The sequence below is a fragment of the Sylvia atricapilla genome, chromosome 10 (assembly GCF_009819655.1).
Source record: "Sylvia atricapilla isolate bSylAtr1 chromosome 10, bSylAtr1.pri, whole genome shotgun sequence".
Taxonomy (NCBI): Eukaryota; Metazoa; Chordata; class Aves; order Passeriformes; family Sylviidae; genus Sylvia; species Sylvia atricapilla.
The window spans coordinates 14981304-15114188 of NC_089149.1; the positions used below are offsets into that span (position 1 = coordinate 14981304).

A 132885-nucleotide genomic window follows, 5' to 3' on the forward strand; every position below is an offset into this window, starting at 1 on the left:
AGTTACTAATAACCGCATACCTGGAAAAAGAAATATAATATATTATGCTTTTTCTCTTAGCAGCCAGTCCACTAGGAGTGCTTGATAGGCATGTGGTGCACCTATCAATACAACTAGCAGAGCCAGATAACAGCCAGGGACTGGCTTGAGGGTGGGAAGCAGGCTGTCCCTGTCACTTGTAATCTTCTCACATCCAGAGGCATCTTAAGGCCTTTCTAAACACATTGATACTGCCTGAAAATCACTGAAAAAAACCCACCCTTTGTTTGTGTTAACAGGATGAGAAAGTGCAAGGCTTCCTGTTATGTGTGTGTGACAGCTACAGATAAGCAGAGACCTCTGGACAGGAAATCCGCCCAACTTCTGCAGTGTGATTTGCCTGAAGCTGAGGAGCCCTTTTTAGATCGAAGCGCCAACAGAATGAGCCAAGGCTGCCCAGAACATGGGGGACACGCTGGAGAAGAGCTCTGAGGAGCCTGAGACCTCTCTGAACAATGAGTGTTCAACGAAAATGGGGGACCTGGTGGAAGTCTCCAGCGGTGAAAAGGTCAAGTTTGACGATACAGGTCTCTCTCTGCTGCTCCAGAATGGCCTTGAGAACCTTCGGCTGGAAAATTCCCTGACGGATGTCATCCTGTGCGTGGACAGCAGGGAATTCTCCTGTCACCGAGTGGTCCTTGCTGCAGCCAGCAATTATTTCAGGTAAGGTTTGGAACAAACAAAACCAATAAACTTATTTTGCTTCTTTGACTCGAACTGTAGGTCTCCAAAGAGTGCAAAATGGGCGCTAAAGATTTGCAGTGAGCCTCTAATTCCTTACATCTTTCAGCTTGTTTTTAAAAGTTGGAGACTTAAATAAGGCAGGTGCCAAGTTGTGGATTTGCTGGAGTTCCGATACCAGCACTCAGAAAGTCATCTGGAGGCATGCAAAGGAAGACAGAATATTGGCAGACAAGTGCATGAGAAAAGGGTGTTTTAACCAAGTATCTTTAGTTACTTGTCTTGTCCCTTTGGGACCTGGGCAAAGAGCAATACCCATTCAGATAGCAGGCTATTTTTATCAAAATAGGAGTGGGTTTCTGGAACTTGCTAATTTTTCCTATTACCATTCTGGGTAAAAATATATATTGCATGAAATCGTTGAGGAGGAAAAAGAAGAAATGTTCCATCTGGAAATCAGTTGCAATGGGGAATATCTCCTTGTAAGCAATTTTGCCACTTCACTGTCTCCCTCTGGTCTGCTTGAATTTTTCATTCTTTCAGTACAACAGATATTCTATCTGAGACCACTGGCCAACTAGAACAAATTTTAGACACACAGAGGAACTTGGTATCAGTTTTGGCACAGATTTTCCATTATCATTTAGACAGCATCATTTAGACCATCACATTTGCATGGCTGGGATTTTTTTCTTTCTTTCTTTTCTGCTAAAGTGGTCAGATGACTGAGCAGCTACAGAGGAAACACAAGAAAAAAGAACTGTGACCACTTGTGACATTAGCAGAAGGCTAATTTTAATGGAGTCTGGTAAGCTTTGCTGATAGTGCCTGGAAGAACAGTTCTGCTTTTCTAATCTAGAATAGACATTGTGTTTGTGAATATTTGGAAACAGAGAGATTTCTACAGAGATTATTCTACAGAGATTATTTCTACAGAGAGACTATATTTATTGCATATGAGAAAATACACAACAAAAAGCAGAGATGCTAGAATACTTCTTACTAGCATTGTGTGCATAATGGACAGCAGACGCACAAATGTAAATCAAAGTCATCATAGTGATACTTTGACAAAAACCCCCATTTCACTCTAAGTAAAGGTGCTGGAATCAGAAGGACTTCCCAGTCAAAACCAGGCAAGACAGTTTTATGACAACAGCTGTTGGCCAGCTTTCCACTGAGCTTTTCCTGAGCTACAGCTGGTCCCTTGGAAGGAGGGGGGTTACCTGGACAGAAGTGATCTCATCCTAAGGCATCTGCACATGTGTTTAGGATCTGCCCCTCTGGGCACTTCTGTTTGGCATGGCTTCCCACAGAAGCCAAGAGATTTGGCTTCCCACAGAGCTGAGATTTATTACCTGTCTGCCAGTGCCTCTTGTCACGACTCCTTGGGTTAGTTTCAGTCACATTTGGCACAGGATGGAAATGTCAAACCTGAAGTTCCTGTGAGTTTGATGGAAAAGTGCAGCTAGGAGAGGAGAGATGCTGGGCTGGCAGCCTTGGTGCTCTGCAGGGCAATGAGCAGGGTGTCCTGGCCAGCCAGCATACACAGTGCCCAGAACAACCACACTGCCCTGCCCTGCTGGGCACAGCCAGCACACAGCTGAGCTCCTGGGAGGGACCCCGAACTGCGTGAGAGGAATAACAAGGGAGAATGGAGGGCTCAGGAAGGGGAAGCTGAGGTTACTGTGAGGAGGGAAAGGAGGACACAAGGCTGCAGGGAACGGAGCTTCTTCACTGGTTCTGCTGCAATCAAGGAGGCTTCATTCAACTTGCCATAACTCTCTAGAAGCTGCATGGCCCCAGAGTAAGAAGGAATTCTTAAATCACGTTGTTCCTGTGAGCACTTTCCATGCTGTTACAGGACTTCTAGCAGCCATGCACGGGAGCAAAGCAAAGGGAGCCAGTGACTCATGGGCTTCATTCCCCTGCAAGTTACACAACCCCCTTCCTGAACGTTGTGTGCCACAGCGCAGACAATCCACAGCAGCTGACTGGAACACAGTTAAACAAAGCTAACCACTCCTAGTCCTCCCTTGCACTGCTGGAGAGTAGATAGACTAATTCTTGTGATGTCCTGCCCCTGTAGACATAAAAACATTAACCCTCCATTTCCCTCCAGGATGGTAACAAAGCAGAGAGGAGAAATACCAGATGACTAAGGTGGAACAGTAGTTCTTTAATCCTGCACTGCCCCAGAGTAGTGGGAGAATGGGGCTGGGAGAGGCTGAAGCTATTTTCCAGAGCTCCAGCCAGCATGGCTGTTTGAAGTCAGGTTCATAATTCCATGCATAAGGATTCCAGTGTGGGAGGATGCTTAAAAGTGCTTCACAAACTGCAACCCCTCATTTATTTTATTGAGATTTCTCTAATTTTTAATTAGAAAAGATCAAGAATTTTGTCTAAAATTACCCATTTTTGGGCATCTAAATTTGGAACTGGGCCCTCACTTCAAATGTGCATTTCTTAGAGTATATGTTGGTTCAAAGGTGCAGTTTAGAATTACATGGGGACAAGAACCAGAGAAACATACAATGGAATTCATCGCCACATCTGAAGGATTTAGAGCCTCCTGAGGATAAGTTCAGAAAGATTCAGAGGCAGCATTTTAATCCCTAGGAGAGAAGCTCATCCTGATCAGCCTGAGTGGTGTCAGGCATTCCCTCTGCCAGCACACAGGGTTGAATGAGAACCTCCCCATCTGAGCAGAAGGAAGGCCACAGGAGCCAGCTCTCCCATGCAGCACTGCCCAACTCATCCCTGCCAAGATCTAGAGCAGAGAACTGGTGGGAGAGCGCCGTGCTCTAGCTGTGTGGTTTCTGCAGCTCACAGCCACGTTACGTGAATCTACACCCCATGAAATTGGGAATGGACGGCAGCTCGAAAAAAATTACACAGATTAGGAGACAGATAGGCCAAAGCCCTCTGACCAGACCCCTGTGCAAAGCCACCAGCAGAATGCTGAGGCTGGTTTCTGAGCAGCCTTGCCCAAGTGTAACACTTGTGTCTCTGACTGACCCCATCAAACGCTCCGGTCCGTGGGACGGAAGTGAGACTCTCACCTCCCCGACAGGGATGGTTCAGCACAAGTCTGGAGTCACCAGTTTAAGAGATGAAAGGAAGAAGAGCAGACAACACCTGCAGCCTCCATGGGCCCGTTTGTCATTCAGATGAAGCATCCGGCACCCGTCAATCCCGCGCCACTGAAGCAGCTGTGCCAGCCTCCCTCTCCAGCTGAAACCCGTTCCCAGGGAGCAGAGGGAGCTGAGGGCTGCTCTTTTCAGATGGCCACACATCCCCTCTTACATCACTTGACAGGGCCAGAGGGAGAGAAGCTAAATGGATCCCAGTCCCGTGGTCACCAAAGTTAAGGAGCATTTGTCTAGATGCCTTTGAAATACTCTGATTTCAGCAGAAGCTGGACTATGAAGTAGAGCAGTGAAGCAATGCCTAATGAGCTGAGCTGAGTGAAAGCTAAAATGAGAATTTTGGCTGAACGACTTTTCTGACAAGTAACTTCTCTGCCCAGATTTCCTGCTCAAAAATTAGGCCTCTCTATCCAGAGGCAGTTTTGCACACTGAGGTAACTAAGGCCTTGCTATAAAATTTCTGCTGAGGTAAGGAACAGGTAGTTCTTAGAGCAAGTAGCAGCTGGTAGCTTCCATCCATTTGCCATTCATCGTGCCTAACTGCTTTGCAATAAAATCTGTTTACATCTTGGTTCCAGTAAGATGTGTCAATCTGACAGCTTAATTCAGGCACTTCTTTAACAAGAAAAGCATGGCCTAAGACTTGGGACCTCCAGCCATTTCCCAGGCTGAGGAAGGTTGCATTGTCCTGTCAACATAGTATATGACTAATAAAGAAGGGCTTGGAATGCAGGGTAAAGAGCGCTCCTAATTACACTTTAGATCTGCACATGTTTTTCACCAATGCAGTTACAAGTGGACTCATGTAATTCTGATCCGTTGAGACAGATTCCAAGTGATGTGACATCTCATTCTCTAAATGTAGTGAACAAGAAGGGGCTGATCAAAATCCTAAGTAAAAGCAAAAAGCTTTGGAAGAAATACTTAAATCTATGAACTGAAAATGCAGAGGAAGATGCGTGTGTTTGTCTTGCAGCTGTCACAATGCAAAATGGATTTAAATAGCCCTCAGAGAATTCCTGATTTATCCCCTACATGAAATACTTGCCTAGTGCCACAGGTGTGTCTGGTGGTCACCTTTCAAATGCAGTATGATCCACCAAAGAAGAGTTGCTATCTACATGTATGAAATCACTGCACTTTATACATAACAGTAGTTCCAATTCATGCAAATCCAATTGCTTCTCTAGCCAAGAGGTACCAACCCTACAATCCCAAAATTAAGCAGAAGAAACACTGGACTCTTAGTTAGAAGAAAATCCATAAGTCATTCATTCTCCCCTGGCCACCATGGGTATTAATGTGGTCAAAGATGTGTTGGGAGCTGAGAAGTGAGGCTGTCAGACAGGTGGACCTGCCTGGCCTCAGGGCTCAGTCCCAGCCATGGAACTTGGCAGCAGCTTGGAAGCAGAGGGGTATTGACCTGCCAAGGGCTATGAAGTGTGCTAACCAAGTCTGGAGAATGCCAGGCCTTAGCAAGCTGCACCTGGACTAGAAACAGACTGAGCAAGAGGCCAGCAGGTGAGACAGCAGCACTGCTCCACAGCACCAGCCCAGACACGGGCACCAGCCCCACTCAGGCAAGGTCCTGGGTGCCTTTTGCTGCCATGGAGCCCCAGGTCTGCTGCAGGCCATCCATCATGTGTGTGTGCCTTATCAAATCCGTGAGCACGGAGGTAGAAGAGCAACAAAGAGATTTTTTTTTCTTTATTTTCAGCAGGAGTAATTGCATAAAATATGAAGCAATCAGAGTATTCTGTGTTGAAATCTAAATAGCCCAGTGTTTTCAGAATGCCTCATCCTGGCTGGAATGCAGTAAAAGATAAATGTCTTTCTTTCCAGGGCTATGTTCTGCAATGATTTAAGAGAGAAATATGAGGAGAAGATCATACTAAAAGGAGTTGATGCAGAAACCATGAATATACTCTTGGACTACACCTACACCAGCAAGATGCTCATCACAAAGCAAAATGTGCAGAAAGTCTTGGAAGCTGCCAGCCTCTTTCAGGTACAGATAACTCAAATGCACTGACCCAATCTCACTGCCCTGGCAACACCATGTCTTACCCTGGTTATCACACTGCAAACTTCTCTGATTTCATGGCTTCTGGAATCCTTTGGCTTCATATTTACTTATGTTAAGGTGAAAATTTGCAGTGGCAGCAACATACTGGAATTTTGCTGTGCTGAGTGTCATGCAAACAGGAAAAGAGCTGCTGCCGCGTGCTGCCTGCCTGGCAGTGCTCCCCAAAATTCAGGTCAGCCTGTGAAGGCCAGAAGGGTTAGTGGGCAGCAGCTGGCATGGCTGGCCAGACCAGGAAGCTACTTTGCCTCTCCATCTCCCCTGCCTTGAGATGGAGGCTTTCCAGCCCAAGTTAGCATCCTCCTTTGTAGCACTTGTGATGAAAAGGGTGTTAGTCATGACCTGGCCCTTGTGGGAGGCCAGAGTTGGGCAGAGTTACTCAGCCTGTGGTCCAGGAGGTATTCACGTGTGCTGTAAACCACCTGTGAGGTCTCCCAAATTGCAGGGTCTGGTACCCTGCTGCAAATTGCTAACAAATTGTACCCCACACAGCCTGCCAAGTGCCAATGTGCCTGTGTGTCCAGTCTTCTCATTAAGGAAGGCAAGAAACACCAAACCCCTGATCATCCTGGTGCATGAGGGAATTCAGATCCCCGAATCTTACCTGGAAATTTGGCTCTGGGGCTCTGGAGCTCTGCTTTCTAGAACACAAGTCCTGTGAGGAGCAGCTGAGGGAGCTGGGGGTGCTCTGTCTGGAGAAAAGGAGGCTCGGGGGGACTTTGTTGATCTCTTCAATTCCCTGCCAGGAGGCTGTGGCCAGGTGGGGTCAGGCTCTTCTCCCAGCTAAAAAGTGACAGGACAAGAGGAAATGATCTCAACTTGTACCAAGGGAGGTTTAGGTTGGATATCACAGAGGTAACTTTAATGTCACCTGGGCCTGCAGTGCAGCTACTCACTGACATTTTCAACACACCAACACTGTCAACTGGCAGCATTCAGTGCCTACGTTTGATTCATTTTCAGGACACTTTTCTGTCTTTTTTTTTTGTTTGTTTTCTTTTGAACCATTTTTCCTTAGGATCAATCCTCACCTTTTTTTTTTTTTTTTTTTCAGGAACTATCAAAACTATAAACTTATGGTTTTTTCATGCATCTTCCCTATTTTCATTAAAATTAATGTTAACGTTGATTCCCAAGGCTGGTGCTTTAAGAAAACCATCAAACTGTTAGAATAATGATAAAATTGTGAGGGTACCATAAATAAGAATAGTAAACTGGAAAAAACTAGACAAACCTAGAACACCAGGAGTGTTTGGCTAAAAACAGAGGTTGTCTTGGATACTATCCAGTTTTATAAGTCCTTAAAGCCTCATTATAAATGTGAGAGTTTGGGCTGAAAATGTGTTTTGTGCAAAAAAAGATTTGGTAGCTGCTAAATCTTTAATAATCCACTATATCAGGCTGACAGAACTAGAGTTCTGCCAGCTTGTCTGTGTTATATATGCTGAAAAACAGAGTGGAAAGAGTAAAATGTTTCATTTGGATGTATCAACAGCTGAAAAGATTATTTCTGCAATTTATTGTAACATTTTTGTTTGATAAATTCTTTCGGATTAGTGACATGTGAGAAATCCAAATTCCAAATAGAATCTTTTTATCTGACTAGCAAGAACTTGTGGCAGTGCCTCTTTTTAACCTTGCAGACTTGGCAAAGAACCAAAGAACAAATACCTTGCACAGTTCTAGATATTGCAGTATAGGTACTCCAATGTCAATTATCTACTTTTCTCTAGAAACTGTTTTTGAAAATGTTTTATGTAATGAATGCCTTCTTTTACTCCCTTCTAGTAAGCTGTGACCAAATGCTATTAAAACTGGCAGCAGGAAGGGGTGGGGGGCTATTTGGAGAGAGCAGTCCCTGCACAGTGGGGAGGCAGGTGAAGGGTTTGGAACAGGGAGCTGCTGAACAGCTAAGCCTCACCCTCAAGTGACCCAGACAAATCTTTTCCACCTAAAGCACGGTTGCAACATGAGTTCAATAGTCACTGCCTCTGTCTGGGCCGGTGGCTGCCCAGCCACTGCCCTCACAAGGTTGGTGCCCACCCTGGATCCCGCCCAGCAGCCTCTGCCACCCACACTGCCCGCAGAGCTGCTCATCCTTCCCCCTCTGGGGAGGGCCAGGATCCAGCTGCTTCCCAGGGCCAAGGCAGGGAGTCCTGCTTCTCTCACCAGGACACAGCAACTACCTCCAGCCCCGTCTGACTGCTCCTTCTGCTCCAGGAACCTCTGTGTTACCCATTCCCTCGGCAGGGTTTGGCCCAGGGACCACATCAGCTGTGGTGGGGGAAGCAAAGAAATGGGGAGAGGGAAACAGGCTGCTGAGTGGATGGAAAAGAAACTGCACTGTCACCAAAGGTTGTGATTCCCACTGCCATAGGAAAGGCTGTGATGGCCACTGCCATGGAAATGGGAAAGGCTGTGATGGCCATTGCCATGGACATGCCAAAGGCTGTGATGGCCACTGCCATGGAAATGGGAAAAGCTGTGATGGCCACTGCCATGGACATGGGAAAAGCCAAAGGCTGTGATGGCCACTGCCATGGAAAAGCCAAAGGCTGTGATGGCCACTGCTGTGGAAATGGCAAAGGCTGTGATGGCCATTGCCATGGAAAAGCCAAAGGCTGTGATGGCCACTGCCATGGAAAAGCCAAAGGCTGTGATGGCCATTGCCATGGACATGCCAAAGGCTGTGATGGCCACTGCCATGGAAATGGGAAAGGCTGTGATGGCCACTGCCATGGACATGGGAAAAGCCAAAGGCTGTGATGGCCACTGCCATGGACATGCCAAAGGCTGTGATGGCCATTGCCATGGACATGCCAAAGGCTGTGATGGCCATTGCCATGGACATGCCAGGCGCAGTGGGAGCAGTGGAGGAGCCGCCCTCTCTCAGCAGCGTGGGGCTGCTCTGCCCTCAGGGCACGGCTGAAGCTCCAGCAGCCTGACTGACCCCCAAAGCACCCTCATCCCTGTGCTAATCCACTTTACAGGAACAGGGCACTCCAAGGGCAATGCAGTTCAATACCTGGCAGCCATCCTGAGGCCCCTGAGCAGGGCAGGGCCAGGCTGGCAGTGCAGGCCACACCTGACAAGAGGGCACCGGTTACTAGCAAAGGCCTTCGGGGCAGCTCCCAGTGGGAGAAGGGCTTGCAGGCTCCGACAGGCTCCACTGCAGCAGAGCAGCCCTGCAAGGGGGCTGTGCCCCTCAGCTGGCTCTGGCCCGGTCCCCCTCGGGCACAGGTGTCACTGCTGGGCCAGACCTGCTGTCCCTGCGGCCACAGCAGGGCCAGATGTGCTGTCCCTGCGGCCACAGAAGAGACAAATGTGCTGTCCCTGCGGCCACAGCAGAGACAAATGTGCTGTCCCTGAGGCCACAGCAGGGCCAGATGTGCTGTCCCTGCAGCCACAGCAGGGCCACCAGCTGCAGGGAGCAGGATTGGGCCCAAAGTGTGCTGCATACAGAGAGGGATATGAATGAGAGACCTTTCCCTCACCCTTCCCCTCTCTTTTGGGGGGCTCTGGCTGCAGACAGGGCTGCTGGCACTGCTTACGCTCGACCATTGAATCAAAGCTGCGACAAGCAAGGACTTACATGGGGAGAACAAATTTTACTGTTCAGAGTGAAGGCCAGCTGGAGTGAAGTAAGCGTATGGGATGTCTCTAGCAAGTGAGGACCTGGATTCAAATGAATGTAAGGAGAAGGACTAACTTATTGAAGAAACTGTTCTCAGGGAGCAGGGCTTTTAAAGTGCCTGCAGTGGCATTAGGAGGGGTGCTCACAGTGGACAATCAGAAAATTCAGAGCTCTGCCAGAATAATGAGAGCAGATGAGGTAGAGGCTCAGGGGTGTCTTCCTTCTGATGCTCTCTTGAGTCATCCACCTGCTCTCCTGGGACGGACTGATGCATACCCAGCAAGTTTTGGGGGAGTTTTGGGGGGAATTTAGTGACTTAACGAAGGCAGTGGCGGGGAGACAGCGCAGCACAGAGATGAGGAGCAGAACCAGGGGAAGTCCTGCCTTGATTTGCTCCCAAGCAGCGCAGGCTCTCTGGTGAAGCCCTCAGCAGGGCCTTTCTCACACCCACACCTCGCAGTTCTGCATTTGCCTGGCCACAAACAGGCACCCAGCGAGGGAGCGGGGCCAGCTGGCCGTGGGACCGGTGTGCACTGCCTGGGACAAAACCCCTGCCGTCACCTCGTTTGTACTGCTCTTAACAAACCATGTATAAATAATTAGAGAACTCTACAGAGGCTCACTGCAGCCTGGGGAGAGAGTTGTTGGGAGAATGTCCTTTTGGGGTCTGTTCTCAGACTCACAGATGACTTGATGAATGACCTTGGCAAACCCCAGGTTTGTTTTTTTTTGTGTGTGTGTGTCTCATTACTGACAACTTTGAATGCTTATGTTTAATAAGCTCAATAAAGCTGATGCTTTACCTGCCTCAGGTCTGAAGCCTACCTGGTGGCAAAGGCCTCTCAGATCCTCAAGGAAATGCCCATGTGAGTTCAAAGTGCTTTGCCCTGTGCTAGCCCTGAGAGCAGGCAAGGTGAATGTGGCAGGTGCCGACGTGTCACCACAGGCCACTGACATATTTTTATCGCAATGGCAGCAGCACATTCTGAGACCTCACATAGCCTCGTTCATCAGCCAGTTGCATTTCTCTAAACTTTTGACCACAGCTAAATGTAAAACAGGAACCAGTCTGTACACAGCGTCTGCGATCATTCGGCTCTGATAAACAGTCTAAATATGTCAACATGACACCCATGGGTCTGGAAGATTCTACCCTAATTACTGAAACAAATCTACATACTACAGTCTTTAAAAAAAATGTTTCGCTTCCTCTTTGCCCCTCAATTAATGTTGTGCAACTTTCCCCGGTGAGAAGACATGAGTTAAAATGGTTTGCTCGCTGACACTCAGTGAAAAAACAACCCAAAAAGCACAATGGAAATGCACAAGATTAGCTCTGACCCATCTTTATTGCACTGTTCAGTGGCAATATTTGTTCCTGAAATACAGAGGTGACAGGAGTGACATCCATTAGGATGAAGCACTGTAACTGATCAGTTCTACCCAAAACTGGTCCTCAATTCCTAAATGATCATCAGCAATCCAGCTCAGACCATAGTTTTTAGAAATACCCCGCAGACACCTGTGGCCCAGAATATGTGCATTTGGGACCCTCAGCTGGGGTTATTTTGCTGAGGAAATTTAGGAGAGTGATTGTGATGCCTTATTGAATGCAAACACAGCCAGTTCTCTGATTAAGGAGACTCTATACGTAAAATGCATATCAATATTTTTTTTCAGCCAATGGTGATGACAAAGGTCACTAGACCCTCTGAAGGCTTTCCCCACAGCAGACTCTTGCCAGAACACCCAGTCAGTCAGGAAGCTTGAAAGAATTGCTGATGGCCAATCTCTTCCTGCCACTCACCCCAGTCCTAGGACTACTGCTGCCCGTTCCTTCTGGGGCAGCACACTGCTCCAAACCTCCCAGAGCTCAGCACTCATTTCCCACCACTCTCACCTGGCCTCAGATACCCCAAATCAGATACATTTGGGGTTTGGATGGTGGGAGCATAAAAGCAGACAGTGAAGCCACCTTCACTCTAAAACCAGACTGTTCTAGCTGGTCTGAGCTGACATGCAAGATGAAGCAGGGGAAGCAAATCGGAGGCCTGGGGTCTTTATCTGTGCTTTGTAACTCCATGACTGCCAGTGCTTTGAGATATCATGGAGGAAAAGGGAAAAGTAGGAAATCCTTTTGTGAAACAAATAAAAACCAAGTCACAGGTCTTTTGCATGCTGCAAGAGGGGAAAGGAACAATTGGATGCAAAGGGAGTAAAAACAGTGGGAGGCAGAAACTCTCATTTCAGCCTGCAGCTCTTAGATGATACCTGTGCTCAGATGATCTAATTCTAGTCTCCCCCAGCTCTTTGCTGTATTGGGCATGGCTGGCTGCTCCATAGCCCTCCTGTGGTAGGTGCACAGTAACCCCTCTGTGCTCACACAGGCTTTTTCTGCCCACAGTTCCTGCGCATGGTGGATGCCTGTGCCAGTTTCCTCACCGAAGCGCTCCAGCCGGAGAACTGCGTTGGCATCCTGAGGCTGGCTGACGCCCACTCCCTGCACAGCCTCAAACAGCAGGTGCAGAACTACATTATCCACAACTTCACGCAGGTGCTGAACTATGAGGAGTTCCTGGAGCTGCCGGCAGACATCCTGTGCAGCACGCTCAGGAGTGATGAGCTCTATGTCACGGAGGAGGCCCAGGTGTTCGAGACCGTGATGAACTGGGTCCGGTACAAGGAGTCAGAGAGGTTTTCTCTGCTGCCCTACGTGCTGGAGAACGTCCGGCTGCCCCTCTTGGACCCTTGGTATTTTGTAGAGACTGTTGAAGCTGATCAACTCATTAGACAGTGTCCAGATGTCTTTCCTTTGCTCCAAGAAGCAAGAATGTACCATCTGTCAGGCAATGAGGTGAGTAAAACAGGAAGGTATTAGGCACTCTTTGTAAAAATGTCTCATGCTTCAGCTCAAAAATCGACTTGAAATGAGCAGTGCCATGGGGCAGAAGAAGGTAATCACACTGAATTTTCACTAACTGCTGCCACTGAAGAGGCAAAATTTATGAATCCATCCTGCTGTCTTACAGAGTTCAGAAGTTTTTGGTGGGTTGTTTTAAAACAGAGTGCATTGCTTCGTGTTTAAGAACATCTGAGTTTGGCCCTTCATACACACCCTTGCTAGATGAAGACCTCGGGTAGCTTCCATAGTAAAAAGGCAAATGGTGTTAACCCTGACACCTCACCCGCTCAGCTATTACTTCAGGCCTAAGAAAAGAGGAATAATTTCCCACCAAACTGTGCAACAATCTGTAATGACTCTCTCAAATGTTACTTATGGGGGGAAATGTTTCCTAAAGGAAATATTCTTCCTCCTGTGAAGAAGACCGTCTCTCTCCAGAGGGGAGGACTGCTCATCTGCCATTTGCAGAGGTCCCTGTGCCCAAAGAGACAGATTAATCCTGACATCCAGTCGAGCCCTGTCCTGCCTGCTCAGTGCGGGCTGTGGTGGGTCTCTGGTTCTTCCACTGCCCTTTGGAAAGTTGGGCATCAGTCAAAACTTGGGGGAGAGCGAGCAAGAGCTCGCATTTCACAACAGGAGCAAAGGACGTGAGGAGACGTGTCCCTCCTCAGTCAGGGTCAGCGGAGGGCAGGAGGGTGCTGTGGGCCCATCACTCACATGTGTCACCTCTGTCACCAAGGGGGCACTGGTGGCTGTCCCAAAGGCTCTGTGCCCCAAGGCAGCGCAGTGGGAGCTCCAGGGGTCCCTCTGAGCAGCGCTGTCAGGGACATTCAGACAGAGAACGGAGCTCTGAACACACTGAACACATAGCACATCACCTCCAAAGGGCCAGCAGCAGCAGGAGGCAGCGCTGCCAGCTCTCCTGCCCGGGGCCAGCCCCGCACACAGGTTACACACAGCCCTGCAGGCTGCCGAGTTCCCGCACTCAGGTCTGTAATAATGTGCCCAATGGTTTTCTGCACAGAGTCAAAACGCACGGGTCATGTCTGTGTAGATAATGTTGTTTTTTTTTAGTACAGATAAATTATAGTGATTTATGGGAACGTGTTAAAAGCAGAAGAGAAGTAAAAGTTTAAGCAAGTGGCCTCCTGACACAGCACTTAACCTGTGGGTCTTGTTTGCAAGCGTTTCCTCCGCACAGAACACGGGTTTCCAGGCAGCCCTTGCATTCTTTGCTCCTGGTGAACATCTACCTGGCAAGAGACCTTTCCCAGGTCCCTGAAACAAAGGCCTGGTCCATAAACTGAGCCAACATGCAGTAAATTAGAGCTAAGCACATTTCAGAGCCTGGTGCTGACTTTAAGTAAATCTTCTAATTTTGGCTTGACATACGAGCTTATACACAAAGAAACAAATAAAAACCACCCCCCCACAGCTGAGAGCTGTTATTGTTCTGACACTAACATATCTTTTCAGGACAAATAATGAGAGCACTTATTTTCATCCAGCACTAACTGCAGTCTTGCTTTCTCCAAGCTCCCCAAGGCATATACAAACCTTGGGGTCCCCCTACCTTGCCCTCACTTTGTCAGCCCAAATAAAACCTGTCCTTTTCAGCTGCCTGACATGCACCCAGCCTTGTCACTCCTGCTCATCTGCATGGCTCTTGGTGCCATCCTGGTAATTCCTAAAAGGATCTGAAAGGATCCCAGTCGGTAGGCAAAAGCAACTAAGTCCGGAGTTGGAAAAATCCTGCTGAAAGGGACACAGCAACTTCTACTGAATACTTCAAGGATGCTTTTCAGGCTTTCAGCTTAGAAAGCTTTGGCTAATTGGTTCAGTTGCTGTAAGCCTGCTGTGATTTGAAAAGCAGGTAATCAAAAAGAAGGTCCCCTGGCCTTTCTGTAATTGCAGGTGTAAGTGCCCTGTGTACTCACTCTGTCTCACTTGCATTTAGATTATTACAGAAAGAACCAAGCCCAGGATGCACGAGTTCCAGTCTGAGGTGTTTATGATCATAGGGGGCTGTACAAAAGATGAGAAGTTTGTGTCAGAAGTGACTTGCCTGGATCCTTTGAGGCGAAGCCGTCTGGAAGTAGCAAAGTTACCAATCACAGAGCAGGAGCCGGAGAATGAGAATAAAAAATGGGTGGAATTTGCATGCATTACTCTAAAAAATGAAGTCTACATATCGGGTAAGGAAAAGACATCGATGGGGAATGCAAGAGGGGAGCAAAGGGTTCTCACAGTTATTTCCAGCTTTTATCAAGACCATGCTTGAGGCAGCTTTAGAAAAATCAAGCAGTACAGGATTTTAATGCTTTGGCTTTGGACACGCTCCAGAGAGCAGTGGATGTGTAAGGACACTGCCTAGCTCTGATTTGAGCACAGGATTCCTTTTCAAACAGTACTTGTAATGGGTACTTGTGTGCAGCACCCTAAACAGTGACCAAGGTCACAGAAGGGTTCTTGGGAACATTTTACCAAACATAAAATGACAATTTGCTTCAGCATCTTCTCATGGCAAGTCCATTGGAAGCTCCACATGCATAAGCAAAATGCTGCCAGAATCTGAGTAATTCTGCAAAAGTCAGTCAAGAACCTGCAGGGAACTGTCACTGATGTTTGGCTGCCCCCTGAAAGCTGCCATCACAGAGGGCTCTAGAAGTGCCCACCCCCCATTATTAACATGGCAGTATAAACTGCCAAAGCCAGATGAAATCCCATGGTCCAGACACCCAGTGTGGGCCTGAACAGCTTCAGGAGGTGTATTCACCTTCCCACACAAATACAGTTGAGCTCCACACAGGGATTTGATCTCAGAGCTACAGATATTTTACTCTGACAATCAAAATGTTAAAATCAAGCTTGTTAGCCAGTTTGACAGCTGCTTTTGATGACCTGTCAAAAACCAAGTTTGATGATCTTGTTTTGCTTCCAGAGGAAAAATGACAGCAAATTTTCATCACTGTGGCATTACAAACCATGATACAGAGCAGGGCCATCATAGGTAGAATACTTCCTTTCTGCAAAACTAGTCACCAAATTCTATACCCCATTAAAAGAGAAGAGTAGAAAGGAGGAGAGTAGGCCAAATTATGAATGCTTGGCTAAGTGTGAGTAGTGGTCCACTGCCTTTATTCAAGTATCTTCCCTTGCATTCTTTCTTTTGGGAATCCACATATTTTTGAGACTTCATTCCAATTTAACACCTATTAAAGCTTTATCCTGGGATAAGAATTAGATTACTCTTCCCATAACTACAAAAAAAGAAAGTTTTTCCTTTCATTCCACCATAGAGAGTTTCTGGCATTAGTCCCTCTAAGGCAGCTGTAGAGAGGAACCTAAGTCAAACATTCCAACTAGAGAATATTCCCCTCACCTTCACAGCCTGGATTTGAGAGGTCTTTTTTCCATTTGCTATCAATTTGTTACCCTTCCCTCTTTTTCAAGGCTTTTTTGCATTCTTGTATTCCTGACATCTTTTCCAATATCTCTTCTCCACTTTTATTTGTTGTTCTGTCCAGGCTACCTCCAGGCCAGGCTAACACATTCCCTGCTGTGGTGAGTCTAAGCTGCCTTTCCCTTGACTTCTGTTCTCACAGCTTCTCTTTCTTCCTTCTCTGCTTACTCTCACACCTCTGAGTCCCTCTCTCCATTCTCTCTTTGCCTTTCACCTTTTTACCTACCCTTTGCATACAAATAAAAGGCTGAGCAGACCAAAGCCATTACCGTGTTTTTCTCAGCTAAACCAATTATTCGTGTCTCAATCCTGATTGAACACCTGCTTCCTGCTGCATGTGCTTCTACTTTTGTTTTCTTTCTTTAGCTCTTGCAATTTGCTTCTTCTCTAATCTTTTTATTTTTTCCTAACTTGATCTCCCCTTCCATGTGCTCATTTCCCTCTGTGTCTTGGTACAGTCTGGAGTTTTCCCTGCTCCTTTAGCATCTGAAAAATAAGAAAGTCCTTTGCACAAGATTATGACTACTGCTAGATCATGATTTCCCCAAAACATTTTAAATGCCTTGACTGGATGGCCTGAAACACTACATCTGTAGCATAACTAAAAATAACATGAAGTATCATTCACCATTCTTTTGTTGTTTTTACTAATTTAGTACAATTTATCTTCAAATTAGAAAGAATTGTTGTCCAGAGGAAAAACAGAAACTAAATAAACCTCCAATCCTCTCAAAAATCTCTCCCTGATGTGCAGCAAATTCACCCACTGGCCCGGCTCAAGCTGCTACATGAGTTTCAGCCTGTGGAGGAAAGCACAAGTCCATGTCAAAGGGAAATTTCAAGGGAGAGTAAGGGGAACACCTGCAGCCTCTCAGCACCATTGTAGCCATGAATGCTGCATTCAGGCCCTTTGGCCGCTTCAGCTATTTGAGTGCAAATAAAATTCAACACATACATGTGAAAAATACTGGGACAAAAGCATTACAAACGACTCTTTCTAGCATGCTAATTATCTCCCATTCAATCTGCTATTTGGCCCAGAGATAGGCTCCATCAGTTTGCAGTGATCCGTCTGCAGTCCAGAATACCAATGAAGGCAGACACTTTCTCAATGGAATATGAATTCTCTTTTCAGTGTATTCACCAGTGAAGCAAATGTTTAATCGGGTTGCAGATGACGGAATAAGCTACTCAGTCTATAAATGTGGTTTCAGGCTTAACTAGATCCCTTTGTATTACAGTTACACCAGAAACTGTAGACAAACAACAGCTCTTGTTTAAAACACTGCTCTCTGCTTTAGCACAAGCAAAGATCCACTTGCAGCTCAGCTCTAGAATGAGTTTGCAGGGTTCAGTTTTGATCCTCAAGCTGTAAATATGAAGCATACCCTAATCTGTAGAGAAAGAGACCAGAAGGAGAGGCATGAAAAGGAGATCCCAGCCATCTGGTCCCAGGGTTAAATAGTGAAACTTCCAAGTCCTGCAGGACTATTGCTGGTAGGAGTTCAGTCAGGTCTTTTGCTTTATGACACAAAGCACAGGGCTGGCTGGAGCTGCCCTGCACAACCTGGCACTTCTCCAGTGCAGGCCTCTCTTCAAGGGGTTTGGCACCTGAGCTGCAGCATCCTCCACTATCTCAGTTAAATCATATTTGTTTATTTGTCCCTTTGCAGCAGTTCTGCAGAGCCCTGGTGTTGCACAAAGATCTCCTGCATGTCACCCTGCTGTGTGGCTGGTCATGCACTCAGCATTGAAATGAAAGTGGTTGTGGTCTGGTAAAGCTGGGAACAGTGATTTATCTTCACTGAATATTTGGCTGTAGAAATTGTTCACTTTCCTTCACTGTGAAGTAAACTAAATGCTGAAATTTTCTTCTGTTGTAACAGGACCACTTAACAATCAGTAATAATGATTTACTTTTCACTGTGTGAGAGAACACACTTAAATTTAAACATATTGGAGTTTTTAAGTAGATACAGGCTGTGCTATCATATTTACACATGTCATGTACACTACAGGTGGCAAAGAAACAAAGCATGACGTCTGGAAATACAACGCCTCCATCAACAAATGGATACAAATTGAGTATCTCAATATTGGGCGCTGGAGACATAAAATGGCAGTGCTGGGTGGCAAAGTCTATGTCATTGGGGGGTTTGATGGCATGCAGAGAATCAACAGCATGGAAGCCTATGATCCCTTTCATAACTGCTGGTCAGAGGTAAGAGGCTGCATCACGTAATGTTTTAATCATTTGGAACATTTTAATTAGAAAATCTTAGGGCTTGGGTTCATAAAAATGATCTTGTATAATTCTTTTAAGTATTTCTGGTCTTTAAAAACCCTAAATAATTTTTTTCTATAGAAATGCATATCCTTTAGAAGGTAAAAATACCTGGATTTCCAGCCAGTCAATTCCTGTAAGACATCTAATGCCTAACTTTCTTTTTCTTAGTTGGCTTTTAAAGCTGGTAGTCCATAAATCAAGGAGTAAGACCATAATATACATGAGCCAGATCACAGGCTGAAAACTACTGCTCTGACACATTTTATATGTATATAAAACGTACCTATCAAGCTGTGCATTGTATATGGTATAGGTTATGCACTTAAGTTGAAAGTACAGGTTTGAAGGTAAACAGAATACTCATTGTACTTGAAGCAATGAGAAGAGAGAATTAGGCAACCAATTAATCCATGGCAGTAATGAGATTAGGCATCGTAGCAGCAGATACAACTCATTGTCTCTGGATTATACAAAGCAATGTGGATGACTCTAACGATCAGCTGCAAGTAGAAAGATCAGTATGAACAAATTTCTTGCGGTTTTTTGTATGTAAGTATGTAAAGGAGATTTTTTGCCTTTCTGACATTTCCTAGCTTTTGAATTACTGATAAAGTAATTTTAATTTCAGCAGTTGAACAGAGCATGTTTTTATTAAGGGTTTGTGCAGTCTTAAGAAAAAGCTGAAGCATACTTCCCCTTTATCCTTAGAAACATCATCTTCTGAACCCTGCTTAAAAAGGAACACCTGATTCAGAACTAAAAATTCTGCAGGCTCCCTCCCCACAGGCATCAGTCTGACTGCTTCTCATGGTTACTAATGATTCCTCTTGGTCCCCAGGCTGCTCCCCTGATGGTCAACGTGAGCTCCTTTGCAGCAGCCAGCTACAAGAAGAGGCTGTATGTGATTGGGGGTGGCCCCAACGGGAAGCTGGCCACGGACAAGACGCAGTGCTACGACCCCGCCACCAACGCCTGGAGCCTCAGGGCTGCCATGCCCGTGGAGGCCAAGTGCATCAACGCTGCCAGCTTCAGGGACCACATCTATGTGGTGGGTGAGTGAAGCAGCAGTGGCTCTCCTTGGCTGCGCCCAGCAGGGCTGGTGCCCGTGCTTCTGTGTTAGCTTTACCCACACGCCCCATGGAGTGTCATCAGAGGGTCAGAGGGCTCTTCCCCTTGAGCTTAGCCAGGGCTGGGAATCCAGTGTGTTCACAAACATGGGAAGGGTCACCAAATCCCTGTCAGTGTGGTAGCTATCTTGGAAAGCTGGAGCTAGCCCAGAGACAGCTTAAAGCCATCCAAAGATGTGTTCATGGTGGCAGGGGCATGATCTCATGGCTACATCATGTCCCCACTCCTCTCCAGGGACATTACACAACAGGATTTTTGCAGGGATAAGAGTACTGGGAGCAGGTCAGAGGAGAAGAGCCACTGAGACACAAGGACCCAGAGCTCTTCACTAGATTGCACTTGAGGTTGATCCAGTCAGTTGCCAGAACTGGAAGAAAAAATGGAAGAACAAGATTTTGATGGTGGTCAGCTTAACTATGGGGGTAGGAGAGAGCCTGCACACATCTCCAGAAGGTACCAGGAAAACCAGAAGTAAAGAACATTTGTTTCCAAAACAGTAGCTCTGAAAACTCCCTCCCTCTCTCGGCCTTGGTGCAGGGAATTTCCCACTTGCAATGTAATCGATCTGGTGCTGAGAGCTGGCATAGAGCTGGAGCATTCACCAAATAATTAATGGTGCTCTGGAGGGAGATTTACAATCTGCATGTGCACACACACACACACACATACACACCCCTTTTGTGTACATAAATACCTCATACATGTCCTCAGCACTGGAGTTGACCTCACCCTGTTTGTACAGGATGACAGACAGAGAAGGCACATGACTTATGGGCTAGCTGATATAGCTCCTGATAGAGTGGACATGATACTCCAGTCACATTCATTCAGCATCTTTCAGTGAGCAACATCCACTAATAAATCTCTTGTTTATCTATCTGAGAAATATATCTTCTCCAGTTGGATAGAAATCAGCCCTATCTGTAGTTTGAAAGATAAAAGAGTATTTGGTCACTGCTACCAAAGCAATCAAAATACCCAGTCTGATGAATTGCCAACTGCCAGCTGAATCACTACAGCTAACAATGTCTGTTTTCAGTCTGTTCCAATTGAGTCACCTCTGAATGACTTGACCACCCCTCAGGTGCTGCACTAGTGTTGTCACACACTATTGTACAAACACTCAGCATCTATTATAAGTACCACAGATAAATGCTCCCTTTGCCAGCAGGACAACAAAAGAAGCTCCACTTCAGCTTCTTTATGTTGAGGGTGGCAGAGCACTGGAGCAGCTGCCCAGTGAGGCTGTGGAATCTCCCTCTCTGGAGACATTCCAAACCCACCTGGATGCATTCCAGTGTAACCTGTTCCAGGTGACCCTGCCTTGGCAGAGGGGTTGGACTGGACATTATCTCCAGAGGTCTCTTCCAACCCCAACAATTCTGTGATTCTGTACAGCTACTGCAGAAGACACATTCAGTGCCTGCAAATGTCACAATAAGAACCATTTAGCTCTTGGGGGTATATTTTCATAGCCTTTCTTGAGAATTGAGGTACTGACCATTTTTTCAAGTGAAAAGGACACTGCAAGATTGAAAAGGTGCACTAAAAGCTTCATTAATAACTTCGGTTTTAGGAAACAGAGAAACTGAAGGGCACTGTGTTTAACAAATCCATAGAAAGATCATTGATTCACTCTGACAAACTCTAAACGAGGAAGGGTTTTTGAAAGCAGTCTGCTCCAGGAAGAAGGAGGTTTGATGGACAAGGTTAGAGGAGTGAGTGGGAAAATCCTGTACCCATTTCTAACAGTGACGGTTTACCACAGCTGGTCCTTCACGATCTAAGCTCTTTTAAACAAAACAGTATTTTTTCTGAAGCTGTGTCCTTAGCTGGGGCAGCAGATACGAGAAAGATCTCTTGCTAGGTGCACTGTGGTCACACTGAAGGATCACAGCAGTTTGTTCTGGCCCTAAATTCCACAGCCTTATGAACAATAAGTGGCCTTCTGCAGATCAGGCTTTCAAAACAATCAAGTATCCTGTGACCTTGTTTTTTTCTTGGCTTTGGGGCAGGAACCTATTCTTATGAATGTCAGGAACAGAGTTTTGTCGAAGCGAATGGTTTAATTAAAATCCCTTGCAGGAATGGCCAGTGCAAACCAATATCCATTTCCTTCCCAGGTGGGGCAATGAAAGCTCTCTACTCCTACAGCCCCCAGGAGGACACTTGGTGCCTGGTGACCCAGTTCACCCACGAGCGAGCCAGCTGTGGCATTTCTCCTTGCAACAACAAGCTGTTTATCACCGGCGGCCGGGATGAGAAGAACGAAGTCATTGCAACAGTGCTCTGCTGGGACCCTGAAACCCAGAAGCTGACGGAGGAGTGTGTGCTGCCTCGGGGGGTGTCTCACCACGGCAGCGTTACCCTGCGCAAATCTTACACCCCCATCCGTAAGGTGGTGCCCGGGGCAGTTTCTGTGTGACCCAAAAGGAGCCTCGACACAGGCTGCAGAGGATGGCTTCTAGCATCAGGGAGCAGCGAAATACCCCCGCAGCTCCTCTGGAGGGTATCTGTATATATGTGCTCATCCTCGTGTTCCCTCTGTACATTATATCCTTAAATTATCTGAATCCTTCCCTCCACGCAAGAACAAAGGGATCAGCTGTAGTTTACTCCTGCCAACACAATACCTCGGAATCAGAGAAATCCTCTACAAAGAAATGTAGGTGGGAAATTTACTTCCCAGCTATACCTGCCCTGGAATGTGCTTGAACTGGCTCGGTCTGGTCCCAGAGTTTGGTCAACTATTTATTAAATTGGATTTGCAATACCTACTAGTGAAAAAAGAGAAGTTGCTTTTGGAATGAAATATTTTTAACTTTGGTGGAACATAATGTTGTGTCTTCCAAAGCTGTGCTTTTTCCTTCCCCCAGTGTTTGGCACATTAGATTAAGTTTGAACGTGTTTGTTTTGTTTGTTTGAAGATACTTTGTTGGTTTTTCAGTTCTGCGTGACCAAACCCAATCCATCTCAGTTTGCAAACCTCGCCGTCATTCCCAAGAAAGAGACTGCGCAGGCTGCAGATGTAAATGAACGCTAATTTGTTTCCACTGACCATTCACTGCGGCTGTTTTCTAAATAAACCAGAGCAAAAGGTGGTTTCCCTTCCCTTTGTTGTGCGGTTGCTGTGCCTGGAAGGGCTGCTGCTCTCCTCTGCGGCGGGCTCCATCCCCGCCTCCAGCCCCTGGGTGGCACTGCGCTCCCAGCCTTTCTCCATCGCCCTTCGCTTCTCGGAACGCCAGCGGACAAAACCCTCTGCGGGAGAGAAAACCACTTCCAGGGACTGTTCCCGGCCTGTTCCTGAGGCTGTCACATGCTGTACCACAAGGGGCAAATGGTCAGCAGGCCAGGAGAGCCCCGGTCTCAAGTCACAGCATCTGGGTCAGTTGTAGGGAAGGAAAAACAAACACTGAAGAGGTCACGCCCGGGACGCCTTGGGACACTCTTGGCCGAGGACTGGGAACATATTCCCGGCCCTCCTCCCCTGCCTAGTTGCTGGAAAGAGCCAACTCGCTGTTAAATCAAGACAGAAAATAAAGTGCAAAACAAATCTCTCCAAGCGGAGAGCAGCGACTCCTTCCAGCCTTCCCCCTCTCCGGAATGTCTCCTGTTGCCTTATACAGTATTAAAAATAATATTTCTGTCCTGTTAGGCTGAGGAAAAATATCCGGGTTCCTGAGTTTCAGCACACTAAGGCCAAGGAGCTCAGTGCTGGCAGGGGCTGCAGGCAGTGCTGGGGCAGGCTGGGCAGGGCAGACACAGCTGTGGGGTGAGAATGCCCTCCAACAGGTCCCCACTGCATCCTTCCCTCAGAAAGACTGCAAGAAGTCCTCTTCTGCAATTTGCCCCATGTCTTGAACTCATCTCTGTAATTTCAGCCAATCCCCACGTTTTCTCAGTCTAATTTTCCCACTGGCTTTCCATTTTCAACTATTTTTTAATTGCTCCTCTTCCCTCTTTACATTCCCGTCATTCTGCAGGGTCAGCACTTCTCACACTTCCATGCTGGCCCACGCTCTCCCATCCCACTCTGCTTTTCAGAGGCCACGAAGAAATACCCTCCAGACAGAGTATTTTATTTCAAAGGGTTGTTGTGAACGACAGTTACCACCTTTGGCTTGGTTGGTAGCACTGGCTGGTCTAGAGGGACAGAGAAGGTGCATGAATTTGGGGGGTCTGCCTTTCCTCTTGAGCTGCATTTCTCTATCCTTATCCGTTGGGAAAAACTAATTATAGCAGCTGCTGAAGCTGATTAGCTCTTTCTAGTGGGAATAATCTTAAAAACCAGCAGCCCTCAGGAAATGGTTGCTGATTTTCTCTCTGTAATGTCTGTAGCAAAGACTTGCGTTTCTTTTTCTTGAGAATGATAAGCCACTGAATTAGCAAAAAATTTGTTTAAATAAACTTCCTAATACAAATTCTTAACTCCCCATCTCAAAGGCAGAAAACAGCCTCTTGTCTGTGCTAAGGTGGTTTCCTAGTCACATGTGCACGCCTTGGGCAATCATAAGCCAAAACAGACCTCCCTGACAAACAGGAGACAGCACAACCACAGCCTCAGCTTGGCTCCTTTCCCTCTCCTAACTCATGGATCTCTCACAAATTCTGACATTTTAATAGCAGTGCGTGAAGAGCTGTGGCCATTTGCCTCTCTGCTCTTTGTTCCTTCTGGCTTCATGTTGCAATCTGAAGAACTTGAAGTATATTGAAAAACAAAAACATTCAAATCAGTAGTTTTACGCAGGCACCAAAAATCACAAGGCTTGTGGGAAAAAAAAAAAAAAAAAAAAAAAAAAGAGAGCAAGAACCAGCCGTGCTGGGCACTCATTTGTCAGCAGTGAGTTGGGGGTGGAGACAGCAGACAACAGAAATCAAGTTTCAAAACCTTGCAATTAATTTCCTTTTGCTATCACAGGCTCTTTCTCTTGGGCCGTGTGTATCCCCCTCTGGCAGGGAATGACCACAACCACAGTTTCTGCCCGAGGAACACAGAGTGTCTGGGTGTACAAAACAGTGACCAGCCAAGCACAGAGCTCACTGTCCCTGCAGGAGCTGTCTGGGGGCAGCTGGTGCTGCTCCCCAGCACTGACACAGCCCCAGAGCGACCAGGTAAGTGCCACTTTCCTTCTGCTCTGCTCCTGTGTTACACTTCCAGGAGAAAATGACACAGCCAACTGATGGAGCAGAGATAGACACTCCAATAGTAATTACTAAAACGGCAGGAGGTTAATTAGTTTTACTGAATAATTACTCAAATGCTTGCAATGAACTGTGCCTCAAATCCGAAGCTGTGTGCTTGTTTACCTGCATGGAGCTCCTCTGTATCTCCTGATAGTGGAACTGATCTCCAGACCCATCTCTGATGTCATTATGTCTGCAGTGATGTATGGCACTGCCCCAGCCCCTGGAATGCAGCTCTGACTCCCTTCAGTCTGCAGGTTACAGACAACAAACTGCACTTGAACCCAGCTGGGAGAGGGAAGAGAGCAGAGGTAAACGTTGTGACAGTACTGGCACAAGAAAAGAGGGGAAAAACTGACCAGGAATATATTTAGGCTATAAATTAGAATACCTTTAGTGATTCATGCTATTGCGATTCATTAAAGGATTACTGCCCCCAGCTGCCAAATCACATGTTAAAGCCAACTGCTCTCCATTTCACTTCAAATTAAAATGCAGGACAGCCACAATGACGTCCAAGAAGTTCACTTATGTGACCTGGGAGGGGTCGATTACTGGGCTCTGGTAAACAGTCTCAGTCTGAATTTCCACAGCTTATGTGGAGACATCCTTACAAGGCTGGTGATCACTACACCCATGAGGTTCTGGAAAATGCAGAAGCCTAACATTCTTTGAGGCAAAACTCACGACATTTATGAAAAACACTATAGGAACCTAGTACTTGTGATGTTGCCCTGGTGAGCCCTTTGATCCTATTCAGATAGACTGGGGAAATCCCAAAGGCAAATGGTTCAGGCCCACGGTGTGTTTCTTGTGTGCAGGCTATAACCTGCTGCTTTTGTACCCAACAGCACAGGAATATTCCACGGGAAGATGTTTACAAGCAGTCACTTAAGAAAAATGTACCTATCTAATGGTAAACTTTAAAGAGAATTAATATCAGCTTGCAATGATCTTTCTTAGAAGAGCACCTCCACAGAGCAGTGTTTTGTTTGCCTGGGCTTTGTGATGTCACTGTGGACAGGCTTTATACGTGCATAAACTTGCCACAGTCACTGATTCGTGTGCTCTGTCTGTCAGCATCCCTCTTTATCTTACCAAACTTCTTGTTCCATCAAAATGCATCCAGGAGATGTTGTAGGTAAGAGAGAGCTACAGAACTGGCAACAGAATCCTGTCCAGATGATACCTTCATAATTGTCAGAGGTCAGCAGGAAGACCACGTGCTGTTAACCTGCTGTTACACAGTCACCTATGGCTCCATATAGAATTACACAGTTGTCTATTTACACAGTTATCTTTACTACTTGTCATGAAAATTTCCAATAGAGGCAAACATGAACGCACCTTGCATGGACAAAACAACCTGTAAGTCATCAGCATCTTTGTCATTGGGCACTGGCATAAAAATTTGGCCCAGGATATGAAAGCCTGGGGATTCACAAGTATCTCTTCCATTCTTGATCTTCCCACGTGCCAAAGGGGTTCAGCAGAAAGAACCTGATCCAGTACACAGACATTTCCCCATCCTTCCTATGTGTTATGGAAGAACCTCTGTTACAGGTGGAATATAAAGTACACAAACAAAGCTTCTGTGGCAGATGTCCCTGGTACATTCATCTTTGAGAAAAATAAAAGCAGCCAGTAAAAAGCAACTTCTAGATCCTTTTATTGAAGAGGATTGAGAAGCACAGAACCATGGTTAAAGCAGATATGTAATATAACAGTTCATTCACTTGCAACAATTTACCTTAGAAGTACTTCTCACACAAGGAATGTCCCTCAGCAGCAAAGCCTCTGAGATGTCCCTGCTCATTCCCCCCACCTCTGAGCTGGAATTTGTTACATCCTGAAATGCTGTGCTGATGCAGCTGTTTTCAGAACATCCTATAAAACAGATTGCTGGGATAATCTTGGTTAAAATGAAAACACCACTTCTCTTTGAAGAGGTATTTTTAACCTGCAGCCCCAGAAGCAGTTACATCAGCAAAGAGGAGAGAGAGCGGGCACTGCAATGTGAGAAGGGTAACAAGCAAGTTTGGGAATGAGGGGAGATCAGCAGGAACTGCTCAAACTCACTTTGCTGCCAAAAACATTTCAGGCAACCAGACACCGATCTCCTCCTGGCTCACACTTAGTGGAATTCTTCAGATGGGTGTCAAATAGCCAAAAGCCACTTTCAGCACTTTCTGTGCATTGCTTTAAGCAAACAGAAGGTGGAGAGAGTCTGCACAAGGAAAATGCTGCACAGAATAAAACCAAGGACCTTTTCTAAATGACCAATTTGTTTTTACATAAAACGGAGCAGATTAGAAATACAGAACTCTTTTCTCAAGTCCAAGGGACAGAACTGTAATTTAAATTTCCCACACTGGTGTTCATACCTAATGACATTTTGGTTTTCTTCAAAGGTCAGCTATTTGTTTCGCTTGTCTCCAATAGGTAGGTGGCTGATCTGGAGACCCTAAAAGGCTCTTACAGGATCTCATTTTGCTTGCCCTGATACAGCTCTGCAGCCTCTCCCCCTGACCTTCCCAAGGCTTTGGTGAGCAGCAGCTGTGACGTGGTGTAGCTGTAAACTGAGATCAAGCTGCTGGAGAAGAATTTTATGGGGCAGAACAGGGAGCTGCCTCAGCAGAGACTCAGAAGTGGTGTTCACACTTAACCCCTTTCCCCAGGCCCTGTCTGAGCCGTGGTGTGGGTACCCCTGTGCCCAGCCTGGCACCTCTCTGCTCCTGCCCTGCTGCCCCAGCTGCTGGGCTCAGCCCTGGCAGAGTTCCCTCAGCGTGGCCCCAGCAGGGCTCAGGGTCTGCCCCAGGCTCCTGCAGCACTTCTGTACCTGTCACAGAGGGAAGGCCACCCTGTCCTCCCTCACCCAGCAGCAGGTCCACCTCTGCAGTGCCTGGCACTGCCGTGGCCTGGACTGCCCAGCACACTCTGAGCTAAGGTGGCTCCCCAGCAGGCAGAGCTTTTATCAAACCAGCAGCCTTCTGCAGATTGTCAGATGGAATCCATAAGGCTGCAAATACACCAGCACACTGCACGGGCTGAGCAATGGTGTTTCACCGAGTGCAGCAGTTTCCTGAGGCACCTCTGGGTGCCTGTTTTCAAGAACAGGACTTTGGCTGCCAAGCTTGCAAGAATATACTGTGTGAAAGAAATGGGTGTTGTTTTCACAGCACGTTTGGTTAAGGATCCTCTGCTGTAGGTGATGCTGTCACAAGACCTGTGGTTACTCCTTTGCTTTGCATTATCTCTTTTTAATTCTCTTTTTTTCCAGAAAGGCATTTGCAACAGGTGGGTGAAAATGGCCTTGATTCAATATCTCCTCCAGAAGGTCCTGCCTTTCGTATCAGAACAAAGCTTGGAACTTCCTCCAGGGCAGCACTCACTGTATTCTCAGCTGTGTCGTGATGAAAGAGCTGTGGCCTTTTGGCATGAAGGAGGCAGTGATGAACCCATGGCTCCTCACGGTGGGTTGATCATTTCTCCACTCCAGAAGCTGGGTGAGTCCCATCAGTCTTGCACAACAACAAGGTGAGGACAGCTCCTGTGTTGTGCCTGCTCTGCGCTGCCTCAGGACGGTGGTGGAGCAGGTGACACCAGGCGAAGCTGCTTCCTCCTGACAATGGATTTGAGAGAGGCTGAGATCTCTCTGTATCGAAGCCCATACAGAAAAGGGAACAAAACTTTAGGAAGAATCATGAGGACGTTGCAGACTGTCAGGGAGACCAAGATTCCTGTCTGCAGCCTGATGACAACATTGGCGCACAAGAATGATTCTACAAAAAGGGCCAAGAGTGGAAAGAAGTAAAAAACCAACACGGTGTTGTGCATTAAGAATGTTACACTGGCTCTGGAGCAGATGCTCTCCCATATACCTGAGTGTTTGGTTTTAAAATACAGAATAGCGTAGCAACAAAATATTACAGATATGCAGAGAATGATAACTGTGGCAGAAAGCCAGAAACAGAGTTTCACAGGACCAGTCCCATTCAGAACGAATATCAGTATTACTGGAACTGAGCACGTTTCCAGGACACAGGGCACAAAGCTGTGGGTCCTCCATAGCACCAAGAAGAAAATCCCAGTTAAAGCTCCAGAACACATCCACAGCGATACAATGATTTTTCTAGTTCGTGAAGGAGGCAAAATAACAATGTAGTGCAAAGGAAACAAAACAGCGATGTAGGTGTCCAAGACCATTGCAACAGCTGTGAACAGCCCTCCACAGTAAGCCATTGCCAGCAAAAATAAGAGGAGGACACAAGCCTCCTTTGGGAGGTGCAGATGTGCTGCATTGAGAGCAGCTGACACGGTGTAGAACAGCAGGTAGACCAGATCGGAAAGCAGAGCATTTCCCAGCAGCATGTACCTTGTTTCCTGGCGGATTTTAAACCGAGAGAAGATCACAAATAAGATGGTTGGGATGATAAGGACACCTGCCACGAGGCAGACAACTGGAGAGATTAAAAACATCTTCATGTTTGTGCCTGATGGGGTGAGAGACCATTCCTCCAGGAAACGGATCAAAGTTCTGTAATCCAAATTTGAGGAACTGTTGAGCTCTATCTCCCTGAGGTGGATCACAGTTCCATTTGCTCTCCTTTCTGCAGCACAGCCAGGCAAGTCCATTTCTTTAGGATTTTGGGATGATTGTCTGAGTTGGAGAAAGCAAGATCTTCTATGCCGAGTCCTTAGACAAATGAAGCAGAGGATGCAAAAAGCCCATGGAAGCAAAGTGATTTCTGTAGCAAATTCTACCAGCTCTTCTCAAGGACAGCAGGTTCAAACTTGCAAGTGAATTCTGTGGTGCCAAAAGATGGTTTTGCCTAAAAAAGGAGATTTTATTTTCTTTCTGCAAAATGAAATGTTTAGAAAAGAGAATGAATCTGTGTGGCTTGAAAAAGACTAAATCCCTCTGCTAGCTCTTGGAACAGAAGTGAATGTGTTGATCAGTTTCAGTAATTCGAGTTTTTTCTCATCACATCATCACTCCAATGAAGCAGATGAAATATTAGCCTGATTAAACAAATACACGATGATACAGATCAACATGCCACGTGTCCTGATGCAGAAGAGTCATAAATGTGATTGGGTGGTTTTGTACCAATTTGTGTGCAGCAACACAATTTATTTGAAGTGATCAATAAAAAAGGCTCGCAATCCTGTTGTAAAATTGTAGCACAATCACTCTAGTGAATGAAATGATCTTATTTGCAGATGAAAACCATTTTTGGTTCAGTGAATCAATCCATGTTATACATGAATGATAAACCTTCCCCTGCCTTTTTTCATGCATGATACACAAATGCTGGATTCTCGTCTGTGGCAGCCTTCCAGTCAATGTGTGCATTGTCTGGGGTGAGTGACGTACACTGTCCCATACCAGCATACCCCAGGGCAGACTTGGCACTTCCAGTGCCCATTTGGAGACCAATTCCTGGTTTCCTGGCCCTCACACTGCTGCTGCACTGTGCTGCTTTTAGTGCCAGATCTCAGTATCAGAGCTGGGAGTGCAATGAGAGAATTGTGAAGGATCTGGACTGCAGAGAAAGAACATTTCAAGTTCTTCCAGGCATGGTGTGATCATAAAAAAAATGCTGATTTTTTTTTAATAGGCTCACTAAACCTGGCATTCTTGTATTCATTTTCATCCCAGTGCTACCAGCACACAGCAGTGCAGCTTCTCTCCATGAGAGGAGCTCACCACACAGAAAGTCAGAAATTCCTGCTGTGCCATGGACATGCTGCCTCAGGGCATGCCAGGCAATGGAGCAGACTGCTCATGAAACTCAGCATCAGTCATCCAATCTCGTGCACATTTCATTTCCTGTCACACTGATAGCTGGCACCCATGGAACTGGATGCTAAGCCAGTTGACAGGGTGTGCCATATGGAACAAAAAGATGGAAGGAAAAACCAATGGTAATTTTAAGCATTTCAGTTGCTATGGGGTCTGGGGTAGGCAAAACAAAAGGTGATTATTTTTGCTCACTCGATCCTGCATCCACTGAAAAGCGTGTGGGCAATGTTGATGCAATTGTACATTTGGTGTCAGGGTCATGCCCTGCACCTATAATTGAGTCACTACACAGTTAATACCTTCACTAGACAGTAGCACTCGAAACTGTTGAATTATACTTTTGTTGTAAAATGGAAGGGAGGGAATGAAAACTCAGGTGCATAAATCACCCCCAATTGTAATTTCAGGTCTGTTAATAGTGGAGGTGTTTGCTGCCTCCCAGCTCCTGGCACTCCAAGGATGTCTTATTAATGGCAAGACTCTCTAATTTCCATATAAAATCACAATTGTATTTTCCACCAACTGCTTAGGACTCAATGTGGAAAAACAACAGTTCCTTGTCACACCAGCTGCACACCTTTGGCTGATAGAGAAATAAACCACAGAATGGTTTGGGTAGGAAGGGAACTTCAAGGTCATCCAGTTCTAGATGAGTGACTGAAGGCTCGCTCAGTTGACATCCTCATGACAAGGGGAAGGCATCTCATGGCTCTCGTTGAGCCCACACACAACAGAGAGCCACAGAGCTCTCAAGGCAGCACAAGGGCACAGCCCTGCGTGTCCTGTGCTCAGCTACTCCTCTGCTGCAGCTGGCAGAGTCAGCCCCATGGCATCACCTTGTTCACTTTCACCTGTGCTCCTGTAAAAGCCTTAGGAATGCAGGAGGGCTTTAGTTTTACAGAAATGGACAACAGCAAATAACTGGCAGAGAGATTCAACCCCATGAGACCTGGGCAGGTCCAGCCAAAGCCACTCCCCTCAGATTTCCACAGGGGCTTTTAACTGCTCGGTAGAGTTGTGCTCGATTTAGAAATGTGAATGCTTGGTGTCTTGGCACACGGATATTACCCAGAACAGGTGGTTCTGAAGAATATCTCTTTGTTGTCTCCCTTAATTTTCTTGACCTTGGGAGGCATTTCCACGTCTGGGCATTTGCAAGGGGCTGGCAGCTCTGAGAAACACTCCTGAGGATTCTGAACTGAGCTCCTTCTGCCATTGCATCTCAGTGTTCAATAGTTTGTGGTGCCAACCTGAATGATCCTTTCGAAATTTCCTGTAAACCTGGCCTTAATGCTCTGGTTATTGATTTTCTAAATGCTCTCTAGTAAATTTATGTTAGGTGGACGCACTTTTTACGTATCTTGCTGATGCAGACACACAGTATTAGCAGCCTCTCTTCTGGCTCAGTGCAGTCTGTATTGATTTTCAGGCTGAACCACACACCGTTAATTACTTTACTCATTTCTGCTTCAACAAGCATCCTGCTGAAAGCTTGGTTAATTATCTGATGGGTTTGGGAGATCTCAGGTTCCATGCTGAGCGCTGTAACTCCTGCAAAGGCTGCACTACGTTGTGTTCTTCTGCTGACTATAAACAGGCATTGTCAAACTGAGCAGAAATGTGAGGAATGTTCCTGTCTTACAGCGTTTGGCTCACACTTAACTGCATACACACAGAGAAAAGCTTCCTACTGTTATAAATGCCTATTATAAAGTTGGCTTTTCGCAAGATGTGTGCTATATGATTAATAACTTTGTGGTAAGGGTAGAAGTTTTTATTTCTGCTGTTAGTAAAGAAAATGAGGCATAGAGGTAGTAGTGATATAGTAATTGCTTAAACTGTCTGTTTGGCTGGGATAACACCCAGTGAACATGTAAAGAAGACTCTGCTGTTGATACACCAGCTATCAGCATCTCCCATCTGAAGAAAGCACGGACCAAGGCCCAAGCTGGAGGTGATGATGAAGACACAGCCCAGAAACACGCAGCTCTAAAAAGGCAGACCCAAGGAGGGGCCATGCAAAACAGTCCCTGGAATATGGAAACTAGGTTATGGAAAAATATGAATATTCAACAGACTGATACAATAAAGGGTATGTAAAGAAAGTCTCTGAAATAGCAGTTTGTGGACTTGGCTAAATGCCAAGTCACCCGGCCGGCCGTACTTTGCTTTTTTTTCCTTATCTCCTAATTGTCTTATCTTTTTATTAAAACCTATTTCCTAAAATCTACTAAAAAGGTGAATCTCGTTTTTCACACTACTTCACCGAGTTTACCTGACTGATTCAACAAGTCAGCAGCTCCACTGCTGCTGTGGCAGGGAGCACCAGACAAGAAAGGGAAGCAAAGAGAATAATGCTAGGGTTTCCCCAGCCCTTCATCCCAAGGGATGTGTTAGAAGGGGATACCAGAGGAATGCTCACATTCACCTCTGAGGCTCCCTGGGCTCCATCATGTCTCAGTGTGATCACAGAGTCTTTGATGGGGCTGCCTATTCCAGCAACTCACACATGTGCCAGCCTAAAAGATGTCTACTGTGCTGTGGGTCTGCCCCAGAGGCTGCTGCTGCTGGCCAGGAGCCCAGGGAGAGCAGGGCACATGGGCTGCCCCACATCTGCTCAAACACAAGTGTTTTGGGTGAGACAGTTGGGTCCAGCACATCCGTATTTTTCCTGGAATGTTGTTTCATGGGTCTATTTCCAGCCGTGTTTAGTAACAGAGCCTTGGCCTCAGGAGCCTTCCTGTGCTGTCAGAGTTTCTCCAGCTTCCTCCCACGAATGTCCCCTGTCCCTCCTGGGCTTATGCAGGGCCAGAAGGCACTTCCCTCTCCAGTGAAGCCTTCCCAGCCAGGAACAGCCAAGTGCCCATGAGCAGACCAGCTCCTCCCAGAAGGGAAGCAAGAACCAAGTTTCTTGCCTCTATCCATATTCTCCCTCTGGGCAAATGAGCTGCTGCTGTCAGTGAAGAGAGTAATCAGAGCAGTTTAACTGTGCTGTTTTTCTGGTTGAGTCTTCCCTTCTTCCCCTTTAAACAGAAAGTCAATTAGAGGACAACTTTTTACTAAACCTTTAAGATTCCCTCTAAACTTTTCTGCAAGCTGCAGGGAGAGGTAGGACTGGTCCCTGCCTCAGCCATCTGTGAAAAAGGAGATTCACTTCTTGGTAGATTTTAAGAAATAGGTTTTAATAAAAAGATAAGACAATTAGGAGATAAGGAAAAAAAAGCAAAGTACGGCCGGCCGGGTGACTTGGCATTTAGCCAAGTCCACAAACTGCTATTTCACAGACTTTCTTTAAATACCCTTTCTATTGTATCAAACAGTTGAATATTCATATTTTTCCATAACCTAGTTTCCATATTCCAGGGACTGTTTTGCAGGGCCCCTCCTTGGGTCTGCCTTTTTAGAGCTGCGTGTTTCTGGGCTGTGTCTTCATCATCACCTCCAGCTTGGGCCTTGGTCCGTGCTTTCTTCAGATAGGAGATGCTGATAGCTGGTGTATCAATAGCAGAGTCTTCTTTACATGTTCACTGGATGTTATCCCAGCCAAACAGACAGTTTAAACAATTACTATATCACTACTACCACTGTGCCTAATTTTCTTTACTAACAGCAGAAATAAAAACTTACATCCTTACCACAAAGTTATTAATCATATAGCACACATCTTGCGAAAACCCAACTTTATAATAGGCATTTATAACACATCTGTGCCCACGTGGCTCCAGAGGGATTGTTCAGTGCCTTCCTTGTTATTTGCTGTAGATAAGACACACACACTGCTCTTGTAACTGTACAAAGTTCACAAATCGGGCAGAGCAATGACTAAAGTTAAGGAAGTAAAGAAATGGGTGTGAAAACTCAGCTCAGATTACAAGGCTTTGAAAGGTCAAAGGAAACCTGGAACAAAAGAAAACAGGGATTACAAAGTGCTGGTTTGAAGACATTTTAATGAGGCTCCCAAACAAAAGACGACATGGAGAGAGACTGGGAGGACTCAGCATTAAATCCCTACATCACTTTTCCTAATCCCAAATACCACCAAGCCATGGTGACCACAAAGCCAAAATAAATTTTGTACCAAGTTGGCTTTGCAGATGCAATATTGAGAAATAAGCTGGATGTCAGAACAGAATTCCTAAATATTTGACAAATATTTCAACAAAAGTTTAGAGAAGTGACAGTGTGAGTCCCAGACACCTTCTGCATGGCCCTGAATGCTGCAGCCAGCAGAACTCACCCGTTTTCATTCCCTGAGCCTGGCAAGGCAAAGAAAGACAGGTTTTCCTCTTTTGTGCTGAAAAAAGGACACACGAACATGTTTTCCTGTGACAAGCTGCAGATGTGACCAGAGATTTATAGCAAACAACTGCTACTTTTCACGGTCATTTATGGACAGACTCACAGGACTCCAAGAGAAGCCATCCCAGACTGTTCCTTTGATTTAAAGGTCTCTCCTGCATGCCTATTTTCATAACAGTGTATCTGTGAAACAGGACAAATATCCTCATAAATAAGGCCTATTTGTAAAATATTAACTTCTTTCCTAAAGCAGTTTAATTTATAAGCGGAAATCTTGCCTAAATTTTGAACACTATACAACTGCATTAGTGCTAACAGGACATACCTGCTAAAATCTAAGTCCTTTAGATAAAGAACAATAACATCATTCTTATCTGAGTTTTTAACAGCTATCAGAAGAGATTAAACCAATATTCAACACCACAAGGAGTGATGAGCAGAACTAGAAATACACATGTGAATCTGTGACTCCTCCTTTAACACAGGAGAAAGCTCCTTCTCCTGAGGAAAATCTTCTCAAATGGGGGAGGTCCATCCACCAAACTCCTTGCAGTGTCCATCCATCTCGGGCTGTCTGTCCTTCTGCTGGTGGCAGAAGTTTTATGTTCCTGTCCTGTCTCACCTGCAATGATCTCCAGCATGACCTAGGAAGGGCTGCTGCAGGCAGGCAAAAGCAGAAGTTATCTGGCTCTGTCCCTCTGTTACTGTCCTTTGTCTCTTGTAAAAAGCCAGGCAGCACAGGAGAGGTGTGGCACAACAGCTCCTTGAAGGATGGATTGCTGAGAAGGGATACAGATGGCGGCAGAGTGTTAGGTGTGAGTCAGAATGGAACACCAAAGCAGAGCTGGAATTAGAAAGGGTGGAAGGGACAGGTTGGAGTGTCCAGGCTGACAGGGAGGACCCCAGCCACAGCTCCTCCTGCCAGCCGGGAAGGGCTCACCTGACCCTACAGCCTGGGGGCAAGGGCAATGGGGGAATCAAGGTGGAAGGAAACACTCTAGAAGTGGAGTTGAAACAGAAGAGGGAGGAAAAACGCCATGTCAAAGAAAATAACATGTTATGTCTTGCTATTGAAGGCTTTTGATGGCAGGCTGTGCACGAATGTCCATGGCACAGAGCAGCACAAGGCACAGCACCATCCTGGGGAGGAAGGAGCCTCGCTGCCAAAGCCAAGCTACTCCTTCCCAGTTCCCAGCACCGTACCTGGGAATGGCAGTGGTTCCCTGGTGGCACAGACATGGAAGCAGCATCGATTCTGTGCGATAACTGTGCCCACAGGGAGATGCTGACCTTATCTCCCACTGATGGAAGCAGGTGCCAGGCACAGCCGCCATATGGCAGAGGGATTAAGTGCCAGCATGTGCTGAATACTCACAGTCCCTTATTAGCCAAGCAGGGAGCACGCCGTGGGCTGCACACACACTGCCTTCACAAGCTCTTGTCCCTGCCCAGCAGCTCCTTTGTTGCTTATCCAGCACAGGTGCTTAAAAATTAGATTTTCCCCACATGAGGCCTAACTCTGCCTTGTTCTCCCGGCAATGGCTTTGTGCTGCTCCCAGTCATTTCCATAGCAATAGCCTGTCCTCTCACAGGTTCAGACTTCATGACAGGAAAACGCTGTTAGGGTGGGAATATGAACACAAGTGTTCCAAACTTATAAAACACAGAGAATTAAAAAAAAAAAATTTTGGAGGGTGGAGGTGGAGCTGGAGGGGAGAGCAAGATATGGCTTTAGCACTGTTATATAAACCCACATCAGTCTTACTCTCCTGGTGACCTCCTCAGGCACAAAGAGGAGGGCACATCACCCCCTGGTATGTCCAGAGCTTCTCACCAAACTGGCAGAGTTACAGCTCACAACAGGGAGAGTTTGAGCCATGGACAGAACAGCAAGACGAGACTTTCATTAAAGAACACAGTTAATTTCATTTCTAGTTTCATTATTTTTTTCTTTTTTCTCCAATCCAAATTCCTGCTCATTAAAAGACGTTAATGAGAAGCATCAGAGAAGAGATCCTCTCTTTTCCTTTGCTATTATCCTAAGCAGCACCTAGAGCCAAAAGCTACTCCAAACTTCCTCCAGGTATCTCAGAGATAGCTCAGCTGTTCACAGGCTTGTCTTGTGGCAGTTCACTAAATTTACACCTACTGGGGTGAAACCAGACGACTTTTCTAATGCATTTCAGCATTTTCTCAGGAATTTTTAGGTCCTTTTAATTGAGCTGTTTTTTTCCTCCCATAAAGCAGCAGCTTCTTGCTCCAAAGAAAATATTTCAATGCCAGCCCAGCTCAATGGATAGCAACTAAGGGAATTATAAAACTGCTATAGACCACAAAATCTTCAAGGCAACATATACAGGAAGAAAAATGAATTAGCAACCATTTTTTAAATAGGCCATTTTAACAAGCTAGTTGAACGAGATGAGAACTGCCCCAGTCTCTCACTGAAGTCCTGCAGTGGTGCTCTGGGTGCTGTTCCCATTCCTGGAAGCACTGCCACCATCAGATGTTCTGGTGGTCACCCCAAAACCAGCTGCCCCAGGACTCCTCCTCCTTTCCAACAGCTCGTTTCTCTGGGAGGCCCACAATATTCTCGTGATTTTGGATCTTGCCTGAGCTGTGTTCAGACCAGCACAGCAGCTATGGAATCACGTGTGCCATCCCCCAGGACACCACCTCAACCCCTGCCACTTGTGTCTCTTCATTTCCTGCCATTTCTCTACTCATTGCTCTCTCCTGCCTGCTCCTGGATGTTGGAATGACGGTGAAAATGAGACACACAGTGCCACTTTTCATCCTCAGCTCTGTCCTGATGGCCTCCTGCAAGGGCTCTGTGAACCTGTCAGCTGCTGCCAAGACCCTCTGTGAGGCAGTTTCTGATGTACAGCACCGAGCCCCACTTTCTGTTGAAGGCATCCCATGTGTGAGGCTGTTTCTGCTCTTGGCAGCCTGGGAAGCTGAGGGGTCAGGGTAAGGGAGAGCCCCTGCTCCCACAGCCTCAAAGCTACTCCACCAGACTCAGGGAACCAAAGAATGGGTTGGAAGGAACCTTAAAGACCATCTAACCCCCGTGCCATGGGCAGGGACACCTTCCACTAGACCAGGATGTTCAGGGCCCTGTCCAGCACATCATTGTCCAAAGTCCCTCTCTGAGCTCCTTGGATGCTGGAAGGTTTTATAGGGTCTTCTCAGAGCCTTCTCTTCTCCAGGCTGAACAAGCCCAGTTCTTTCAGCTCCTCCTCACCAGAAAGGAGCACACGAGTCAGGAGTTCTCCAGCCCCTGCTGTGTGCTGGAGCTGCCTGCTGCAGGCTGTACACTCCTTTCACAGCCACTGTCTCACCTTGACACTGCTAAAACATCCCAGGAGCAGTGACCTCAGCCCTGAAGGGAGAGAAAGGCATGGAAGGACAGAGCAGAGGAAGGCAGGAGCCCTTGAGGGCACACCCCGGGCTGTTTCCTGGCAAGATTCCAGCCCCATTCTTTCTGTTCCCAAAGCAGGGAGAAGTCTGTCCCATTATTAACCATCAATGAACACCAGCCTGGGGACTTTCCCCCCCGGCAGGCAAAGCCTTTCAGCCTGTTGGGGAACAGCTTGCAGTGGGTTAACTCCCTCATTGTCAGACTCGGGATGGGGTCCTTGGAGCCTCACAGGGTGTCTGCAGGGATGCAGAATTATAAAAAGGTATTTGTTTTTGTCAATGAACTGGAAGAGAGTCAGCTCCTCCTACCGACCCTTCAGGCTGTCCTCTCTGGTTTTAGCATGCTGTAAATGACCAGCTTCTCTGATAATTTTGCATAATTGGGACTGATTTCAGCAACCGGCCCAACAAAAGCTGGTCTGAACTGAGTAATTTACTGATTTTGTTTTCAGTTAATATAGTAGCCTTAGGAACAAGCAGCCTGTGTTCCTTTTTTAGGCCTGATGGAGAGACGTCCAGAGCTTAAGCAGCATCTAATCAGCTGAACACTGGGAAAAAAACATGTTCCTACACTCATGTGCCTTATTTACTTTTCAGAAGACCCCTCCTAATCTGGAAATTTTTATCTGTTTTCATCTGCTCTGGAATTTCCCTTTTTCTGCCTCCAGACTATCCCTTTTCTCTTCTCATGGAAACATTATTCCTGCTCTGATCTTTCCCTTGTTTGGGTGTTGGGGTTTCTTTGGGTGGAGGAGGTGGTGGAGGGAAGGTTTTCTGTGCAAACCTGTCCCAGGAGCTGATGAGCCCAGGCCTTCTGTGTAGTCCATTAAAGACAGCAACAACCCCAAAACCCCAATTCCCTGGAATCTGTGCAGGAATCAGGCCAACCATGAGAGGATGCACAGAGGAGGAGAGAGAGGAATTATGGCTGTTTAATTCAGTGTGCGCTGAGCAGGCAGAGCGTGGAAGGCTCCTCCAGCTGATCCAGGTCCATCTCTGCACTCTGATCCCTCGTGGGCACTGGACACCAGTGGACCAGGGCTGCTGTGAGTGGCACAAAAGCCACTGTCACCTGTCCCCTGCATTCTCCCTGCAGGCCAGAGCACAAAGCCTCTGCTGCCCCTCAGCAGAGCTGGGACTGCACCTCCAAGGCTGACTTGGGGTGCTGAGGTGCTCTTGGAGCATCTGCCTTGAGGCACTGAAAAGGATGGGCCAGCCTGGGCACAGTTTGTCTTTTGTTTGACAGACTGGCCGGGGTTTGGCACTGCTACAGCGTGAGTGTGATGACATTTGTTATGACAAGCCAAGACTGTGTACAAGTACCCTTCTTCACAGACCCAACTCCCAGGATTACAAATGCTGGCTTAACCCTAAAGCTTGCTTTTCCCTTCACAAATTCACACCAGTGGTGGTGCTTAAAATTATTCTATCTGCAATTCATATGCCCGTGTCTATTCTCAGCTTCTGTTTCCAGCCTTGAGGTTGTCCAGATTGTCCCTTTGTCCTTTTAAGACCTCTGCACTAACTACACTAATCCTCAGTAAGCAATCAAATCTCCCCATCTGTGCTCTTACTATTTCCCTTGGCACCATGCTATGACTCCTCTATTTTAATTAACCCAAGACGGATGCCTTGTCAAGACTTAGCTGCTCTGATTTCTCATTATGTGATCATAATACCATTTAGCAACACCACCCTTCTCAGCAAGGAGAGCTGATTCCAGCCCCTTGAAGGCAAAGCAGTGAAACACCAGGGCCCAAAGCAATATTTGGTCTCGTTCTTGGTAACCTGCTGCATTTCCTTCCCAGAAAATGCACCAGTTCTGCCTACTCACAAAAGCTCACTTTAGGGTATGTATCTTCTTTTGTTTTTGATAGTCATGATCACTTAATTTCAACTTTTAACCCCTCTGAGCACTGCTTGAATGCCAACCACGTGTACCTTATTGAAAGCAGTTTTAATTTACTCATTGCCAGCTGCAGTTGGTGGTACCCCACACTGCTGTCTGCCCTTTTCCTGCCAAGCAGCTCATTACTTCAAATTCTCCTGAACCTAGTCCCTGTTTTGCGGCCATTTAAGACCTGAAGTCCATGGATTACCTCATAAATGAGGAGGAAGGCTCTTGCTTTCATGTCCTTCCAAACCTGCAACACCTCAGCCTCTGTCTCTTCCTCAGCCCCATTTTCATCCCCTAAATTGCTGTGATTGCTGCAGGAGCTGTGAGCTGCCATTTGTGCACAAAGCACCAAGTCAGCACCAGGGACGTGTTTCCCTTGAACTCCTGGTCAGCTCCTTAGTGAAACTCCCTCTGCAAGCACTTGCACAGCAGCAGAATGAGACATCCTGTGCTCCACATCTCCCTCAGGCGCAGGTACCCAGCTTTGTAGTGGGTGTGTGATGGGCTGTGAGCTGTCCTCTGGGACTGAGAGCACCTCAGAGGCTGCTCACAGCTCATGGCAGGAAGATGAGTGTCAAACATCCAACAGTTTAACACCAGGCACCATCAGCAAAATGCAAGGAAGGTGTAATCTGGACAAACAGCAAGGAAATGTTGGAGGAACAAACACAAGGAAATATTCCCTGGCACAGTCCAAGGAAGAAGCCTCCAAACCCAGCCTCCTGTGGGCCTGTCATAGACTCAACAACCAGAAGGGATCTCTCACCAAACCCCTTGACCAAAATCAACACTGAGGTTGTTTACTGCAGTTCTTTAAATGTTAATAATGCTACTTCACATCCTCTGAAAGTGTGGTTCTGTGTTCTTCCACCCTTAGGAAACCCTGCCCGATGTAAATATTTTAAGCAGACCAGGTGCAAGAAGCCAACTGGGCAGGATGTAATGTCACTGCTCTTTTGCTCATGGACACGCCTGAGAGTCTCCCTCTCAGGTCTCAGTTTGCTATATGTGGGTGAAAAGCACATTTAACAGCCGCTTTTTTATCTCTCACATAGAAGGAGGCAGGATTTTAAGCAGATATATTCAGGGTACAGGTTGACAGTGAAAAAATCCAGGTATTTTAATGTAGAAAGGCCGCCCAGTTTCAGCACTTTGGATGACCTGAGCTTGCCCTACACGGATTGTGGAAAAAAGGGTTTGTTGACAGCACTCAATGAAATTCAGAGCCAAGGAATGATTTCAGTGAGCTCATGGACACATTTCCAATGTTGGATGTGCAGGGCCATCTAGTGGGAAATCTCTGTGTGCAGCAAGAGCCCAAACACAGGCAGCATTTCTCAGCAGCCAGAACAAAGACAGCTTTGGCTCTCCGAAATGCATCTCCCTGGTTTTTCCTCTTCTCTCCAGGAAGATGGGATGCTTCCCTGCTGAGACTGTACAGGAGAGCCTGTGGAACAGGGAATTCAGCCTGCCTCGCTGCAGCATCCTGTGCTGCAGAAGTGTGCGTTTCCTAAAATTCATTTCTTGTGACTAATGGCTTCGAGAAGGTTTGCTCAAAGAAGGGAAACAATAACAACAAGAGACCCCCCTCCTCCCCAGCCCCTCAGTTTCAGTTTTTATTTTCGTTAATACAAGTGCAAAAGAGGCTCAGTGACAGTGTCAGGCAGCACAGTGTGATGGAGCAGAAAGCATTAGTTTCTGTAACACTCCATCTCTGGTGCTGGATTGAATTAATCAGATTGAGGTGCTGGCTGGCACTCAGTCATTTTTCACAGAAAAATCGAATGTTCTGAGTCAGATTCTCTGGTCAAATGACTGTGATAACCCAGAGAATACTGGTGTCCCTTCAGATTAATTCCCCCATCTGTGCAGTGAGGAGAACTGGGGCTCTGCAGCACTTGCAGGGTTACCCAAAAATTCCACTGTGATTCTGGAAAGCAACTAGGTTTTCCAAAAGCATGGGAAAATCGCTCATATTTAAGTTTTTACCATTTCTCATGTTTTATTTACTACTACATTAAAGCTCATAAAAGCATTGCCGCTTAACAAACAGGTTTCCCCCCCTCTGATTTACATATGAAGTAATAGTTCCAGCACTGTAACAAAGCCTTCTTTTCTGGGATCGTGTTAATCAACTGCTTTTGCTAAGATGTTTACCTGCTGGCAATGCAGCTTTTCTGATTTCCAATTAAATTGGAGTTTCTTTCCCAGCCTTTTTCCCACCATGAAGTCCATTACACAGCCTATCTCTACCTAGTTTGCTAGTTTCATTAAACCTTCATTTATAGTCGAATGAAAACTTCTGAGGCCTCTCTCATTATGTCAAGTTAGGCTAAACCTGCCTAAGAGGTGTAGAAGTTGTTCAAAGGGAGGGGCAGGTAGGCAGGTATAAAGAACAAGATTTCATAAATCTTTCTGATCTGGAAATTAAGCTGAAAAGAAGGTACAATATTAAGATAAATGTTCCTGTTAAAAACTCTTGAATGCTGCGCAACAAATTATTTCATTCCACGGAAGCTGACATTGACTATTTACTTCTTTTTTACTTCAGCTTGGACCCTGAAGGGATGTGACAGGCCAGCACCTCAATCATCAGAACTACATCAGATATTTCACCTGGAAACAGCAGCACACATCAGATAAATTAGGCAGAAGATTCACAACTTCAAACACCTGTTGTTGAAAAAAGACCTTTATGGGATGGGGAAAACAGTATTATTGTCAGACAATCTAGAAGTCCTGATCAGAATGTCCTGGCAGCACGGTGCCAGGCACACAGACTCACCTGGAGGGAAAGCAGGTGACCCCTGGCTGCCCACTCCTCCCCTCACTGCCACAGGCTGCTGCCCTCGTGGGAAGGTCACAGCAGTTCAGAGCTGCCCTCCTCCCTGACTCATGCTGTCTGCATATTACCTGGCTTCTTCCACTCCTCAGGAATTGCAGCACCTTGTTATTTTCGGTAATTTCTAATTACTGGGGCATTGCTTCCCAATCTGGAGCAGGCTAACCTGGGGTTGATCCATGTAGTATTAGGGAAGACATCTGTAATAGAGCCAAATGCAGGGAAAGCCTCCTCCAGCCCCATCTGGAGCTCCTCTGACTGATTTGCAGACCCCTCCCCATGGAGTAATGCAGCAACTTTTCTTGTACAGAGCTTCCCACCAAAGCAACAAAGGAGGAAATCAGGGTCTGTCATCCTCATGCCATGTCTGTGACAGCACACGTCCCTATGTGGGAACACAGACTTCATTCTTGACTGGGCAGCTCATTTCATGAGCTGAGGAAGAAGTTCACTCATTTTGTGGCTGGCTTCTGTCCACTTTGGGATACCACTCTGTCAGCTCTGAAAGAACCAGGCTCTTTGGGACGCTGCCAAGCTCCAGTGACTTCACAGCTATAACTGTGCAGCCATCAGCACTCCCCACTTCAGTCATACACCTCCCACTCAAACTCTGCAAACTCATCAGTCACCTGCTGCCTTTTTTTCCCCCCCAGCAAAATCCCAACATATCAAGGGTTTTGAGGCACCTTAAAGTGTGATTTTCAAGCAAAGTTAGACTCTCTATAAGGTGTTTCAAACCAGGTACACAGAAACAGAGGTATTAGGAATAAACTACTCTTTTTCAAAGGTGCAGGTTCTGGAAGTGCATTTTAGGGTAAGAAATGGTCCTCTCCAAGAGCAGGTTGGATGGGGCTTTGAGCAATCTGGTCTAGTGAAAGATATCCTGACCATGGCAGGGAGGTTGGAATCAGATGATCTTTATGGTGCTTTCCAACCCCAACCATTCTGTGCTTCTATGACATCTCTATTAAAGCTCAAGAATAATTTCTGAATCTCTTTCCCCAAATCCAAGTGTCCTGTTTCACAGGCTTACCCCCCCTCAACACACAGCAACGAAGACCAATCCATCCCACACTAACACAGCCCCAGGCTCAGCTCCTGGCCGTGTCCTCCCAACAACTGTTCCCAAAGCCCAGCCCTCTGCTGCCTCAGAAATGGCTTCTGCACACTTGTTAGAGAAACATCCAACAATTAATATGCTTGAGTCCTGCCTCAGCCTATCAGCTGGCTCAGAAACATTAATTAACCCTCAATGGAAAATCAAATTGTCGTGAGAGATTTTTTTGCTGCAGAGCGATGGCAGCAGCCAAACCCGTGAAGGGATAAACCCAAAGAGTAATACTCAGCAAATCATCCCTCTCTAAAGAGCCTGCCAGCTACAAGACACACAAAATATCATATTTTAAAACCTGTTGGTCATTAGTGTAACTGCAAACCAAATGATGACCTTGGCATTGTCAATACTCACGATCCATTAATGGAGCGTTTCATCAGATGCTGAGTCCTTTCAGTTTTACTGCTAGTGCAAAAATATATGAATGGCCATATTTCACTAGCATAAGAGCCTTGCTTGTTTTGCCATACTCTGCCATGAACAACATTTGATGATTTTGAGGAACACAGTCAGAGGTTTCACCTTCCAGCCGTGATGGCAGCTCAGGCAGCAGCAGGCAGGAAGCTTCTGGAGTTGGCCATCACCACCCAGGATGTGGAAGGCAGGAGAACAAGAGCAACCACCACTGCCAAAATTATCTATCTAGCAAACTGCATTTTAAAGCTGTGTGTTTTATTCTCTTCTAAGATTTACAGCTTGCCACTTCAAAATGAAATCTGGCTGTGACATTGCTGCTGACGACATAAATCAAACACACAGATTTATTTCAAAATGTATGTTCCGCTGAGTAAATCAAGCAGAAGCATTGCTAACCACATTGTTACCAACTGCACTGATGGCAATTTCAAAGGCTTCACCTCTCATCCATCTTCCAAATGTTCTTTTGTTTGCCTGTATTTAAATACTGCCTGGCAGAGCAGTGGGATTTTACACACAGCATAGGGCTGCTTCTCACAGTTCACCAACTGGCTGTAGTGATCCTTTCCCTCGAGGACCAACCAACTGCACTCAGCCACGATGGCTTCTTCCCTCAGAACAGGACTTGTGATTTGGTTCCTGGCCTCCACGGCAGCCATGAGGACTCCTTTGTCAGACCCTGTGACAGGTACATCCTCTGCAGTGTGACCAAGCCAGCTTCTGTGCAACACATGATTATTTATTTCACTGGGATGTGAAATAAAAGCAGTGAAAGGGGGCAGCAGGCTGTCCTGCTCACAGCTCCGAGTGTCCCTGCCTTTAGACCTGAGCCTGCTGTGTTACTGCATTCACCCTCACTAACTTTATCTGACTACTCCCTTCTCTTATTTAAGCTGATTTGCTTTTAGGCCTCCTTTGATCCCGACTTTACTGTTTGAAAGTCTGTCCAATGAGAGCCACTGGAAGATTTGCTGCCTCACTGATGGACTGTATTTATTATTTGAGGCTGTGTATCTGGCTACTTACACCTATATCTCTTTTTTCAGCTTCCTGACTGAGTCTTTAACAAAGCCTTAAGAGTATTTGATGTATTCAAGCAGGGAGCAATATAAAATTAAGTATGGAAACCAAGTCACACAAAACAGGAATAAAATGCTTTCTATAACTTTCCCTCAAGGCATCACGACACCATCTTCCTCAGCAGAGCTGAGAAAATTTTGCTTCTAAGTTGCCCTGGGATGGTTGTGGCACTGTACATTTTGCCATCCTCATGCTGAAGCTGAGTACCTATTTTGCCTTTCAGACAGCAGTGCCTGTTAATGCAGGTCAGTAAACTGGAGGTATTCTTGTCCCATCTGGACAGATGTCTATGACACACAGGCACATCTGGAAGGAAAAAGCTTCTGAAAACATGCATTACGTTTCAACATTTCTGAACTCAGGTCCATGAGGTTTCTTGTCCCTCCCAGGTGTTGCCTCTGGTCTCTAGAGCCTTGGAGTTTTTCATGATTTGGTGAAACAATTCTTTTGATGTAGTTCTTCGTAACATATAGAATGCAGATAATTCTTCCACATTGATTTTATAGACAAATACTTATTACTCAAGAGTTTTTTTTGTTTAAAGCAGAAAGTTTAAGGGCAGTCATGACTCCAACACAAGCAGCTGGAGAAATGTCATGGATTCTTTCTTTCTTTATTTCCTTAAAAGCCCTTTAAATTCTTTGGGGCAACAAGCAGTTTACAGTCAGTCCCCAGGACAGCAATAATGTGATCAGTCCCATTCTGGAGGCACTGGGGGCTCCTTCCTGCCCCTGATGGCATCATTACTGGTGCTGGGAGGCAGCACAGCCAAGCTTTCCAATGCCATAATTTGCTCTTGTGACCCTCCCTGCCGCCCCTCATCATCCCCTGGGCTGCAGAGGAGGCAATGTCAGTGTCTCCCAGGGAAGGCAAGCAGGAGATGCTGGGGCTGAGCACCCTTGCGGAAATCTGTGGACAAAAATCTTTGCATTTCCTTTGCTAAGTACTGGCGTTATTAACAGCAATTCATGATTCTAAAATTTGCAGCACACACTAGCTCACCAAGCCACTGAGAAGAGAGTGGCAATTAACTTAATGAAAGCCCCGGGAAACAGATAAGTAGCAAGGATTGCTCCCGTCAACCTAGGGCAGCCTCCTGCTAGCAATCTGGGACAGAAAAAGCTCCATATCCCATTACCAATTCTCTTCAACATGCAAACTCAAGAAATACTGATAAGAATCCATGAATAATTAAGTTTAACCTGATGTTAGCAGAAACTGGATTGGGGATGTTAGACTCTTCATTAGTTCACTGGCAGGAAATAGCCTGGATCAAATTCATTCTGTAAGCAATTCCTTGGAAACAAATAGAGATAGTTCAGCAAACACTTTAGTTTCAGGGTTAAAAAATCTGTTATGTTCTTCCACAGCAGAAAATATAAAAATGGTATAGATTGCTTTTTGTGAGTTGCTTATACTAATAGTTGTCTTTAATCACTGGATACAAATATTCCCTACCCACCATGAGGAGACTCAGGCTTCCATGTTCTGGGAGGCAGGCTGGGCTTGCCTCTTCTAAAACTCCCTCCCTGTGTTTCCATACTGCCCCTCGTGAGGATTCTCCTCCTCCTTTCCCCGAGGATCCCTGCCATCCTACTTTTCCCTCAGCAGGGGCTGTGCATTCCTTAGCCCTTCTTCCCTCAAGATCCCTCTTCCTACTCACCAGGCCAAGGGCTGTGTGCATCTGCTGAACAGCTGGGAGCTGTTCCACGTGCCCCTCATTTACAGGTTTTTGATTTCCCTTCCCTTTTCTGCCCACTGATGCCCTGAACAATTTGGGACAGATTGAATTAATCAGAATTAATCAGAGAGGATGATTAGGTTCTCCAATGGCCAACATTTTAAGCCAAGCTGATCAACAGCCGTGGTGAAATAGCCTGAAATGAAGTGATAGCAGAAAAGGATAATGGAGGGAACTGCAAGTTGAGGACTATTTATGAAGTATAAAAAAGCCCTACTGTAGCTACCATGGATCAGCTGCTATTCAACATTTACCAGTGTGTGCAGTGACACTGATTTAGGTCCATGCAGGTTGTGGCCAGGGACAGCTGTGGCCAGCTGTGCCCATGGATGGCTGATGGATTTCAGGTGCTTCCCATGAGGAAGGGAAATAAAAGGCTCTAAAGCTGGAAATTTCTGTCCAAAGTAAACAACCTAAAACCTGCAGCTCTCTCATCACAGAAGATGCTTTACACGAATCTCCAAGAACAATTTTGGGTATCTCATCCAAGTCTGGAATGATCCCCTCTAACTTCTCCAGCAAAGGGACAAAGCTGCCATTTGTTAGAAACAGGGACACTCCATGAGAGCTTCCCCAGTGCCTGAGGAGCAGCAACAGCCTCTTCTGGAGACTGCATGTATGGAAACTACCTGAAACAATGTTGGTCTAGATTATTTTCTCCTAATCTTTGTTTTATTGAGCTCAGTTTGAGTATGAAGTAGGCTTTAAATTCATTTTAAGTGCTCTCTGTTGCCTACCTCCTTCTTCCCATGGTATATTTGGGTGTATCTTTTCTGATGTCTTCACCTTTAATGCCCACACTTCAGAGTCCAGAAGCTCAGCTCAGAAGTTGTATGTATGAATAACATTCAAATGAAAAATCTTAGCTCCTAGTTTTGCTCAGACAATACCAACACCAGGCAGGAACCAGCACCAGAATCTCAGAATCATTAAGGCTGGAAGAGGCCTGTAACACCAAGAGATAACCCAGCACCACCACGATGCTCATGGGTAAACTGTATCCCCAAGTGCCACATCTGCATGCTTTGTGAACACTTCCAGGGATGGGGTCCCTACCACTGCCCTGGACAGCCTGCTCCAATGCTTGACAACCCTTTCGGTGAAGAAATTTTTCCTAATATCTAATCTGAACCCTTCCCTGCACAGTGCAAGGCCATTTCCTCCTGTCCTGTCCCATCCCTTTTCACCTGGGAGCAGGGCCCCCACCTGGCTGCAGCATCCTCTCAGGGAGTTGTAGAGAGTGAGAAGATCCCCCTGAACCCCCTTTTCTCCAGCTTAAACCCCCCCAGCTCCTTCAGCTGCTCCTCACAGGACTTGTGCTGCAGCCCCTTCCCCAGCTCCACTCCCCTCTCTGGACACACTCCAGCCTCTCACCATTTTCCTTGAAGTGAGGGGCCCAAACCAAGTGCCTGATGTGGCCTCAGCAGTGCCCAGCACAGGGGATGGTCACTGCCCTGGTCCTGCTGCCCATACTGCTGCTGAAAAAAGCCAGGATGCCTTTGGCCTTCTTGGCCACCTGGGCAGAGGTGACAGCTGTGACCTCTGATGGATCCTCGTGTCTGTCAGCATTTCTAACAGGCCTCGGTGTTATTTGGAGCAAAGGACTTCAACATTTTATGTGTCTCCTCTTTCCAAAACAAAGGGGAGGCTCTCAAAATTGACATCACTGCAGAGCAATGAGGCACTACCTGAAAATTTGGGGGCTTTGTATACCCCTCATAAAGAAAGGCTTCCTCCTATATTAAAATGAATATCTCATGCAGAATAAACCCCATCAAATCCATTTCTAATTAATATATTTCTTCTCATGAGTGTTCTTCATCTACTTGCCAGGACTACGAGGATTCATGCACAGCCTGTTCTTTCCTCCCACCAGTCTCTTGGTGAAGTCACACAAAGGCTTTCTACACATTGCAGTTGGATTTAACCCAGGCTTTTCCCCCAAGGTGTAATTTTCTAGTCTGCACCATCAGGGACACCTGAATGGCTTACTGCCTGACACTCAGAGCAGGAGCACTCTGTTCTGCAGGCTTTCAAGTTAACAGGCTGATTTTCCAGCTTTAGAAGCTTAGACAGCACGAAAGTTCAAGCTCCTTTCCTCCTGTCTCCAAGATTCAGCAAAAGCACACGATGAAAGGGAAGATGAGATCAGGTAGCAGGTTAAGGCTGTTGTTCCCTCTCTGCTGTGATTTGGGGACACAAGAGATTAGCTCTCTGACCGATGCACCTGCTCCAGTTGGGAGAGAATGCTCATTTTCAGTCCATGCAGGGCTGGAATTTTTCTAAACGCCTCCCTGGATTGGAGTTGTCTGTCTGAGCCATCTGGGAGCTGCCTGTTTGCTGCCTCAGACAGCTGAGAAGTGGCCTGCAGTGTTTCCCTGCAGATACACCAGTCTGTGACAATTGCTGCCCTGTCCTGAGTGCAGCTCCGAACTCTCAGGAGAGCTGCTGAAGTGGATTAAGCCACTGCTTCACTCTGACTTTTAAGAGGCTCCTTTCATGCCCCCAGCAGAGGTGTTTCCACAAGCAGGAGGCTTGAGAAGCTGATGTCAAGGGCTTAGGTAGGAATCAGTGGGACAATCAGATAGGGAGCCCTTCAGGGGGAGAGGGCTGGGGAAAGGATTTACTGGGCAGCTTTACACTCCGGTGAAATTAGAGCCCTGGTGTTTGTGATGGTAATAAACTCGTCCATATAACAAAGAATGATGTTGTAACGTCGGATGTTGCCTTTGCTGCACACTGAGGCAGAAGTTAGACTGAAAGGAGAATTTGGTAAATGATGTTTGATGAAGGCAGAATGAGGGTGACACCAGGCACTCCAGCCTTGGGCAGCTGAAATAATCCCTCTTCCCCCTCACGCCACTTTGCTTCCATGCAAAATCCCTTCTAACTTCGGCTTTTACTCAAGCTCAAAGGGTGGCACAGTCCAGTAGCCTGCATGCACTGCCAGTGAGGCTCCACACTAACCAAAACACATTCAGATCACTTTTCCTGAATCCTAGTCTGAAACAAAACAACACATTGAAATGAAATTAATTTGGATGCCTTCCTCCCTATTTAATAAGCAGTCATTTAGCGAGAGACCAAAATCCTGGCTCAGAAACTCCCGAGCTTACCTCCTCTCTTTTATTCCTAAAGCAGAGGAGGCATTTCCATGGCATCAAGCAGATGGCTGAAATAAGCATCTTTCCTATATCCAGCTCCATGTGGAAGCTTAGAATCTCTGTAAGGTACGAAAAAGCTACACGCCGGAGGAATGAGGGGGTGGGGATGGAGGAAGAAGGAGGAGGAAAAGACAGGGGGTGGAGAGTAACGCTGGAGAGCAGCAGTGGTCCAGCCCCTCAGAATCTGAAAAGCATCACAGGAGCCTCTGGATAAAGACCAGCTTCAGGAGCAAGGCTAGGAGACAGAGGATTTCTGCTCAGTGATAAAACATGGTGAGTAGGATTTTTGTGATCTGCCTCCTTTGCTCTGGTGCAATGGCTTTTCTTTTGCTCTGACACGGCAACTCTGAGTGAGTATTATTTTGGGATGACTGCTCGGTTTTGAAGCATTGCTTTTTACTTCTTTTTCCATACATCTGGCAAGTCTGTGCCTGTATTTATAAAAATGCACATCCTATCTCCTTTTAAAGCAATGAATTACTGAGGACAGCCAAAGCTGTCAGCGATAACACTTTGCTGGCTGGTACCAACAGGCTCCTGGTCAGGGCAAGGAAAATAAAAAGCCCTGTTTCCTTCTCAGGTATGCAGTGGAAATTTCTGCTCTGCTGCCTCCTCTTAGCAATACAGTGCTGGTTGGAGAGCTCCCTGCGCAGGAGTTACAGCTGCCCTTTCACATGATGTAATTGGAACATTTCAAGCCACTTACGCTGTCGTTCAGCCTCAGGTGTAGAAGAAAACTGAGTGAGGGGTGCTGAGGTTTTGTCAGAGAAGGAGCCTCCTTTTGTCATGGGCTCAGCCTCCTTCTGCCCTGCCACACACCTCACGCGTGGCTGGGGGATGCTGTGGGTGCCCCACATGGGGCTGGGGATGCTGTGGGTGCCCCACATGGGGCTGGGGGATGCTGTGGGTGTTCTATATGGGGCTGGGGGATGCTGTGGGTGCCCCACATGGGGCTGAGGATGCTGTGGGTGCCCCACATGGGGCTGGGGGATGCTGTGGGTGTTCCACATGGGGCTGGAGGATGCTGTGGGTGCCCCACATGGGGCTGGGGGATGCTGTAGATGTTCCACATGGGGCTGGGGGATGCTGTGGGTGTTCCACATGGGGCTGGGGGAAGCACTGGTTGCTGCTGTGCCCCCAGGGGTCCCTCCCATCAGCAAGCAGCAGAACAGTGTGCTGGGAGTAGAAATGTGGTTAATTTTACTACGAAAAATCCTGAGCGCCATAAGACAGTTGTCAGGGCTTAAAGGAAGGTTCAGACTTCCCTATAGCACATTGCTAATAAGATTAAGCATTTAACTACACATCTTTCTAGTATTCTGCTGGGGAGTGTAAGATTTTACTTGGTGTGCTCAGTGGAATGAGGGTTGAATTAAAAACACACCAAAATGTGCTTTTTGCTGGTTCTTCGTGAGAAAGCCATTGCCTGACCTAAATCTGTATACAAATAATTCAGCATCCTGGATTACCTGAGCCAGACAAATGATTAAGGGGAATGATAAGATACAGCCACTAAGGATGAGGAGAGGAGTACTCCTAAGGAGAGGCATGATCTCAATGCAGGTTTGTGTGTCACACAGGCGCCTGTAAAAATAAACATTCTGCTGTTTCCTGAATCACGCCTGTCCCTGATTAGATCCTCCATCCTTCCCACCCTGTTCTTTTCTGCTTTCTAATGGAGATGAGATAGTAGCTGGGTAATCAGTTTAAGGGAGAAGATGAGCCCTGCTTTAAAATCCTCTTTGGTCTTTACCAGAGGAACTGTTATGTTTATTTGCTTGCTACAAACAGTGTTACAATAACTGCGGTGAGAATATCACTACCCTCTGGGCAAGGAAGCAGTGTTCTGCTTTGCGATTAAAAATCAAATTAACAGAACGATGTTCATGATTATTAGTAAGCATTTCCAGTATTAACTTTCATCTTCTCAGATAGAGAGTTAATATTTTTGCCTGAAAATAAACAGTCTTATTCCAAAAATCTCCCCTTCGCCCCCACCCCCCTTTACTGGGAGCACCAGCTGTTCCTTATGCACTGCTCATTGATTAGATACCAAAGATTAAAAATTAGTGTTGTTCACCGACTTTAAAAGTAGCTGTGGCTTTCACCACCTCATTCTTTGCTTGTTTTTGCATTTTAGGACTTCCAAGTGGTGGCCAGTAAAAGTCCTCCCGAGGTTAGGAATCAGGACAGCCTCTCGGAGTGCTCTGCTCTTTCCCCCTTTCCCATCACACGATTTATCAAGAAATATTTTTTAAAACTTTTCATTTAAAAATGCATGGATTTGAAGCTTAATGCATGTCCATATACCCAAACCAGAGAGATGCTTTCAGAAAATTTAATTATGCTACAATTTCTGATGGAAAAGCAGGTTACATTTTCAAAGGTACCTCTGGTAACTCAGCATCTTAAGTCTGATTGATATGAAGCCACTTGTGGAAAAGGGATTTTGGACTCACTCCAAACTTGGATCTGAAAACATAAAAGCAGTACAAAGAGAGGTTTTTCCTTATTTTTTTTTAATTAAAAAGCCTAAAACACTATTCAGTGTTTATCAACTTTTTTATTTAATAATTAAAAAAAAATGCTTGTAGGCAGGTGAAATTCAGGTGCCAAGTGACCTGCAGAACTCTGCTTAGCAAGAGACATCCAGCCACCATCTCCACAACCTGCCAGTTGTAAGAGTGATATAAATGTAAAGAAAGAACACTCCAATCTCCCCTTTAAAACCAATATTCTGATTTTTACCTATTTCTATCTCCAAGAGAGATGATTATATATAAATTACACATCAAATTAGCAAGTAAGAGAGGTCCAAGCTGGGTAGCTGATAAGACTTTGAAATAAATGAACCTCAAGTTTGTTTTTTTTTTTTCCTACTTAAGCAAAATTATTTTTGAGCCAAACTTGCTGAAGCTGGAGACTTTATCTAAATTTCTTCCTTGTAATAATATCATTTCTATCCATGCAACCTCGCTGAAAGAGATACCTGCACTTTCCCAGGAGGATGGCTTTCCTGGAATTCCATGCAAGAGGACTGATGTTTGACTTTTTCTTTGAAGATAACCTGAACAAACCTTTCTGCTGTGTTCTGAGCAAGCAATGCACAACAACTTTGACCCAGCCAGAAACCCAAAGCAAGGCTCTCTCATATTCCATCTCAGGGGAAACTCACAGATGGCAGAAAATGCTGAGCCCATGGGCAGAGGCAAATGTCTTTGACAGAAGCAATATCTGGACAGTTTGAATCCTGTCTCCACCCGTTTTCCTAATGAATGCTGGGCTCCATTGCACCCTCTTTGGCCCTTGTCTGTTGGCCTGGGCTTGGGGAGGATTTAGGCCATCTGAATATGGCTCTTATTAACCAGAACAGTTACCTAACTCAGTCTTGCTCAGGTCCTCATAACCCAGATCCAGAAGCAATTGCTTTGATTGTCCTAAAATCAAGTCTCCTCAGCCCACGGGAATGTGTTCATCTTTCCATTCTAAAACTTTAATTTACTTTTAGATGAATCACAGACGCAGTAAAACCTCCTGGTTTTATGAAAAGGCTGTGACACGCCCTCCACAGATGGTGTATGTTTGAGCATGAACTATCTCTGCATTTTATGAGCAATATTATCCAAATTTAAGAGAAAACCTTGTTTCCATTACAGTATCAGCCTCAAATCCAGATCTGATTGCCTGCTTAGGCACCTGTGAATCCTAAAAGTGAGCACCTGGTGTGACCCAGCCAGATAAAAAGTACTGTTTACTGTGGATGGGAAGGCTCAACAAATCCTATTGTAAAAGACAATAAACTGCAGCCCAGTGTCAGATTGGAGGATGTCCTCTATTTAAACACATTCCATAAGCAATTTTGCAGATAGTAAAAAAACATTTTGTTGTTACTGAAGAAAATATTGAGACTCTCAGTACACTGACTACTAGTTTCCACAGGTTTCTGTTCCTTACAGTGAGTTTTAAGTCCAAATTGTATTTCCTTTGCAAAGATGGAAATCAGGCCCTCATAGATCTTCTATCACTGTGGAAGAAGTGATATCCTGCAAGTCCAAGAGAAGAATAATTGAAAAGGAACAAACAGGCATTAGTGTAGCTGGGTGCACGGGTCAAGAAATTCCAGAAAAAATGTTCTATGTTTTAAATGCTTGTAATAATTTTTCATAGAATTTTGATTTAGCTTTACATAACCACTGGAGGGTAACTTTCCCATACAGCACTTTAATCTGTTTCTAACTTCACTGGTACATCTTCTGGGGTCAGAGATAGGACTTGTGTCCCTGCAGAGAACAAAAAAAAAGTGTAATGGTATAATCCATTACAATGAAAAGGGCTAAAATATTAACAGATCTAGAAAGACAGAATCATCACATAAATATTTCTGGTCTGTTTTTGAAAAAAATGTTCATTGATAGTTTACATCACGTGAGTATGAAGAGGAACTCAGAGTATGGGAAGCAACAAACCAGCCACCTAGATGGGTTTTTAAAAAATCTGCAGACTGTGGTAGTGTGTCCTGAGGAGCCCTCAAAGTGTTGACTGAGGAGATCCTCCCTTTATTTTGCTCCTTTTAAATAACATTTCTGATGGGGAAGTTTTACAAAGATATGACAGTCTTAGAATAAGCAGGATGACACAATGAACTAGATAATAAGTCTGGCATGAATCCTGAGGGAGAATTAGAATTAGAATATATGGGAATAAATAGTAACATTAAATAATTAGAATGCAAAGTTGGTGATTATATATATATAGCAGATATGAAAAAAAACCCAACAAACCAAACCACAAAATCCCCACAAAACTGAAACAACATCTAACACTTTTTTGCTCATCAGAAGAAACTGAAAAGGCAGCATCAGCTACAATCAGTGTATGTTACATTATTATACTACAGATATTCTCAGTAAAAATGTTACTTGGACCGTTTTGGGCTTCAAGATAAAACTATTCATTTAATCAATTAAAAAATGATAGAAAAACAAGCCTTGAAGTTTCTTGACCCAGTTATCAAACTGGTCATCCATTGTGTTTCTTATCAATAAGACACAATTCAGATCAAATATTGCTTTATTCCAAAGATTATCTAATGTCATCCTGAATTCTTAGCTTTAATATATTTCATACTTGACGATAAAAAAAATCCATCCCTAAAAGCCTTTTTAATGCATCTGAAGGAAAGTTCCCAAGTATGCAACATCCTACAAAAGTGACCTTTACTTAATACTCAGAATGGGCAGAAAAACAGCTGCAGGACTTCAGAGAGTCCTGGAGAACATTGTTGTAATGTTCCTTTGACTTGCCAGTGTCACAGACCTCTGAGGAGCTCCTCGGCAGCAGCAGGGACACAGGGACACAGTACCTATTTCTGCACTAGCAAAAGGTGTCAAACACTTTATTTCTGGGATATTAATAACTGGTCTGGCATCAGCTGTTTGTGATTGTTTTCACAACCCTGCTGGAGTTGTGCAGGCTGAATTGCTTGTCGATCACAGGTTGCTTTTCAGAAGAGGAGTGTAATCGTGTCCCAGTGACCTATTTCTAAATATGCAAAACAAGTTTCCCACAGCATCAGCGCACTCCAGATACCTGACAGGGTAGTGAAATGTTTACTGCCTTTCATTAAGAAGGTTCTGTCACACTCACATGTAGTGCCAAGTGCAAGTGAACGTGCCAACATCTCAATCACACCGATAGACGCCCATCTATCGCCACCCACCATGTTCTCACCACATGTCAAATATTCCCACTTTGCCCTTGTGTTCTGTCCCTTTTGTCACTGACTTACATTAATTTGTAAATATTGCTCATCACCTGTGAGTTTGCAGCTTCTGTAAGGAAGGGGCCGTCACTGACCTGCCTGCTGGAGAAGTGCTCCCAAATACACAGTTCCAGGCTGTTCCAGCAAGGCCTGGCAACTGGAAAGCTTCTGGAGGCTACACACCACTGTTAGAGTTCAAAATAGATGGGAGACTGCTTTAAGTTCTATTGTAGGAGTACAAAGCCCAGGCTTGGTGCTGAATTTACAATCTCCTGTTGAGTGTCTCCGATTGTCTAACCAATTCAAAACAAGATAAATCATTAAATGAGGTTTCATTCAGGAGAGATCCAAACACGTTCTTTCAAGAAGTGGACTCAGAGTTAGTGTGTAGTTTCCCACCAGGGAAAAATCTGGTTGCTCCAACAGCTTTTAGGTAGTGCTTGCTTCATCCTTGACCTACCTTCCTGGAACTCCATTGACTTACTCAATATTCAAGCTGATGCATGATAGGAAAGGATCAGATCTTTCTACAAAAGAACTGCCAGAAATCTGGAAGTGACGTGGCTAAAATAATTAATGACTAATAAGATTGATGAAAACATAAAACAGGTTTAATAGTAAACTATATAGGCAGATTCTGAAACTGGCATTGATACAGGTACTGGAGTATTTTTAGAAATAGCTAATCGATGCAGAGTGCAAATTCAATGTGGCAATGCCTCTGTGTGCTACACTGGTCTTTGTAAATCAGAGATGGCACTTTTGTCATGACTAACAATGATTTTCAATGTTTGATTTTTGACAATAAAAGTAGCAGTGTAGAAAATGATACATTATGCTCAGGCAGAAGCAAAATCAGCAATTCGGTTTCTGCATGCTTCCAGGGTAGTACCAAGGTTTATGGATTTTCTACTCACAGATAAGGATTATTTTAATATAAAATGAGTGTCATGTATCAAAAGTTTGATTCATTTTCTCAGGACATTTCCCAGCTTGAGATTTTTGTCTTCTTGTGGGTACAGGTCTATGAACTGCTGCCTCTCTGCTGCACACATCTGCATGCTGAAGCTTCTCAGGCATTGCTTTTCATTAATGCCTCTTCTACCTTCCGAACAGGACCTTTACTTTGTTAAAAGCCATCCTGAAGTCACAATCCTCAACGCAAATCTGTTTATTTCTAACAGACAGAATGTTCTCTGAGCCTCAACTCCCAACCCATTTGTGCACTATTTTCTCCTTGTTTAATCTTCCGGCCAACACACCTTCAGTTTCCCTCAGTCTGTTTGTCATGTGGTACCATGGCTCAAGGATGGAAATGTCTGATGGCAGGGAAGCTCTGTTTTATAATGCTTATTGTCCCTTCCTTTGTTCTCCAGTTGCTTTCAAAATTTACAAGTGCTACCCACCAACCTCACAATAGTTGTGTTCTGCTGGTTTTTTTTTACAGAAACAGCTGTGAGGAAGCAGTATGGAGCTCAAGAGAGGAAAGACCTTCATAAAATCCAGTGTGCAACATGAGAAAGTGCCACCAGTGCATCCAGCTACTACCAACAAAGATGAGCTGGGCAAAGACAAAAAGACAGCTCTGGAGGGAAACCAAAGCGTGGCCCAAGTCCAGCTGGCGTGTTTGGCCACACACAAGAACTACAGATTTTCTACCAGAGCAGCAAGGAATGCACCTGGTGGTCCCAACCTGGAGAAATCATCTGGCTCCACCTATAAGCTTGTAAGGAAGAGTAAAACGCATGAATGTGTTGCTGAGGCTGACAAAACAGAGTCCTGCAGCTCCAGCAGCAGGGCTTGCGAGGAGGGGTTTTTTGGAAAGGGCAAGGGCCGGCTTGTCAACAGCATCAGCTTTTCAGGGATGTCCAGCTCCAGCAGTAAGAAGGAGTGTGTGGTCAGCCCCAGCCCATCTGCATGCAGCAGCCAGATGATTGATTACAGGAACTTTGTGCCGCAGATGCCTTTCGTACCAGCTGTCGCAAAAACCATTCCCAGGAAGAGGATTTCCCTCAAGAGATCTAAGAAAGGGCTCAGAGATATATTTCATATAAGAAAAAATAAACCAGAGAGCCTCTCCTTTCTGGTGGAGAAGGACAAGAATCTGGCCTCTCCAGGCTGCAAGAGTGAGTTGTCTGGACGTCTTGCAAAGTATCTCTTCAAAACTGGAGAAACTTGTGCGGCCGATTGCTTGTCGCAGGACTGCTCGGACAATGAACTGCAGTCTGACTCCTCCTACGACTACTGCAACGCCCTGTGTGAGGATGTCGCCTCCCTGAAGAGCTTTGACTCCCTCACTGGCTGTGGGGAAATCTTTGCTGATGAGAGCTCTGCTCACCTGGAGCTGGAGAACAGCAAAGAGCTTCTGCAGAGGCGAGGCAAGCACAAAGAGAGCCCTGCCATGGGCTCCTTCCAGGGCGGGGTGGAGCAGCTGGCCTCTCCCGGCCAGAATGAGACTGTGGAGTTTGCCAAGTTTTGGGACAACATCAACAAGTCGGTGAGGCTGCATCAGAGTGCTCTGTTTGAAAAGAAGTTACTGAAGATACCTGGTTCTGACACAGAAAGGGACAGAAGTCAGGCTGCTGTACCAGTCACAGACACCCGAGTGTCACCTGATAAAGAAGGTGACAATTCCAAAGACAGCTCCACAGAAACAGAAACGCCGAAAAGCGAAAACCAGGAATCCACCTCCACAAGTGATGAAGGTTACTATGATTCCTTCTCTCCTGGACAAGATGATGAGCTGAAGGAAGCTCAGACCCCTGGTGTCCCAGGTAGATTTCCAAGAGACAGCTACAGTGGAGATGCCCTTTATGAGCTCTTCTATGACCCAAATGAAGTCAAAGTAAGCCCTATCCTTGACGATGACTTGTGTGCCTCTGAAAGTGTTTCAGAGCAAGCCATTGAAATCCCCTTGTCCATTTACAGCTTTCACGTTGGAGCTGAGGAGAACATGGCTGCCCAGCCAACTCTAGACATCATTAGCCAGGGTTTCTTCCACAGCACATGGAAAGGCAAAGAATGTTTGCTAAAGCTCTGTGATACTGAGCTTTCACTGACCATGGGGATAATAAACTGGCTACGGAAACACTCGGGACTCATCTCCTCCCCTGACTCTCTTCAGAGTCCTCAATCACAGCCAGAAAAGTCCAGTGATTCATTGATCCTGCCCAGCCACAGCCCAGAGCAGAAAGGGAGCACAGAAGCTCAGCAGGAGACAGCAGGCAAGGGTGAATCTAACACATTTAATGTAAGTGTGCCTTTGGAGGAGAGCAAACAGGCCCCTTTGGTGAACATTGCTGGAAGGGACCACAGCCTGGCCTCCTGCCTGGGCACATCCCATCTGGATTTCCAAGGAAGAGAGGGGAATCACCACAGGGACTTATCTACAGTGCCTGGGGCTATGGAGACCACCAGATTATCAAGTTATGCACCACAACCACAGACAAACAGGGACAGTCTGCAGACATCTTCACCTGAGAATGAGAAGGTGGCAATTTCTCTGGGATGCGAGACATCCAGAGATAAAAACCCCCTGCCGGAAAAGCTGAACAGAGAGAGTGGCTCCCAGAGCTCTGAAAATCCTTTGTTAGATGATAATCACGAAGTAGAATCGTGTTACTCCTACAAGACTGCTGTGACCTCACTCCGAGATCCCCTTGAGAGAGAAGACAGGAATAAACCAATGTATCACTCTCTCTCTATTTCCTGTGACAAAGCACCACAGCCTCTAACCCTCAATCACTTCCAGAGCTACCTGAGCCCCACACCAACAGAGAGCAGCACTAACATAGTGCAGCTCCTAGAGCACTGTGTAACACAGGTGGCATCATTAAAGATCAGCTATGAAAACAAGCCCCTGGAAGACAAATACTTTGGGAATGAAATGAGCACTATCATTCATAAGATGTCTCAGTACAAAAATAAGTTGTTGTTGCAAAATGAATGCAGCAGCATTGCTCAAATTCCAGAATATCCCAGTATTCCTAGCACAAACCAATGCAACTATGAGACAAGTTTCCAATCCAGCAGTCTGTATCATTTGAAGCAAAACGGGGAGCGAATTTCCTCTGAAGATCAGAAAAGTACAGCAAAAATCCTAGATGAGGTTACTCAAAGCAAGATAAATTTTGAATACGCCCAGCTGAATAACCAAGCACTCTCCTATTTAAAGGACTTTGGTCTCAGTCCGAGTGACTCTGGCCCTGAGACATCTCTTAGCAGACCCACATTTTTACCTCTCTTTAGCTCTGTGTGCCCAGAGGTGGCTGGTACCTTCCCCCAGGGCTCACAGGGCACTGCTGTCTGTCTGTCTGACCCTCTGCAGCCCGAGGAGGACAGGCAGTGCAGCCCAGGGCCCTGGAGCTGTGCAGAGAGCCCCTGCCATGGCCTGGCTGCAGGGACTGTTCTGTCCCCTCTCCTGGAGGCACGGGATACAGCAGTGACAGCCAGGAGCCACCAGTGACACACCTGCCGGAGAAGGTGAGTGCTTAGGGGGAGGGTGAAATGAAACGTGGAACAATTCCATCTGTTCCCTTTTCCCAGAGGGACACTTTCCAGCAGTGGGGGCTGAGGGGTGCAGGGTGTGTCATATATGCAGGGGGCTGCAGTGTGGGATCACAGTGTCCTGCAGGTGCACACATTCACTGTGCTCTCAAGGAAAAGGCCACTTAGGAGCTGCTGCTCCTAAATGCACCAAAAGGATGGTGCTCCTTCCTAAGAAATGAAATGTTCCTTCTGAAGGTGCAGCTGGTCTCTGGCCAAACTGTGCTGGGGCAGAGCAAGAACTGAAGCTGAGCCATTCTCCACATGCAAGGGGCAAGCCAGGCTTCTCAAGAGAGGGATTGCAGGTCTGTGCTGCACCTCAAGTGTTTGAAAATCCTTCAGCCACACTCACATAGGAGAGCCAGAATCTGCCCCATGACACAGGGCACCTTTGCTGCAAACCAGAAACTGATGGAGCACACGGTGCTGATGCTGGTGTCGGGCTGTCACACGAGGCTTTAGGCCAGAGTGGGCACTATCTGTACAGAGTTCTAACTCTGTGCCAGCTGAGAAATCCTCTGGCCTCCAGCTGCTGAGAGGAATTTGTTGTAGAAGTCACTTGGTAAATTCTCTGTCATGTTCCCTGCCAAATCTGACAGATTGGCTGGACTCTGCCCAGCCTTGGCCTCTGAGAAGGCCCCTTGGAGGTGGTGGAAGACAAAGAGGAGGCTGCAGCAAGGGCCAGGACAGAGAATTAAGGAGCTCACTATTGAACAGAAGGATACAGGGAACACGACATTTCTGTGGCTCTTGCTGCTCACAGCAGTGTGACTGCTTTCTGGTCATCTCCAAAGGCTTCCCAAGCAGCACAAACAAAAAAGGACAGTGTTCCTCTCTGCATGAGGCAAGAACACCCTTACGTTTTCAAATCTGGGCAGATTCAGCCACCTGCTTTTCTATTTACGTCATTGTGAAAATGACCTTGCCCTCTAACAAGTCTCCCATTTCAGAGGGGGATATTTTTCAGGGTCTGCATGAAGTTAAGGGCCAGAGGCTGTCAGTCTTCCACACCCTTAACAAACACATTGTTTAGTTATAATCTGTCCATCAGTAAATGAGGTCTTTCTCAACTGAAAGAAGTCATCTTGGGTTTTTTTCCCATTTTTGTTGTAAACAGTTTTGCATTTGTGGTGGTTCTGCAGCTCACCTTCTCGTGTCACCGGAATTTTGAGCAGAACTTGCCATCCAAGGACACACCAGAGTCCTTAGAACTACTCTTTTAGCTATTTCTGGAATGATAAACTGAGTAGAGATGAGGCAAGGTTTGTGCTTACAGCTAGTTTATGTATGGAACCAGGACTAGGCACAGCTTCTTGGGTGAGAAGAACAGATCAATGCATGCGTTGGCCTGATATTTTTATTTTGCTCTGAATATTAATCCACAGGGTACTGCTAGGAATATCTCTGCCTTTGGAGGCTAGGAATGCAAGGGGATTCTGATTTTGAGGAGTGGAATGCTAGAAAGGGAGAAGGGAGCTGTGTGACTGTCAGGAGTGGTAACAGGCTGTATTTTACACTGAACAAGACATGACACAAGTAGACATTACTGGACTTGGGGCACATTCTTTGCATTGTGTCAAGTGACAGCTGCTGCGTGCCACCACGTGCCAGCACTGATAATACCTGCCACGGCAGGAATGGGACCAGGTCATACTTTCACCTGAGTCCCAGAGAAAAGACAATTCAAGCTTTTTCCCAAGAGAGGACTGCTGATTTTTGATAAAGGTTTCTTGAACTGTAAAATGAATGAAATTTTTGAATATAGATGGGATTGACATATTCATAAAGTGACTTTGAGGATTGGGCTCATTTTAAAGAATCATTTAACAGCAAGGTTGTTGTTTGTTACATTTTTTTACAGAAAAAGAATTTAGACAATAGTTAAAATGTCATTTAAAAGAACTGGCTGTGGGGGCAGGTACAAACACTGGAGTGTGACTGAGTTTCCCTGCCCACATAAACAGATGGGCTCCAGGTTTGCCGGAAATTTCACATCTTTGTGAAGGTGACTCAGGAGCTTTGCTCAGTCATGGGGGTGGTAGTGCCAGAGAGGCAGTGTACAAACACGGTGTCACCTCCGAATCCATGGAGACAGACAGCACTGAGAAACACTCCCACGCTGGACATGACTGTGCAAACTGCCTGAGCTCAGGCACAAAGAACGCTCTAAAATGCCACCCCTGGGAGCTGTGAGACAAGCCACACATCCAGAGGTGGCTCCTGCTTTGTCCCTCAGAACAAATTCAGCCCCTGATCCTGCCATGGACTGCCAGGTCTGACCTGAAGGAGGTGGGAAGAAGGTCACCTTTCTTGCCACTTGTTGCAGGGCGGAGGAAAAGCCCTTATCAAAAGCCATTAAAATCTCCAGGTTTTGTCAGCCCATCTCAACACATCCCAGGAGCCACAGTGACAAAGGAGCCCATCCTCTCTGCTCCAAAAGGTGTGCAGGCTTTGCTACCCTGAGCACAAGAAATGCCAGTCACAGCTCCTCTTCCATTTCTCCCTTCCCTGGCCTTTTAGAGAGAAATCTGCAAATGCCTTTTATCTGAAGCCCTCAGGAACCCCAGGCACCCTCACATGGGGATATGGAAGGCTTATGTAAAAAGTGGGAATTACAGATAAAAAAAATGCAATGAGCAGTACAATTTTCATTCTTCAGTATCTAAAGGTTAGGACTTAGGCAGTGAACACAGCCCAGCCCCTGAATACTGAGAGGATTCCTAGAGCTGTACGTTCATGCACCACAGAAAACAAGCTGCAGAAGTTTGTGATTTTCAACCATACGTTTTTCATCAGGAAACACCATCTTCAGAAAGGAAGCACAGTCCTCAAGCAGTGCATTTGGACATCTTTTCCTGACTCTTAAAACCTCTGGAAGTGCCCAAACAGACAGCACTGGATGTCATAGCAATTAGACACATGTAGAACAAAACACTCTCTGCAAACGGCAGCATTTCAGACCACTGAGCCATTTCTACCACTTAATGGGGTTTGAACTGCATCTTCCATTAACTGGTAGATGTGGTAGAGCAACAAAACCTCTTGTGCCCCCAACAATATGTGCTCATTCCATTCAAATGCTGAACTGCCACATTATGCACCAGTTGAAGATTTTGGATGTGTTTCAGTGATAGCTCTGAAAGGAGTGCACTGCAATAAGCCTGCCCTCAGGTCAGGAAAAAATACATAACTGTCAATCAAACAGGGATTGCTATAATAGATGGGGCAGCTGGAGATAGAAGAAGACAGCATTGCATATGTGATTGCTGTTATCAAGGAATTGAGATTCAGAAGCAGATAAAATACAGCCCAGGCACTGCAAAGTGACAGAGGAACGTGTATCTGATCCTCATCAACTGAAGGGCTACTCATGGTCTGGGCAATTCCTCTAGTGCTTTTTATTCCCTGCTGCTTCAACTTCACTCCCCCTCTCTTAAACAAGGTTGTATTTCTCCCAGACAGACAATTTCTCTATCTGATAGACATAGAGAAAGCAGACTGTAATATCTGTATTTGATAAAAAAGAAAAGCAGAATGAAGTCTCTGCATATAGGCAGTTCTCTGCTCAAGTGAATTATTATTTCTTAATGTGGTCAGAGAGATACCTTAACAGGTGAAAAAATAAAGGCAGAACCTCTGTGCACACAGCAGGGAAAAACATCTGGTAGCTTTTGAAGTCTGGTGTGAGAAATCCTCCTCTTTCCATGCTGCCTCCATGGCATAGTGAAGGGATGGTCTCTCAAGCTGCACATGATGAGATGTAACAAGAATACAGCACAGAGACAGCCAGCACATTTTCTGCACTGGAAATGCCTCTGGCTCTGAAATACACACCTGGGTAAAGTCAGTTACCCAGACCACGCTGCAGTGGGTACTGAAATCTCATCTGACAGCCCACCAGCCACACACACACACACACACACACACACACACTCCTGTTCAGAGAAATGCATCACAAGGTACCAACGTTCTGTTTGTCACACGTGGTACCACGGAAGCAAAGAGCAGGGACACAGAGGTGACAGGTCACTGCCTCTGCTAATCCTAACAGAATGTTAGTCACCATGTGCCCACATACTTGGGCTAAATGCTAAATTAAACGATTTTCTCCCTCATTAAATGTTGTTGCTTCTGGACTTGGCTCTGTCTCACTGCACTGTCTTCATGGTACTTTGTCATCAATGCTCATCCTACCCAAAATCAGAATTCTATCAGGAGGAAGAAATGTTCTTGCCAGTGTACTTGCTAGAGGAGGGTTTTTCCACACAGTTATCAGCACGTATAATCTTTTAAATGCCAGATGCACTATAATGTGTTTCATTTTAAAACTGAAGGAATTGATTTGCTGCTTTACCCGCTACTGCAGCAGGATGGTTTCCATGGATACAGCCTTATAGGGACTCTATTTTCCCCCTGTTGACAACAGTACAGAAAGCTAAATTCTCATCTTCACTGCACCAGCATAAATTTGAAGCTAGGGCAATGATTCCCAGATTTAACCCTGAGAGCAGAAGTTGACTCCCAGTCTCCTTCAGCCTTGAATTCAAGATTTCCAAGGGGTTAGCAATGTAGGGAAAATGAGGGACAGGACATATGAAACACCCAGTGCCTCTGTATGTGAAATGGGGAGAAGGCAAGGCAGAATGCAAACACACTGACTGCTCATTCGGAGGCTTGGTGTCTTGCCTGACACTGCAGCGCAAAAATACAAGTCAGATTTGGACCATAGAAGTTTGACTATAGAATTATGGAATTGGGCCCTTTTTGTTTAAATGAATAAGTTGTTACCATTCTGAGGAAAACCTGCTTCACTTCAGGTCAGGAAGGTATAAGAGTGGGAAGAAAGGGAAAGTGAGAGCCTTGTATCCAGAGCAGGCTGCTTCTTTCACACAGGAGAGAATCTGGCCCCCTCTGGAATACAGTCATGGAGAAACTGAATGCAAAGGAGATCCTCACCTTGAGAACGGGCTGTAAGAGTCTGATGGCATTTATACTCACAAGCCAGCAGGTAAAAATGAAGAGCCTGGTAACCTCAGATTTTTGGATCTCAAGTGTAAAATATTTCATTCTATTTTCCCCATCAGAAAATGCAGAGGGGCAGAAACAGAGGCCTCCAGAAAACTCTGCATTCTACCTCTGCCAATGGCTGCAGGAGGTGTTTGGAAAAGGAGTGTCAGAAACAGGACAAATTAAGAGTTTAGAAACCTGAAATGATCAGTCTCCTATCTTCTGGAAACCAGCACTCTTCTGAGCTAGACCTTGGCTCCTCCTGGGTGTCTGGGTTTAATGCTCCCTTTTCCAAACACCCTTAACCATAGGAACTTCAAAGCCTTTTAATTTCTGTTATGAACCTTTCATAATTTAATGTTTTTAAGGCACCCCTGAAAATCTTGTGTATTTGTGCTATACTTATCGAATTTTGTCCTTTTCTGACATCTATTTGTTCCTAAAAAAAAAAAAGGCATTGTCGCTTTTGTGGTCTAGCAACACTGGGGAGATCGCAGACTTTTGTGATTCAGGGCAGAGATCATGACTCAGTATGTAAGTCTGGGGTCTCTGTAAATGAAGACAGAATTCAGAGAGATGGAAAGCACAGAATTCCCCAGCATCAATAGATTTTCTGCATTTCTCTAAAAAAAACCTCCCACCAAACAAACAAAAAACCAAACCTAACCCAAAAACAACAACAAGAAAACCCAAACCCCCAAACCTAAACAAATAATTTTAGATCTGTCTAGATTAAGAGCAAAAAACTTGATCATCCAGTGAAAGGTATAAAAGACCATTGTCAGGAGCAGCAGAGCACTGGAGCCTGCACTGTCTTACTGAAATGCCCAAAATGAACACAGATCCCCATTAGGTCGTATGGAAGGAACACTGTCCTGTTTTAAGCAAACTCTCCTACTGGTCAGTTCTTCCAGAAAGATTGGACTGTGTACAACTGGTGTGGCAAGTTTTGTCTGTCACTCAAATCATGGGGACTGCATCTCTTTTATGTCTGAATTTGAGAAAGATATTCACAGTTCTTGGACACCAGTAGAGCTCAGGAGAGGAAAAGACACACAAAGAAGTGCTGTGTGTTGGGGGTTTCCAGTGGAGTGAGGCAGCTTTCTGAGCTTCTCTCAACATGCATGAGGCAGGCTTGCTCAGGGAAAGCTTAGAAGATCTTGTGGCACTTGATAATAGTGTCAGCCGGGGATGATAACTGCACAAATGATGCCAAGAGACTACAGCCAGTGATTTCTCTCTTCCCACAATCAGCTATCCTCCACTTTGGGGTGATTATATTATCCAAGGGGAAAGTGCCAGTCTGCAGGTCAAGATGCAGGAAAGATTATTGGAACATCCTCTTTGTCTTATAGAGAGCAAAGAAGGGTTTTTTCTCCATCTTCCCTTCACTGATCTTCTCCAACTGCAATATTTTCCAAATTGATTTTTTCCTTTCATGACAACTTTCCATTTAACTTGCTCCAGACAGGCTCAACTCTTCCCTATCACATGCTTTTTATTCCTTCTGCTTCCTTGGGGAGACTGAACCTCCTTCAAAACCCTTTTCCCTTTCCCATATGCCTGTGAAGCTGACACTTCCAGGCAGCTCATTACCCCAACCAGACAATCCTCCTCACCCTCAAGAGCCTGGAAACAAACCCCTCTTCAGGCAAATGCCAGCCAAGAAACTGAACTCCCCAGACCTTGGGTTCTGGGCTTTGCTCACACTGCACAGACAGTCACTGAAGGATGTGGGAGGATCACAACTATGGCCAAGCAGGATTAAGGAATTTTGACACTCCCCAACCCCTTTGTTATGTTTCTGCACCTCACAGCCAACAGAGAGGAAAAAGGTCAAGTCAAGGTGGCTTTGGGTCTGTGATACACAAGCAGAGAAATCAATGGCAAGAGAAATTCTATCTGACTTCAGTAGGATGGAGAGGGACCCTGATTTACAGCAGGAGACGTGAGGCAAAAGACTACATCAGAAATTTTCACAGCTCCAGCTTTTCAAAGAGATTGTGCGTTCTGTTTTCTGTACTTTTAGGGAAAATCTGATTGGGTGTTGGCCTTCATTAACCCTAGTGCAGCTGCATTTCTGAAATAAGGTTGTATTTTACACAAACATCAAATGAGGCTCCTCAACAGCAGAAAAAACCACTGAGGAAAAGGAGCAGCTCTTCCATGTTTGTATTTAAACCGGGGATGCTGCAATTTATGGCTCTTGGAGAAAGAAAAGCTCCATTTCCCTCCTTAGCCATTCTGTCTTCCCTTGAACATACAGACAAGTAGGGTTTCACTGTGAAAAAGGCACTAAGTAGACTGTTGCTATAGCAACCAACTCCCTGAAACCCATTTATAATTAAGATGGTGGTCTAACCACCCAAAAAATACATCCTGCAAAAGCCCCAGGTTTGCTGCTTCCCAAATAACAACCGTGTGTTTTTACAGTGAGTCCATCTGATCAGGGTAAGGTTGGTTAGGTGGGACTGTAACAGTGATGATGCCTTTGGAAGTAGTTTGCTCCTGAGATAGCAGAAGGATGCCAGGAAGCAGCAGGGTCGCAATGCAAGGCGGTTTTTTTTTGGCTAGATTTCTAAAAGCTTCAATCAATAACAAGATAGCACTTGAATCATCTCAGCTCTCAAAAGTGCTCTTCAAGTATAATCTGTAAAATTTTGAGTAATACTTACAAATTTAAAAATGCCCTCAGCTTTTTTTTTCTCCACAATTCAAAAGCTGTTTTACATTAAAATTGCACACCAAAACTAATTAATAATTTTTCTGTTAGGAAAAAAAAGGTGTGTTAGTTTTCCCATTGGTGTTTATTAAAGGTGATGAGAGCTAAAATGTATGATTAAATGAAATCCTTGAAACATAAATTAAGAATGGATGAGGCTATTTTAAAAATGCCATGTGTTGTTGAGGGTCATATAATGTGAATGATAGAAATGTGAAGGTTTAATGAGATTTTATAGATATAAATATATGAAGAGACACTTAAAAGGAAGATTTCTCTCTATTGCTCCCTTGACCTCTGAACTTCACATTTCATATTATTAAAGAGAAATGTTTTGTACCCACCAGTCTCTTTAGAAACTGTAATGCCCTCAACCCACGTGGTTCAATAAAATAGCCTTTTACCCACCAAACATAAAATGCTAGGGCAGCTTACTGTTTCTAAAGTAACACCAGTGTCTCTTGCAGCATAGTGCAGGCTTACTCAATTAAAGGGCCATTAAAGTATTAAATATGAAAAATAATCCAAATACAAAGCAGGCTTTGAGAAGAAGTCCAGAGCCCAGGCAACTTTAATTTAACTGAAATTAAATAAAATCAAGTCTAAATATTGATTGTTTAGACTTTATGCCCATTTTCCTACTTTTTGTTTGTTTTCTAGAGAATTTTTTTTCTCTCTGTTTCCTCAATTATTTAATCAGCCATGGTTTAACATTTTATAGACCAGTATCAACCTCAGAACCACGAACTGCAAACTGCTGCTCTGTAGTGTACCTCCAAAAATTCTGGATTTCCTGGTCAGAAAAGAAAGATTAACCCCTTTCTAATCCCCTTCCAATGAAAGATTCTTCTTTCTAGCTTGGTTCTACCCCAAATCAATCACCACTGTCTGCCACAGCACCACTCCCATCCTGCTGCTCCTCTCTGTGCCTTAACTGTGCTACAGGGAAGCTGTGTTTTTGTAAGGCCAAATCCTGTACCTCATTTTTAGCCTAACAACCAGTAAACACAATTAGCAATTCTTATTGATTGAAAGTGATAGGATACTGCTCTCAATACCTGTGGGGTTTTGCCAGAAATCAATTTTGCTTATTGCCATCATGTACACGCTCATGTGAGCTGCACTGTGTCCTGTTTGCCAGTCAGCAGGGTGGCGTTGTCCCCTGCACAGAAATGTGACCTGTGTCACGAGGTGTGCTGTCTCCCTTGATTTGATAAAGAGAAAATGAAAAAATCTCTAACTGCATTAACTGTTATTGGATACTATTATTGCCTTAAACCTGAGCAGCAAAGTGACCTCAGATGTGTTTTGGATTCTCTGCAGACCCACAATTGAACTTCCGAGCTGCCCACACAGGCCAAACACCAAACAGCTCCCCAAAAAACCAAACTAACCCCACAACCCTAAAAACAACCCACACCCCAGTTTCCCCATGCCTTTATCTAATGTTCTACCTTACAGTCTATCAAAAGGAATGGAAAGTGAGGCAGCTCAAACGAATGTACATAAATCACCTGGCTGCACATAGACCATAATTACAACTTTTCATCTAGGAAACACAAAACCTTTATGCTGAATGTCAACAGTGGCTAATAAATCATTACATTTACCCATTTTATTCCCTTCAAGCTTTGGAGATAAATTCTTGCAAGGTACAACCAGTCTCCTGTAGAATTGCAGGGTTAAAGTAGCTACTTTTAAAAAGCAGTATAACTTTTCTAAAAGAATCTGATGCCCCCCAGAACAGGCTGGGGAATTTAGGGCAGGAGAGAACCAGAACAGCACAGCTGGGTTTCTCTTCACCTGCGCTGAGCACCAGGCAAGCCAGCAGTGGGCAGTCAGCAGAGGGAGGACACAGTCCCTGCAAGCCAGCCCCCCTGGGCTTGGGCAGGATGCCTGCTGTACACCAGCTGGCCCTTTTGGCAAACCAGGAGGCCACAGACTGGTTTGAAATGGAAATTCCACAGAATTTGGAAATGGAGCTGGTGGCCAGACCTGTGCTGAGCTGCAGTTACTGTAGCTGGGCTGACTAAGGCAGGAAGTTAAAGGAAGGTTGCAACCTGTGTAGTCTTTAAAAAGGCAATGAAGATTTTTTATGAAGCACCAGCAGCTGGGAGAAGTACCAGTGAAACAATCTAAGCAGCTCAATTTGGCTGCAGGCACTTCTTTGGTTAGACTTCTCAAGGTCACATACCTCTGTCCTGCATGTGCCCAGGACACACAGTGTACAAGTCCTCCTCAGCCAACAAAACATCTGGTTTTGGATTTCAGAGATTTCTTCACATGCTGACAGCTCTCCATGGTCTGGGCTTTTCACTGGGCTGGGAACACCTGGACAGTGAAAAACCAAAGAAAATACATGTTTTTTTTGAGAGCACTGCAGTAGGACCAAACGTGTTTTGCATGGAAGAGCTTCCATCTGGCCTGGCCTGCTGGAGCAGCTGAGAACCACAAGCCGAGGTTGTGGGAGAGCAGAGCACCAGACACAGCCCATTCCCACGGATTTGCATTGTGAGGCACCTCAGGCAGCCCTGCGTGTGCAGTCTGCTCAGTCCTCACTCCACGGGTGACAGAGCATGAGCTGTCACTGCACATCCCCGGCCCCTCTGACTCCAGGCAGGGATTTGCTGGGAAGCATTGCTCCCTACAGAGCACAGGCCCTGCACTGGCCTTTCACAGTCTGCTTCAGTGCCCAGCCATGCTGCTGGTGCCCGTGGGATGGGCTGGGCAGGACTCTGCCCAGTGCTCCAAGCAGCCCAATTGTCTGGTCACTGGGGCTGCTTCTATTAATAAGTGCACTGTTAGTCACTGGCATTTCTGATGGGATGCTCCAATGTCTTAAAAAGAGCGAATGCTGCACGTAGCTTCCAATTAGCTGGGAAATGTTTTCTGATTCTTTGCCTGGAAGGACAGGAACAAGTGTAGCATTGTTAGCAATGAACTGCCACCTCCTAATGTTGAGCTGCAAGAATTAGTGGGTTACTAAACTACCACTGACCTTCTTTTATTATTTTTCTTAATTACTCATGAAGCTTTTGAAAAATGCTATTAAAAAGATACTTAAAATTAACAGAAATTGGGAAAGTATGTATTTAGAATAGATGAGTTTATTTGCACCTCTATGGCACCAAACTATTGTTAAGCAAAAAAAGGGACAAGATTCCTAGATATGTTTTAGACTTCCTCACTGCTTGGTAACAAACCAGTTCAGAAAACCAGTCTTTTTAAAAAAACCTCCTTTAGGCAATTGTAGACCCTGAGCATTCTCCATCAGGATACGATACCAAATTTTCTTCCTTCTATTCATCAGACCCAACTTCTTCACCATCCTGTGCTACTGCCCTGCTTCTGCCTCCTCTTTCAGCTTCCTTAGCCCTGGTTTCTTTCTGCAGGGAGGGGAAGAGATGCAGACCTGAAGGTCTCTTTCCTGCCCCCAGGAAAGAGGCTGCAGAGAGAACAGTTCATTCTCCACCTCCCTCTGTCTTTGGTTGTGTGCTGTATGGACACTAAGCCACAAGACTTCAGGAAGGTCTTCCAGGAAGGGACTCACAGACCATGTTCTGCTCCTGCTGGTGCATCTGGCTCTCGTCTTTACTGTGTCTCTTTGCCTTGAGCAGAGACAGTGTCTCACCTTCAACCTGACCAGAGGCATTGTTGTCTCAATCCTCATTTTATTTAATCAGCTCAGGAAATCTATAGAAAATATTCTGTTACCGAATGAGAACGTCATAAGGCAATCATCCACAGCATAGGGATCAATAAACTTCCCCTAGCAGCAATTTATCACTCAGAGTATCACACAACAATCCGCTGGGTGCTGTAACTGAAGGCACAAAAATTTAAAGTGAGCACGATGGAGTGATGAATACTGGCTCAGTATAAACCACTTCATAGGTGGGAAAAAACCTTACCATGAAGGCAGCTTTCTCTACCACCCAGGAAGAAAAACATTGAGTCAGTTAAGACTTAACTATTAACAAAATAAGTGACACAAATACTGAAAACCTTGTTTTACTGTGCTTTCTGACAGGAGATCCCTGACTTTTTTAGAGGAATTAGTTACTTAGTCTACTTTAACATCAATATCCAAAGCAGCAAATTCGACTGAAAAATCAAATTCAACTAAGTTATTGACACAGAATATTTCTTTGCGTTTTTGAGGCATACCTGAAAAATCCATCTCAGCAAGAATAAAAAATGTGTATTCATCTTAAAAATCAGAAAAATGTCATCCCTGTAACTTTATGTTTTTTCTTCACATTTCCACTTGTGCAGTTCCAATATTCGAATATTGAAAAAATAATGGGTAGAGTCCCATTATTAGAACAATTTGCCAATATTTCAGGAATGTTTTCAAATTTCCCTTTCATTAATTGGCAGAACTAATCATTTCCCCAGGTTTAACTAAGAAGCAGAGATTTCTCCATTGCATTATTTACTGGGCAGTGGTGCTACTGCTGCTTCTTTAGGAAAACTCAGTTCTACTTTCCTGTGACCATTGTTTGATCCTTCTTCTTGAAAGTTTGAACATTTAAAATTGTTATTGGTAATAGGCTAAACTCCCTTCTACTGAACCGTGCTGAAGATCACCCCAATGTTAGGGAAAAGCACAAACCAATCAGTGCTGGCTAACAACAAATCAGATTTTGCCTAAAGGTCAGGCTTTTCTTCAAACACAGTCTCTCAAGATGGGAAGGGGTCACTGGTGGGACTGATTTCTGGTTTGCACTCTACTGTCAAATACTTCTAATGTGGCAACTCTGAATCAGTTTATAACTTGGCATTATTTCTTAACTGCCTTTCTGTGAACATAAATACCTGAGTATGAAGCACACTGCATGTAGTCCTTCACTGATTTATCAAAATCTTGTGTGCTTTATGCCACATGAGCTAACTAAACCCAAAATCTTTGTGCTTTTATCACAGTTCCAAGTTTGGAAAACATCTATCATATCAATGAGGTTTGCTTCAAAGAATAGCAAAGTATGAAGGCTTAAACTCAATTTGTAGCCAAAAGATCCCCCCAAACCAGAAATGACAAGATTCTGGAATTTCTTCCTGGTAATTCACAAGGCTGAACTCACACCTTCCATAATTCAAGAATAGGTCTGAATAATTCTGTTTTCATAAATGAGAGAGGAAGAGAGAGAGTTATGATCAGACAGATATGATAGACAGAGACAGACTCGTGTCAGAGAGTTGTGGAGAGCAGGAAGGTCCCCCTGCCCCTCCTTTTCTCCTGCTGAGCTCCCTCAGCTGCTCATCATCAGACTTGTGCTCCAGCCCCTTCCCCAGCTCCATTCCCTTCTCTGGACTCACTCCAGCCCCTCAGTGTCTTTCTTGTCATCAGAGGTCCAAAACCGAACCCAGGACTGGAGGTGCCTTAGCAGTGCCCAGCACATGGGGACAATCCTGAAGCCACACTATTTCTGCCATATGAAGGGATTGCAGTAAGCTACGTACTGGTGGAACTGAGCTGTCATATGATATCACCTTCTCTTCTTTCTCTTTCAAGTATTTATTAGATATTTTAGCCATAAAATCTGGAAAACTTAATTCTGCTTACTGTGTCCTTTTAACCTCTGAAATGACATTCTGAAGAGGAAGCAAATGGCAACTTGAAATAAGACCCATGATTCAGTTATGATGTCTAAGTGGCCACTTTTCATCTTTTAAATAAAACAGAATGGTTGCATCCTGCACATATAGCTTTTACACTATAGTGGCCTTTTAGCTGATTCATCTGCAGGAATACAAATGCTTACAAAACACAAATTATAACTGTGTAAGTACTCTGCTTTATAAGGTAGAGTTCCCTTCCCCAGAAGGTCAGGAGCAGGAAGATCACCATATCCAGCTGACTGTGCTGCAACAGGGCACCCTTGGACTTCATTTCCCAGATACTGCAATCCATTCTATATTCACATCATTTAATGGACATGCAAGTTTACAATACAATGTGTCCTAATTTTTGGATACGAGGGGGAAGGGCTACGAAACAGCCTGTGCTGGGTTATGAGATGGAAACAGGTCAGTGATTCAGTATTTCCTTACAAAGCACTGGGTGAGCAACATTAACGGGCAGTAAAGGTGATAGTAAGTTTCAGATTCTTATGATTGATTAAAGACCAGAAATACACTGGACCCTCTCTTTGAAGACTGCCAGTGTGGCAAGGGAATACTTGGGTGGCTAGGAAAAAGCATTCAACAGTGTAATCAAAATGTGGCAACATCTCTGTGTCACACATTCATATTGGCAAATTTCCAGTTGGCAGAGCAACTCTCTGGGGTCTGTAACAAGAGAGCACAGAGAAGCCTACACTGATGGCTGAAAAAGAGGAATGCAAAGATGACACAGGAATACTGTGTTCTCCATTCAGTGCAGTGCTGGCCATAGTTCTGGGCAGAGAGTGCTGCTGAAGAAAACTCAGCTGCACTTGTGCTCCTCTGTTTTCATTTCCCTCTGGGCTGAAACTGGTTTTAGAGCAGAAGCAGTAACACCTAATTTTTATCCAAGCAGGTCTGCCTGGATCCAAGACCTGTTGCTACAATACCAGACTCCTGGTGATAACTGCTAATGAAAGGACCCACCAGACTTCCCACAGAAATGGTGTGTTTAATGTTTAGCAATAGGAGAAAGCTGATGGTGTCCCAAGAGAGTTATGTTAAACCACAGAAGGATTTACAGAATAACTAACCTAAAATGAGGCTTTCACCTGGTAGAAAAGCCAAGGATGGCATTAGTTCTGTGGCACTCAGGAATCCCAGAGTCTGAAGGAGGCACTTCTTTCTCTTCAAGAGAAAGGGAAATGAGCTTGGATGTCAGCAAAAGATCTGCCCCACTGTTCACAGCCCTTGTGATCTGTTGTACCCCATCACTGGCAATACAAACAGTTAAGTCTGGCAGTAACCCAGAGGTTACAAAGCCCAAAGGAAGGAATCTGGGCATTTGCACTTTGCCTACCCCGAGGTGTTTACCAAGGGCATCCTAGACTGACTCACTGCTTTTTCTTCCATTTCTTTTTCCTCTAAGAGACTGCTATTGCATAAACCCCACAAAGCCATACAAGCAGTTCTAAATAACAGCATCATAAAACTTACAGAACTTACTACAGCCTGGGACAGTTCTGTATTTATGTCACGAACACAGCTAAACATAGCACAGGAAAACTTCCTTTTCCCTTCCTCCCCACCCCACGCAGCGCTGACAGCTACATTTGTCAGATCCACAGCCACACAGTTAAAAAAAGAAGTTATCTTCCAAAATTAAAATCACCTCCTTCAGCAGTGTGAGGAGAGCCACTTATACCAGTTAAGATGTAATTTATATTCATCTCTCTCGTTATGTGCATGACATATAGTGAACCTAAAAGCAAGTTTTGAAAATAGATATTTTAAATATATACTAAAAGTGAGAAATTCCTAGAATATTTACCTTTTCATCCTGTCAGAGGCAACTGAGTTTCTTTAACAACGAAAAGCCTGATCTGTTGCTGGAGTTTGACTAACAATATGACAACAACAACAACAACAAAAGGCAAAAATACAGTGCCAATACCTTAGAATCCTGCAGAAACTGTCTTTTAAAAAACACCCTACCAAAATAGATCAGCTCTAAACTGAAAGCTTAAAATACTCCAAGACTTTAGCACCCTCAGTGCTCTTTCTTATAGACCTTATCAGACCATGAAGATGAAAATTTATAGTCTTGCGTGCCTAAATTTAGCTTTTAAAAGGAGATCCAAAATGCTGACTCAGTTTATATATTTCAGCTCTATATGTTCCATTGGGTCAGACTATCAGGTCATAAAACAGGGAAATTCTAACTACATGAAGAAAAGAAATGAAGGAATAGTCAAAACCATCCTGCTATTGAGCTAACTGCAGGCAACAGGGAGGGCATTAAGTAGATCAGTTCATCAATAATGGACTATGGAGACTTTGAGCACTAAGTAGGTCAGTGGTACATATTTCTGTTTTACCCTTGGACAGTCACTCAGTAGCCTACTCACAGTGAACTCCCACTGCCTTCCTTCTCTTCTTACCAGACAGTCTTCAGTATGACAGAATTCACCAAATCCTCCCATCCCTGTAGGATGATCTGAAAATGTGTGGGGGATGCAGCTGGATGTTGAGGCTGTCATCCAGGGAAGTTGCATTGAGAGGTGCACTGGAATTGTTCATTCTCTGTCACCCAGGGGTTTGTAAGGAAACTGCCCTGTGTGGCTGCTAGCAGGTACAATTCCACATAAATCCAGTCTTCTGTATTTAATGGAATGCCTCCCATCAACAGATGTTGCAGACACTGTCACAAATCCATGGGATTTTTCCAGTGATTTGAGTGGGTTCTAAATCAGTGCTAGCAGAACTAAATCATGATGTTTTGTCATATTTTTATGAAGCAATATTGGTGGCTGTGTTACTTTTGGTTCTTTGGCTAAGAAAACACCAGCAGAAGAATTGAAATGCACTAATTTGAAAGCCCCGCTATTCCTTAGAGGCTGCAATAAATTATTTTTCATTATTTCAGCTAAAGGGAAATTTGCACTTTCTTCCTCTATTTTAAATTGTTGCCACAGGGATGTAAGTAGAAAACTGCCCAGCCAGCCTAGCAGATACTTGCTGAGTCTGTGCTGAAATGATTTCAAAGCTGGTAGAAGAGGAGCTGTCCGGTTCAAAGCCAACATCCTCCTGCAGGAGGGTAGAACAAGTGGAAATGCCAAAGCAACTGTCTGTTCCAAACTGGGGGCAACCATAACATCTAATATCTCCTGTAAGAAATGACTGACCTACAGAAATCTGCAGCAGGATCCTTGCTGGCCACAGTAATAACCAGCCAGGAGAGCCAAAGGCTGTGTAGAAAGCCAAATAGATCATTAATCCCTGAAAAGATTTAATGGGCAATATTTTTACTGTCACCAAACTAAATCAGAAAAGCAGAACCAAACAAAGTTGTTGTTTCTTTAGGACTACATAGATGATGACAGCTCAGTGTGGCAGACCACATAGAGGAAAACTGAGGGACATAACATCATTATCCTAAAGAGCAGGTGTTGGTCAGTCTGGTGATTTCAACTGTTAAATAACACTTCTTATTTGGGTTAGCACGGGCACTAGCTAATACAGAACATATTGGCTGTTCTCTATTCATAAGTTTCACCAAGAGTATGATACAAAAATGTCTATTACTATGTCCTAAGGACTAAAAACCATCCCTTATTACTTCTGTTAAATCAAAACATTTATTTGAAAATGCACCTAAAATTAATAAATACTCTAGAGCATAAAAATTTTAAGTCTAATGTATTTGCCACCCCAGGGTACTTTTCATTTGTTCTCCTCACTCTTCTTAAATGAACAAGTAATTTGTGTGAGTAATGAAAATAATCTTATTGGGCAGCTTTTAATCTATTATTCAATAGCTAAAAGGAAAGTAAAAGTCACCCTTTCTATCAATGATTCAGCCTCGGTGCTAATGCAGCCATTCAGCTGCCCCCCTCACAAGGGCCTCATGCATTTTTAATGCATTGGCTCTTTGTTAGGAGGTCGAGGATGTGAATTGTGGTTAGAAACACAGTTACCAGGTGAGGGAAGGTCAACTGAAGAAAATATTCGTATTGCAAGTGGAACAAATTAAACTGGCAGGAGTGTAAAGGAGAGCTGCACAGTAGGGTCCTCAGTGCCTGACTTTGCTGAAGACCAAGAAGTTAAAGCCAAGGCTGCCCTGGCTGGTGAAGTACCAGGAGCTCTCAGCAGTGCCAGTGAAGCTGAACAAACTTCAGCCAGGTTGGTCTGATGGGATCATACAGGATGTGCCCCAATTCAGCCTCTCCTCAGGAACAGTTTGTCCCCCTGCCTGGGTCCAAATCCACATGCTGGGACAGGCACTGTCTCCAGAGCACCACAGACAGAGGTCAAGGCTCTGATGAGAGCAGTGATTTCCCTCAGAGGCAATTTTTTACCAGTTTGGATGGTGCTGTAATTTGGATACCTGCCGCTGAATTTCAAACCTGGGCTGCCTGGACCAGATCTCACCATCTAACCAATCCTCCTGATCTCTTTAGCTTTACTTCCAGCGAGGCATTTTTAGAGAATTGCTCCTTAAACGGCACAAGAGTTTTGAAAGGCCCGGAGGCACAGACGGCATCGTTGTTTTACCTTTCTTTGCAATGTATGAATCAAGCACCTGCAAGAAAAATTTAGCAAGACTTTTATGCCTGCTTGTAACTCCCTCCGAGAGTGTAATTTTCTCTAATGGTATGGCTGCCTTCTTTGGAAAAGATCAGCATGTCAGGAAGCCTCTTCAGGGGGACTCCACAACCTCTGAGCACAGGCAGGCACCATCTCCTCTCAAGGGTGGCACAGAAATCTCCTGAACTGACACCTGAGAGACAGATGAACTTTTAGACCTCTCCCAAGAAGTGATGCATGTGACCCTGGCACCAAGAAGCTGCTGGTATCTTTACATGCCTTCTCATTCTGTCAGGCTGAGGGATTCTGGTAGAGATTGAACCCTGCTCACAGGTTTCTTGAGTAAAACATTCCTTCCCCAGGATGGGAGGCTGTCCCAGTCAATGTTGTTCCTCTACTGAAGGGTCAACAAGTCAGCTGAAGTTCTGTTCTGAAGAACTGGAAATAGTTCCATTTTGGTTTTACCTCTTTTGGTTTAAACTCTGCATGACCCAGCATGTTTTAGGGCAGAAAAAGTAAATGAATTGCCTTATTTTATCATGGCTCAAAACGAAGCAAATAAATTTTTATGTAACATTTGGCAATTTCTCTCTAGCTCTATTTATTGCTGTCCAGCCTTCTTCAATAAGAGGAAGTGATATTAATTTGTTCCTGAGAGTGGAAGCATTCATTTTACATCTGGAGTTGTTCCAGATGGAAAATCGTGCTTATTCTCCTGTGTGCCACGTCACTACTTCATGTAGATTTTTATTCCAGTGGAGCTTCATGTAGAAACTTATACAGACCTAAAAAATGGTTGTTTCCTACCAAAACACACAATTTAATTTATAAATACACTAAAGAGGTAAAAATGAGCAGCATTTTGTAAGCTCTAGCACCAAGTTGATCACAGAAAACCTTCAGTCAATTGCAATTTCAGATTTGCAGGAGCAAAGAATAAAGATCATGTAACCATTTCTGTGGCTGCCATGACCACATATTCCAGACCTGGATGTCTGTTTTCCTGCCCCTTTACCCTCCTTCACATCACACATAAGTGCTGTATAAATCAGGATCAGGTTCTGGGGCTGTACTCCAAAGGGCTGGAAATGATGTCTAGAAATGACAATGCCAAACAAACACCCACAAATAGATAGAGACAAATGAAACAGTACAAGGAAAATAAGAGCACCTGCTGGCCCTTCAGAAATGGAAGTGTCATCAAGGTTTTCATGCTTTTAGGAATGGACTTCCAGACACAAGAAGTCACATGGGAAAAAACATTACATTTCTTCATTGGAAGCATAATAAGGAGACAGTGCAGATTCTAATTGTTGGCTAATCATAAACAACAGCAAGTATTTAAGTAGAGTAGGATACAACTGACAAATTGGCCCTAAGAAACCTTGGAAGGGGTGTCAACCAACAAAAACATGGGTCTTACAGGGTAAGATAAATAAGGGAAAACACACAAAGCAACACGTATTTTGGTTTGCATAATCAGACAGAAAAATACTGATTTCAAATGACAGCATTCTGAGTAGATGTGAACAAGACTGTGCTTATCAAGGCCAGAGGAAAGGCAAATCTGGATACCTTAGAAGTAATGTAAACAGAACATCAGCTACAGCCTTAGACATATGGATAGAAAGATTTTATACACAGAATAAACCAGATGCAGACACAGCCTGGATATGAGAACAGACAGAATTTTGAGTCAGAGAGCAGTGCAATGACTTGCAAGATAGTGGGCTGTACCAGCAAAAGAAAAAGAGTTGGCTCAGGAAAATTAATTGCAAACATACTTAGAGCAGTTTGCAACTTACTCTTGGCTGCTGGGAGCTTGTTTGCTGACCCTAACTTTAGCAAGTCAGCAAATGCACCATAGATGTGCAACACAGAGATGACGTTGGGTTCACTGCAGCCCAGACTGCCTGTGCCCTGCAGACACAGCCAGCTTGTGCTTGGCAATCAATGAGCCAGATGCAATTGGAACACTGCTAACTGCCTGTAAGTCATGCATTTTTTAAAAAACTGAACCATTTGAGAGACTGTATCGCATTCATTACCATTTCAATCAACAGCAGCACAATGCAGCACTGACGAGATTGAAATGACTACCCAATATAAAGAATCTGAAAGGCTTGCGATAGCTGGGGCAGAGATTATTTACAGACTATTTCATTATAGGCCTTGTACCTATTTGGCTAAGATTTTGCACATGTGAGCTTGTCCCATGCTTCAGCCTGAGCTGTGTAGGCAGCTCTTTCAGTGAGAGAGATAAGAAAAGAAATAAGGTTGAGGAAGGCGCAGTGGAAGCATGGAAAATTGATTTTCAGACTGACTGTGACCTTGACTCAGAGGCTGAACACGAGTTGTGTAGCTGGCAGTGAGGACAGGAACAAGCTGCAGACAGCAAAACAGCAAACTTTGTTTGGAATTAGAGATTACAGACAAATTCTGACGGCCTGTCCCTGCCCCCACCATCAAGTGCAGTAAGCATGTGATGATACTTTAACTTGCAGGGATCATTGGGTGTTTATGAAAGCACAACAGCTCACAAACTATTTCTCTGAGGCAGCATTTCAGAAGGATGTTATTCAAGCCACTTGTGATGAAAAAAAAGATGAAGAGAAATTTCTATACAATGCATCATGTATTTTATCACATTCTGATTATTTCATTTGTTCAAATGCTCATAAAATATTTTCACATGCTCATAAAATTAATTTTCTGCTCTGATATTTTTTATGATGGATCTGAAGTAATGCAAAGTTTTACAGAAAGAATGTAGTCATGGAGGAAGAGAAAAACAGTGGTTTCTGATAAACCCTGTGATGTAATTAAGAAAAGCAGAGAAGAGGGGCTGGAGTGGTTTAAAATGTGCAGTTTGTCACCGAGTTATGGGATCAGACACAAACTGTACAGAACTAGAGAACAACCAAGGACCACATCACTACTTCAGGACTGTTTCTCCAGAGAGAAACAGTTAAAGAGGCTCTGTCTTTATCTTCTTTCTGTGCCTTTTCTATTGTGTAGCTCAGGGAAAGAAGGAGCTAGCAGGTTAGGCTAGGTCCACACTCAGAATGCTTTGTCAGCACAGGATCATGTATTACAATATTATGCAGTATATTATGCTGGCACAGCATTCCAAGGCAGATGCAACTTATAACAGCAAAAAAAAAGGTTTTTACAGTATAACTTCTTGATTACCAGGGAGTGACAAGTTGGTTTTTATGCACAAGTGACTTCTGGCAACACAACTATTTGTCAGGTCACACCCCAGGTGCTGATCTGTGCATTACTGTGCCATCACAAAATCTGTCAAACAGTCCTGGCCTTTGAACCATGAGGGAACTTCTACTCAACATAGAAAACACTGCTTTGGCTTCTTAAGACCTCTGGAGTGGCATATAAAGATAGGAAAAAGACAGGGAATATGGAGTAGAGTTTTTCCCTGTCTAAAGCTTGTTCTGACACAGACTGAGAATTTGAGTTCCACAAGCAAACAAAGCTGCACAGTGTTCAGAGATATAATATTACAGCATCAAGGTCCTCTGGCCTGTGCACAGAGATCCTCTGAGCTCACAGGGCACCAGCATGACTGCAATGTTTGCATGTGGGTGGTCAGCCTTCAGCAGGATTGAAATCCAACCCAGTAGTATTGGGAATTTCCTACAAAATGTGTTTTTGAATAGAAATAGCTTTATTTTGTTAGTGAGCAGTATTGTGATCAAGGTGCCATTCTGAAATGGTACATGCCCTGAAACTGAAGTCACTGGAAAATAAACCCCTTCCATTAAAAAAAAATGATTTAAGAAAATGAATTTTAATAAAATTCATCATTAATAGCTTTTTTAAACAATACTTTTTTATGCAAAGGGAGTTTTTGCATACCTCCATGGCAAGACCATTAAGATAGAATATATGCCTGTTCTGTGAGTGCTAATTATGATCAGTTCTGTTCTGTAATTAATAATACTGTAATACTGTAAAATCTTCTAGGTAGTGAGGCATTATTCTTATTTTCCTGGAAGACTTTTTATTGTTCCAGTAACCCAAATTTTCACAAACAATATTTAAACTTTTGAAAAGCAGCATATTCCCCATCTGAAAACCATTCCATCATAAAACTCCCAGCTAACTGTCAATCCAGCCAGAGCAATTAGCTCAGCATGATAGCAGATCTATCAAATAACCTTGGCATCAAGGTTACAGCAGCTCAATGGCCAGGCTAGACAAAGAATGCTTCAGGGCATTCCCTCATGGAAGAGGCAGCTCTTGCAAAGGGCCTGCCTCAATTTCCCATTCCCAATGTCTACTTAAGAGAATCAGCTTTTTTTTTTTTTTTGGGGGGGGGGAGTGAGGCAGAGGTGGGAGGCACTGAACTATCTATTCATCTATTAACTGATGTTGATATTAAGCTTCCAGTTCAGACTTCTTGACTTAGAATCAGCTTCTCCTGTTCCTCTTCAGCTGCAATCAAGCAGGCTTTTCTCCAGCTTGGAGAGTCCGTATTAGTCCTATCTTCCATCAGATACATGTTAAACTTCACTCATCCAATCACTCTCGATTCTCAAGCTGACATAACAGGCATGTCTTTATCCCAGATGAGAGAAGGAGAAATCTTACAATGCGAGATTCTGCATCCCAAGCCCTTAGGGGGACAGTGGCCCTACATTCTGACTCGCTCATGAGATTAATAATTCCCAAGACACTCTTCTCTCTAGCAAAGGCTACATCAAATATTTTTTTAAACAGATTTCCTTAGGCACATGAGCAATTGATCTTGCAAAACATCCTTCTGGCCTTAAAGGCCCTGTGTTCAAAGTATGTACAATGAGGCTTATAAATTCAACTGATAAAAGTCACACCAGAAAAAAAGAGAAAAACCATCAAATGTGATTGTAGGAGGAAGGAACTGAGAGCTGGAACATCGCTGGGTCTATCACACAGTTTTAATTTGCAGGTGCAATAGAGATGTCATGAAAACTGCATCATAAAAGGGGACCAGCTCGGGAGCTGAGTCATTTGATAATGCCAGCAAGGACTGAGCTGATATTCGCTTATGAACTCTAGGGAATCTGCAGATGAAACGACTGTGCTGTGCCTAGGAAACACTGAAAAGTCAGGCAGTCTGTGCCGCAATGGGACTGAGTAGGGATGATGATAGTCACAGGCTGCAATTGCCAGACACACAGTCAGGACCTGAAAATTCAGCTACCAGACCTACCCAGGAGCCCGCTGCAGCCCTCTCCTCTTCCCCCTACTGCTGTTCTGCTGTGCCACCTGGTGCTCGCTAGCTGACACTGCTGCATGGAACAGGACATCTGCACATCACTAAAGTCCTTCGTGCTGGGCTTTCTGAGACCAGAGCAATGTGCACATCTTCCTGGTGACATAGCTGTAACCAGGACACCTGAACATGGAGTGCTGCAATGCCAAAACCCTGTCTGTATTCCTGTGACCGCAGAGATGCTTCCAGGCGTTTACAGACTTTCAGGGATTGCAGGCACAGTTTTGGGTTCGTTGGGTAAGATCAGCATGGTGGACATTTCTCACAGCTGCTACCAGAGCCACTGCACTGTCTGCTGTCCTTGTCCTCTGGGCTGTCAAGCAGCATGGGGCCCAGAACAGGGAAGACACACTAAGAGTTTCCCTGTCCTTTATCAACTTTGATGCTGATGTGTAGTATTTTGAATAACCACATGACCACCTTGTGTTTTTATTTACCTCACTGCAAAATGGATGACATTTATTTCACCATGGTGACAGAGCTTTGGCGTGATTTTTCACAGCAGATGGGTTTTAGAGATCTGCAAACAAGATTGCTTTAACAAACTGGCAGAAGCACCTTTCTGACCACAGGGCACACACTTGGAGCTTTGCAGACTATATTCAACAGAAGAAAGCACAGCAATCCAAACAGCTGAAGAAGGCCTTCACATTCAGATTTTGATATTATTTGTCCAGACATATCCTAAACCTGTTTGATTTTTTCAGGAGCTGCCGACATTCAGGTTAAATGGAGACTTTCTGCTTTTGTAGAGCAACCCAAATGATTTGGTCATGGCAAAGAAACCTTACCTCTTGTGAAAAAGGAGTTTCACTTTTTGGTAGATTTTAAGAAATAGGTTTTAATAAAAAGATAAGACAATTAGGAGATAAGGAAAAAAGCAAAGTACGGCCAGCCGGGTGACTTGGCATTCAGCCAAGTCCACAAACTGCTATTTCACAGGCTTTCTTTAAATACCCTTTCTATTGTATCAATCTGTTGAATATTATATTTTTCCATAACCTAGTTTCCATATTCCAGGGACTGTTTTGCATGGCCCCTCCTTGGGTCTGCCTTTTTAGAGCTGCGTGTTTCTGGGCTGTGTCTTCATCATCACCTCCAGCTTGGGCCTCGGTCCGTGCTTTCTTCAGATGGGAGATGCTGATAGCTGGTGTATCAATAGCAGAGTCTTCTTTATGTGTTCACTGGATGTTATCCCAGCCAAACAGACAGTTTAAGCAATTACTCTATCACTACTACCACTGTGCCTAATTTTCTTTACTAACAGCAGAAATAAAAAACTTACATCCTTACCACAAAGTTATTACTCATATAGCACACATCTTGCGAAAAGCCAACTTTATAACAGTCATTTATAACACTCTCAACAAAAAACTGTAGCGACTGTACAGCTTGGGATCAACCTAATGAACTCCTCACTGCAGTCAATCCCGTCGTGGAAAGCCCGATCACAAACCACATCTCTGATGTGAAAACGCCGCAGCACGGCCCCAGCTGGCTGAGGCTGCTCAGCAGAGGCGCACAGCGGCCCGGAGCCGGAGCTCAGCCGCGAGGGGTCAGCGCTGCCCCGGAGTTTTCCGCAGGGAAAACCCGCTCAGCGCCCAGAGCGCACAGACCCCGCGGCTCCCGCCGCACCGCGCACTGCCGGGCGGGGAATGGAGCAGCGGGGCCTTTAACCCCTGGAAAAACAGCCTCCACATCAAGGAAAACAAACTATCGCAAGCTTATGAATATCCCGAGTTCCTGTGCTGGCCTGCCAAATACTGCGGCAGTGTTGTGTTTTGATTCTCAAAGGATTAGGCCGGCCTCCTCCTTGCTTGGGAAGCGTACCTGGGTCAGCAGAGCAGGCGGGAATGAAGCTGTTTCCTGCACTTGGAGCACGGGCACAAACTGGAGAATCGTTCTGCCTAGGGACACTGACAAGCTGACTGTGTACAGGAGACCCTAAGCATCAGCTTCTGAGTAAGAATGACCCCTTGAGCACTGAAGGAGTATAAAGATGTCCTATATTTATGTTTCCAGTTACATGAAATGTAAAGATATTAAGGGGACAAAAACTATTTTTCTTTCTTTCTTTATTTATTTATTTACACTTTAGTAAGCCACTTCTAAGCACATTTTAAATTTTTTCTGGGGTGACTTGTATCAGCTGAATTTCTAAGCCATATTTTACATGCTTTAGAGCTGAGAATTGAGTAAATGAGCTCTCACTGACACAGAGATGGATTTGGTGACCAGGTGCCCCCTGTACATCAGGCAGGCTGCCCTCCACTGCCAGACCAGTCACAGTTCTGGTGCCTACTCCTCACAAAGGGCCGAGGTGGCAGCTGCCACAAGGGAACCAAGAGTGCGACAAGAGCCGTACTCTGAACTGCATCCATGAGAGCCTGTTAGTCCCAGTGCACCAGAGAGGTCTGTCTCAGCTGATCTGATAGTAATTTTAGGAGTCCCTTAGGCAAGTGCTTAACAAGAACCATCCAGGGGAGGAGCAGCCATGTTCTTTCCTCTACTGCCTCATTCAACCTGGATTTCTGTACATTAGTGCCTTCCAACCCATGAAGAGAGTAATTTCGATGAGCTCAAGAGAAGGATTCTGCCTGCAAGAGGACACAGCACCAGAAACAGATTGATCTGTCCAAATGTATTTCCTCTGTTTTAGTTCCACTGCTGTCTGTGACAGCAGCAGAGACAGAGATGCCACAGGAAAAGAACAGGACAACAACAAAGAAAGGGAAAACTGAGAAGTCTGGGCTGGGTAGAAGGGCCAGTGGGAAAGCTGCAGCTGATAGGAGAATATTAAAGCAAAACAGCAAATATTAAAGCAAATAATAAAGAACCAAACCACCTTTGGTTCTTTAAGTGAGGTTCCTCTGCAAAAAGGCTGAGAAACCATCATACTGCATCACTGGAAATAATCACAAAAAACTATAACCACATTTTTAGAAACAGTGACAGCTTTGGGGATTGCTTTACTTATCTCATGAAAATTCAGAAGCCTAATGACAAAACTCCTTCTAAAAAAAACACTTGCAGGAAGATGCAGATGGCATATAATACACAGTTGACAAGTTACTCTAGACTAGTCTGTCTAAACAACTGGGAATTCTTATGTCATAGATAATTTGACCCTGGTTGGATTCTGGTGGTAGCTGGTTTTTATTTCTGGTTTTAGTTATTTTCCTTCATTCACTCACCAATATATTTTAAATAAAAACCTGAAACAAATATGCAAACATATTTAAGATGTTTTTGTGTATTTTGCAGGTGCAACACTGAAGAATCCGTTTGTAGATATGGGTGCACCCCCAACACAGCACAGCATGACAGTTCCATGACATTATATCAGGACCAGAATCAACAAGGATTTCTCTCTGGGGACTTCATCAAAGTGTTGCAGGAGAAAACCATACCAGTCTGTTGGAATGACTGGCACAGTCAGGAGTTCTGGACAACCACACACCCCTGAAATCATAGATGCAGACGGCCGGTAACTAATACTCCTTTTTAAAGACAAAACTAAACCTAAGTTCAGTGGGATTTTGAAAAATTCATGCCATGATAAGGTTTAAGGAAAAAGTGATAGCCTATTTCTGTTATATTGTGCCACAAAACAATTGAAAATATCACTATATTTGTAAAACACAGGTATGTGCACAATGAGTTTTCATTTGGGAAGCTGATACGAAGAGGTAAAATTGTTTTCTCTTCCACTAAATTTTCTTTAATTTTAGAGAAAAACTTTATATATTTTATGGCAACCAAGCCACAAGGTTCTAGACTGCAGATTACACTGGTTGGCAATATTTACTGCCTAGGAAAAGGTATTTTTTTTAACAGAAATATCAGGAAGCAGATTATAGTATGCCCTATATTGTCCAAAGACATGTGTTTATCATAGCAGAAATTGTGAGAAGAATAACGAATTATATGTGAAAATCACCACTGAAAAGATAAATTATTTGATTCCATTTTAAATGAGAGAAAACATGTTTTTAATATCCATTTTAATATCCAACAGCTGCACTTAACCTTATACAAAGTCTTCCTTTTCTAATTGAAAAACTGTTCTCAAAGTACTAGATAAGATATACTGTTAACCCCGTTTTCAGTTTTTTGTGGTATTCTTGGTTTTAGTTTAACAGAACAGTCATTTTCATACCTCAATTTGAATCTGGTCTTGGCTCTTATATTTTAGAATAAATTGAAAAAAAGCTGACTATGATTTGTATGAAACCAGACGATTAAATGGTCCCTTGTGGCCATGGTGTGTTTGTAGAGATCTTTATAACCCCCTCATTAGTATCCTGCCTTGAACAGTGTTTAGGGGCAGTATCTTTGCCCTGAGATTTGTCGTCATGGGGAAAAGTAGAAGAAGGGCATGAGGCTGGGAACTGCAGCAAGGGAAAAATACTTTAAGATTACATGCCTGAATTTTGATGTTAAAACTTAAGTTTTACCTTTGATCATTAATAATGTAAAAATATATAACCACAGTATTTAAGAGATATCTGCATTTTGCAGAATCTGGGTTTTAAAATGCATGATATAGCAGGACTATGAAGGTATAAAGTGAAATGACATCCCCTAGCTATGGAGCTTTCTCAGTATTACTTGACACTTATGGAGAGAAGAGCCTCTCTCTCTAACACCCCAAGACTGTCAGCACAAATAAACTTTGAGAATGTGGTCATTTTACCATGAGTATCACCTGAAAAATATAGATTATAAGTGTCTAAGACCCTCTTTCATGGCACACAGTGGTATTTCTGAAGACTGCTTCGAAGTTGCCATTTAACCTACAAAAAACCTGAAATGCCAAGGAGTTTGTTATACAGGCATTTTCCCCTAAAATACTGAGTGACAATTAGAATTGAGCTAATCAAATAATAATAAACATAAGGCTTAATATTCCAGCAACAGATAGTCTGTACAAAAACTAGTTCCTCACACAAGTGATCCCTTTCCTTTTGCAATTACCACTGTAGCCCCCTTCACTGCCTTCAGCTCACCATCATCTCTTATAATGAAGAGCCCAGAACCTTGAGGAAGCAGAGGCAGAATTTTTTATCCTTGTAGCACACTGCACATCTCTTCCCTGGATTTCAGGTAGAGTAACTGACTTCATGGAGGAGAACAGAGGCAATGGAAAGAAAAAGTCGTCTTGCTCCTATGTAGCAAAGGAGACAGTATGTCAAAGGAGACTGTTTATCTCCCACCTCACAGGCACAAAGCAACAAATGATTTGTCTATCATTATTTACCTCCCAAACTGGTGTCTTTCTCTGCTGCTGCTGCTCTTCTCCCTCTAAGCCCAGCTCATCTGCAACAGCTAACCTGCCCCTGCTGCTGTCTGCGAGCCAGAGGGAACAAATGCAGACAAGAGAGAGGGACTTTTACTGCTCTTATGTAGATCCAGCATTGGCATAAACAGCCTGTCCCTTCCCTCCAGCATGTTGACTGCTCCACATATCTTGGTGTCACTGGCAAACTTGCTGAGGTGCACTTGATCCCACTGTCTGTGTAAACAGGGCCAGTCCCAAAGCCAGCCCTGGAGGAATGTCACTTGTCATTCTCCAGTTGTACACTGAGCTGTTGACCACAACACTTTGAGCGTGACCATCCAGTTACTTCCTTATCCACTGAGTGGTCCTTCCATTTTCCAGTTAAGAGCCAAGGACGTCATGTGGGACAGTGTCAAATGCTTTGCATAGGTCAATGTAGATGTGAACTGCTCTCCCCTTGCCCACTAAAGCTGTAACACCACAAATTTGTCAGGCATGATTTGCTCCCAGTGAAGCCATGTTGGCTGTCCCAATCACTTCCAGCATTTTCCATGTGTCTTAGCACAGTTTCCCCAATGATCTGTGCTATGACCTTGCTGGGCACAGAGCTGAGACTGACTGGTCTGTAGTTCCCCAGGTCTTCCTTTTTTCCTTTTCTGAGGATGTGGGTTATGTTTCCCCTTTTATAGTGATTTTATAGTCATTGGGAACTTCACTGGACTGCTGTGACTTCATCACTACTTCCCTCGGGACCTGCAAATGAATCTCATCAGATTCCATGGACCTTTGCACCTTCAGGTTGCTAAGATGTACTTGAACCTGATCTCCTACAGTGCACAGCTCTTCATTTTTCCAGTCCCTGCCTTTGCCTCCTGTGACTCAACCAGTGTGGCTGGAGCACTTGGTGAAAACTAATGGAAAAAAGTCTTTGAGTAACTCAGCCTTCTCTGTATCCTGAGTAACCAGGTCTAATGTTTCCTTCCAGACAGGGCTCATAACTTCCCTAATCTTTCTTTTACACCAACATACCTATGGAAGCTATTCTTAGCACCCTTGATGTCTCTGACCAGATTTAATTTTGTCAGGGCTTTAGCTCTCCTCATCTAATCCCTATCTGCTTGGACAATGCTGGTGAGGACAATTTCTGTGTATTCCTACCAGACTACCTGTTCTTGCTTCCATCCTCATTGACTTATTTTTTTGTGTTTGTTCAGGAGCTTCTTGTTCATCTGTGCAGGCTTCCTGGCTTTTTTACCTAATTTCCTCTTTTTTGGGATGCATTTCTCCTGAGCTTGGAGGAGATGATCCTTGAGTACCAACCAGCTTTCTTGGTTCCCTCTTCCCTCCAGGGCTTCACCTCATGGTATTGTACCAAGCAGATCCCTTAAGAGGCCAAAGTCTGCTCTCCTGAAGTCCAGGGTAGTGATCTTGCTGTGCAGCCTCCTCACACTTGCACTTGGACACAAAAAGGTCCTGGGTTCAATCCATGCTGCCAAAAAAACAACTGTGGATCTGCATTACACAGCACAGCAAAAATGTTTGTGGGCAGTCTGTTCTAGTTCTCCCTGTGGAGCTGCATGGCTGCTGATACAATGTTGGGGAAAGCTCAAATATCTTTTGGGCTTAATCGATCTCCATTTAAAGAACAAACAGAAAAATTCCCTCCTCGAGGTCATATTAAATAAGTTGTTTACTAAGATTGGCTTGAGTTTAAAGGAGAATCTTTAAATTAAACTTGTGATATTACCCAAGCAACATCTCTTTAACAAATGAAGACATGCTGGTGAAATGAATGTGAATGTTAAATATTCACTGCGTGTAAGTATTCAATTTCTTATGCAGTATGTAGCTGTGAGAACAGCTTTCTTCAGCCTGCATTCAGCCTAACACACTGTCATTCCCCTTCGGTGTTAGATGGATTTTTTTTTAAACTTTTCAATGAATGTAACAAAAACCTAAGATAAAATATGAAAACTTTTTCAGATTTTTGTTCAAAGCAGCTTGTATGAAACTGTTCACCTACTTCCTGTCCTGTTTTTGCAAGACCAGAAGCAGTGACCAGGTGTGTCCAGACAAAGATCAGAACAATAAAAGAACAATACCCTTGTGCTGAAGACAACCTCAAAAAAACAAAAAAGGGTTTCCCCTCTCCCCTCATCTTATGGTTCATTAAAATGTAAAATAAATTCTTCTAGAAAAATTATACTTAAAAAAACCTGTATTCTTAAGACATCAGTTCTTGACATTCTTTCTTTGGATGCAGAGTTCAGTGGAATTTCAGAAGTATTTTTGGAACTCCCCACACAATGACCAGGTACCTGAGTACTTTTAATAAACCCACATGTACTGCTGTGAGTGGAGAGGGCACTCACCCCTTTAAGTATCACAGTGCAAATAATCTCATACTGGTGAAAATGTCTGAAAAAAATGTGGGTAGAAATACCAGGCCCACAGGGATTGTCAGCTAAGTGTTCCTTCCAAAAGCAAAGTATTAAAATGACAGTGAGGCATCTCAGTCAGATGTACGGATGGGAACTTTGGGACTTGTGCCTGAGCAGTACATTGCTTCACTCACAGTATTCCATTGTTCTAAGTAAATTGGAGCATCTGGTGGCAGGATATTGGAAATGCTTACACTTTACAAAAAAGGCACAGGACTCACAATAAAGTTACAGGTAAAATGAGGGAATATTTAAGAGAGAACAATGTTACATATTCTGACTTCTACTTAATGAAAAGAGTAAAACTCCTGGACTGACAATGTATATGCATGGTATATATATATATATATGTATAAAATAATAAGTGTATATACACACACTTAAAAAGAGGATTTGTGCAAACTTAAGTTCAAGAATAGGGATGAAATCTGAAGCAGGTACCTTTAAAAAATCTGAGTAGCAGATTAATAAAATTTCGGTACAAACATGGTTTATTATGTAACTAAGATACATGCATTTATATGCTGTTTATTGTATTTTGTTAACTATTTTTCATATATGTCATATCTAATGTACATATGCTTTATGTATTATATTTTAGTTACCATATTCTACATTACATATTAAAGTCACTTGGATTCAATGTTGTTTGGTCTCTAGTCAATATCACATTATTGTTTTATATGATATTATTGAATTATTATTTTCCAGTTCTGCAAATTCTTTATTCAGGAAAAAACCCTCCTACTGCTTATGAATATTTTATTTTCTTTAAATCTCCAGCCTATATCAAAGGCTTATAGAGGCAAAATCCACTTCTTCTCTAATTCTTCTCCTCTGTGTAGGACAACCTACATTATCAGTCAATCAGCACGGGGAGAATCAGAATATCAAGATCAAAATACTGTAATCTTATGATAGTCTTAGAATGAATATTTAAATTGATTCAGTCATAAGCATCTGTCAAAGTCTTTTTAAGAATTTGCTTAATGTTAGCATAATTGTAACTTTGCATTAATGCTCTTAAGGAGAAAACTGTAGAAAGGGAAGGAAAGAGCCCAGATTTTCCACGATGGAACACCAATATACTGAAAGCTGGTGCAATCTGCAATGCAACAGTAACCATACAAATGCCAGACAGTACTGACCCACACAGTCCTATTGGGGGTCCTTTAGAAGGTGCATCTTGAGCAGTGAGGAAGGTAATGACAGGTATGATAATGAGAATGAAAGGAATACAACTCAGTTGATAACACACTTTATTTAACACACATGGAACAAAGAAAAGCATGTTGCTGTGTCTTGGTTTAGATAGACAGGTATCTGCTAGGGAAGATTGGAATTTGTTTTGGAATGTAAGCCCCTCTCTTCTCTTTTTCCAAATTATTATAAATTTGTAATTAAAAGACTGTTAGGCAAAGATTTTGGGAATAGGTACAGCAGTTCTTGACTAGGGATATTAAAAATACAAATGTTGTAGTACAGAAGAATAAGCAAGCAAACAAACAAACAAGAAATCTGAGAAAACTGAAAGAGTCAGAAATACAACCTGACACCCTGTTGGTCAGGATGCTGGAAAAAGTCCAAAGTCAGTCCTCCTGGAGTGGCAGATGTGGTCCTGTTGGAAGCAACAATGATCCTGTGGAGCCAAGGGTCCAGAGATGGGTCTAGTTTTCCTTTGGGAGCCCCATGGGAACACTGGATGTCTGGTGACACTCGTGGCTCCTTTTTATCTAAGTGAAGTGGGTTTGGCTCCTTTTCCCTGGGTAGAGCATCTTACAATAGTATGATGTAACGTGTCATGTCATTGGTGAGCTTCAATGGTCCATCAACAGAAGGTATTCCCATGGGGGTAATGGAAGAATGAACAGAGATAAGCAACATTGCACCATCTGATAAGCAATACTGCTCCACCTGGTTTTTAATAGATGGATTCTTATCAGAGAAGGCAGTTAACCCCTTCCTAACAGATAATGAAAAAAATTTATTCAAAATGTGGTCTCTTTGGTAACTTATGGGAAAAAAAAATTCTTTAGACTGAAAAAGGGACAAACCTAAACCCCAACATGCCGTAATTGCAGAAATTAGTAAAATACCATGAAACACACCGAGTGGTGTTCTGGGGATGAGCCAGACAACAACGCACGATGCTCTTCTGGCTGAACACTTGCTGGCACAGCCCAAGCGGGGCTGGAGCGCCCACCTGATGCTGCAGAACTCTGTGACAGGCACGACTCCTGCCCACTGAGCACTCAGCCGATCACACAGGGACAGCTTCAGCCTCTGTCACACAATTCCTGCAAACAAACAGCCCCAGCTGTCTCCGGCTGAGCAGCTTGTGCCCCGGGTTCCAGCTTCTATCACGGCCCGCAGTAAGCCCGAAGTGCACACCTGAGCCTGTGCTGTGTGAACGCGGTAACTCGAGAGGCTCTGCCAAGCTGCAGGAAGCAAAGCTCGTGCCTGACCGCTCACCTGCCCACGGGAATGCTCCTCCAAGGCAGCCCCGGATCCTGGGCTGCCAACACCTGCCTTGAACCAAACTGCCCAGTTCTGTCCACCATGGGCATTTACCCGCTCGGCACCTGTGCCTTCCGTCCTTCACCGCACCTGTGTCCCCCGCTCCCCTCGGCACCTGTGCCGCCGCTCCTCACCGCACCTCTGCCCGTCCACCCCTCACGGCACTGTGTCTGCTCTTCCCTCACGGCACTGTGTCCCCTGCCCCTCACGGCACCTGTGTCCCCATCCCTCACTGCACTGTGTCCCCTGCCCCTCACGGCACCTGTGTCCCCTGTCCCTCACGGCACCTGTGTCCCCATCCCTCACGGCACCTGTGTCCCCATCCCTCACGGCACTGTGTCCCTTGCCCCTCACGGCACTGTGTCCCCTGTCCCTCACGGCACCTGTGTCCCCTGTCCCTCACGGCACTGTGTCCCCATCCCTCACGGCACTGTGTCCCCATCCCTCACGGCACTGTGTCCCTGTCCCTCACGGCACTGTGTCCCCGTCCCTCACGGCACTGTGTCCCCATCCCTCACGGCACTGTGTCCCCATCCCTCAGGGCACTCCGCGGTGGGACGCTGCTCACAGCCGCCTGTCCCCCCGAAGCCCCCAGATCCCGAGCCGCGGGGCGGGCTAAGCAGGAGCGATGGGTGTTCCTGGCGGATGGGGCTGGGAAGGAGCCTGAGGGTGCCGACCTTCTGCTCCTTCAAGAGCGGCGGGGCCGTCTCCCACCCCTCAGCGCTGTGGGGCGGCAGCTCCCTGCAGTACCGGGGGAGAGGACTCGGCTCTTCCCTCGCTGGAGGACAGGAAGGCTCCCAAGATGGATCTGGATGGGCTGGATCGATGGGCCAAGGTCCACAGCATGAGGTACAAGATGGGCAAGTGCCACACGTTCCCACAACAGCCCCCTCAGCACTGCGGGCGGGGGACAGAGTGCTGGAAAATGGCCCAGAGGAAAAGGCCCTGGGGATGCTGTTTGACAGCATGGACACGAGCCCAGGTGTGCCAGGTCACCAGGAAGGCCAAAGTCGCCCGGCCTGTGCCAGCACTGGTGTGGCAGCAGGACCAGGGCAGTGTGAGGCCACACCTGGAGCGCTGTGTCCCATTCCTCAGCTCAGGAAGGACACCAAGGTGCTGGAGCCGGCGCAGAGAGCGGAATGGAGCTGGGGAAGGGGCTGGAGCACAGGTCCTGTAGCAGCAGCTGAGGGAGCTGGGGGTGTTCAGCCCGGAGAAAAGGAGGCTCGGAGCCCTGATGGCTCTGCACAGCGCCCTGACAGGAGATTGTGCCGGCTGCGGCCGGCCTGCCCTCAGGGAACAAGGGGCGGGATGAGAGCACATCGCCTTCAGCTGTGGTAGAGGTTCACATCGGACATTGGGAAGAAATTCTTCGCATGAAGGCTGATTAGACATTGCAGTGGACTTCACAGAGAGGTTGTGGAACCACTGCTCCTGGAGGCATTTAAGGAAGGGCTAGATGTGGCACTCAGTGCTGTGGTTGTGTTTACATGCTGGCATTAGGCCGTAGATAGATCATTGGACTCAATGATCTCAGAGATCTTTTCCAATATCATAATACTATGATTCCCAGGACATCACTGGGGAGTGAGTTCACCCCACAGCCCCTCTGGAAGGCTGCTCAGGAGCTGCTCAGGAGGGCAGGGAGCGGGGACTGCTCTGGAATGCCCCACGAGAGCACAGTGCTGGGCTGGGGTACGGCTCTCGGCTGCCAGCAGCATCTGTGGGAGTGAGTGTTTTTTGGAGGTCCTGGGGATCTGCCAGCAAACTTCAGGGCCCTCCTCTGGCTGGAGCGTGAGGACTGTAGCTTGAGGTGGGAGAGGCTGGGAGACCTGAGGTAAAAGGGCATGAGGCCCTTGGGCAGAGGCCCAGCAGCATGTGTGAAAACGTGCTCACTTTCCCCCTCTCTCCTGGCACATACAGCAATGATTTCAAAGCTATCTCAGTGAAAAAACCCATGTATTTACTGCCACTCCTCCACACCAAATCCCAGGACACTTGTAATAAATTCAGAGTAAGGATGAATGCTTGAGCAGGTGGCCAGAGGTCTCCCAAAGAAGAGTAATGCTGGCCCAGGGTGTTTACATCCTGCTATGAGCTAGAATAGTCTCTTTCATGCCAAACCACAAGCTGCTGGTTGAAACCTGAGCTGAACTTCCTTGATGATCGGAGGAGCCTGGCTAACTTTCAGCACAGCCAGTTTTCATTTTCTCACCTTTCCAAACTTGCTGGGACAAGAACCAAATGTGTCAGCACAGAGTGAACTCCTATTCCTGGGACCTTGCTGACCCAATCTCAAGCAGCTTGTGTCAGAATATGCTAAAAAAAGATTGTTTTCTCTCAAAAGTTTTCTCAATTTCACTTTTTGAGGCTTATGTGGTTTCTGCTGGTTCACATAAACTACAGATTTGGTCATCTGCATTTAGGTAAGCCATGGCTTAAACTCATAGAGGCTTTCATCTGAGAAAGCCCTGCATCTTCCATGGCACCCAGTTTCTTCCCTTAATTGAAAGGCAAATGTTGCTTCAATGCAAACAAAAGCTGCACATTCCCCAGAACACTGTGTGGAGATCTGCTGGTCCTGGCTTTTCACCCATTGATATTGCTGATGTATCTGCATGCATGCTGGCTACTAGATTAATTCCAGTGGATTTTTTGAATTCTCAGTGGATTTTGCACAGCCTGAGCTAAGTCTGGGGCTTTACTGCTCTGGACACACACACCAGTTCAGTCGCACCATCTCGGGTATTTTACATGTCACACCTTCAGTTCCACACAGACAGATGTTGCTCCTTACATCCCAGGGGAGCTTTTGGTTGGATGGCCATCCAGCAATGACTAACTCATGCAAGAAATAGCTCTAAATACTCCTGTGCATTTGTGAATAAGTACAAAGTGCTACAAAGCTCAGAGCAGTGGTGCTGGGAAATAGTCCAGCCAGATGGAAACAGTCCATCAAATACCACAAGAAGCCCAGTCATTTACAGTGCATCTCTTCCCTGTGCAGATTAGAGAGGCTTTTCTGCCTTCTTAGCTGCTGAATTAATGTAAACAGTGCTGCAGGATTGCCAGCAGGTTCAAAATAATCACAAATATCATGTATCCTCAACTCTTTTTGGGGGAGATTTCTCAGACAGTTGAAGAATTCTGCTTATGGCTCCCCTGTAGCTCCTTTTAGGATTTCTGATAGCCAAAATGCATTTTTTTACTCAAAACTCTAGTGGCTTTCGGCCTACAAATAGCAACAAATCAAAATCTTTTAGCAAAAGGCAGTGAGAAAGGCAGGAAAGACAACAGCTTCCCAGTAGGTTTGCTGCATCCAGTTTCCTTAAGGCATGTGAAGCTTGGGTAATGAAAGGGGAGAGGGAATTCAGACAAGACTGGAGGGTGAGAGGTCCTGGAATTTCAAGAGAGCCATGAGGCAGCTGCAGAAATACTGGAGAGTGAATGGAGGAGCAGTGCTGCCCATGATAAAACTGGTACCTCTAGACAAGAGAGATTACTGTCTTAATGTTTCTCTCTGCATAATCAAGCAACTTCTGAGGAGCCAGGGCTCTTGTTTCAAACAGATTCCTCACATCACAGTTGTGGTAGAAATACAGAACGTTCTGAAATACAGATTGAAGATGCTTGTTTGTGGTGGTGGGAGGGGAAACCACTATCCTCCCAGCTTGTGCTCACTGAGCAGGAAAGGACAATGCTCTGGCACTTAATAAAGAAGTGAAGTCCTCATCAGGAATGAACAGGGTTACATTCTCTTTCATGTCCTAAGCTCTCTCCTCCTGGAAGAATTGATTTCAGTCTCTCGCCTGTATCTAAGCCACAATAATGAAGAAAAAATTTCTTCCAATTAAAAAAATGCAAACAAGTAGAGAAATCTCTATTGTGCTAATGAAGGAATAACTTCAGTGAGAGGTGGCATGATTTAGAGTTATTTTTTGCAAATATTCTAGACCATTTATATTAGTGCTAGCTTAAAAATGTCTGCTACTGTGGTTGCTAGAGCTAGGTCTGATAAAAGGAAAAATCAGTCATGACAGGACTGAAATGGGCTATACTCTGTTTGAAGGTTTTATTTATACAGCTTCTGGACAGTTTATAAGAGTTTAAAATGATGTTTATTGCCATTTCAGTGGGCAATTCAATTGAGCATTGGAGAGCCTATGACCATCAATTACTCACCTAAAACTTATTTATACCTGCTACATACCCATGGTAAGTAGTGTAAATATATAGAGATTATGTACATATAAGCTCAAATGATAATCTATATGCAATTAGATATTGACTATAAATCATTGTGAACTGGAGCTTTACCATAATACACAACCCTGAGATATCTGTTTCAGCTATACAAATCTGCTGGGGGAACACCAGGGCTGAGCAGTCAGCTGGATAAAGTCGAGGTTAACTGCATTCCCAAGGTTCTGAGATTTAATTAAGTAAAATTGCTGGAGTCTGTGGAGGTGGAAGAGTAATGTCAGTGCTGTGTTCTCTTCCCCACTTCAAAAATATACCATTGTAGAATCTGGCAGGCAAAACAGAAAGTTTAAACAATTCACTCATTGTGGGCTAACTTAATAAGATAAATGATCAGGTACACTGACATCTCAGTGCTGTTACCCATTTGTTCTTCATAAGTGAAACAGCTTCTCAACAGCTTTATGTCATGTTCCCCTGTGTCTGAAAAATCTGTTACCTCACATTTCAATTCATTAGCTTTTAGCAGCTTGCCCTTCAAAAATCCCATTCTTCTGAAATATCTTGGCTTCTCTGCAGCCTCCAGTTATTAATATGGAATTGTTACCATTTCAATGTCAAACATGTTTGATCTCTTAAATACCTCAGACTGTAGCTACTGGATGCTACAGTAATACTGAAGGTTATTAACAGGCCAGGGATAAGTCAGGATGGCTACAAAAACACTGCCTTCAAGATTTTAAAAGTTACTTTCTGGGCTCCTTTTGCAGCAAGTCTTCTTACAATATGCTTAGAAACACATGGGACAATGAGGTAGAGGTGAGGATAATAGAAATAAAACCTGTAGGGTGCTTTGGGGTTTTGTTAGGCTTTTTTGTTTGAATAGTTGAGTGTTTTTGTTTTGGTTTGCTTGTTCAGGTTTTTTTTTTTTTTTTTTTTTTTTTTTTTTTTTTTTTTTTTTTTTTTTTTTTTTTGGTGAGGAGGTTTGTTGGTTTGCGTTTTTTTGAGGAGGCAGAGTTGGTTGTTTTAAAATCTTGAGATGGGGAAGTATAATCCCATCTAGAACTCTTGCAAGCAGCTGTTCTTCAGGCTGAGCAGAACTGAATAGGGAACCAGGTCTTGGCTGCCAAGAGCTTATGTGCACTCCTCTAGAGTGTAATATGCTTCTGCTATGAATCTTTTTTAATTCAAAATAGCAAAACAAAAAGCTGGACCCATTCTTCTGTTCTACATTTTGTACTAGCAAAGCTGAGGGAGCTGCTCAGTAATTGTATCTGGCAAGAAAAGCTGTTTCCAAATGTGAATCAAGTCCAACACAAAACAAAAATTTGACTTGTGACTACAGGCTGTGAAGGGAAAATCACTTATCCCAGTGTGGTGCTAAAATTAATTCTTCATAGTTGTAAAAATTTCTCATCCAGTTATATCAAAAAGTTACTATTTGGAATACTTCTTTTATCTTAAGATTTTAAAGCCATTTGAGATACTGAACGTTATGAAAATGATCATGGACCCTTTAGACTTGGTTCAAGTCCATGTGATTCATTGTCCTAAAATTGCTGAGATCTGCTGTCATGGCTTCTGCTCGAGATAGAAATGCTGGGAATGAAGGTGGATGCTGACTATCTAAGGATCATATTTTAACTATCATTTCATTAGCACTCCCAGGGTTGGATATAACTTAGGCAGACTTGTCTTTGTTGGTTCATATCTCTATTCACATCACAAATGCCAAGGATTAGAGAAGAAATACTAGGGTTGAAAATATCTCATCCAAAATCTTCTTAGTGGTCAGAATCAAAGATTTGGGAGGCAACAGAAAGTTGAAAATAATATGACTGTGTCAGCGTGTGGCAATGTCATGTTCTTCTGGGAACAGACTAAGAGAAATGCCTTAGTAATATATGCAGTTTTCATCGGCCTCCACCCTTGTAATTTTCTCAGCTGACAGTGTTCTACAAGTTTATAAGATCCCTCAGTCGTCTGCTTCCTGACATTTCTTTGGTTTGACTTCTCCTTTCCTATCATTTTCTCTGTCAAATGTTCTTTAGCTTGGTTTTGAATTGGCAGGCACAGTGAGCAGGCTTTTGGCATGGCCACAGTCGCTCCCAAGCAGTGGTAGTAAACCCCTGGGGACAGGGGAGCAGGCGGGAGCTGTGGGACTCCCCTCCCCACGAACTGCTCTGCTCTCCTGCTGAGGGGTGAGCAGTGCTGGCTTGTCCCTGCCACACCCTGCCTGCTGACATTCGGCTCCATGAGTGGTACCCTAATCCCCCGCAGGTGGGAAAACCTAGGGACTGCTGCTGAGGATTACTCAGAAATCGTGTTCTGTCAGAGTGAGCACTGTGTGGGAATTGCAGGCTCATGGTGTTGACAGCAGAGGGATGTGGCCAGGAGGGGTGAGCACTGGGGTGCTGTCCAACTCCTTTGCAGTTGCTAGAGCCAGCTTGCCTTCAACACCTGTACTCAGGATTGCCTGCAGGAAGAGAAATGGTGTTCTACTTTATTCTAGCAAACTATCTCAGGAAGGTTTGCCTGTCCAATTCTTTGTATTTTCTCCTTCTCAAATTTGTGTGGACATGAAAAGAGAGGGAAATAGTGGCAGCTGTACCCATCAGATGAGCCAGGTGAGCTAGACATGAATATATCAGACAAAAGAAATGTGTCTGATTTCATTTCATTTGCCATTTCTTGTGGACAGGCTGTATATGGGTGTGTAGCAATTTTGTTTTTACCTTTTGTTTTCTGAAACACCCATTCTAATAGTAAAAAGTGTGACTCAGGAATCCCTGTAATGTCACTGAGATTAGGACAAGGTGATGTTTAATATGATTAAAGGTTGCAAAATTGGATGGTAAGCATTTACTGAAAAACTGCCATGAACTGCTTGAAGGTGGTCCAGAATGATGGAATCTTTGGGTGTTAGATCCTCTATACGCTAAAAAGGGCAATGTTCCAAGATACTGGAACTCTTAATTAATTCTTCAGTAAACCACACTGACGTCTTCCTTGACTCCTCTCTGTGGAAATAATTTGTAGAAAATGTAAGTTTCTGCATGAAGTAACCAGTCAAGTTAATCCTAGTCATTAGAATAATGCCTTTTAGTTGTTGGTGCTGTTGAATTTTGATAATCGAAACAATTAAACCTTAATATTTAGGTCTTTTCTAACTGTCACTAGAGTAGGCTAAAAGTCTTTGAAATTTTTCTTAATGTATAAGTTTGAGCTGTTACAAGGAAGATATCAGCTGCTTAATGTTTAACTAAAAATTACTTAGTTAATCTCTTGCATATTTTCTTCATGTTTTGGCCTATGGAAGGCCTGTTCATTATTTCAGAATGTCTTGGCTCCAGTCCATCTACAAGACCTCATTTTTCTTTTGAATTTTGTAGTCTTCACAAGCTTGGCATCTGTGATATCTCAAACAATGAATTACTGTGGCTGGAAGTCTCTGGAATTAAAAACCCTCCTCCATAAGAACATAAATTTTTTACAGAATTGAGATTTGTTCTGAGGAAACACAGTTGACAAAAAAAAATTTTTTTCAAAGATAACAGATTCATCTTTCTTTTCCCCCCCTCTAAATTAACTGAAGTTCTGATGCTGAGGACTTGCTGTTTAAATAAATGAGATCTTTCTCTCCTCTCTTGGCAACAGCAGGAGTATTCTTGTTCTGTATGACAAGGCTAGCTGGTGCTATATTTGTCTTGTAGCTGTACACACATTTGGTTATTTAATAAGAGAAAGGCAAAAAGCCAACACAGTTTAAAGAAAGTTTATTCTACCACAGCCTGAACTTTCTGGGTTGGCTTAAAGACAAGGCTACATACTTGTGGAGGATCAGGGAATATCATGACTGATATGAAATTAAAACTTTCCTGAGTTGTCTCTGGAAAGACCAGGGCTTTGTGGAGAAGGAGGGGGGCCTGGGGGTGTGACACCACAGACGTTTTTAAAATGGAGTTCAATAGATGTTTGGGTGCATCAGCAGAAGAGGACAGAGGAGGACAAGAGGCTGGAGAAAAAGATATTAATAATGCTGGCAGTAGTGCTGTCCATGAAGAGCTGGATTTGGGACAAATGTACCTTACCTGTTTGCCTGAACACTATATGAAAGTGAAATTCACTCAGACACCGTACCTGACATGCTGGCTCTTGCTGAAACTCTGCAAGGTAAGAAATTTTAGTACAAGTCTGTGATATTTTTAGTTAACTTCCTATGTGCTTAAAATACAAATTGATCAAAATCCCTGCTGAAGCATTTGAGAATTCATTACTATGTACCATGCACTTTGCATCATGGTTTATTAGTAGCAGGAGCTTTGTAAATGTTGACATTGTACCCAGAAACAGGTGATCCAGCAAGGGAAAATTTGTAGGGGCTACTCCTGGAGTACTACACAGAGCAATGAATTAGTAATTGCTAACCAGTTTCTCTCTCTACACTGTTACACAATTGCAAGGGTTTCAAGATGATTTTAGGTTGATTTCTAAGTGCAATTTCTTGTTATGTTCTTTGTTGATTTACATTATTCTCTTGTGTTGGATGAGCACTGGAATGTATTTTAACCCTGAAAATGTAAACCTTATAGAAGTAAAGAACCAGGTGGGGATTTGGAACATTTCTGTCAAATATAATGGAGTTTTTGAGGTTGTGGCAGGGCTTATTTTAAATTTGATCTGACCACATCTAATAAAAATACTTTTGCCTAATATATTACTGGATAGGGAAGCAAGAAAGCAATGAATGGACCAGGTATAAACGATATAGTTCATTTCATTTCCTTCCTTGCAGAAAGCTACCGTAATGTTCAGATCCAAGCAAAGAAATATTGAATTCTACAAAAGGGATACAATTTAAATTTTTAGGTTTAATCAGAAAATCACTGAGGCATTTGAGCTTCAAACACTGCTCATTACAATGGTGTAACAAGGCTGTATCAGTCAATTTGGAATGTGTAATAGGTCTTTGTTCCTCTGTTTCTGCATTCAAATCTTACCATGGTAGGCATTTAGTTAATGGGCAGATCACCATACTGATCAAAACAAATGTCAAGGCAAGGATTACTGGCTGTTGTTTTCTTCAGCAGTGTGTGACAGAGGAGGTCCATGGTGATGATGAAGGGATGGAGACCACAGGAGTGGCACCAGCTGGTGCTTCAGCAGCAGCAAGCCCTCTCTGTGTGCATGGCAGCTTTGGGGCAGTAGCTGCATCAGGTTTTTTGACTATGCAAAAACATAACATCAAAATGTAAACTGAACACTACTAACAGCATTATGTGTTGGATTGCTGGAGAGCTTTGTTTCCACACATATTCCACATTTGCAGTGTCTTTGCTCTTGTCTGTATGGAGCATTTATCCTGTGGTGCCAATTGCTTGCATTAGGGGGCAGATAGAGACCCTTTCATGGGACTTTTTCTGGCATTTTTTTCTACAGACTGGCTGAAAAGGGGTAGGAATCCACACAGCTATGGGGGCGGGGTAAACAGCAGATGCCAGAGCCAACCTGTGAGGCAGAATCCTGGTCTACACACACTTCCTGATGGTTTTGAGGAGTGCTGATCCAGGGTGGGGAAGGTTGCACCTTGTCTGGTTGCTGATTGGTTTGATTGGTTCTCTTGTGGTTTGAACTATTTGCAGCCATTGAGTTTGTAAGTTTTAAGGGCCGTACTTGTATTACAGAAAGAGGCAGAACCTCAAATTTGTGACTACAAATCTAGTAGTTGGTCTGGGTGTGTGCAAAAACTTCAGTCCCTGGGACTCACTGCCTGTGCATAGGTTTTTTTTGTAGATTAATTGTGAAGTGTGCACAAAATGTTGAATGGTTTGCACACAGTGGTTTTGCACAACATGCATGAGTTATCCTGTAGGATAAATGGTCGTTCCATTTCTTTGTGGATAGTTTCTTAGACGACAGGAAGAATTTTTAAAGAACATAGGGAAGAAAAGATGTTTCTGTCTGTGATTTCATGTGCTTGCACATGGCCTTATATTTGCACAGTACATTTAAGTTTTTCGAGTTGGGAAGGAACAATTCATACTACTATAAAGTAGAGTGAGGGGAGGTAATGTAGCTTCTGTTAAAATCACTAATTTCTTCAGAAGGCTTTCTGAGAGCCTTACAATGCCCCAGCTAAGCCAAGAGGATAACTAAACCTCTAATTTATTAATGCTTCTTTCTTGCTGAGCTTTCTTAAAGACCGTTCAGATTTGAGACCCCACTTTCTTGTTTCCTGACACTCTTCCATGACTTAAATCTCTTCCAAGTCCTAATCCATTCAAAAAGTGCTAATTTTTTGCTCCTTCCCCCTCACAAGAACAAAAGCAGCACAGTGTTGCTTTTTCTCAGGTTCTGCAACTTGGCAGAACTCAGCAATCCCGCTGTAGAGGGAGGGGAGGGAAGGCCAGCAGCGCTGAAATGGTGCTGCTGTGTCACAGAGGCGCCCTTTGGAACAGCTTGTGTACATCCTCTGTACATCCAAATGTTTCCAGTTCTTGGCTACAGATGGCCCCAGGTGCTCATGACCTGGAAAATATCAGTGACTCTTTATAACTCTTTATCCATCCTCCTCTAGAAACAATTGTGTCCTTTGTGTCAGGGAGCTGAGCCTTCTGTAAATTAACACGGACAGAATGAGGAGACACTGTGTTTAGCAGGTGAAAAACCAATCTGAGTGTACTCTCATGCAGTTTGACATGAAGTTTAGTTACAAAATAACCAAATCCCACCAGTGTGTCATGGGAATATGTGCAATAAAACTGTCAGAGTTCAAGAAGCGTCTTTGTAGACTGACACCTGGGAAATCTCCCACTCATGTTTCCCTAAGGGAGGCTTCCATTTTCAGGGGCCACCATGATCTGTGGGAAGGAGGAAAGAGACTAAAAATCTTTCTTTAATTCAGATTTAAAGAATTTAGTTGATTTGATTCTCTGTTTCAATAGTTTACAATACTTCAGTAATATTCTGTACCTCCGAATATCAAAATCAGCTGGTGATTTCCTTGTGATTTACTGTACCTCAAGCATTTTCTATCAGCTCACCTGGTATATTTTTAGCAGTCTAAAACCTATGCAAAAGGAAAAGTAATGGTGACACAGATCTGTAATTCAATTTCTTCTCTCGTCTCCATATTTTTCAGTACTGGGTTCTACAGACCTTCCAACTGCTCTTGCTATGAACTTCCAGATGCCATGTAAACCTGTGAGAATGGATCCCAAGTGAAAGATTAAACCACTGTCCTATGGTTTAGGACACAGGGACTTAATTCTTAGCTATTCTATAGATGTATCACTCTATGTTCATAATCTTGCTGCTCTTGGCTCAGCTCTTTGCCTGTAAAGGGGATAGGAAATCGGTTTGATTTTATTTCTTAATTTATTTTGATTTTTTCTGCTGATTAGAAAAACTGTAGGGCTGGACTATTTTCCTGTAATTATGGGCAGTGGTAAGGTCAGCCTGTGCAACAGGCACAAGAGGAAACGTGGTTTTCCTATAATATGAATTAATTTTCTAGCCATTAATCATATAGGGGTATTGCCTGCCTTCTTTTGCCACCCCTTTGAGGGGAAAAAAAGGGTGCAGGGAGGCAATTTTTAGCCCTTTCTTAGTTGCTGACTTCTAAAAGATCTTCAGTGAAAGTGTGGCCATTTCTGGAGGTGACACTTGTGTTTACCACACCAACAGGTTGGGAGCTCTAAGACACAGGTGGTTTCTTCAGGAGAGAGTTTTCTCTGGATTCCAAAGGACAGCCCCTAAGAAAATGATCCAGTGAAGGGGGAGAGGACTATCAGACTTGTAACTATTTTATAGGGGTTAGATGTAAGTGTTGCCTGCCAAACATGCTGCTGCTCTGGTTTTAACACTCCCTGTACTCCCCTGAATGTAGTCTGTGAGAACATTTAACTACTGTAAGTTTTGAGCATGAGAACATTTGGTCTGGAAAACCAAATTTGAGGTTCCAATGTCTTTTTGAGTTCTTTTGCAACATGGCTCATTATGGCCACAGGAAGATTTTGATAGAGGAAAGAGCTGGACCTTGATACACTGAACTGGGACATGGGTTTAACCAGTGGACAGGTCTCACTTGGACCAAAAATTCTGTGAGGGGACCTGGCTGACTCCCTTCATAGATATTCTTCAGCTGTCTTAGGAGTTTGTCGGAAATTATAAGGTGGGTTTGTGGGTTTTTTTGTTGGTTGGTGGGTTGGTTTTGGCTTTTTTTTTTTTTTTTTTTTTTTTTGGTTGGTTTTGATGTTGTTGTTAGTTTTAGGTTTGTTTGTTTGTTCTTGTTAGTTGATATGCTTACATGGTCTTGCTGCATCTCTAACTCCTTCCCAATAACTTTTGAACATTCTGGCCAATCTCAGCAAAATTTGAGTGAGGTAGAAGTAAATAGAGTAAATAGAATTCACAAGTAGGTAGTCAGGGAATGAAAATAGACTTAGCTAATGTTCCTCCTGAGGGAAAGGCTCCTTCATAAAACTGTCCCTTATTAAACATCAGAAATTTTGTACAATTATTCCATTTCCACACTGGACAACTGCAGAGCTGTAGGAAAGAGGCCTCTGTTGGGTCAGCTGCTTGCAGAAATACATGTTTTCTCAGTAAAGTGTTTTTTGTTTGGCTATTAATGGAACTCCACTGAAGCCTACTGTTTTTCTTCAGTCCTCAGAGTAAAGGCCAAGAAGTGGCTTTAAGAAGTGCAACTTGAGACAGCTAAAGAGGGATGTTTTGCAGAAAGCTTTAAACGTTCGCTTCCCCCTCCCTTTGGAACGCTGACTTTTTAAGCTTTCAGCCAGAAAAATCAACCTCCTTTCACTCATTTGGTCAAAACTTCCAATATTTTATTTAGGGTCAGGCTCTGAGGGCAAACAGTCTGATTAGATACACTTAACTCCTAAAACATCGTAAGCTGTTCTATGGGGCTTGTTTTGTTTAGGAGTAATATTTCTGAATCTGTTTTCCTTTCATTTATGCTCCAATTTTCTGGATTCCTTTGGGCCAGAAATATTTAAACAGTCTGTTTTATATTGGAATAGTACTTGCAGTGCTGGGTAGAGCTGAGTGTTGTAGAGAGACAAAGCAATGAAAATGGAAAACATCAGAGGGGAAATTGGAATATATTGAACCTGACAACGAGCTTGGTTCAGATTGGCTTCTCATTCTGGGCAGAGATTCAGTTCTTTATGGGCAGTGTAAACCATTCAGCATGTGCTGGAGACTTTGACTTCTTCCTTCCCCTACTGAAAAACACCAGGAATTGAAAAATTTCCAGTATCTTTAGTATTCATCAAACCATCTCCTGGATCCAGCTCTGTGCTGCAAGCAGTGTGTTCAGAGTGCAGGCTGTGAAAGACTGATGTGCAGAACGATTTCAAAACATTCTTTATAAACCTGGGGAGTGATTGCTGGAAAAGCCAGCCACATCCCTTGTTAACAACCTCGTTCTCCTAAAATTATCCCACCTACATTTACACAGGAGAATGTGCTCAATAGCTCCTTTTCAGTGGAACTGCCTTTCTCAGCTACCACAGTTGTCAAAAACACTATAAATCGAAGCTGCATTATTTTCTTTATGCTGTAAATTTAAACCCAGATCCTGTAACAAATCTGCAGGCTCCTGCAGCACTGCAGCTTGTGAATCAAGGCAGAACTTTCTTGCTGGATTGTGACTTGATGATTAACTTAAAAAAAATTGACTGAAATCCTGCATGATTCACAGAGAACACAGGGTGGATTAAGAACCTGTAAGCAGATGACTGAGAACAAATCACTTTTTGTGAACTCTGAAATATTTGATGCTCTTCCTAGAAAGTGTCTCATTATTACTGAAATCTAAGAAGGTGCTGTATTTTTTTTCTCTTCCTGATGTTTTGTGTTGGAAGAAAAGCAGAACTGGTGTTGGAAAGAAATAAAACTTCTCACTTGATGCTTCAAGTATGGTGCTCTGAATGATTATTTACAAATCTGGGTGGAAACTGGCAAATAAGGAAGAATTTGTGCTGTTAAAAGCCTTTAATAAGATATTGCCAGATAGCAAAATGTATAAATACCCACAAGAATGCTTGGGTATGGCAATTTTAAAACTTAAAATTCCCTCTGCCATTCAGGAGCAAGGAGTGAAATACAATTTCCATTTCTAAATAACAACAAAAGTATTCTTTTTACACACTGGAGCTTGATTTTTTTTGAAACTTACATTTGCACTGAGAAAAACTGTATCTAGGTGCAAAAAGGCTATTCTTTGTAGATCCATCAACCTTCAATCATACTAACCCAGATTTCTGTAAAAAATGTTGTGGAATAATACGGATAACTAAAAACAAACAAAAAGCAAGGCACATTTTATCCCTTTGCTTTGAATATTAATAGATGTATTGCATTTTTCCCTTAATCAAACATAGGTTTTGTTTCATAGTTTTGTTTTTGGATGAAATCAGTGAGTTTATTTGTAGATCACAGAAAATCATATCATTTTGATTACAGTCATTATAAGTGGACCGTCATTTAGATTTTACCATAAGAAGTCAGCACTGCTATTTTCTTTAGCCATTCCAGCTAACTCTGTGTGTTAATGTCAGTGAGGCCAACTAAGGCAGAAAAGGTCGATATAAAATCCACTTATATGGTAGAGGTGATGTGAGTTTATCCCCTGGACAGCACCTGGAAAAGCTGGCTAGTAAGATGTGTTGCAAAGTTGTTTAGTAAAACCTCATAAACTGATTAACAAAGTATTCTGGTGGCATGTATGAAACAGTAAGTTAAGAGGATAAAAAATACATCTTTTTATGGTTCCTTCTGTATTTTCTACCTTTTCCTGGTAATTATATTTGATATCATTCCCCAGAGAGCAGTATCACTGCCCTATATTAAATTATATGGGAAAGAATGGCATAGTCTTTTTTATACTTTGTGTTCCCTCAGAGCTAAACTGAAAAGGACTGGGGGGGTAGAAAACCTAGTATTTGGAAAACATTTTGTGAATGTTTCTGTGCTGCCAAAGCAGACAGATAGCTTTCATGCTCAGACACAAAGTTATGGGGTGGGGCAGGCAGAAGGGATTAATGCTGTTTCCATATGAATAAGTAGGGTTTTTTCTGGTATTATTTGCTGTAATCCTGTTAGCACAATGGACAAGCTTAGTACAGTTTGGTAGCCAGTCTCTCCCTGCTGGAAGAGGGACCAGGCCCTTAAGGTGTGGTGAGAAGTGCGTGGGTGATAAACAAGAATGTGCAAAAAATACTAATGTCAATGCTCAGGAGACAGTAACTTTCATAATGTTGCCAGTTAAAGTTTTCAAATTGGCATTTTTTCCCTTGAATTCCCAGCTCCTGGACGTGTGTGACTGCATGAGGGTGTGATTTTAAAAAAACAAACACATTTTCAGGTGCTATAACTGCAGAGGAAAACTGAAATACTGATTTGCAGTGGAAAGTTCTTAAACAATGAATCTTTCATCCTTGGACTTGTCAATCATCTTTCAAGAGTTTTAGGGCTTGGATCAGCTTGTAAAAGATGCTGATTATAATAGCTGCTGGATTGACTTTTTTCTTTGCTTAGCCCAAATAAAAATTCAAAATGCATGAGTATAGCAGTATTCATCAGGAAAGTGCAGGCTTTCATTTCACTTCCCACATAAATAGCTGGCCAAGATGCCCAGCAGAGAGAGAGTGCAAGAGGACTGACATCAGCAAAATGAAATGGAATCAGGAGAAAACCTCCTTAAAAATCCCCACAAAAGCCAGAGAGAGAGACAGAAGGGGTAAAAAAAAAAAAAAAAAAAAAAAAAAAAAAAAAAAAAAAAAGGAGGAAGAAATTTTGCATTTTAGCTGCTAGAAGCAGGCAAAGACTTCCAAAACAAATCTGCACACAAGACATCCTGGGAACTGCAGTGGTAGTAAATGGTGGAAGATTTCTCACTGTCCATCACACCAGCATTTGCCACTCTCTGAAGACAACAGCTGCCTGTTGAATTGTGAGGGTGACAACACAGGGGCACTAATTTTAAAAAAAGCGATCTCACTGTGATCCCATGGAATTTCCAATCTTGCTGAAACCAGGGCTCTGCACACATCTTTCTTTCCATGGATGTGTGCTCTTTTTCATCCTGTTTGCTCCCAAGCATCTGTCAGTCCTGAGGGAATGGAACCTTTGGCTCCACAGTCCTGTGTTCAGGAGTTCCGTGCAGAATGATATTTATTTTATGTTGGGGACTAATAATGTGGATCCCCAGGGGAGCAGCAGCAGGCTGGAGCCAGTGTTTATCCAAACCCTGATCTCTGGAAGCACAGACTGAGAATTGATGTCCATCCCACAGCACTATCTTCCCACGTGTGTTCAATCCAAATGTACATTTCCAATTCAGTACAGTTCATCCTTTCCAGACCGAGAAATGTGCACAATCCTGTGTGAGCACACCCAAGATTTGGCTTCACTCCTGTTCCTGCTTCAAGCTTCCAACAGGGCCTTGGATAAACTGCTTCATCTCTGCATCAGTTCTTCATCCTAAGGGAAAACTTGCTTACTCCCACCAGGACGTATGCAGCTCTTTGAGGGGAAGGATGTGCCTTGTGCCTTGCACAGCAAGTCTCTGGTTTGGGCAGCAGCCTGCAGCTATCACTGCATTACAAAGAGCAGGTGGAATGGGAAACGACCTGCTCATCAGCAGGAGAGAGGAAGTGAAATTTCAATGACACCTGAAATTTGCAAGTTAAAAATGTCCCAAATTAATGGAACATTTAAGTTTTCAGATTAGATTTATTTTAGAGTTACGTAATAAAAAAATGGTAGGACATTGCTGAGAAGCATATGCAAATGTTTCTGGGTTTTAAGTGCCTTTTTTGGTGGTGCTCATGCCTTGAGCAGTTCTAACCTCTAATTACTTGTTTATTAGTCCCTTTCTTCCACCCACACACACACTTGTAGCAACACAACTCTCAGCAAGTTGCACAGGTAGAGGAGTAGACATGTCTGGAAACTTAATTTCTGTCTCACTTGGCCCAGTAAATTTTCACTTCCGTGGAAGTGCCGTGTTTCAGAGCGCAGCCCCACAAGCAGGGCAGAAACAGGTGGGAATACTGATCAGCTGGAACTTCCTTACACTGTCATTGCCCCAAGAGCATGGGCCTTTACCACATTCACTGTCAGAAAGTCTTTCCAAGAAAACCAAACCTACTTAGACAAGGTCAGGACCCGAGTTGTAAAATATACACCAACTGTGAACAGATTCAGGGACTATTCTGTTAAATTATCAGAGAAGTTGTTTCAGTCAGTCAAAGGAGAAAGCCCAATGCCTCAGGGTTATTTACATGTTGTGTTTGATCCTGATATTGCTTTTCCCTTCCCTCAACACCACCAGGAGCGATTTATCATCATGCGAAAAATACAAGGTTAGAGGCAGGAACTATTTTTATTTGCCAGTTTTTCAGGTTAAGTACAGAACTCAAGTGACTATGGGCAATGGCTTATAGAGATAAAGTGTGCAGAATCAAAAATGTGCTCTTCACAAATCTGATAACTTCATTTGTTTTCAAATATGTGATCCTTGATGATGTGAAATGGTTTAGAAGACATTAGTAGTGGCTTTTTCTTTGTTTGTTTTATTTTCAGAATATCAGAGTGAGGTTTCTGAAACTGATTTTTTAGTGGTTTGCTACTGCCACTACAAAATGGTAATTCTTTATAAAGAGAGAAACAAGCTGAAAGAACAGACTAAAAATGAGCATGGAGAAAAGTAGATAGTGTTGAAGGCTATTTTAGAACAAATTTCAGGAAATTTTATTGTTCAGGGATAAACTAATTTAGCTTTGAATAAAAATCTATTTATTTGAACAGGTATAGCTTCATGAGTTACCTTTAGTTACAGATGGTTCACTCTCCCTTCTTCTCATTTCTATGAACCCCTTTGCAGTTCATCCTAAAGCTCCCCAGACCTCCAGTGGCTGTTCTCAGAGAGAGGTTTTATGTGAGTGTGTTAAAAATGGAGGCTGAAATGGAGGAAAAGGAATTCCCTGAGAACAGCATGCATTTCCCCAGAGAAACAGTGGAGCATTCTTCTAGGAAGGTTCAAAGCTCCCATAACCTTAGTGTACAGCAAGGTGCTGTACATCGATATCTACCTATATCTCAGACTAATAAATAAAGGCACATAATGGAATCTGTGACCCTAAGGTTGGATTTACCACCTCTCACAGGACCATGATCAATTTTCAAAGTTCTTCTATTATATTATGTTCTATCTTTCTTTAGAAATCGAAACCAGCTTTTCATTTGGCTGTGGAAAATCTTAAAGAATGTTATCACGTGATCATTACTTAAGTGAGCTTTCTGGGATAGAGGGGTTTTAGTCCTGTGAAAGAAAGATTATGCATGGACTACCGTGTTACTGTAGCTGAGATTCTTCATCCTCATCCACCTTAAAGATCACAGTTTCTGTGAAACCCATGAGGTGGGAAAGGTCCATACAGAAAAAGAAACCTGGGAAATTGTGTATGAGGGATGGGGTTTGGGATCACTGTTTAGAATAGAATATCAACTGTCTTTTTGTAAGGCATCAGTATTGGAGATGGGCAAAATTGCTAAAGGCAGAACCTTCAACTTGAAAGTTTTATTTTACTTTCTCCTTTCCAATGCAAAGTTCAAGTCAAGTTCACTAAAGTTTGTGAACCCTTCAGCAACACTTGGCTAAGTTGCAAGCCTGAAATTGTATGTGGTTTGGGTGCAAATCAGGATGGGTTTGATCCCAAGCCACTTGAAACAGAGCACTTCTGGCCACATGTAGCTCTGTATTTCAGCCGCCTTTGCAGCCTAGATCTAGACTTGTCCAGAGGGCAGCTGTGGCTCAAAGCCCCGTGGATGGTGCCCACTGCAGTTCTCACTGGTTTTTCACAGAAATGGTGAGCGTTGTGTCCTCATCCTGGACGGGTGCCTTGGGCTCCTGTTCAGCCAGAGGGTGATTATAGACATCCCTAGGTCTAAACTTCAGAGCTGAAGGGGCAACACTTGCATCTCACCCAGTTTTCCACAGGGAGTTTTCTTCAGAACAGGCTCCTTCCTGGCGAAAGCCAACATAATTCCACAGGGAATTCCCATTGGCTCTTTTCCTAGGAATTACTAGGAATTTTTCAAAAATTAAACTGAAAAGACTTTTTGTCCTGTAGAAGTAGATTCCTTCAGATAAGTCTAAAAGTTATTTTCAGTTCTATTCTGTGCAGTACAAGGTCTGGGGAAAATTTCTTGTAGAAGCCACAAGTTGGTTCCTGCAGGTCACAAAGTGTTTCTTTGTGCCAGTAGCCACAGTATGGACACCTGCCATGATGGTAGGGTCAAACCTTTGGTAATCCAGAATGAGCAAATCTTATCCGTGTTGAAGACTTAAACATCTGTGTTAAATAGCTAGATAAGATGTTATTAATAATGATTAACACAGTAACTAATTGTTATAAATGCTGAGAGGACTTTTACAAAAGTTCTTAAGGAGTGACTATATTTTGCTGCCAAGTAGTAGTGCATTAATTTGGACATTGGGTGTCCTTTCCTCTTTGTTACACTGAGCTGAACAACCTTGAAACTCCAGCTAAACAAATCTCCAAACTTTCTGAATTTGTACGGAATGACTGAGCTTTGGCTGAGAGTTTTATGACATGATGATGTCTGTTCATGCTTTTCCTGGCTTCCTTTCTTCTCTGTGAAGGGCAAGCTCATAAAAAGGTGAGTGAGAAATAAATGCCAGCAACTTTTATATAATAACATGAGCAGTAAGTCTGCAGCTCTTATGGCAAAGTTTAAAAGGGTTGGCATGTAATCACTCCTTTCAGAGCCAGCTCTTGGGATATGCTCTGTAAGATGCAAATCCCCAAGGGCCCAGGTGAGGCAGAGTTTTTTGGCTTTCCTAATGAGAAATGGGTAGGTAACTTCCCCTGTCACCTGTATCCAGTTGTCACTGGCTGCTCTTATATATTGCCTCCATTGGCCCTTGAGCAGTGGGTCAGAAAACGTGGATGCCATTTCTAGAGGCAGGTGCTACTGCTTACCTGTAATCACTCATCTGTGAACACTTTTCAAGTGACACAAGCCTGATAGTTTTTAATCTTTATGTGACAAGCATTCAGAAAAGACCTGCCTGATTTTTTTCCTTTTATGGTCTCAACCTCTATCATAACTGACAATAATAGAGGCAAACTTTGGATGTGGAATAAATTTTTGGAATTAGGATTGTACAGTTTAGAAACCTTTCAGTTTGTTGTTAAACTATCCAAATGTGGTCTTGAAACACTTTGAAACTGTTTTGTTCCATAGTCCACAGTGAGATGTAGCATTCAGAGCAATTTGACATTGTTAAATGCCATTTTTAGTATATTTTGATACAGATCAACTTCTATTATCTCTTTTGTTTTCACTTCCAAAAATTACTTCTATTAAAACCCAAACAAACCTAAGACTGTGATTTTGCAGCAGTGATAAGTTATATGTGCATATAGGTAATACAAGGTAGGATTTACTACAACACTGTCTCTCCACCAACCTGTGTTCACCTTTGCTTGCTATCTCTGTCTGTGCTTTTCTTTCCAGACCAGTCTCAGCTGCCCACCTGGGTGTTGATTATCTTAAAGAATTTCCTTTTTCCAAGATCCTCTTTTCAGACACAAATACTTCTATACAAGGTGTGAATTACACATGTTCTGGCGGCAGATTCCGGACTTCTTAAAGCAAAGTTCTCAGCAGAAATGTTATATTCTGCTAGACTTAATTACATCCAAGACAGTACATTCTCACGAGATAAACAGAATTTTTTCTCAGAGGATGACTTGCACGAGGTAATGCCAAGCACTTTCAGCTGATCTGCTAAGCAATAAAGTGTTTAGGACTCGCTTATGGTCTGACACTAGAGTTTTAGAATGCTCACAATTTAGGGAGTTACACCTGACTTATATCACTGTGAAGTCAGGGCATGGTTGGCCATTTATATAAAGTTAGCCTCAGAGAGCTTCCAAGCTGAACCTTTTGTTTTCAAAAATTCTTCTGAATCCCCGTCCAGAGTGAGGTTTTCATGTGGGAGCACCACATAACATGATTACTGATTTAGAGGGTGTGTGATTTTAAAGAGAAATGGGGAGAATATTAAAGCACACATACTAACCGGGGTACTGGTGGGCAGGAATTCTGCTCCCATCTTTTTTTTGCAGTGTGTATAGATAGTTTCCTCCCCTCTCTATTATACTGAGCTCCTCTCTAAGTAACTGCTTAGGTTAAGTTAGGTTTTCCTTTCCTCTTTTAACTCTTTCCCTCTCAGAAAGAGTCCTGAATACATGAAAAGCTTTTGCAGTGTGCCCTGAAGCATGTCTGCTGATGAAGCACATACAATGTAATTACGGATAGCACGATGCAGCATCATGAAGTGCCTTTGTTTACAACTTCTCTATCAGGAGAGTATAATGAAGGGATTCACTGAGGAAATGCAAAAGCAGATGCCTTTGGCTGGCTCCTGTTGTTTTCTTTTTGGCAAAGACAGAGGGAGGAATCTGCTCTGGGACAACCCCACTGAAGTCAGATGAGTTACACCAGGCAGAAACTGGAACCTTTTTCTTTTCTTCTTCTTTTATTTTTTTTCTTTTTCATTTTTTCGTTTAATTTTGGTTTTGTTTTTTGGTTTTTTTTGGTTTTCTTTTTGTTTTAAGAACACAATTTCCAGGTCTCTTTTCCCTGACTGTCACAATTTCTCTTTCCACAGAAAGCCTATGAGAAAAGACTGTCTGCTTCTAAAAAGGTAGGATATCCTCTTAGTCGCTAATAGCTAATTTCCTCAGCTGTATATGTTCTATATATATCGACCAATGGATGGAATAATAAAACGAATATCTAACAATTTATATTTAAAGTAATACTAAAAAGCTAAAATCTTGGTTACTGAAGGGACAGTAGAACAGATTGTGCTGTGAGAGAGATGCAGTACTAACACACAGCTGTGCTGCTTCGAGGGCATGAGGTGTGCTCAGAGCTGGCCTAGGCCAGCATATGGGATCACCTGGAAACGTGTACTCATACCTGGCAGGTACTGAGGTGTAACACTGAGCAAAGCTTCTGCGGGCAGATATCTGTGAAAGCACCCCATTTCATGTCTGTGAAATCTTTAGGGAAGAGAAACCTGTGGCAACTCACAGGATCATACATATTTGCAAGTGATAATCTTTAAAACAAAAGTTTATTTAGTGTAGACATAGAATTGCACAGTGTAATAACAGAAGTTAGCAGGACTGCTGCTGCTTTCTCCTTGCAGTGACCATACTTCTGGGTTTTTTCTTCTGGAGGCCTGAATGGTGCCTCTCACATAAAACCTGCCATTTACAATTTGCCTTTTGCCGAGGCTCCCTTTGTGCTCGCTCAAGGCAGCTGGCAGGAGCTCTGACCTCCCCGGAGCAGAGCTTGCCAGCACTGCCTGATCAATATTCAGTAGAGCTGGCTGCTCATTGCGAAGCCATTGATTATCTCTGGAAGGTCACTCCCCCTGGGTGTCACTTCTCAGTCTCTTGCCTGTACCTCCCCTCCACCCCCATTCCAGGCTCTCAAGAGGAAAGAGTGCTGGGATGGAAATGAGGTTCCCATTCAGGATCTGAATAGTTTGTCGTCAGATGTCAAAACAGTCTTTCCAAAGAGGGTGATTTCCTCACTGCCAAATTTTTGTTTAAGCCAGTTTTGTACTTTTAATTTCTGGGATACTTTTAATGATTGCAAGCTGTGGCACTAGGAAGCTTGAAGCATTAGGTGTTCTTGACTCAGGCAGATTGCACTAAGCCTTGGTTTCCTGTGACCAAAGGAGAAAACCCACATCTTTTGCACAGCTGTAGGTGACCTCTTGCATAGAAGGGGAGAGCCATGATTTCATATTCCATGCTATTCAAAAGTAAGTGAACAGGGAGACTCATAGAAATGTAAAAACATGGCACAAACCCCCGTTTGCTGGTGTGCACTGCTCAGAGCATACCCAATTCCCCTTTAACACAAAAGAGGAGGCCAATGTGATTTGTGTGGCACATACCTACCCATTACCCTGAAATGAGTTTGGTAAAAATCATAACAAAATCTCTCCTTTTAAATGTGAATTGTCCCCTTAAGGCTGTATTCAGTCATTAATACAGCAGTAGAAAACTGTAAAATAAATATGCAAGTCTAACCACTTGAATTCATTGGCAGTAATAGAGTCCAGGCATATAGGCTGATACCAAAGAGTTACTGAAGGGATAGTTTGATTTGGTGACTTTGATTATAAATATGACATTAACAATCACAGCAGAGATTACAGGTCAAAAAGGCAAGGTCAGAGGTCTCAAAGGAGGGGACTGGACAGGTGGAGCTAAGAAGCAAAGGGGTGAAAAAAAGGCATTTGGCACAAAAGAATTGTATTCCTATCTCCATGACACTGCTCAGTTCATATCAGTGCCCTTTCTACAGAGCAGAAACTGCACTGTGTTGTAAACTGTCTGTGTTAGCAGAAGAATGGAGCTTGCAGTTGATGGGTAGTAATCCAGTGTCCAGCTTCCTGCTTATAATAAGGCTATTGAAAGTCAATAGCTCTCAAGCTTTATCCTTCTTGTCTCCTCTCGGTTTGTATTTGAGGCATCACTAAATCCCAGCCAGATGCCTCTGTCTGAACAGGAGTAGAGTCAGCAATGGAATCAAAGCGCAGTGGAGGTTACTGGGCCAGTGAAGGTGGGCATCTGTTCTGCTCCTGCCCTTAGCACTGAGGGAGGAGCTGCTGCTGCATGGGGAGCACACCTGCTCTCTGCTTCTGCCTTTGTACTGAATGCTCCTGTCGTGGCTGGCAGCGTTCACTGCTGATGCAACAACACCTAGGCCACAGCTGGTCAGCACCTTGCACTGCTGTGTGTTCATCTCACAGAGTGGGCTGGGCTTTGTCAGGTGCTGATGGTTTAGTCCAGGTCCCCAAGGGCTTGTTCAGCAGCCAGCACTGTGGCTGTTGCCAGCATTCTGGTCCTGTCCACTGACACAAACCAGAGAGAGGTAACAGAGATGTCAAAAAACGGCAAGCTGGCATTAGCTGGGGTTTGTTTAGCCAAGGGGGTTTGCTGTCAGCTCCCCATCTTCCTGAACAAGGCATGTGAAACAATGGACCTGCCTGATTGCCAGAGAAAGTTTGTTTAGTCATAATTAAGGGGTTAAAGTGAAAGTGGACAAGGCAGAGACAGTTCCTCAGCTGACAAGAGAGAGGTGTCCCTGGTACAGCAGAGGAGTGACTCCACATGCCATCCTTTCTCAGGAAGTACCTTCTTTTTGGTGTTAGTTGTCAGCCCTCTGACATTCGTTAGTGTTTTGGCTGTTGTCTGTAAAAAGTCTGTGTTGCTACTAAAAGGAGAAGATCCCTGAGACACAGTTTTGTAATAAGTTTGGAATCAATGTCATTTACATCCAGTTTGTCTTTCAGCTGTCTTTAACACACCTGAGACATACTTGAAGGATGAGGTGAAGGGCTAATACTGTGGCATGATTAGAGAGTATTATCAGTGTTATACGGAGGAAATCTCAACAGAGAGCCTACAGTTCCCATTCCTCTGCTTGGCAGAACCTTCCTGTCCCATTTGTATTTACATGACCCTGTAGCAATCACTGCTGTGCTAGAGAGAAATACTGAATGGAATGTGTTTCTAGCTATTGCTGCTGATGGAGCAAGGTAAATCAGCATTTTGGGACCAAACTGTTGACATCAACAACCAGCAAATCTGTCTGGTGTAGCAGGAATATCTGTCCTGTATCTCCTTTCCATTTGTGCTTTAGGATGTAGTGAGTATTTAGGGAACCAGAGTTCTCTTGGGGCTGCAGTGACAGCCTGTGGGTTAAAGAGCAGTGACCTCTTTGTGAAACACTGTATAAAAAAATCTCCAAAGAGATGTGAAATGCCCTTGAAGCTATCTTATGTGTTTGGCAAGTAAAATGTAATTGGAGTATGCTCACATTTTTACTTCTGGATTCTTCATTATGCTGATTATGCCTATGAGCTGCACAGACATTCAAAGTGATAGAAAAGAAAGATTTCATAATGATGACTGAGAATGTATTATGTTAAACATAAGAATCCTACATTTGTTTCAAGCATTTTTTTTAGTTGAGAAAAAGTGTATGCTTTTATTCTGGCAGCAAATGTGGAAGGAGAACACAGAGGTTAACTGTGTAAAGTCTTTTTGTAAAGTCCCATGTCAGTGTGGTCATGAAGACTAAATAATGGTAGGACAGGACAAGTTTGTATATTCAGTGTAGCAAACATGAAACATCATTTGGAATTCATCAGTATCGAATAAAATTTTGAAAGATCAAGACAACTTTAACACTGGCAACAGTGTTATAATTGCATTTTTTAAAATCTTTCCCTCAAATAGATGTGAAGTAATGGCTGATATTTTGGGCTATGTGGATTCTCAGAGCAACTGTAGGTCAGTGGCTGTCTTTAGACTTCAGGCTGTTGTGGTGTAGGTTTGAACAAGTGATTCAGTTCTTATTGGAGATAGCTGCAGTCCCTGAACACATATGGACCTCATTTTATTACAGAATTCTGTAAAAAAGCCTTAGTATATTACTGACTGTATGTAATAAAACTCCAGCATCCAGAATTGTGTGTAAGGCCAGGCTTTGGTAGCAGGTGTGTTGTGTGCATACTGTTACATGCCCTGACACTGTTCTGTACTCACCTTCAAAAGGACTGGGCAGAAAGTATTTTCAGTAATCCTGGCCCCCAGACAGTGGGCTGTGTCAACTGTTAGTGCAAAAGTCAACATTTCCCATTAAAAGTAAAATATATTTCTAGTAGATAGAGATGAGCTCTTGTTCTGTGTTACCAGATACTGTCTTTGATTAAATACTAGTAAAAAGGCCCCCTAAATAATCTGCCTTGTTTGTTTGTAACCTGAATTATGATAACAAAGGTGCTACAGATCCTTGCTGTCTTCCATTTTGAAGTTGTGCCATTGATGAAGTGTAGTGTTGGTTATTCTCTGTTTGCTGTCTGTGCAAGCTCTGCAAACAGAGAGAGAATCTGGGTTCATTTGTCTGCAGTGAGAACTTGCTTTTATTCTGGCACTTCAAGGGCTCTTGTAGAAAGGGGACAGTGGAGGTGTGGGCATCTCGGTTCACACAAGGTGGAATTGTTGCATGCAATGATTACACTTCTCAGGCATTTGGATTTGCAGTCAAGAGAATGAGTTTGTTTCATTGCTCAAATTTAATTTTAACATGACATCGGTATGTAATAAATTTACCTTTAGATTTCTGATAACCTGATTTAACTTTCAAGGTAAAGCAGCACTTGGAAGATGACCCACCACATCCTTTGCAAAGAAGGAAAAGAGAATGATAAAAAAGCATTTGTTGCTTTGCAATTTTTTATGATAAAGAATAAAACCCAGAAGATAATGCCATCCTGACTCTCTATAAACTATGTGCTTTTCTCAAAGTTCAGGAAAGCATAGTTTATCGAGGGTTTGGACAGCATTATCTTTTCCTTTAAACATGCCTGTACTTCTTTGTATAGAGTTGTGGGGTTTTTTTTGTACAGAGCCTTATCACCATGGTGCCTGAGTGCCTTCTTCATGAATTCAGTCTTCCAGTATCTTTTTGTGAGGTAGCAAAAGGAGAGTGAGGGCTGAATACAGTGAATTATTTGCTCAAGGTCATTCAGCAAGTCTAAGGCAGATCAAGGAACTGAATGCAGATAACCTAACCCTCATATGTTGTCTATCCTTTACTTTAGGAATGAATGTATCCTAAAGATTAAAAGAAAACCACAATATTATTTCCTATAGCTGTTCTCAGTCTAGATTGACTCAGACCAGGCTCTTCCTTGGCATCCATTCATGGTAGTAGATAAAAGGCAGATGCAGATGTGTTCAACAGGGAGCCCCTGTTTACAGCATGACATTTGAGCTTGCATCACTGTCGCTTCCTTTTTTGTGATAAGTGTTCCTGTGCAGTGTCCTGAGTGCCTGCTTGGTGCAGAGAATCATTTTCTATAGAAACTGGCTTGTAAACTGCTGGGCTCGTGGCCAGTGAGGGCAAGGGGCTTTTCTGAGGGCAACAAGGATCTGCTTCCTTCACACATTGCTGCCCTGGCCTCCTTCAGCCGTTTGGGACCTGCTCCCCCTTGTCACTGTGTATGCAAAAAGGACCTCCTGCTCAGGGTGCTCCTCCTGGAGCCCAGGAGCTCCTCCTGCTTCAGAATGGGAGCAAAATGCATGTCAGTATCCCCCCTTCACCTCAGTGCTGACTTGTCTGTCTGTGGCTATGCTAGGCACCAAATTAAGAGCACTGGGATGTTCAGAAGGAGGATTTCTCCCTGGGAGATGCCTGCTTGTGGTGGTGGTTTTCTCACTCTAGAGTTTGTAGCAAGAGTGTGGAGGTGCAAACTTGTTCTTCTTCCCATTGCAGTGTCCCTTAGTGGGGGCAAAGTACATGGCTTAAATACCCCTCATCCCCTCAGTGCTGTGCTAGCCTGGGACACCTAAGGCATTTTTTTCTCGTGGTATTCCTGTCTGTCTTCAGGTGACAAAGTGAAAGATCCCTGGGGAAGTTGTGCTCCCATCAGATACTTTACCTGCTCCAGTATGATTTCAAATCAGAATTTGTCCACTAGCTTTGAATTTAAGTGGCAAGTCAGGATGCTGAGGAGTGTGACTGCACTGTAGATGGATCCTAAAATTTCTACCAGTTGATCCAGTGACACAAGAATATCAGCTTCAGTTTCCCTCTAAAATAAAACTGAAAGTGGTCTATGGTTTGCATTCAGGGAAGAGCAATTGCATTCATAACAGTGAGGAAACAAATACTAGAAATTTTTTGGTTAGGTGAAATTGATGAATAATTTCATACCCACACTTAGTTGCCACTGGAGTGTATCATTGCAAATTTAGGATCATAATTGTGATCCATAATCTGCAGGATATATTGCTTTAGAAGTTACATATATGAAGCTATTAAACTACTATTTTCACCAGGTTTTCCTAGAGAAACATTTTTTGAGGCTTTGTAGTGTAGACAGCATGCAAAAATGTATGAGGTACTTCAAATTGTAATAAGGAAAACCCGAGCTCAACCTTTGGAGGATGAATCGCTAAAGCACACATTTCATATTTCATTTGCTTGTTTTTACCACGAATGTTGCAGTTACAATCTATGTGATTATTCACACTGTGTTACAAAGAGAATAGGGAATCTGCTGTCCAAACACTGATTTACAGCCCATTAAAGGCTTCTGGTTTAGTATACAGCAGGAGATACATCAGGAAACAAACTTTAATCCTCACCATGCAGATGAAAATATTTTGAAGGGTAGAAAGTGATTCAGAAAAGCCTTGGATCTATTTCATTGTTGAGACTTTGCATTACATTTGATGTCGTTATTTTGCAACACTGACCTGGAAGGTTCTGCTGCAACAAACCTATACCTGGTGAGCATTCTCATACTTTATATACCTTGCTGATGTTTCTTCATTCCATGCTCATGTCTGCAGCATCTCTGTGTAAAAAATGAATTCAGAGTGAGGTTTTGCAGTAGACATTGCAGAAAATATATGAAGATGTATAAAGTTAGGTCCCTCAACCATTTGACAAAGAGAATCCCTAAGAATCCAGTGTTCTCTCCCTCCAGTACCTAGGTTAAAGTATTAGTCCTGAAGAACTTGAAAAATCCCTTTTTAGAAAGTTTTTAGCTTAATTCCTAATGAAAGGAGCCAGTTGAGAGGTCTATGTCTCGCTGTCTCATTGCATGTACCTTTTGAAACTATTGACAGTTTTAAAACAAATTTAAAAGAGAGTTAGTAGAATATCAAAGCTTTCTGCAAGTTTTATAAACACTGGAAGTTAGCGAATCAAGGAATATTCAAATTAGGGTTCTTACCAAGGGAACTCTCCAAATGTGTGATTTTTATTGTCAAGCCTCCACTGGTCAGTCAGCATTTATGGGTGGGAACAGAGCGAATGTGGTGAGAAAGGGTTTATTAGGGGGCAAAAATCCATAGGAAAGCAGGCTTCATCAGTTCTCTCTCTTGGGGAACAAGCTATTGTATAGCAGAGCACAGAGATGCTGCATAGATGTGAAACCTCAGTTACAGTTTAGCTTTTGTCTTTTAGTAAAAGAGTGTAATGTGTAGAGACTCTTTCAACATTTGGACAGTGGAGCTGAACAAAACAGAGACCATTATAGGCAATATCTGTCAAGAATTGTGAATGGTCTGTGTTAGCCTGCCAAATGCAAATGAGGATTATCCATTCATTTAGTCCAAGAGAGAAAATGATATAACTTCTTTGGTTCAATTACTTTACTGTGACAAATAAACAAGGAAGAGAGGACTCCAGCATGGCAAATGGTCCATTTCAGATAGCTGTAAGGGCTGTAGAAATCACACTGCTCTCATAGTAAGCCTTATTTTACATTCTTTGCTCAGACGTAGTCCCTACATCTTCAAAGTGATTGATATGCTCCACTCACAAGAAGAAAATCTTGTAGAAAAATTGAGACCCAAGTCTCACTTCTTTGCCTTGGACTTTTAAGGCAAGGATATATCTGTCTTGGTTGGAACGTGGGGTGTTCTCAGGAAGCCTTGAGCTACCCTATTTTCTCTCTGCTGAATTTTCAGTCAAAGCACTAATGCAATTTTGTGCATGTCTGTCATGAAGTAGAGATATTCCACTATTTCCAAATGCTGGTCATGGGCGGGAGTGAAAGGGATGTAGAGCTGAAAAGTGCTGGCTAGTTTCCAGCATGTGAGTCCCAAGCAGTTTGAAGATGGAGGCCACAAGGAAAGGGTCCAGCAGCTCCTCTGCACCTCGGCTGAGTTTGTGAGACTCACCTGAGGATGGATGGATGGGCTGAGGGAAGCAGACAGGCACTTGTGGCTGCTGATAAGGTTGACTGTCTCAGAGATGGACATGGTAGAGAGCAGCTGAGCACCCCCAAAGCAGCAGGCTGGATGCTGTGGTGATGCACTTCCCTGGCCACTCTGTTGCCCAGAGAGGACAGGCCCGTGTCCATGTGGGGACTGAGCTGACAAACTGTGCCTGTATACCTACAGGCAGTGGGTCCAGTTCAGCCCAGAGGTCAACAGACTGCTACAGAAACAGCTTCTCACCTGAGTGACCTGCCCCACAAGCTGGAGCTTTCTTGTTGAAGTATCCATGCTTCCTGGCAAAGCCTCACATCCTCAGCAGCACCATTGCTGTGGCTGGTCACTCAGCACAAAACCCTCTCATGTTTTAATACAGACAGCACAGACCTGCAGTACCTGTAGCTTCAAGCACGTTTCGTCAGTACCCTTGCACTGCAAGACTTAGCAACTTAGTTTAGGAAATAAAAAATTACATGTGTTGCCTTTGTATCACAAGAATGCTTTTTTGAAAGATAAAGGACTATTTCAGTTGAAATAGTTATTCCAAAAGTCTGATTTGGAGAGACACTTGGTGTGTGGCTCATCTTTCTTTCCCAACGCTGGTGGGTTAGTGTCTTCTCCCAGATCTAGTTCCAAAAATGCTCAGATATTTTTGAAGGAAATGAAGTGGGGGCAGCTTGCCCTCTGCTGGCTGCTGGCACCCGGGCGTTAGAAGGAACTCCTAAGAGGGACTCTGCGAGTTCGACTGGTGATCTGCCTAATTCTGCAAGAATATAAACTGGTTAGACCCAGATGGGTGTCGACATAAAAGCCCCTCCTTTAAAGTTACTGCCATGGGAAGTGGAGTTGTCTGTCAGCAGCCAGCATGAGCAGTAGTGTAATTGTCCTCTGACCTGAGCTTGAACCATCAGGTGTCAGCCTCGTACTGTCTCAAGGGTTTTCAGTGCTGAGTTACACAACTTATCTCCTTTCCAACACGCTCCTTTTCTCTGCCACACCATGCACACAAGAATGAGGGACAGGTGCTCCCTGCAGTGAGGTCAACAGCACCTTCATATTCCCTTGGAGAGAACAAATGAAGGGATAGATGGCTAATCCAGGAATGGCCAGTACTGCTTCTGCATGTGGTTTCTTTTCTGAGACAGTACAACACACAGAAGCTCTGCTCTCCTCTCTCCCTTCACCAGTTGCAGGGAAGGTGACCGAGGGTGGCACAATCCCTCCCAGGGCTCCACTGTGCACTCAGAATTGTATACAGCTTTTGCTTCCATACTCATGCTCCTCTGTCCTTGTGAACTGGTTCTTCAGCTGCCCCAAATTTGTTTTGCCATGTCCTTCTGTCAAAAAAAAGCTGTTTCCATGACCCTTACATTTAATGCTTTGATGTTAATCCTGACATTCTTTACCTAAATCCAAATATGCATTACTTTTACAATTTTAAAGGAAAAATACTTATCTTGGATCTTAAATGCCTAATGGCATCTGACTAAACAAGGCTGCCTTAAAATAGACCCCAGGAGGAAAAGATCCAATTGTTGACTTGTTAAATACCCAATTAAAATAAACTCTGAAGAAATGTAGGGGTGGCAGTCAATGATGTTACAGTTGCATAGGGATTGATAGTAAGAAAAGTGGCGTACATCCAGAAGAGGCCCGCAGCAAAAAGAGGGAACCTGGCTGACATGGAGAGTGGGATAAAGCACTCCAGAAACTGATTGGTATTTGCAAATGAATTTAAGAGACAAGTGTGTAGATACTCTGTAGTTGGAAGACCATTCATTAAATAATATGAAAGAAAGTGAAGGAGAAAGTAATTATGATGACAAGAAAGAATGCAAAACACTACTGTAATTTTTCTTTAGCTCCCTGAAGACTGCAGGCCTTTGTGTTTCAGGGCATGAGCTACTGTTTGGCATGTTTCCTGAACCACTTTGTCTATTCATTTCTTGCTAATGTGAAAGTGCCCGGGCTCCCTGGAAAGGCAGCTTTGTTGGAAACCTTTCATTATCAAGGATTAGCTGTTTGGTAAACCTGTGTCCCCTTCAACAGTTTGACGGGAAGTGGCGACTAATGAAGGGCTCATTGTGGTGGTGCTGTGAGTGTGGGACTGGAGGCTGTTTTATTGCTCAACTTGCAAACCGGGGTCCTTTGTGCTCCCGAGGACTGAAGGGAAACTGAGTCATGCCCTTTGATTCTGCTGAAAACATGTGGTGAAAAATATGCTTTCCTTTCTTGCTGCTCTTGCCTTGTTTGTGGTCTAAAGGCTTTATGTATCTGCGACCTTTGTTGATGTGTTACAGAATGATGTGTGTAGATTTAAAAAGGCTTGTATCAATGCCTAGGTACAGCTTACCTGAAACTCTCCATATAATACCAATATAAAAACAGAAATAATACAAACCACTAAGTGCCTTTATCACCTCATAGTGCAGTTGAAAAGCTTTTTAAAGAACCACATCTGACACCCTCATCCCACCTCTAGTCAGGCAGAAGGCATGGCAGACAAATAGAGGATTTACATCTTCACTGATAAACTTCCATACGTGTTTTATTTCTCAAGAGAAATTTATTGAAATACTTTATGAAGGTAATGGACTAGAAATCCGTTCTGTATGAAAAATGTCTGAGTACAAATTAAATCATGAAGAAATAGTACTGAAAATCATCATCAGAGTGTGTGATGTCAAACAGGATTCTTTTATCTCTACAGTAAATCTTTCTCACTGAAACTCCCACACCACTCATAACCCCAAGGATGCCCAGTGCCTGCAAATGCAAAGGAGCAAAGAAGCAAAGAAAGGCAGCTCTGTAAACCACACAGGCAAGAAAATAAAGCCCTACCCACAGCCCCAACCAGGCTCCATGTGTTTGGGGAGGTAAGGGTGGAAGCACCCAGAGAACTGTTAAAGGTCCAGAGAGTGCTAAGCACCAGTGCTGTTGGGTGGGGGAACCAGGTCAGTGTGGAACTGCTCATTTTCAGCTGAGGGAAGGCCCCAGGAATATGGCTTGGAGTTTGCTCTTCCCCTCTGTTAAAGCTAAGCAGGCCAAGTGCAGGGAGTGTCCCTGCTGATCCAGAAGAGACACAAGTGGTTCCTGCCAAGGGCAGTGGCTCTGGGTGAGTGTCGTTAGCTCTGTGCAGCAAGGGCAGTCAGGTAATCCAGGGATGTGTGTGTGACTGGAGGAGTCATGGAAGAGATTGTGATCTAACACAGAGTTTTGAAGTCATTGTCTGTCCTACATTCAAAAGCTGCAAGAACACTGATCATGCACATAAATGTGTGTGGTGAGAAGTGGCTGCAGGGTGGCCAACAATACAGAGGGTGTTGCACCCCACATCTCACTGTCCCTCTTTTCAAGCTGTGCCTGACCTCTCAGCTTCACCTATCCAGTTGTATGGAACTGTATGAACACATAAGGACTGTGTATTATTTCTACTGGTGGTCTTCGATAGTTTTTCACTGTAAGCATTTTATGTCTTGATGCCAAAGTGGCTCCACACCATTCATAAAAAGAGGAGATCCTTTTATACGTTTTTGGTGTAGGTATATAAGCAAGTTTAGCCCCCCAGTTCCCAGCACAGTTGAGGGCTTTGTGGTGGTGCATGGGCACAAGGCACCACCAGGACGCAGGACAGGAGCTGTGGCACTGCTGGTGACTGCTGGCAGCAGTGCAAACCAGGCTCTCCATCTTCAAAACGAAACACTGACCTGCCTCTTTATTCTGGCAGGTCCCTCAATAAACACAAACAGCATAATGTCCCATTTCTAGGATGCACCAATAATAAAAGACGTACTAGAACCATCCAACAGCCTGTCTCTTGGCTAAGCAGGAGGAAAACTGGGTATGAGATAATTGTGACAAACGCAAATCTCATTCCTTGGATAAAACTCTGGCCCAAGACTCTATCTCTGGAGCTGCAAAGCCACAGGCACTAAAACCTGGCCCAGGTCTTGGCCCCAGCAGTTTCTCCAGGAGCACAGCACCATGGTAGGTCCCTAAAGTCACAGCTCCTCACTGAGCACCCCGAGACCATTCCCACACCCTTACCTCAGCTTAAAATGCTCTCCCATCCACTGCAGTTAAAGAACCAAGACTGGAGCTACATCCTGAGACAGGCCAACAGTGTCACATTTTTTTTTTCCCTTTGCTTTGTACAGCAAAAATAAGGCACCTTGTTCCCACCAATCTCTTGGGGATGATGGTGGGAGGGGGACTTGGAGCAGGAGGATCCCACTGAAGGATCCCTTCTCACAGTGATTCTGTGATTCCTCCTGCCGTGCTGGGTGTCATTTGAGCTTGTCCCTTCACTGCTGGGTCTTTTCCTCTGTCTTGCTTGGTCTTGGCTTGCTTTCTTTGGGTGTGGGGGTGGGGGAAAGGAGGGACAGGGAGGTGTTGTTGGTGTTTTTCTTTCATGTTTCTAGTGGAGTGAACATGCGTAGAATCATAAAATTACCTCCTGCCCACACACAGCCCGGCCTCTCAAATGTTTGTATGCCAAGTTTGAGCCTGTTGCTTGTTTACCTGTCCTTGCTGTCCTGAACGCTCATCTCTTCACCTTTTGTGGCCATGACTTTTGCCTGCAGACCTGGTGTGCCCCTGGACAGGATTTCTATCCTGGTTTTTGTCATTTGCTCTGTTGTGATTGAGCTTCTGTGGTCTTCCTGAGACATGACCTCACAACACCACCTGTGTGCAGAAGCTGGGGATGGGCTGGCGAGTGACTCAAGCAGGGCGACCAAGCATGGAGCTGCCCAATTAAACATTCCATTGGTCTCTCTGGAGATGAAATAGTACCAGCATGCAGCTAAACTCAGAGAGAAGGCAGTAAGAAAAAAAAATCTATTTAATTATTATAGTAGTTACAACTAGAAAGCTCCCTTCTGATTAACATGGAAACTCTACATGAGGGTGTTGCAAACATGAACCTGGTCAGTTTTAGAGGTACTGAACAGCAAGTGCTGAAACCCACTTGTCAGAAACCTGGTGACCACATAAAGAGATAAAAGCGGTGTCAACCACTCGAGCTCAGCCTCGAAAAGCTCTTCTGCCTCTGGGCAGGGGGCATCTGCTCAGACTTTGTTGATCCTAATTTGATTCTTCCTGGTTAAATCACAAACTAACCGTACATAACCAGCCCCAAGATTTTCCTGCTTGGGGCTGTTCTACAGAACCTTCCACCAGAGGGCAGCTAGGAAAAGGAATGTGATGGGCTTGCCTGGCTCAGGATGAGACAGCAGCTAATTCGATGCTAATTATTATGCTTGTAACTTCCTCCCTAACCAGATGCAATCCCCTTCAGCCATTTCCAATGGCATTATGCTTAGCGAATGCTTCCCACAATAAAAGCAAAGGCAGTGTTCTTTCCCAATTGCCCCAAGATCCATTCTCAGACGTAATCTGAGCTAGACACAGTACAATTAGTTACTTGTGTTCCTGAATTAGCAAAAGACTAAGCTTTAAAAATCCAATAATGCCTCTGAATGATGTGTTTGCAATCAGTTTATCCCTGGGTTCCATTAATTGCAGATCTGGTACGCTTTGTGCAGTCTAAGGTGAGAAGAGCAGAGGAGTCAGCAACTTTTTACTCAGCATGGCATCTCCTCTCATTATGAATTATGTGGACCCACTTCTAGATATAAAAAGCCTATGGTGAAAAACTGTTGGAGGATCACAAGTAAAAATAGAAGCTGGTGTAGTCATACATGAAGAATATTGGAGCAAAAGTACTTGTGCTAAGTACTTATTTTGCCTTTCCTTGTGATGAAAGAATCTACTCAGCTATGAGACTTGGTATCCATCTGCACTAACATATCCCACACTCCCTGTGGCCATGATGTGTGCTTTTGCTGTTACATGGTACAGATAATCACTGAAGGCTGAAACAAAAGATTCAGTGTTTTTCAAACAGAGACAAGTAGCAGCTCTGACCACCCCCTAATGACTAATCTCAATCTAATTGTGTTTTTTTTCTTTTCATACTTTCTCTTTTGCAGTTTCTCTCATTTAGTGTTCCTTTTATTTATACTGTTACTTTCTCTGGGGAGAGAGATTTGCTCCTCCATGTCATGTTGAGGCTGAATTCATCTAAAGCCAATGAGATCTCTACGGCACTAATAGCAATTCTTACTGTGGAAGTGAATTGGACTTCAGAGAAGCTGGTATTATTTTAATGTTTTCTTGTCTCATGTCTTAAGTGAGAAGCTACACCACTGTATTCATCTGTCACAAAGCTAACAAAACCTACTTTGTTATGGCAAATTCCGCTCCCTCCAGAGATACCATTCGTGTTAAATCTGAATGTTTCTTATTTCCAAAGTTTTAATGAAGACTTTGCATTGAACTGAGAGGAAGGGTTATGTACTCCCAGAGCTGAAGACGTTCTGCCACTTGTTGCCTTCTTTGTAGGTTTTGACTGACACTGTGAGCTTGACATTTATATACCTCTGATGCCTCTTGGTTTGTGTGACCTGTGTCTGACGATCATGACAGACAGAAAACAGTTGGCAGGAACATCATCTCCAGATGAAAATAGGTTGGAGACAGATGGATGTAGAAGTAATGGGGGGATAGGAACCTAAAAGAAAGACCAGTTAACCTCAAAGGCATGCAGGAGAGCTGAGGAACTGAATTCCTGTAAGTTTTCCAGACTGAGAAATAGCAGAAGATTCTTTCCTTGTGGAAATCCATAGTGGTACCCAAATGAAGCCAAGGGTTCTGCAGTGGCTGGCTGCTGGCAGGGGAGCATGGGCTGGGCAATTCCCCACCAGCCTGCCCTCAGTTCTCCATGTACACAGGGCTCTTTTGGTGCCTAACACAGTTGCTTGTTCCTTCTTCTCTGTAACCCAGACAAAAATAAACTCAAGTCTTAAGTGAGCTTTGTCTGTTGCTGTGTTGAGTGAAGCATGGGACTTGTGGAAACCCATTTATGTTATATAGTTAAAGACTCTACTCAAATACATATTGTCACACAAGTCACCTTCATTCTGGTTATTCTTAGTGTTTGAGAGTCTCATTTTGCAATGAGAGTGATGTTCCTGTAACCCTATTTTCTATTAAGAGTTTTCAGTTAAATCAAGACACCTTTTTTCCCCCATGGGCAGGTGGACTGAAAGCAATAGTATGGATGACTCCTTGTTCTCTAAAAGTCAAATTGACTTTTAAAAATGCCTTCCTGTATCTCTGCACAGGAGTGTCAAGGAAGTGTTGTAAGAAGGACTGCTGGAGAAACAGAAGAGAGTACTTCTGAGAAGACACAGTGCCACACTGAGGTGAGAGCCACTTCTATTTGAGTTGGGATTCATGGTATATTTCCTTTCATTCGGAGTGTATTCAGAAGAGCTCTTTGCAGGGACTGTAATCATCTGTTTTCTATCAGTTTAAAGCAAATTCTGGCTTCTTTATGTGAGGATATTTGAGTGTCACGAGAAAATGTTCAGAAAAATCTATTTCGACATGATCCATACCAGCCTTAAAAGCTGCCAGCTGTCTTTAAAGAAATTTTAGAATATCCTTAAGTAGAAAGGTAATTTTATAGCATGATTTTTCCATCAAGCTCTGACAATACCAAATTCACAAATGTAAGTTCACTCACTCTTCATATATATTATGATATTGAATCATGATAGGTTTTAAATTATATGACAGTACAATAAATTTTATGTGCAGTGTAACAAAAGTTAATTTATTGATTCATCTGAAGACAATGCAACCTAAAGCTGTTTAGCCCTTCCTCGGATTGTCTCCCACATAGGTACAAAAACTACAGCTCAAAAGCTCAAAGCAGCAGTGGAATTATTTTTTGCATGATTATGAGCTATGGGGAATTAGCTGTTGTTTGCATCTGTCAAACTATGACATTCCAGAACTGACTCCTTTTTTTCATATTAAATTGAATTGGATAAGTCGGTGTCTCAAACCTTGTACCTGGAGCCCTGTTTGATGCTAGTTTTACTAGTTCATTTTATTAATTTTCGTGGCATTATGTAGCCCTGCTTTATGAAGGTTCATAATGCTCTCAGAGCACTCACACCTTTCTGTGTAATTTGTGTGCCTCCACTGTCATAGGATGTAAGTGCCTTCCATTCTTTGTGTTTGCTCTTCCATTATAGCAATTCAGGCACAATTATCCTCAGGTAAAAGTTAAAGGGAGGTGCAACATCTATGATACAGCTTGTCTCTGCTCTGTCTTTTCACATAATGGTTCTATTTAAAAGCTTGGTCCAGTTCTTCCATTTTTCTTCTTCTCTGTTTCTTATTTACTACATCTCTGTACTTCCCAAAGCCAGAAAGTACCTCAGTTTCTATATGTGTATCTTTCCTACTTTCTCTAATTTGGCTTTTGTCTCTGCTGCCAGAAGTGTGCTGTATAAACTGGAGCACAGTTTCCGAGATATAAAGGATACCTACAAGAACATCTTATGTATTGTTCTTCTAATTTGAAATAAATGAACTTTACAGCACACCAAATGAATGTGGTGATGCAAGTAGGGCCATAAAAGCATCTGGCCAGGGAAGATCCATTCTGCCACTTTCCCTTCCTGCCCATGGAAGAGTTCCCACTCTGTAGTTAAACTGACTCATCTTAAAAGGCAAATTGTGCTCTGTCTGGGGAGGAGGAGGTCGAAGGGCTGTACCTGCACTTGTGTGCAGTTCTCTCAGGGACTCTTGGGGGGAGATCTAAGTTGAGAAGTCCAATTTAGAACACAACTGAAAATGGAAAACCAAGTCTATTC

General features: G+C 43.9%; 3 protein-coding genes across 4 annotated transcripts; 2 read left to right on the forward strand and 1 right to left on the reverse strand.

The window, feature by feature from the left end:
• The first annotated feature begins 289 nt into the window (after window positions 1–289).
• KLHL6 (kelch like family member 6) lies at window positions 290–22478 on the forward strand. 2 transcript variants are annotated; one of them, XM_066326032.1, is made up of 7 exons: window positions 290–702; window positions 5712–5877; window positions 11991–12440; window positions 14446–14683; window positions 17970–18172; window positions 19077–19290; window positions 21490–22478. In XM_066326032.1, exons 1-7 carry the CDS (start codon window positions 443–445, stop codon window positions 21789–21791), a joined length of 1833 nt encoding a protein of 610 aa, XP_066182129.1. In that variant the 5' UTR covers window positions 290–442; the 3' UTR covers window positions 21792–22478. The 2 variants fall into 2 exon arrangements, with proteins under 2 accessions (XP_066182129.1, XP_066182131.1); XM_066326034.1 differs by having other exon boundaries at window positions 19077–19286; window positions 21490–21600.
• Window positions 22479–28057: 5579 nt separating this feature from the next.
• GPR148 (G protein-coupled receptor 148) lies at window positions 28058–29275 on the reverse strand. Its single transcript, XM_066326480.1, has one exon. It carries the CDS (start codon window positions 29183–29185, stop codon window positions 28127–28129), a length of 1059 nt encoding a protein of 352 aa, XP_066182577.1. The 5' UTR covers window positions 29186–29275; the 3' UTR covers window positions 28058–28126.
• Window positions 29276–57559: 28284 nt separating this feature from the next.
• Window positions 57560–60556, forward strand: AMER3 (APC membrane recruitment protein 3). The gene has a single exon (XM_066326481.1). It carries the CDS (start codon window positions 57560–57562, stop codon window positions 60554–60556), a length of 2997 nt encoding a protein of 998 aa, XP_066182578.1.
• The last annotated feature ends 72329 nt before the right edge of the window (window positions 60557–132885 follow it).

Excerpts from the sequence above, each read along its gene's own strand:
- AMER3 (XM_066326481.1), top strand. The coding sequence starts at position 57,560 with ATGGAGCTCAAGAGAGGAAAGACCTTCATAAAATCCAGTGTGCAACAT.
- GPR148 (XM_066326480.1), bottom strand. The coding sequence starts at position 29,185 with ATGGACTTGCCTGGCTGTGCTGCAGAAAGGAGAGCAAATGGAACTGTG.
- KLHL6 (XM_066326032.1), top strand. The coding sequence starts at position 443 with ATGGGGGACACGCTGGAGAAGAGCTCTGAGGAGCCTGAGACCTCTCTG. Across the intron at positions 703-5,711 it reads GCAGCCAGCAATTATTTCAG|GGCTATGTTCTGCAATGATT; the intron begins GTAAGGTTTGGA and ends CTTTCTTTCCAG. Across the intron at positions 18,173-19,076 it reads TTCATAACTGCTGGTCAGAG|GCTGCTCCCCTGATGGTCAA; the intron begins GTAAGAGGCTGC and ends CTTGGTCCCCAG.